This window comes from Peromyscus maniculatus, chromosome 6 (assembly GCF_049852395.1).
Source record: "Peromyscus maniculatus bairdii isolate BWxNUB_F1_BW_parent chromosome 6, HU_Pman_BW_mat_3.1, whole genome shotgun sequence".
Lineage (NCBI taxonomy): Eukaryota > Metazoa > Chordata > Mammalia > Rodentia > Cricetidae > Peromyscus > Peromyscus maniculatus.
In genome coordinates, this window is record NC_134857.1 from 25322179 (window position 1) to 25466357 (window position 144179).

At 44.7% G+C, this 144179-nt stretch overlaps 2 protein-coding genes across 11 annotated transcripts in view; one reads left to right on the plus strand and one right to left on the minus strand.

The window, feature by feature from the left end:
- Positions 1-51314: 51314 nt before the first annotated feature.
- Jade1 (jade family PHD finger 1) lies at positions 51315-115761 on the plus strand. Of its 8 annotated transcripts, none has more exons than XM_076574035.1 (11): positions 51315-51433; positions 76421-76498; positions 86158-86243; positions 88835-88992; positions 90856-91043; positions 93805-94016; positions 97655-97822; positions 99733-99849; positions 102870-103388; positions 108526-108643; positions 112058-115761. In XM_076574035.1, the coding sequence occupies exons 2-11, from the start codon at positions 76447-76449 to the stop codon at positions 112939-112941; spliced, it is 2502 nt and encodes an 833-aa protein (XP_076430150.1). In that variant the 5' UTR covers positions 51315-51433; positions 76421-76446; the 3' UTR covers positions 112942-115761. The 8 variants fall into 8 exon arrangements, with proteins under 8 accessions (XP_076430150.1, XP_076430152.1, XP_076430153.1 ...); XM_076574037.1 differs by lacking the exon at positions 51315-51433 and adding an exon at positions 52979-53043; XM_076574038.1 differs by lacking the exon at positions 51315-51433 and adding an exon at positions 57612-57663.
- Positions 115762-125956: 10195 nt separating this feature from the next.
- Positions 125957-144179, minus strand: part of Sclt1 (sodium channel and clathrin linker 1) — a 108349-nt gene continuing 90126 nt past the window's right edge. For all 3 annotated transcript variants that reach the window (XM_006987463.4, XM_016005996.3, XM_076574039.1), the window contains 3 exons: positions 131730-131808; positions 128581-128676; positions 125957-126258 (listed from right to left, as the gene is read on the minus strand). In XM_006987463.4, coding sequence (XP_006987525.1) covers positions 126196-126258; positions 128581-128676; positions 131730-131808 — 238 coding nt within the window. In that variant the 3' untranslated portion in view covers positions 125957-126195. The remainder of the gene's footprint in view (positions 126259-128580; positions 128677-131729; positions 131809-144179) is intronic.

Consider the following 144179-nt stretch of genomic DNA (forward strand, 5'->3'; position numbering starts at 1 on the left):
TACTATTCACAGAAAATGCTAGGACAGTAGAGTATGTTTTCTTTTTTAAAATAATTTTTCTTTAGGCTTGAGAATTTTGTATATATATATATATAATTTTGTATGTATATTTATATATATATAATTTTGTATGCATATTTATATATATATAAAATGAAATGTAATAAAGTCCATCTCCCATTTCTCCCCCTTGAACTCACCCTATATTCTTCCCAACATGTTACCTTCCAACTTCATTTCTTCTCCTTGTTCTCTTTTTCCTTCTCTTTCTCATTCCTCTTCTTTTGATAACCCAATAAGTCCAATTAGCACTGCCCATATGTGTATGGGCATGGGGCCATCCACTGGACCACGGAAAACCTATCTGTGGCCACAACCTCAAAATGAATGATTCTGCCTCCTCCATCAGCTACTACACAGCTCCTCAGTAAGGGGTGGGGCCTGGAGAGCACCTTCCTCATCTCTACCAGAATATCAGTTGACTTGATCTTGTGTAGGTTTTATACAGGGAACCACAGCTGCTGTAAACTCATGAGGGCAGTAGTCATGTGCCGTGTCCAGAAGATAGCATCTCATAGCATTTCTCCCATCCTCTGGCTCTTACATACTTTCTGTACCCCACCCTGAGCCTTGGTGTGGAGAGGGGTTGATAAAGGTATCCAGTTTAAAGGTGAACACTCAGTCTCTTAGAGGAATATGTTTTATTTTTTAAAAAATGGCACTGGAGAGATGGATCATGGGTTAAGAGTACTTGTTGCTCTCACAGAGGACTGGGGTTCATTTTCCAGCACCCACATGGTGTTTCACAGTCCATTTCCAGAGGATCCAATGCCCTTTTTGCAGCAGGCATGCACATGATGCACAAACACACATGCAGGTAAAATACTCATACATATAAAATAAAATAAATCTTTAAAAAATTAAACCACTATAAGGATAGAATCAACAAAATCTAGACTTGGTGAAACTCAGTAGGAAAAAAATCTTGTTTAAAAGTATTTGGAGACAGCAAAAACGAGCTAGGGGATGGCTTAGTGGTGAAGGACTGGCTGTCCCGTTGGGGGACCTGAGACAGATCCCTAGAACCCATGAAAAAGCTGCTTATGGCATCATGAGTCATCTCAGCCCCGGGAAAACAGAGGCAGACAATCCCTGGCCTGGGTTCACCACCAACAAGTCTAGAGGAATCACTGAGCTGCAGGTCAGTGAGAAGCCTAGTCTCCAAAGAGTCAGGAAAACAGGAGAAGACACCTGTATTGCCCCTGGCTTCCACATGGACCTGCGCATGTGCACACACACAGAACACACGCGCGCGCGAGCGCGCACACACACACACACACACACACACACACACACACACACAGTGACAGCAGTGAGAAGGTAGAGCAGGGAGGCTGACAAAGCTCTTGTCAATCAATTGCAATGTCTGGATCTTATTCAGAGACAGAAAGACAGTAAAGAAGCAAACAGACAGAGGAAGCGAAGATACGAGGAAAGAAAATATTGGGCCAATGAGATGATTCAGTGGATAAAGGCACTTGGCACCCGAAGATGCAAGCCTGACAAACTGAGTGTGATCCCTGGAATCCATGTGAAAACGAAAGGGAGAATGATTCCATGAAGTTGTCTTCTTACACACACACACACACACACACACACACACACACACACACACACACACTGCACATAGACATCATAGACACAACACTAACAATAAAATGAAACAAATAAAAAACCTTTTTAAAGCAATTCAGTGCTTTCATTGGGGCTCTAGCTCAGTGGTAGAGCACTTATCCAGCAATGCAAGGTTCTGAATTCCATCTCTAGCACAGAGGCAAGGAGGAGGTAAGAGGCTGTGGTAATTATGTCTTTTAAGAAGAGGCCTTACCCTTTCGACATAACACTGAACCATGTACCAGTAAAACAACACATGGTCTAAGATTTCTTCAAATAACCAAGCATTGTAGACAAGGATATAGCTCAAAATACAAACAAAACAGAGAACTGGCTCTGTGTTGATCCCCGATGAAACCAAGCAACAGGGTCATTAGGAAATTCACACTTTATGACAATTGTGCATGCTTAAAAAATTCTATAGTTCTTTTAATCCATAAAAACCACCATGAGAAAAGAAGTATTATCAGGTCCCAATCAAAGGCAGAGGACACAGAAGGCTTGGGAGAAACAGAACATTGCAGAGATCTATAGAACGCAAGAAAAGAGGGAAAAGGGATGATTAGTATGGGGATGCTTCCTGAGTCCAACCGGTTTGTGCAGAGTACACAAATGTAGCCTCGACTGAGAGCCTTGGTTGAGTGAAGATGACCTTGGCCCACCCCTGAGAACCTGGGAAGCTTCTCTTGCCTGAGCTGTGCCTTGCAAGGATCCTGAGTTATATTGGGAGTAGGGACATCGTTTGACCAGGGGCAGCTTCGACAGCTGGCTAGGTTAGCAACTCCGTTTGCTGCCACAGAAGAAAACACAGCCAACTGGGCCACATGAGGAAGTAACCTGAGCCCTTAACTCCAACCTGGGAGCTAAGTTTCAACTTGCCGAATGTTGCTGTGGCTGTGCAGGGACAGGGGAATGCTGGATGGCCTACGGGGCAGCCTTGGGGCTCCACTCCAAGAGGGACAGACCTTTCACAACGTTTCAAAATACAATTTGGCAAGGGCCTATGAGGGTGACTTATAGCCTAGTTGAATGAAAACAAATGTCAGAAAAGGTGGAAACTGGGTAGAGGGACAGATGTCAGCAAGATGGCCCCGACTTGTCAGTCAGTGCTTTCAGATGGGGTAGGAAGCTCAAAGAGAACGAGAAGCTTATTTCCCCCTCTCAATTCTATGAATTTTAACTTTTTAGTTGTCTCATTTGTCCTCTGATATTTTTCTTTGCCCTTTGATTGTGTGTGTGTGTGTGTGTGTGTGTGTGTGTGTGTGTGTGTGTGTGTGTGTGCTGGTGTGCACGTCTCTTTGTGTATCCGTGTGTCCGTGTGTGTGTGTGTGTGTGTGTGTGTGTGTGTGTGTGCTGGTGTGCACGTCTCTTTGTGTATCCGTGTGTCCGTGTCCATGTGTGTGTCCGTGTGTCTGTGTCTGTGTGTGCTGGTGTGCATGTCTCTTTGTGTGTCCGTGTCCGTGTGTCCGTGTGTGTGTGTGTGTGTGTGTGTGTGTGTGTGTGTGTGTGTACATGCGTGTGCATGTGGAGAACAGAAGACACCCTCCAGTGTCATTCCTCAGGTGATGGACTAGAACTCACCAAGTAGGCTAGGGCTGGCTGGCTGGCTGGCAACTCCCAGAGTCTGCCTGTCTGCCTCGCCAGTGCATGGCTAACAAGTGCATGCCGCCACATCCTGCCTTTCACTATAATGACTCTGAGGATCGAACTCAGGTCCCACTGCTTGCAAGCTCTTGGCTGAGCCCCAACTGTCTCCCCGGCTCTCTGCCCTTTATTTCTCGTTTTCAAAGTGTAACCCTGCTAACTGCCACCCACTAAGCATAACATTTACTCCCACGCCTCTCCCTGGAGACGAAGCTCTCTCCTTTCTCATCTCCATGCCCGTTCCTCCTACCTCTTTGTCAAATCTCGCTCTTAAGAAAAACAGCCTCTCTCCTTTTCCCTCTGAATTTCGGTCCCTTCATTTTCTCCGAGGCCAGGTGGTTTGTTCTTTTCTTGGTTTTGACCCCTCTGGTGCTTATAACCTCCGTGAGAAGAGAGCAGGAAGTTCTCAGAGCGAGGTCACAATGTGTTTCCCCTGTAAAGAGCTTCTGTGTTAACTGTGTTCCTGGGTGAGATTCTTGTCTCTCTTGAGCTTCGCGGAGCCATCACTAGGCACAGCGTCTGGATCTTTCATCATCCTGCTGAGAAAATCTGTCAGGGTTCTGCAGGACCTTCTTTATTACCTAAGTAACATCTGGTCAAAGACAGAAGAAAGAAATCAGAGCAATGCACAGAATGGGAGGGGAAAGGGCCTGTGTCGCCTACCGAAACCTGGCTTAGGTAAAGTCGTAGCTCACATTTTTCCTGTGGGGAACTGAGATCCAACACAAGTGCTGGGTACCACATGCTGCTGATAGTGGAGAGTCAGAACTCTCCTAAGGAGGGAGCGAGGTAAAAGAGGAGGCAAGGAGGGGGAGAGAAGGAAGGAAAAAGGGGCGAGGGGGGCAGTATTGGTTATAAATAACTATTTATTTATGTATCTAAAATTAATATATCCAAACTATTTCAACCTCCCTCCATGTGTTGCCAACAAGATGGAAAGCAAGTTCATTTTAAGCCCAATTTTCCAAGTGATAAAACAAAAGATCAAAGGGGCTGATTTTTTTTTCCTGGTGGCCATGCAGCCAAAAGCAGTCACTCTAAGATCTGACTGATATTTTGGTTGAGGTTTTCTCTTTAGGGTTTGGGGTTTTTTGTTTGCTTATGTTTTTGAAAAAAACAATGTTTACTTTTATTTACTTGTGTGTATATGTGTTACTGTACACCTATGGAGGTCACAGGACAGCTTGGGCTAGTCCTCATCTTCCACCATGTGCCCAGGCCCTGGGGATCGAACTCGGGCCATCAGGTTCAGGTTGTCAGGCTTAGCCACAAACGCCAAACCATCTCACTAGCTGTGGGTTGTCACTTTTTATCCTCTGCTGGGTAATGGCTATAGGATCCTTCGTGAAATTAATGGCTATTGCATTTGACGCTTTACGAAATAATTTTTACTTTTTGTTTTCTAAAAGCAAGTATGCTTGTTTATTTGTAGTGAGCCTCAAAGCTGTGATCCCCCTGCCTGAGCTTCCCAAAGGCTAGCATTACAGGTGTGTACTGTCCCATCCAACAATCGGGTGTTCAGTAGAGTTCAGTCCTCCAATGTCACAGGCAGGAACAGATGAGACTGAAGACACTGGCAACTCAGAATAATTCTGTCTGACCGTAAGCACATCCCAAGGTTTCTACCTGATCTCATCAGGCTGTGAACAGGGCGAGACCAAAGGCAAGCCAGAATGAGGTGGTCCCTACAATGGAAGAAAGTCCACAATTCTTAGAATGCATCACTGAAGTACCTAACTCTCACTAGTATATACAATGACTAATACATCCTTATGGTTAAATCTCTGCTTACATCTACAATTCCAACAAAATTATAGTGAAGACGACTCAACAGTCATATGACTTTTTTAATAGGAGCAGTAAAGAATATAAGATAACTGCTAAATTATACATTTCAGAGAAAATTAATTCATGTGAAAATTTTAAGTATTATAGCTTTTATTTTTAAGGTTTTTTTTTCTTCCTTATTTGTTTTAACATGGGGCTTCAAATAGTACAGGCTGGCCTCAAACTTGCTATGTAACTAAGAACGACCTTGAACTTCTGATGCCCCTGCCTCCACCTCTTCAGTGGAGATACTGCATGTACACCAGTACACTGGGTTCCACTTGGTGCTAGGGAGCTGAGCTGAGCCAGGGCTTTGTGCAAGGTAAGCGTTCCAGCATCTGAGCTACATCCTCTGCCCTCTGTTTTGTGAGCCTGGGTCTCACACCGTACCACAGGTTGTGCTGGAACTCAGTGTATAATCCAGACTAGCCTACTCTTCCTGCCTCAGCCTCCCAAGTGCTGGCATTACAGGCATGAGCTACCACACCTGGCTTCGGATTTCTTAAAAGAACAAGAAGAGAATTTGTTAAACTCTAAGATCCTAAGAAATCAGAGCAACCACACTGGAATTAAATGAGTGAGTCAACATGCAAATTTTAATTGAGGAGAATTTCAGTGCAGAAATGGAGAACTGTGACATGCATGTCCTGGGATGCAGGTAGAACAGGGATATGTCAAGATGACGTGGCAGATTCGCCTGGACTGGTGGCAGCAAGCATGTCATCCAGAGACAAAAACCAAGTTATGAATCACCTATCCCACTGAGAAGGCTCACCTGCAGCGTTCAGGTTTCCAGGAGGAGCCAAGGAGAAGGCCCTGGAGTCTCTGTCACTCTGAGCCCAGTTGAGCCTGCAGAGAAGCTGGCTCTCTGCTGGTAGGTACAGAGAACTGTCTGGAATCTTCTAATGACTGGCGGTGAATCTGCTGGGACAGGTGAGTGATAATCGGTTCTTACATGCCGCAGACCAATCCTCCATCATTGGACTTCATGTATTCATTTCTGAGCAAAGAAAAAGATTGCTCATGCATGCTTTCCCAGCATGCCTCATGGCTTGGCATGTAGAGGAGTCAGCTGAGAGTCCCACCTCATGATTAAATAGTCTTTAAACAACAGAGTCCTCCAGGACATGGGGGTGACTGAAGCCCCTCTTCAGTGATGGGTGCTTTGCCCTAGTATTATGGCTGATTCAGGGGGTTCTTTAGCACACCATTGTACTCTCCCTTCAACTTACAGTGCAGAATACAAATAAATATGTATGTCCACATGACTATTGATTCTAATTCCATATCATAAGTATCCAGAATTTTTGTTTCATTTTACGTATTTATTCCTTTTTCCTGTTTCATTAGGGGGAGGCGGGGGCTTAGGGGAATGGAGTTTCTCCATGTAATTCAGACTGATCCAAAACTCTATGCAGCCCAAGTTCACCCTAAACTCATGGTCCTCCTGCCTCAGCCTCCAGAGGGTTAGGATTACAGGTGTGTACCACTATACTAAGCTTTTTTTTCTTTTATATGTCCATCAAATCTAAAAGTTTCATTCATTTGATTTTGACTAATTTACATGATTGTGATTTTTTAAATGTAAATATCCATAGTAAGAAGCGTCCCTCTTCTGTTCCCGTTCTAAACAATTAATTCTTGATCTTGCAAACAAACTATGTTGAGGAGTTTCCTGCATTCTTCCAGGCATAGGTTACATACACACAGGAAAAAGCATACTCCGGGGGGTCCCTGCATCCCTGCTTACTCAAATAGCAATCGATTTTGTAGACTCGTGAGCTGATCCTTTTTTCAAGTACAAATAGATATGAGATCCTTGAAGAGCTCCTCTGCCTTTTCGAGTGCTCCTCTCTCTCTCCTAATGGGCATTTACTTTACACTTCTGTGTGCTGGCTGCACATTCCATTCCCTAATTAGTGGGGAATCTCATGCATACTCATCCAAGTTTCTGTGTAAGCTTCTCAAAGCTGAGATACACACACTGAGCACCTCCCCCCCCCCCCAGGATCTAACATAGCAACATGAATAATTATAAGTTTAATAAATGCCTTTTTATGACTCCGATTTCTGATTTCCTTGCCACCCACTTAGTATTTGGAAACCAGTTCTAACCACTTTTACAATTCAATTACATTCTAGCTCGTTAATAGTCAGATAAATAACATGGATTGGCCAGATTCTGAGAGAGGAACCTCAGGTCTATCCCTTCATTAAGTCAGTGTGTTAGAAAAAGAGCCACAGTTATACATCTGTCAGTTCTTTCTAATTGTATCTATGTGCTCAGTATAGATCTAATCACATATGCAGCTGGATTTCATTAAGAGCTCGATAAGATAATCTAGAATTTATATGGAGAAGACACGTGAATGGCTAACTTGATTTTTAAAAATAAGAGCAAAGGGATGTTAGTAGGTGTGTGAAGACTTAATACTAGGGGCTGGACAGATGGCTTAGTGGTTAAGGGTGTTTACCTTTCTTGCAAAGGACCTGAGTGTGATTCCTAACACTCACACCAGGCCACTCATAACCACCAGTAACTACAGTTTTAGGTCATCCAACACCTTGCTCCACAGGGACATGTGCTTCTTCACACATAGAATCACACACAGATACACATACATACATACAGAGAAAATAAAAAGAAACCTTCCAATTAGAAAAAGATTTAGTAGTAAAGGCAGGGCTAATCAATACAGGAAAAATCAAAGGATGGAACAGCCTGAAGTGGTTAGAGCTCCTGTGTGAATATTGAACCCCCAAGGGGATGCTATTGGGGCACAAGGACTTTTGGGGTGTGTAGGCAATTAGAGGAAGAACCTTCATGAATTGGATCACAGCTGTTGTGAAAGAGCAGAAGCAAGCCTTTCCTCTCCGGTGACAAGTTCTCAGGTGAGAAAATGATCTGGTGGAGAGAACCAGACACAATCCGCAGACACAATCCACAGACACAGTCCGTAGACACAATCCGCAGCACCGGCCCTGGGTTTGCCCCCCAGGAAGCTAAGAAACAACCTTCTGTTACAGCCCGTTATGCTTCGTAGCAGCGGAAACACAGCACAGCAGTCTAAGGTGGTCACCGCTGTAGAAGAAGCAGAAACACAGCACAGCAGTCTAAGGTGGTCACCGCTGTAGAAGAAGCGGAAACACAGCACAGCAGTCTAAGGTGGTCACCGCTGTAGAAGAAGCAGAAACACAGCACAGCAGTCTAAGGTGGTCACTGCTGTTGAGTTTGCGGCTCCACGAAACAGAAGAGAAGAAAACGTAGCAAATGGTTTTGGGGAAATATGAGGGAAAATACATCTTATGTCTCTGCCTAAAAACACACACCTGAATGTGAAAAGTATAATTATAAAATCAGTAAAAGAAAATGTAAGAAACTGTGTGGCATAAAGAAGGAATGTGATTTTCATTTTTAAATATTAAGACTTCAGACATGGGGCTGGGGGTGTAGTTCAGTGTGTAGAGTGCTGATGTACCACTCAGGAAGCACTGGTTCTCATCCCAGTGCCTAATAAAACAGGCACGGTGGTGTGCGCTTGTAAGGCCAGCACTCAGGAGGTGGAGGTGGGTGTCACAAGTTCTAAGGTCATCCTCAAATACATAGAAAGTTCAAGGCCAGCCTGGAATACAGGAGACCCTGTCCAAAGCGGGAAGAATAGATGGCCTTGAACTCAGAGATCTGCCTACCTCTGCCTCCCAAGTGATTAAAGGCATGTACCACCACCACCTGGCATTTTAGGGCTCTTTTACTTTTCTGTTAGGTTGACTTATTCAACTTTGATATGATGGTTTTCATTTTATCTCATTATACTTTATTGTGTTATGTTTTATTGTTATCTCCTAGAAGCCTGTTTCTTGCTAATAAGAGACAGAAAGGGAGTAGATCCAGATGGGAGAGAAAATGGGGAGAAACTGGAGGGAGCAGAGGGAGGGGAAACTGTATTCAGATTATATTATATAGAAAAGCATCTATGTTTAGTAAAAAGGGTAAAAGTAACTATTTTTAAAACAAGATTCTAAAACACAAATACTGAGGCATTTTATTATCTAAGAGTTAGAATTAAAAGAAAAAAGCAATGGAGAGTGAAGACTATATCTTCATTACACTAATTTATAAAGAGATGACTATCTAGAATATACAAAGAACTCTTACAAATTGACAAAAATGACAGAAACTTTAAAGAAAATCTTGACAGAGACTAAAACAGGCAACTCGTATGGAGACAAATCAGGAACTTGAAGAGTAACCCTAAAGAAATTAAAATAAAAATAACAAAGTATCACTTTATACCAAGTAGCCTGGAAAAAATTAGCTGGTTAATGCCAAGTGTTGGTGGTGATGTGTGCTGGTGGAAGGCAGACTGGTGTATTCTGGGAAGGCAATCTGTCTCTATTTAGTTAAATTAAGTATAAAGATATTCTGGGATCCAGCAGTTCTGTTCCTGGATAAGCATCTCAAAGAAGTTCTAACACAGAGCCACTCAGAGATACACACAGGGTGTTTACTGCAGGGTTATTTGTGGTTGTGGACAGATGGAGACCATCTGATAGTGATAGGTGACACACAGAGCACCAGTCCACAGGCAGGAGACAGGGACCAGTGCACGCTCAGTCACATGTACAGATGCTAAATATGTATTTGAGTAAAACAAGATCAGAAGGTATAATACATCATCCATCGTTTCAGTTTTAAAAAATCTGAGCCAAAACCAACATCTATTTTTTTTTTCAAAGAATACATACAGGGACTGGGGAGACAGCTCAGCGGGTAAGGTGCTTGCCTGGAAAGTGTGAGGACCAGAGTTCAACTCCCAACATACACACATAAAGATGAGTAAGCCAGCGTTTGGGAAGCAGAGGCAAGAGGATCCCTGGAACTCCTTAGCCAGGCAGTCTAACCAAATTAGTGAGCTCCAAGCTCAGTGAGAGACCCTGTCTCAAAAAAAAAAAAAATGTGGGGAAAAAAATAATAAAATGGAGAGCAACAGAGTGAAGAAACCCAGTGTCAGCCATTGGCTTTTGAATGCATATGTACACACATTCAAACACACACACACACACACACACACACACACACACACACACACAGAGTTAAGAATACGTATAAGCCAAATAGCATTATGATAGTATATGCAATGGTTGTAGGGGCAGGGAGAGTGGCATCCAAACGGAGTATTGGAATAAGAAGGAATCCATAAATAAAAGCAGTGGCTTGCCCAGACTGATGATAACAATGTACCCTGAGATGAGGAATAGCATTACCTCATCTTTCTATGCCCAGCCAAGGGGAAGGGTAAGAGGTAGACAGCAGAAATAGTTCAGATCTTTGAATGAGGTAAATTGATTGGCACCTTTATCACAAGATTTAACAAACTAGGCCCAGGTGCTAAAACATAAAATAAGCAAAACTCATCTATGGCTCCATCTCAGTATTGGAGATTGATCATCTGTAGACTTGTAGATGAATTTCTAAACAGTCTTATTAAATAAGAAACACAGAACCAAATACAGAGGAAATAGCCAAAGAGATCAGAGCAATAGCCACGACTAGCTTTAGCTTACCACCAGCAGTAGCTTCCCCAGAGAGAGAGCTTCTTCCTGCCTGACTTGTGTTTTTATTGCCTTTCTGTTCTGCCTTCTCATTGGCTCTAAGCCCAGCCATATGACTTCTTCGTCATTGCCTGTCTATACAGACCCCCAGGTCTCTATTGTTGGTACTGGGATTAAAGGCTTGTGTCACCACGCTTGGCTGTGTCCTTCACCACACAGAGACTCTGCCTGCCATGTGATCGGATTAAGGGTGTGTGCTACCACTGCCTGACTTGTGTTTTATGGCTATTTGACCTCTGATCTCTAGGCAACTTTATTTATTAGCATACAAATAAAATATCACATTTCAGCACAAATAAAATATCACATTTCCCCTTTTTATTCTTATAAAAAGAAAAAAGTTATAACTAATATAAGAAACACTGTATACAATAAGTACAATAACTATATACAATATATATAAAAGCAATAAATACCTCAACAATGTGTAATCCATTTGCATTTGACAAACTCAGAGAAAATATTCCATTATACATCCTATTTTGGTAAATAATGTACCTGAGGCCGGGCGGTGGTGGCGCACGTCTTTAATCCCAGCACTCGGGAGGCAGAGCCAGGCGGATCTCTGTGAGTTCGAGGCCAGCCTGGGCTACCAAGTGAGTTCCAGGAAAAGGCACAAAGCTACACAGAGAAACCCTGTCTCGAAAAACAAAAAAACAAAAAAAACAAAAAAAAAATGTACCTGAATCACCTTCTATCCTAACATATATTACTAACAGAAAACTATCTTATAATGTCTTTCAAATTTACACACTCTACACCTCTTTAGTGAGTTTCTTTTCTGAAATTCTTAACAAGGAAAACTATAACTACTATCTAATCTTCAACTCACTATAACTATGATAAAATATCACCACAATCATCTAGTATTTATTTATTTATTTATTTATATTTGAGACAGGGTTTCTTTGTATATCCTTGACTGTCCTAAAACTCACTTTTAGACCAGGCTGGCCTCAAACTCCCAGAGATCTGCCTGCCTCTCTGTCTCCCAAATTCTGGGATTAAAGGTGTGCGCCACCTCTGCCTGGCTAACTAGTAATTATTTTAAAGGGTCATATTTGAGATGTGGCTGAGTTGAGAAAGTGCTGGCCTGGCATGACCCCTGGGCTCAGTCCCTCCACTGAGTGAAACCAGGCATGTTAGTCTATGCCCCAAATCCCAGCATTGAGGAGGTAGAGCCAGGAGGATAAAAGTCCAAGGTTATTCTCAACTGCACAGACTGTTTGAGGCCAGCCAAGGACATGTGAGACTGGACTGTTTAAAAAGAATAAAAAGGGGTCTAGAAAGGCAAAACAAAAGCCAACTAAACCAAGAAAACTGATTTTAATGGGCAGGAGAGGTGGGAAGAGGATGTCAGGGGAAATGGAGTAACTGAAGAAGTCCCATAGGCAATGCTGAAGTCATTTAAACAACAAAATACTCAAGTCGTATTGACTTATGAGTCAACATGTGAATATCCATGACTCTGCTGACATAAATAAATGATGGAATAAATTAACAAACAGAAACTTCTGTCATTTTCTTCTACAGAAGAATACAAATACTTATAACAATACTCCACCCACCGTGAGGAAGAGCACAGATGCCCACTCCTTCAGTGCTGGGACTTCCTGTCACGGGACAGACTGTGGAAAGACCCCTACTGTGCATTAGAAGCTGCACCAATTGCCTGGAGACTTGGGCTACCATGACTGGCTTTGCAACTTAGAAAACTGTTCTACCTCCCTGGCCTCAGTTCCCCTTCTGTACCATAAGAACTTCCAACTAAAAGCTCTCTACTTAGTGAGGGCAAATATGTGGCTCTGGGGTAAAGCTGCTTGAGTTTAGCCCCATCTTGCCTTAACCAAGGCTTTCTATTTTAAATCTTTTCTCCCTTCCTTCCTTCCTTCCTTCCTTCCTTCCTTCCTTCCTTCCTTCCTTCCTCCCTCCCTCCCTCCCTCCCTCCCTCCCTCCCTCCCTCCCTCCCTCCCTCCCTTCCTTCCTTCCTTCCTTCCTTCCTTCCTTCCTTCCTTCCTTCCTTCCCTTCAGAGCCCACTGTGTAACCCAGACTTGCTCCACAGTGGTAATCTTCAATAGCCCATGTGCATCCACCCTCAGCTAGTGTTAGCCATTAAACTTTCCAGAAGGCTGGGGGTTAGTTACATGAGCTCAGTACTAATGTGAGGACCTGGGTTTGATTTCCAGTACTGAAAAAAATCAAGTAAAACAACCAAAGAAAGAATACAATATAGAAGAGGGGATAAAAAAAATCCAGGCAAAAACCAGTACCAGCAGTCATGGTAACAGGGTCTAACAATGTACATGGTGCTGTAGCCAGCTGCAGTGACACATACCTGGAGTCCCCGATGCTCAAATAAATAAATATTGGCATACATTACCTATGGGAGCCCAGCTGGGAGACCGGCTCCTACATTTTACAACAGGGTACTCTTGAGGAGTGAGGGATAAGAAATATTAGATAGAAGGATAGAGGGGAGAGAAACAAATAGAAACACAGGACAGCCTCGGGAGGGCCTGGATCATTATTCACCAGCCCCTTCTTTCTCTTCTAAAGGACTTTTTATAGGAATGTCAGGGGGTGGAGCAAAGACCTCCCCTAGCACAATCAAGTGCAGACCCTTCCAATCACCTAGTAACCATGCATGTGATCAAGCAATCCTCTAATGCAGCCCTGTTGGGTAAAGCAAGCTCAGATCTCACTAGGAAACCTTTGTGGGCCTCCACAATTACCTCAATAATCTATGTCCCAATACCTCGTATCCTCATCTAATCATGGGGGAAAATGAGATAAGCTCCAACAGTGGAGGACCTGCTGATACATCTGACTAGTGATCCTCAACACCACCAACAAAGCTACCAACATCTGGCTCGTAAGATAGCCCAGCAGGTAGAGGCTCCCGCTGCCGCCCAACAACCGGAGCTCAATCCCTGGGACCTACATAGTGGGAGAGAACTGACTCCTGAAAGCTGTCCTCTGACTGCCTTGTGCACACAGTGGCCTGCCCACCCTCCAAGCAATTAAGCAAATGTAAAAAAAGAAAAGGAAAAAAATTGTCAACATCATCAAAAGTAGAAACAGTCTGAGGGACTGTCATAGCCAAGAAGAGCTAAAGGAAACTGTGACAATTCAAGTCTACTCGGTATCCTGGACCTGAGAAGAAACATTTGTAAAAAAAAAAAAAAAAGGAAAATAGAAAGATTTAAGAAAATATAAACTTTAGGTATTAATAATATACAAATATTGGATCATTAATTGTCACATCTCTTGTTAGTGTGTCAATAATAGGTGGAATTAGGGTAAGGCTCAAGAGATATGGGAACCCTGGCCCACTGCTCAAGATGTCTAATAATCTAAAACTATTCTTTCTATAAATTTGGTGAAAATAATTTCCTTTTTAATACTAAATTTTAATCCCTTTCTTAAGATTTATTTTTATTTTATTTGTGGGTGTGTGTCTGTGTATGTCACATGAGGGTGCCCATGGAGGCCAGAAGAGGGAGTCTGATATGAAGTTATGTAGGCAGTTGTGAGCTGTCCCAGTGGGTGCTGGGAACAGTTGGGTTTGCTAAAGACAGAAGGCAGCTGCGTTGGTGCTGTGATTAGGTAGGTGATGCAATGACAGTCCATAACCCACTGACCTGGAAGAGACTCCCTAGGTGGTGGTCTGCACTGATGCCAGGAGCATATCGGTGTTACAGCCGAGGACTGATTTCTTCACAACTCTCCGAGTCCAACCACGTGCAAGTAGAAAGATGTTTTAACCAATCTGAAGTAACAAGGATTCTACACTACGGGGTCTTGGAGCAAAAGTGTTGAGGGACTCTGTGGGGTTCCATCTCCTCCTAGTACTAGACTGATAAGTGATGTGAACAGATGTTCTAGTTGGGTACGGTGCTGTACACCTGTGATTCCATCCTTTGGATCAGCATCAGGAATTCAAGACTGGCCTCAATGATGTAAGAAACTTGAGGCCAGCCTGAGCTACGTGAAATCCTGTCTCACGAAAAAACCAATCAGAAGTTCGTTAAAGCTATGGAAACATGCAGCAAAGTTCAGTGGATAACTACAATGTTTTATGCAAACCTCTCGCAAAACAAACAGCTCTAGAATCTACCTGGCAAAAATGGTCAACTAAAGAATTGGCACTATATACCTTCTAGTTAATGCCACTTACCTGTTCTTGTGATTGAAGTTTCAAGTCTCTGAGTAGAAGAACTATGCCTTTAATTCTGGGGCTGTCGGGCCATGTGTTACTTGCAAAGTATCTTTCTCTAAGTACGTGTTACTGTGCCACATGGACTGGAAACTGGCCTATCAGGTTTGTTTAATGATTCTCTCATGAAGAACCTTGAAGCAATTGAATGTAACATTTTTTTCCTGTGCGTTTTTTATTAGCTACAGAACCTTGCCAAGTCACTCAAGCTCATCTGCAAGTCCTGTAATTATCACAAAAAAAAAGTACTCTGGCAAATTAAACCCACTTCTCAATGCAGGCTTAATAGGCAAGAGGGCTGTTCGGGAAGCTCGGTGGATTATACGCGCTACTTTACAAAATACACCGTCGCACACTTACACTTTGAGACGTGGCCTTAAATAGTTAAACAAGTCCATTGACATCAACCTGGTGCCTTTCCTTTGTTTATTTTTCCCAAAAGACTTCATTACCTCCAAAGTACCTGACTGAATAGGAGCAAACGGCCTGGTGGAATTGGCCAGCTCTGATGGAGGGAAGCAGGGAGCCCCCACGAGTGGGAAGGAGAGTGGACATCCTTGGAGGCGAGAGCTGTCAGAACAAGCTTTGGGGGAACGTGGTGGAGAGAAAAACACTTGGTTACAATCAGGGATCATGTAGCACATCTGCTGATCCACGGTAACTAATGATTGCTTGGTATAATCCGGGCTCTGAAAGACAAGATAAAGTAAGTACACGGCAGAATCAAAACAAAGTCTTGGGCGTTGGATCAGCAAAGTTGAAACAATAGGGAGCGTGGTAAGAGTTTAGCTCTAAGATAAGTACTTGCTGTACTCAGTGAAGGGAGATCAGGGCTGACGCCGAAGGACCAGCTTCAGAAAAGATTTCTGTATAATCAGCGTCATTTTAGGCTGAAACAATCAAGATCTCCTGGGGAGTCCAGGGCTCACCTAAACTGCCACCCATCAGTCTGACATTAGACCGATCTGCTCACAATTCCCCCTCAACCCTGGGCTGCATGGTGAAGATTTCAGGCAATCTGCAGGACAGAGCCCTAGGCCATACCCCTTTAAACATGGCTCACAGGTCAGGGAACACTGGAGGAACTACTGAAATGACTAGAGTGTAGCTAGGAGGGCCTGGGGAGCCCAGGCTTGAAGGGACTGGGATAAGGCAAGAGGAAAGTCACCTCTTTGAGCTAACTAAAGTTGGCTGGCTTCACACTGGATCTGGTGATTAACAGGATAGAGGTAGGTTTTACAATTCAGCTTCTTCAGGTAGAAAGACATTTGAAGCTTCCTCTGAGCATTCTTTTCCTATCTGAATGCTTCAGATCAAATCTCCACCGTCAGATGCTAGGTCTCATCTTGCACACATCCTGGAAAAGAGAAGAGGCCTGGGTGCTGGGTGTGTTCTACTAGACTGTGGAGGGGCCATGGAGCAGACCCTCCCACTGCATCTCTTAAAGGGAGAGTCGGAGCCATAAAATGTCAGGTCACACTGGCAGCCCTGGTCACTCCACTGTTAGCAAGTGCATGCAGCTATCGTTGTAGACAGGAGAAAAAAAATAAACCAAAAAAAAAAAAAAAAAAAAAAACCCTCCTTCTTTTTGAGAGAGAGAATAGGCTCGAGTTTGCCAAAGATGTGTTTTATTTATGTTGCAGTGACTCTTTTTAAAAAGTGTTTTTAAGTATTATGCAAATACAGTTAAGAAAATTCTAGCTGGGGGATGGTGGCTCATGCCTTTAGTCCCAGCAGAGGCCGAGGCCGGCTCTCTAAGTTCTATGCCGGCCTGGTCTACAAAATAAGTTCCATGACAGCCAGGGCTGTTACACAGAGAAACCCTGTCTCAAAAAAAAAAAAAAGAACAACAAACCAAACCAATATTGGGTAACCAGATGACTCAGTAGGAAAAAGCCTTCTCTGTCAAGCCTGGTGACTCAGTGTGGCCAACATGGTGGAAAGAGAGAACCAGCTCCCTCAGGCTGTCACACACACACACACACACACACACACACACACACACACACACACGCACACACACATGCGCTAAATAGATAGATGATAGATATAGATAGATAGATAGATAGATAGATAGATAGATAGATAGATAGATAGATAGATAGATAGATAGATAGATGTAATAAAGTGGTTTTTAAAAAACAAAGAGAATTCAATATTGAGAATAATTATCTTTTCTTGACTTGACACTTTTCCTGACTCATAAGATTGAACTTTTAAGTTTGGCGCATCCGTGACTCTACTACCGACGGTGGTCTAGATAAGCACACAGTCTCCACTATCCACTCAGCTGTGCAATGTCAAGTCCTGAGTTGGGCGAATTCTTTCTTCGTTTAATCCTGTCACCCCGTCCATTAGTCCTCTCATCAGAGTGTTTTAATTCATATACTTTCCCATGGTGCCAACTCACATTTACAACTGTGATAATTTTTTCCTTTCTTTTTGTTTTCTTGGGTAGAGTCTCACACATCTCAGGCTGGCTTCCAACTCCATATGTAGCTGAGGTTGACTGGGCCCTTGTTCCTCCTGCCTCCAAGTGCTAGGATCAGACATTTACCACCATACTCAGTTCGTGTGGTGCTGGGTCGAACCCATGGTCTCACGCACACCAGGCAAACACTTTACCAACTGAGCTACGTCTCAGCACCTACGCAATAACCTCTTCAGTAGAAACTCCCCGGGATCCATCTCATGTATCATCAAACAGAGATACTAAAAAATCCTGAGTTCCTGTGAGTAAATGGCCGTCTTGGGAGGTCACACATAGTCCAGCCTTTACTGTCTCCCAACTTCACTTCCTCTCACGGTCCCCAACACCACATACCTGTACGGGGTCTTTGGCTAAGTCCAGGTGTTTACCTCAACTTGCTTCTTCTGGTTGAAGCAGTGACCTTCGAGGGCTTCATTATGGTCATCTCCATAGCAGCACCTTTCCAAGCTGTAGATGTCGGGCAGCCTTTCCTTCCTTGGATGTTCTTAATCACTGGTAATCTGTGTGCTTTGCGTATGGCATCAATAACCTAAATTTTCTCTTTTTGTTTATTAGTGGATTAGTGGAGATGCTTACTGTTGGTCTTTTCCTGCCTACAGCAGGCTCTTGGGGGGCAGGAACCATATTAGTCTTAGAATATCACTCTATCTGCAGCACTTACAGCCATGCCTAGAACATGGCGAACAGTCAGTGAGTGTTTGCTAGTGGGATGTAGGTGACCTGGGTCAGGGATTGGTAAACTTCTCAAAAGAAACAAAATAGTGAAATCTTTAGGCTGCAGCCATTTAAGGTCCCTTTCACCGACTCTTTATGTAAAGACCACAGATAGGCCCTATGACAGACAGAGTACCAAGGCCCATGAGACGGCTCAGTGGGTAAACGCACTTGATGGCCTGAGTCCAATCCCCAGGACCCACATGGTGGAAGGAAAGAACTGACTCCTGCAGGTTGTCAGAGGATATGCACATATAAAAATAAAAGCCTTTCTTAAAAAAAAAAAAGGAAAAGAAAAACCAAAGTATCAAGAATGTGTAAAAACAAAAAGCTGATCAACAACAACAGTAAAAGAGATTTCAAACTAGATTTTCTTTTCTTTGGGTTTTTTGAGACAGGGTTTCCCATATAGTTTTGGTGTCTGTCCTGGATCTCGCTCTGTAGACCAGGCTGGCCTCCAACTCACAGAGATCCGCCTGGCTCTGCTTCCCGAGTGCTGGGATTAAAGGCATGAGCCACCACTTGCCGACCCAGACTAGATTTTCTATCTTCATTTATTTTCCTGTTGACGTGATAAGCAGTCTGAGGAGAAAGGGTTTTTTGTGACTCACAGCTCAAGGGTACTGTCCACCATGGTGGGAAGGCAGTGGTCACACACATCCATGCTCAGAAGCCAGAAAGCAATGACCTCCTAGTGTTGCTCAGCTCCTTTATCCATTTACACAGTCCAAGATCCCACCTAAAGACTGGCACCACCCTCACTGGGAATGAGAATGCCGGCCCCTATAGGCTCATATATTTGAATACCTGATCATCAGGAAGAGGCACTACTTGAGAGGGATTAGAAAGTGTTGTATTCTTGAAGTGGGTGGGGCCTTGTTGGAGGCAGTGTGTCACTAGGGGCAGGCTTGAGGGTTTTAAAGGCCCAAACCAGTCCCAGTATCTCTCTCTTCCTGCTGCCTGCAGATCCAGATGTGGAACTCTCAACTCCTTTTCCAGCACCATGTCTGCCTGCATGCTGCCAGGCTTCTCACCATGATGAAAATGAACTAAAATCCCTTAAACTGTAAGCCAGCCCCAATTAAATGGTTTCTTTTTATAAGAGTTGCCATGGTCGTGGTGTCTCCTCACAGAAATAGAATGCTGACTAAGATACCACCTGTGTCTTAGTGAAAGCGATAAAGGTAATTCCCGCACTGGCCTGTCTCCCAGGTAATTCTAGGTCTGTCAGGTTGACAACATTAACCATCACAGTTGCAGATTCCTAGTCAAAGACAACGCTGCAGCCTAATTGTCTCTAGTGTCCAGCTTTTGCATACATGCCCAAATTCTAGGGTGCAGTAAATAGACTAGAGTAAATGAATCAGTTGTAACATTTCTGCCCAGAGCTCCTTCTCAGAGAACCTAGCCCACCTTCAGCTCAGTACCTGTTTCCTCAGTACCTCCTACTTCTTCCCAACTCACGACTAATTTCTCTGAGTCGCTCTGTCAAGTGATCTCTATGCAATCAGGAATTATGACACGAAAACAAACCAATTAGATGCTGGTGTAAAATACATGAGAAAGGCCATGGCAAACCAAAACCAAATGGAAGCTTAGACTCCCAGAGGATAAAAATGCTACAAAGAGAAAAGAAGTCTGTTACTCAAAGAAGCTCAAGGAAGGAGACACACAGGTAAAATCCCTGACCTGGAGCTACAGGGCCTCCAGGGTATTGAAAGAATGGCCATGGATTCTGTATGTCACATTCTATGTCTCATACCAAGTGTGCTTTGTTTCTACCCCTGCAGATCTATGATCTATTGCATCTCTCCTTAGCAGTCCCAGTGTGAGGGTTCTCGTTCCTGACCAGAGAAGTGGGCATTCAAGTTACCAGTGAACCTAACAACCAATATACATATTGGACGGAGATCTGCTATCATGAAATGCCAAGAAATGATGGGGCAAGCAAAGTCATGTAAGAAATAGTGATCACTCTGAGGCAAAGTAAGTCTACTGGAGAAAGAGACACAAATAACAACAACAAAAACATTACTCATCTGTAAGGCAGTGTCTGGTAAATGCCATATATGTTTAAGATCTATTTATTTATTTACTTCTATTTTGAGATGAGAACGCTTGTAACCAAAGCTAGTCTCAAACTCACTAGGTAGCTACGAATGACTTTGAACTTCTGGTCATCCTACCTCTAGCTCCTGAGTCCTGAGATTCCCAAGTATCCCTCACTGGGGATCAAAGCCAAGCCCTGTGCATGCCAGGCATGCACTCCACCAAGTGGTCTAAATCCACTGCCCATGGCTAAGAAAGTTTAGAAGTTCAATTTAAATTCATTTGTATCAAAGAAAATGAAAGCAAATGCTAAGGAAATAATGTGTACTGTTTCCAAAAAAAGTTTCTGTGGTGAATTTTGACAAATAAAACTGTTTTGATCAGAATTATACTTTGATCTACATATTTGAGGCACATTTTAGCAGAATTTCAAAACTGCTAGCCATGAGGCAAATCTCCTCACATGAAATGAATGCTTCTAATGTGCTTTCACAAGGAGCTGATGGCTATCCTCAGAGTACCCAAGAAGCATTTGGGCTCAACAACAAAGGTCTAGATGAAGTCCCTGGTATATCCAAAGTGACATCTTGGTATTTCCTCAGTACGGGCAGAACTAGAAAAATGCACCATTTGAGCTGTTTCTGTGCTAACACAGCATTGGCTCAGAAGAGCAATCTCCAGAGACTGCCCAATGTGAATATATGGAGAGATTAATCTTTTCCGACTAAGACTTGTTGAAATACCATCTATGGGGCTGGGCAGATGGCTCAATTGGCTGCAGGACATGAGAACCTGAGTTCAGAGCTCTAGCACCTACATAAAATGCCAGATGTGGGGCTGGAGAGATGGCTCACCCTTTAAGAGCACTTGTTGCTCTTCCAAAGGACCCCAGTGCAGTTCCCAGTGGTCACCTCAATGGCTTCACAATTGCCTGTAACTCTGTCTCTAAGGGATCCAAGGTGCTCTTCTGGCCTCCTCTGGCACATGCATACACATGGTTTACACTCATACAAACACACAGACATACACATGAGTTTAAAAAAAAACTCTGTTTTTTAAAGGCATGACGACATACATCTGCAATCCCACGATGAGACAGAAGAATCCCTGGAATTCAATGGTTTAGTGAGAAATTCTGCCTAAAAAATAAATAAATAAAATGATAAGTAAAACATGGAGAGTGACTTCTGGTCTCCACAGGCATGCAAGCACACATACATATGCATACTTTCATGCATACATGTGCACATTTATGAAATAAGTAAAATCAATAGGTCCAGGGAGGTGATTCAAGGGGATAAAATCAATTACCAGGAAAATCTGATGACCTGAGTTGGATCCCCAGACCCACACAAAGGTGGAAAGAGAGAACCAACTTCACAAAATTGTCTTCTGACCTCCATATGAACATACCTCCCAAAATAAATAACTGTAATCTTTAAAGTTTTTAAATATGCAAGTAATTTTTAAAAAAGAATTTTGGGGCTGCACAGATGGCTCAGCAGTTAAGAGCACTTGCTGCTCTTGCAGGGTTTGATTCCCAGCATGCCTGCTGGGCAGTTCCAGCTCCAGAGTATCAGCAGGCATCCATATGCACATGTACACAGACCTCCACTCCTTAAAAAGGAGTTTGAACACAGGTATTATGCTGTGGTGCATAGTGCTTCCCCCAGGCAACACAGATTAGTAAATGAAAATCTCAGTGCCAGGGGTGGATACCTCCCTGGGCACCTCTGGCGACTCCCAGAACAATACAGGTTTATAGCCATTGCTCTCGGTTGCTGTGTTTGTTACTTTTCTGTGGCTGTGATAAAATACCCTGACCAAAGCAACTTATAGAAGGAAGGCTTTATTTGGGCTTATGGTTCCAGAGGGATACGAGTCCATCACCAGTGTGTTGAAGAGCCATAGCAGCAAGCAGTGTGGCTGGAGCAGCAAGCTGAGAGTTCACATCTTGGGACCTGAGCAGGAAACATGGAAAGCAATTGGAAATGCCATGAGTCTTTAAACTCTGGAAGTATGCCTCAAGTCGCTACTTCTTCCAGCAAGGCCACACTTTCTAAACATCCCCAAACAGCATCGCCAACTAGGGACCAAGTGTTCAAATATATGAACCTATAATGGACCCTTTCATTCAAACCACCACGGTTGTCCACCAGAACTGAATGATAAGACCTTGTCACTAAAGACACAACACATGCTGGTTGCAACCTTCCAGACAAGATGCTCTACTGGCAGGAGAGTAGCATGAAAGTCATGCAGTTTGTCAACGCTGCCTGAATGGCCCCGGGGACTGTTGCACTCGAGGGAATCCATGCCTGATGCAGTAGACATGGCCAAAGGACTCCCCAGCTTGGGAAGTCATAGGAGAGGATCTGCTGATCGGCCCAGTCCAGCACAACCATTTCAGGGCTTCCTCAGTCTGTTTCCACTGAGTGGTTGTGAGCTTCCAGTTTGATTATGACATCTATCTGCGGCTATCTATTCTTTTACTTTTACTTGCTAGACTTAATTAGGTCACCCATTCAAAACTGAATGCATGGCTATTGTAGACCACTCTCGGGACTGTGCAGAGCAGTGTATGGTGAGTCTATCCGTAGGAAAATATAGAACAGGGAAATCCACAGGGACAGATAGTGGGTAGGTAGCTGTCAGGGGTAGGAGGGCAGTTTTTTCTTTTTGGTTGTGAGCCTAGCCTTAGTGGCAGAGGGCCATGTCTCCAGTTCAATATTTTCTGGCCTGTTTTGGGGTGGTACAGTGATGGTGAGATGTTGGGGTAGTGTGCCAATGGATGGTCCTAATTTCTCACCACTCACTGCCTTCTTATTCTCTGTATCTACTGTTCTTCTTATTGTTCTGATGTTTCATTTGGCTTATGATTTAAGAAAAGACACGGTCCATTGCAGTAGGGGAAATACCATAGCAGGAGCATGCAGCTGGTCACGTTGCATCCATAGTCGGGGAGCAGGGAGAGATGAATGCCACTCAGCTCTTTTTATTCAGTCCTGAACCCTAGCTCAGGGGATGGTGCCACCCACATTCCAGGTAGCAATTACACCTCTCTGGAAACACCCTCACAAACTCTCCCAGCAGTCTGTAGCCTAGGTGAGTCTAAATCACGACAATCAACATTAATTATCACTGGAGACCGGAGACTATGTCACACACAGTACAAGGCACAAGGCCATATCTAAACGACAGGCATGGACCCTCAACATACAGTTAAACCTTTGTTACCTATTATCTTGATCCAAAATGAAAGCAGGGCTGTGAAAACACACAGCATCTGCCGGGTATGGCGCTACACGCAATGGCAGGTGCATCCCTGTAAGTTGGAGGCCAGCCTAGTCTACATAGTGAGTTCCAGGACTGCCAGAGCTATGTAGAGAGACCCCATCTCAAAAACAAACACACGAAACACACAAAGCACAGAGCACATGCAGCCGATCTTGTCTTCTCTTAGAAGGCAACTTGCAAAATTAAGCCCAGAGCTGGAGAAAAAAAAGCAACAGGGCCTTGGCTCCAGGATTTGAGGTCCAAGTAAAGGAAGGGGCTGGGGCTGCAGAGAGCAGGAGGGTTTAACTCTCCCTCTGCTGAGGTGCCAAGGTGGTAAGTGGTAAACAACATCCTTCCTCGGGGTCCACCCAGGCAGAAGCAAATACCTCCAAACATGGAGCCCACACCAGAAGCCATTTATCTTAAGAGTGGTTAATTGATTAGTATCTCCAGGAAACACTTTCTCGGCATACTGAGTCACAACATTGTAGTCACATACGATGCTGGCCTCCAGCAAGACAAAGGCAAAAAGATGCCACCCTAGTCCTCAAAGAGCTCATTGTCCTGTGGGGACACTGAATAAACAAGTAGCCACTGTACTTTCAGATAACTGCTGTGATAAGTGGGGCATTGGAAGCGCAGACAAGGCCAAGGTAAACTCCACTGAGGGTCAGAGGCCGCTTCCTGTGCCTGCTTGGGTTGGATTGTGAAGAAGAAGGGATGGATGATGAAATCTGTGGACTGGGTGGAGACCAATGACCACCCCCAAGAGGGCAGGACCACCCCTCAGAATGGTAGGAGCACCCCTCAGAATGGTAGGACTATCCCCAGGAAAGTAGGACCACACCCAGGAGGGCAAGACCACCCCCAGGAAGGTGGTACTGCTTTTCTAAAGTACTTTAACATTAACTTTCTTTCTCTTTCCCTCTCCATCTTAAAGAAGCCTGCCACTCTGGCTTCCTTGCTTTCTCTAATGTCCCTCTCCTCACCACACGGCTGTCTGTTGTGGTGTAACTGGCCAGCCTCCCTCAAACACAAGGCTTCCCTTCCCTCTCCTCTTTTCCATTTTCTTCCTTCCAGAAGCTGTTGAGATTTACATCTTTCCTGCTCTGGGATTTTTCTTGTAAACTGTAATAAAATGAGAGCTTCTGTGTGAATCCATCTTAGAATTCTTTTATTAGTGAGACTGAACTGAGATCCTGATTTCTCCAGTATCACTCAGCAATAACCAAGGTGACTCCCCAAAGTTCCCAGTAACAAGACAAGCAGTAGAAAAAAACCTTTTAGGAAACCTCCTTAAAACGGGGTGCAGGGGAATGCTGGTATGGGCTAGGCAGTAGTTCTCAAACATTTTGGTTTCAGGAACCCTCAGACACTTTGGAAACTGTTAAAGGCTTCAAGAGAGCCATCTTACCTAACATCATGCACAGACTTGCGACAAAAGAGACATTAACCATTAATTAATTCCTCTGTTGAATGGAGGCTGGGGCTGTAGCTGTGCTGAGAAAGTGCTTGCCTAGCATGCATCAAGTTCTAGGTCTTGTCCCTAGTGCCACGAAAACTGATGTGGCGGCCCATGGCTGTAATCTCAGCACTCGAGAAACGGGGGCAGGAGGATCAGAAATTCAAGGTCATCTTGGCTACAAAGCCAGCTGGAGGCCAGCCTGGGTTACATGAGACCTCATGTCAGGAAAAAGCAAAAGAAAAGGAAGAAGCCAAATGATCCTTCCTCAGCAACCCCCAGCGGACTCCCCCCCAGTGCTTAAGCTATTCGTGGAAGACAGAGAGCATCCTGTTTGGCTCCGGGGAGCTAGGCTTGGGCCAGTGTCCAGCCTCCACTGCAGCTTAGAGAGGGAGAAAGTGGGGAGGGCGGGGCTGTGGAGCAAGCAGCTGTCAAGAGCAGTTGTGGGCTTCACCGGTGTAGAAGCTGCCCCGCGTTTCCTGGTGACACCTGAGCACAGGATGCTGAGGCACATTGACTGGAGGCAGAGGAAGCCCTGAGGGTCACAGAGCAGGACAGAAGAGTGTCTAGGACAAGGGCAGGACCCTGTAGTCACACGACTGAGTGGGACACTCCTATTAGCTCCCGAGTCACAAGGAAGTCCCTTAGATTTTCCTAGACCTCAGTCTTCTCATCCACAAGGTGAGGGGAATAATTATATCTATTTCTTTAGTGTTATTCCAGGGGCAGATGAGAGATGGTAAATATTTTAGCTATCACGGACACTTAATAAATGAAGGCTGTTAAATCATTAGTTTTAGTATCAGCAACAATCTGCTTCAGGGATGAAAGATAACCAGATGGAATAGAAATGAAGAGAATGTTTAAAAACGGAACTGACAGTAAATATTGGAAAAGTTGAATGTGTTAAGGGCCATCATGAAAGATGGTCATGACAGACTTGTCCCTGTCACACTTTCAGCGTCTGTTGTCTCCCAGTGGACAAGAAGACAGCTAAATCCACAAGATCGTATTTACACAAATTCCAGCCAAACCAGTTCCTTGTCTCCGTCAAGCTTTGCAGCTGACTGTGGGATTTTCACCCTACCCAGTGCACTGGGCCTGACTCTTGGCTTTAGTCCTGTGTACTGGCCTGACGAGATTGATCTGAATCTTTGATCTGTCATTCTTTCATTAGGCGGCTTTTCCATTGTTATGCCATCTATGTTTTGATGATGATGTCTTGCGCATTTTGTCCACTCTTATAAATTATGGCAGCTAAGAGATAGAAACGTTCAGAAGGAAAGCAAGTTTTTCCTAAGCCCATTCAGTCTGTAAAATAAAAATAATTATACATATTTCCCATAAACTCATGATGAGTAAGTGACTCCTAGACACACCCCGTACTGTAGCCAGTATTTAGAATGCTTCAGAGTCTCCCGGCTCTCCCTGCCTTCCACTCTGTCTCCTTGTTCTCTTCTTGCCTTTTGCTCTTAAAATGTTGCTTTAACACATTGCCTTGCTTATAAAGAGACTCTACTGCTAAAAGAGACTGGAACACTGATGTCTCACACTCCTATCTCCCAGAAGTCATCACCACCACCTCATTGTTAACAACAAACAAACAAACAAACAAACAAAAATAGTGCAAAGCTTCAAGCTGGAACCAAAGATAAGACATTAGAGACCAGGTGTGGGGAGTGGATAGAGGGCCTAGCCAGTACGTACAAAGCCCTGGGTTTGATCCCCAACTCAGTAAGCCAGGCACGGTGGCATGCCCTGGTGATCCCAGCATTCACAAGGTGGAAGCAGAAAGATCAGAAGAGCAAGGTCTTCCTCAACTAGATAGCAAGTTCAAAGCCAGCCTGGGCTATATGGACCCTGTCTGTCAAAACAAACAGACAAACAAAGACACAATCCCCATTCATTTGTGAACTAGAAGCAATGTCTCTTCTTGTTAAGATCTAATGAAGTCTCTATTTTCCAGAAAATTAGCGGTCTTATATAAACAGCAGGGGCAAGACAAATAGAAAAACCTTTCTGGATTGTTGCTCTCCTGCCGGGCAACACACATCTTGTCCAAACACATATCTGCCAGCAAACACTGATTAAGGCCTTGCTGTGTGGCAGGCATGGTGATAAATGCTAGGGATGCCGTAGTGAGCAAGCGTACCAATTCCAGCCACTCATTGGAGAGGAACACCAGGGGGGAATAAAACGAACAAAGCAAGTGTGACATGGAGAGTCTGAACAAGTGACAAGCTACTGCAGGACTGTATGGCTCTTTTAGACCAGGTGGGCAGAAAAAAAAAGCCCCTCGGAGCAGATGACAGCTGAGCCTGAATCACAAGAAAGAACCAGTCACACTAAGATCTAAAGAACATAGCAAAGAGAAGAAATATGAGTGTGAAGCCGTGATGTGGGGAATCCAGTCGCTGTGTTCAGAGGACCAGGAGGAGGGGCGGTGGTGTGATGATAAAGCAGGAGAGCCAGGGGCCATGGCACATGCCATGGCCTGTGAGCATCTCCCAGGGAGCCGCAGAGCCCGGCAGACCTCCTCCAGAGAGTCCAACGCACTTGATCAAAAGTTCCCCGAAGAGTCCCCTGTGCAGCCAAGTTGAGGCTTACTGAGGTCTGGAGTTTACTCTGATAGTTGGCAGCGTGGGCGTCTTCCTTTTAGGTAGGAAGGGAAGCCACTAACTGGTATTAAGCAGAAGAGAAATGAGATTTGAGTAATTTACTTAAAAGATCCCTCTAGCTGCCCTATGAAGATTGGATTGCAATAGGAGAGACGGAATGCAGCTCAGGGGTAGTATCCTTGCTGGCAATTCTGAGGCCCTGGGTTCAAGACCCAGTATGGTCTAAAATGACAAAGAAAAGGAGAGGAGAGAAGAAGCAAACTATTATTTCCTTGTTCTTAAAAAAAAAAAGTTATATTCACTTTGTGTGTTTGTGTATGCTTGCTTATCAACACACACACACACACACACACACACACACACACACACTTACAGACACAACACAGTATGAGGTCAGAGAACCACTTGAAGGAGTTGATTCTCTCTTTCCATTTTATGGGATCTGATGATTGAACTCAGGTCTTCAGGCTTGGTACACACTGCACATGACTTCATTTCTCTCCAATAAACACCTAGGAATGAAATTTTAGTAACAGTCTAGGACAAAATGTGAATAACCCATTGTGTATGGTAGTGCACGCCTGTGACCTCAGCACTTGGGAGGCTGACACATGAGGGCTGCCACAAATGTGAGGCCAGCTTGGTCTACACAGTGAGTGTTAGGCCAGCCAAGGCTACATATGGAAACCTTGTCTCAAAAAGCAAAAGTGAAATGAAACACCCCACCCCCCAAGGGGCAAATAAACAAGCATGTCATGCTCATGCAATAAAATATTACTCCACAGCCAAAGCCAAGAACCGCTGACATATGCAAAAACATGGATGGATCCCAAAACCCTTCCGTTGAGAAGAGGGGAAGCTGTCGGGCTTGGGCTCAGGGCTTGGTGGCTCCCAGCTGTTAATCCCGGAACTTGCAGCCTGCTACATGACAACAACAACCAAACAAACAAATGAGGGACAGAGGAAAGGGGAGAGGGGCAGGGAGGGAGGGAAAAGAAAAAGGGAAAAGAAAGCAGATACGCAGGTATCACAGAAGACGCTCTGCCTCTAGTCACGGGGAATGGCTGAAGCAGGGTGTTTTCATTTCCCTTGTTTCTGTGATGAAATACTCTGACAAAGGTAACTTAAGGGAATACAGTTCCTCATGGTGGAGAAAACTCATGGACCGGCAGGAGCCGGAAGCTGGGCGGTCACATTGCATCCCCACACAGGAAGCAGAGAGAATGATAAACCCAGCTCTCTTCCTCTGTGTATGTAATTTGGGATACCCTGCCGAAGAACGGTGCCACCTCGGTTACTCAGGAGCCCATCTCCCACGTGATGATGCTAAATGCTGTCAAGCTGTTGACAAGTAACAACAACTATCGCAGAGGGTAATAACTAGATGATTTGGGGGGTAACAGAAATGCTTTGTATCTTAATTCATCATTGTAAATGACCATCAGTACCCCAACTTGTGTATTTAGGATCAGAATATTTCAATATATGCTTCAACCAAAACTAAGGCAAACAAAACAAAAACCTAGTATTTTAAGATGACATTAAATCTATATTTATATTTAAATACACACACACATACACACACACACACACACACACACACACACACACACACATATATATATATATATATGTATATATATATATATATATAAAATTTATTTAGAGGGGCCACCAAGCTGAATCACAGGGTAAAGGTGCTTGCTGCCAAGTCTAACCAACTGAATTTTACTCCTGGGACCCCCCTGGTGAAGGTAAGTGCAAAGGTGTCCTCTGGCATCCATATGTGTGCTACAGCATACACACAATAAATAATTTTTTAACATTCTTTTTTAAAATGGAACAAACAAAGAACCAACACCAAGAGCTAGAAAGAACAAGTAACTGTTGGACTCTCGTGTGTTGCTGGAGGAGACACAATAAGAAATGACAATCCTGCTTTGGAAAATCATTTGGCAGTTTCTTATAAAATTAGGTATTCACCACCGGATCTAGTAATGCCTCATTGTAGATAGCTACCTAAGAGAAATGAAACATGGCACCCAAAGACTTGTATGACTGTTCCCAGTCATTTTATTCACTTCAGTAGGAAGGCCATAGCCCTGATGAGGCATGCTCTGGAGCCACAGTGAGGGATGAAGGGACACTATTGAATTTGGGATGTGCTCTGGAGAGAGCATCTAAGCATACTGGAGAAGGACTGAAATGATTCATCGGCTGTGGCTGTGGCTGTCTGTGGCTGTGACTGTGGCTGTGGCTGTGACTGTGGCTGTGGTTGGCTGTGACTGTGGCTATGGTTGGCTGTGACTGGCTGTGGCTGGCTGTGGCTGGCTGTGGCTGGCTGTGGTTGTGGCTGTGATTGTGGCTGGCTGTGGTTGTGGCTGTGGCTGGCTGTAGTGGCTGGCTGTGGCTGTGGCTGTGGCTGGCTGTGGCTGTGGCTGTGGTTGGCTGTGACTGTGGCTGTGGCTGGCTGTGGCTGTGGCTGTGTTGGCTGTGACTGTGGCTGTGGCTGGCTGTGGCTGGCTGTGGCTATGGCTGGCTGTGGCTGGCTGTGGCTATGGCTGGCTGTGACTGGCTGTGGCTGGCTGTGACTGTGGCTGTGGTTGGCTGTGACTGGCTGTGGCTGGCTATGGCTGGCTGTGGCTGGCTGTGGTTGTGGCTGTGATTGTGGCTGGCTGTGATTGTGGCTGGCTGTGGTTGTGGCTGGCTGTGGTTGTGGCTGTGGCTGGCTGTAGTTGTGGCTGTGACTGTGGCTGTGGCTGTGGCTGTAGCTGGCTGTGGTTGTGGCTGTGGCTGGCTGTGGTTGTGGCTGTGGCTGTAGCTGGCTGTGGTTGTGGCTGTGGCTGGCTGTGGTTATGGCTGTGGCTGGCTGTGGTTGTGGCTATGGCTGTGGCTGGCTGTGACTGTGGCTATGGCTGGCTGTGGCTGGCTGTGACTGTGGCTATGGCTGGCTGTGGCTGGCTGTGGTTGTGGCTGGCTGTGGCTGTGACTGTGGCTCAGTGACAGAGGCTTGCCTGAATGCACAAAGCTCTGGGTTCAATTTCTAGCACTACTACAATCTCCAGGCATAGTGATACATACCTGCAATCCCAGAATTTGGGGGAACCCAAGAAGATGAATTCAAGGCCATCCTCAGTTGCATAGCAAAATTATAGCTGGGCTAAATAAGACACTGTATTCAAAAAAAAAAAAAAAAAAAAAAAAAAAAAAAAAAAAAGTAAAGGGACTGGCCAGATGACTCAGCAGTAAAGTCACATCCCACCAAGCCTGACCAACTTGAGTTTAACCCCTGGGACCTATATAATGGGAGGAGAGAACTGACTCCTAAAGGTGTTCTCTGATCTCTACTCAAGTGCTATGGCATGTGGACATACGCACAGAAAGTAAATAAATTAAAGGTAATAAAAAAACTTTTTGAAAAAGAATGTCTCTTAAGTTTTGGCATAGGCAACCTAATAATAGATGATAATGTCATTGACAATATTGTAGATTACTGGAAAGATGTGTCTGGAGTTGAAGGTGCTCCAAAGCTCTCTGTTACCATGAAGAAGGCTGTGACAGTAGCTGGACTTATGACCATGTTAGCAGCAGATTTCTGACAAAGATGTTTCCCACTCAAATATAAAGTCTTGGAGCTTAAGAGATAGCTCAGCAATTAAGAGCCATTAAGTGTTCTTCCAGAGGGCCCAGGTTTGGTACCCAGCACCCACATGGAAGCTCACAACCGTGTGTAACTCAAGTTCCAGGGGATCTTATGTTCTCCTCTGGCCTTTGCAGGAACTTGGCATACAAGTGTGTAGACAGAATATTTTTGGGCCACCAGCTCCCAAAAAACAACATGGAGACCTATTATTAATTATGAAAGCTCGGCCTACGCTTAGGCTTGTCCTGCTAGCTCTTATAACTTAAATTAACCCATTTATATTAATCTACATTTTGCCTCATGGCTTTTTACCTCTCTTCCATCTTGCACCTCCTGTTTCCTCTCCGTGTCCTCTGGCATCTCTCTTGTACCTAGATATATTTCTTTTTCTCTCTTTCTGTCTGACAGTCCCACCTAACCTCTTCCTAGCTATTGGCCATTCAGCTCTTTATTAAACCAATCAGAAGGTACCTTGGCAAAGACACATATTCACAGTGTACAAAATGATTCTTCCACAACACAAGTGGTACACAGACACACAAACAGTCAAAACACCAAACTGTACAAAATAAAGCAAAACACAATCCTTTAATCTAGTCAAGTGTGGGCTGTTGTAAGGAGATGGGCCAGTAGACTGTCAGTCATTGGCGGTGTGATAGCAGAGTGAGTGGAGAATTAGGTTTGTAAAATACTGAATTCAGTATAATTTTGTGTCTCTGCAGAATTACAGACAGTTGTGATAGGAAAAATGGGAAAAGAAGGCCCGTGAGATGGCGCTGGGGCCTGATGCTTTGTGTTTCATCTCCAGAGTACATGAGGTGGAAGGTGAGAACTCACTTCTGAGGGCTGTTTTCTGACCTCCACACATGTGCTGTCACACTTGTACACTCAGAAAGAAAGAGAAAAAGGGAAGGAAGGACACATTTCTAAAAAATTAAATTTTTTTTTAAAAAGATAGCAATAGGTAGAGTTCTGTGCTAGAGTACCTGTACTGAGGCCGGAGGCCAGCTGTGGCTACATAGTGAGTTCAAAGCCAGACAGGTCTACATACATAGACCCTGACCCAAACTGACCCAAACAAAACAGGAATGAAAGACTTTAGGATGGGGTGAAATCATAGTCTTTATATCTGTCTGTCTGTCTGCCTGCCTCTGTCTATCTGTCTGTCTGTCTGTCTGTCTATTTTTGAAGATAGGGTCTTGCTATGTTGCCCAGGCTGGCCTCAGACACCACAACCAACCTTCTGACTACTATTTTCTAAGTGCTGGAACGACAAGCTTGTTCTGGCACCCAAGTCTTAGGCAACAGTTTAATCAAGCGGATGGTGTTATCCTGAGTGAAGGTTTATAGGAGCTAATCTGCCTCAAAAATTACATAATACAATTTAGATTTAGGGATGTGTGTTATTTATGAGTATGTGATCCTCTTCTGCCCTATGCCACCGTGTGCGTATGGATATGCCCATTCCCACACCACGGTACCTGTGTGGCTGTGCACTCCCCCCCCACTGTACCACAGTGTGTGTGTGTGTGTGTGTGTGTGTCTGTGTGTGTGTGTGTGTCTGTGTGTGTGTATGCCCCCCATGTATGTGTGTGTGTATGTCCCCTCATGTATGTGTGGGTGTATCCCCCTGCCCTGTGCCATGGTATGTATGTGGAGGTCAATGTGGGCCCCCTCCTATGCCATGGTGTGTGTGTGTGTCTGTGTGTGTGTGTCCCACCCCCATGCCACAGTGGATGTGTGGATGTGTCCCCCATGACCTATGTGGGGTGTGGAGGTCATTGTGGGCCCCCTAATCCCAAGCTTTGATGTGTGAGGTTAGAAACAACTTGCAGTTCTGGACTGTCCTTCTACCACGTGGGTCCTAGGGCTCAAACTCAGGTCCTCAGGCTTGACAGCAACAGCTTTTGCCCTCTAAGCCTCTAGCCAGCCTTATGTGACCATTCATCAGTTAAGTCATTGCTATGTAGTAAATGAACCCCAGAATGTACACGGGGTTTCTATAGATGAGGAATTTGAGAGAACTTTATTGTTTGGGATCTCTGTGAGGGGTGAAGGGAATAAATTTGGTTAGTTTTGAGTCGGTGTCTCTTGAAATGTGGGCCAGGGCTGTGGTAATCTGAGGGCTTGCTTAGAGCTGGGAAATCTGCTTGCTGGCTGTGGGTCCGAGTAGTTCGGACTCTCGGCAGACCATGCTATGGGGCTGTGTTAGCAGTCAGCTTCCACCAGAGCAAAGGATCTAAGACTCAAGGTGGAAGCAGCCGCGTCATTTATGACCTGACCTTCAAAATTCACGATCCCTCCTACCATATCCAGTTGATTACACCCGGGGAGTGACGACTGGGAGGTGAGACGCACTGGGGATCTGTCTTTTCGGAGGCTGCCTGTAACTCCCGTCTGTTTTAAGTCTGCCACACAGTAAGAGAACAAGGCAGAAGTGGCACACCCTTGATGATCTGACAGACTTAAATGCTATCCACGGCATATATCCTAGTCCATGCTCTCGATGTTTCTTTGGCTGGCGCTTTGTTGATCTTCCACAGCTCGGCGACATCATTAGTGAGGGCCCTCTGGAAATGTCGCTTCTCCTGTTCTGCCTACACTTCTTCCTTTTTTTGTTTGCATTTAATGGACACAGTCTCGAAACATTACAGAGTAAAAGCTCAGGCGTCTTCATCTCTGGTGATTTAAGGAAAAAAAGGAGTCTCAGGGAGTTGGTGTCTAACTCACTTGGTAGAGTTCTTGCCTAGGATAAGCTGGGTTTGGTGGCACACACGTGCAATCCCAACACTCAGGAGGTGACACAAGAGAATTAGAAGTTCAAAATTACCCTTTACAACATATCGAGTTCAAGGCCAGCCTAGGATACACAAGACATTGTTAGGGAGAGGGAGGATGGAGGGGGCAGGAAGAGAGAGGGGGAGAGAGGGAGGAAGAGAGAAAGAGGGGAGACAGAGAACAAGTGGGCAGGCATGGTGTTACATGTCAGCAATCTTAGTATTGAGGACGCTGGGGTAGGATAGGAGGATTGCAAGTTGGAAGTCTGCTTCGACCTAGTGAAATCCTGTCTCAAAACAGGAGAGGGCAGGGGAGGGGAGGGGGGAGGGGAGGGGAGGTGGAGGGGAGGGGGGAAGCGGGGAGGGGAAGGGGAGATGCGGGGAGGGGAAGGGGAGATAGACCAGGAGAAAAAAACCCATGCTGGAAATAGTATCATGAGCAAAATATCCCCATATGTCTGTGGTTCCAGGTTTAATGAACAATTCAACCAGTTTGGCAAATAAGATGAGAATAACTTGAAAAAATAAACTTTAAAAAAGCAGTAACTTTTTTTTTAAACACTGGGAAAGTTTATGATGAATATGTAAATATTTAAGTAAATCACACACATTGTATTAGTAGTATTTTTGTATAAAGAAATCTGTATATTTAGTGATTTAAGTATTTAAGTAATATTTCAAAGAATGTGGCCTCTTGAAATATGTTAGACATGCAGCCCTTATTTAAAATGTATAATCTAAGTAATTGATTTACATTTGTGATTTTAAGTGGAACTATTTCAAAATGTAAATGCAATATTAGACATGTATAAGAATGTAAGATTAACATATTTATAAGATTAATTTATTGGCTATATATGAATCACTTAAGTACTCCGTGAAGATTTGTTAGTCACGCAACTGAAGTACTCAACAAAATAAATTGAATATATTAAATTTATAAATGCAGTTAAAATATTTAAAGAAGGCTAATTAAGGGAATTTGTAAATGTGACCAAACATCAATCAAATGCCCTCTTAAAATGATTGTTTAAATTTAGCCACATCTATAAAATTTATGTTTAATTTATAAAGTAACAGGAAAATTCTCTAAGGTTTTGATCTTGTAAAGTTAAAAAACACTTTCAACACTAAGTAACAGGTGGAGAGATGTTCAGTAAGTAAGAGCACCTGCTGATCTTGCAGAGCCTTGATTCTCAGCACCTGCATAAGGCTCAAAGCCACACATAAATCCAGCTCCAGGGGCTCTGAGGGACTCCAAGACCCTCTTCTGGCTTCTGTGGGCGCCCAGTCCACATGTGGCATCCATACACACATATCCACATGAATAAAAATGATTTTAAAAAAATATATACTAAATGTTTTAGAAAGACACCGACTACTGAAAACAATAACAACAACAACAACAGCAAAAACCCAAAAAGTAGCTGGGAAGTGGTGGTGCACGCCTTTAATGCCACTCGGGAGGGGAGGCAGAGGCAGGTGGATTTCTGAGTTTGAGGGCAGCCTGGTCTACAAAGAGAGTTCCAGAACAGCTAGAGCCACACAGAGAAATCCTGTCTTAAAAACAAAAACTAAAACAAACAAAAACAAAAAAGTCTAAGTAACTTTTTTTTTGGTTTTGGTTTTGGTTTTTTTGAGACAGGTTTTCTCTATGTATCCCTGGCTGTCCTGGAACTGGCTTTGTAGACCTGGCTGGCCTAGGTCTCACAGAGATCCACTAGAAAGGCATGCACCACTGCCACCTGACTCCAAGTAACTTTTTAATAGTGTTTTTTTAAGGTCTTTTTTTTTTAATTACATGTATTTATATGTGGGGAGGGTGGGTACTACAGTGATCTAGCAGAGGTCAGAAGATGACGTTTGGGAATTGGTTCTCTCCTTCTACCGTATGGTCCTGGGGGTGGGACTCAAGTGGCCAGGCTTTGAAGAAAGCACCTTTATCTACTGAGCCTTCTCACTTTTATGAATAATTTTTCATGTGCAGAAGTCACCTTTGAGAGCTGGGTTGTAGCTCAGGTAGTAGATGCTTGCCTGGCATGCCCGTAGTTCTAAGTTTGATCCCAGCACCGTACGTAGTCCATATGTCCACTTACAAGAGGAAGGCAGAAGATCAGAAGTCATCCTTGGCTACACGCTGAGTATGACACCTTGAGCTATATGGAACTCTGTTAGGAAGGGAGAGGCAGAGGAGAGTTTTTCCATGGATATTCTAGGCCTGGACTGTGTAAGCTTGGCCTGACTCTTTCTCCTCAATGCCAAAGCCAAGGGAGTGAGGAGGGGAAACAGGGAGTCTCCCTTGCCTGGCTGTCTGTGGTCCCACCCCTTCAGCAGTAGGATGCCCCATGTAGGTAGTAAGTGAGACACTTTCCCCATTACCAGCTTACAGCATGGTGCTTGCTTCCCCCCAAACAGCCAAGCACATGGCATAATGGTCTTTCTTTTATCGTTACTTGATTGTCCAGAGGAGTCCTAACTGACCTACAGGACTAATTGTGGCTGCATTCAGCAGAGTACAGGACAAAGTCTGCAGCGTCCTTTGCATAAAAGGTACCGCCAGTTCATTACACTGCAGTAATATGGCCAATCACTCAAGACCAAAGTATACCCATTTTTGTTGGTTGATAGTGGATGCAGACCCCACACACACACTTAGTTCTGTAGATTGCTATGAAACCCCTACCCAGCTGGGCTGTGGAGAGGAACACTCTTGAATTCCCTATAACCTGTGCTTTCGTGTCTTCCATCAAAATCTAGCTTCTGGCCATGCTGCTTTCCTGGTGCAGACAGAATGTCTCAGAAGTCTATGATGTCTGGAGGATGGAGTGACATTCGTTTGAGGTGGTGGATCTTTGCACACACTGAATAACATAGGTTTTAGAATCCACTATGACTTCCCAGTTGGGATGTCTCCTGGGGGCCTCCTGTTCCCTCCCCAACCCTGGCAGGGCAGCTGTCTGTGGTGCAGTTCTGTTGTATAATTATAGCCCCCAACCTCAGAGGTTCCTGCTGTGGTCTAAGGCAGTGGTTTCCTTCTAGAACTCCACCCAGGAGGCAGGCCCTAAGTCTAGCAACTTCCAACTGACCATCACTTTGTTTCCTAAGAGGGGGCCTAGCTGTTTATGGAATCTTTGTTTCTCCTTAACTTTCCCTGCCAAAATCTGGAGTATCTATTCAGCTGTCAGCTTTTGATCTCATAGCATTTCCTCTGCAACTTGGGTAAAAAGCTCATACTATCCTCATGGATCCACCATAGTGATCTAGGCCCTTCATTCCCCACCTACCTCTGTCTCCTCTTCCTTCCCATGTTGAACAGCTGGGATTCTGGGAGTGACATTTTCCCCCTGGGCGCTAAGATCTAAGCCCCAGGGGTAGTGGCTGAAGAAGACTCTTCTATTTTGTGTCATGTGGCAAGGTACGGTTTGGGTCCATCTATGCCTGGGGCATGGGGGGAAACTACATACTCTGGGTCCAAGATGAGTCAATAATGTTTCTATACATCCACTGAAGCTAACTTGTGAGTCAGGTTTTTAAGGGGGTGAACCGTTTCTTTCCCGTCTCCTTTCCAGCCAGTGGTTTCTGTGAGAATCGCAGGACCACCCGATCATACCTGCTGATCAGTGAATGCTAGCAGGATTCTCATCGGACAGGCCCGTCGCTTCTTCCTTGGTGCTTTTTGGTATTGCAAATGAGAAAAGGCAGTCAATTTCTCTTTGGATATCAAAGGTTAACTCCGGATCTATGGATGGCTTTGATCTTGAGAAACAGAAGAGAGGAGGTGGGTGGGGGAGAAGAAGGAGAAAAGGGTAATGAAGCAGATACAAAGGGAAGAGTGTCATAAGGCTCAGAGGCATTTCTGCCTTTGGGTTTCCTAAAATAAGGTAAAAGCTTTATCATAATTTTTCTTTTTCCTTAAGCTAAATTGAGGTGGTTTTTGTTGTTTTTTGTCATTGTTACTATTAAAAATCTGCTAACTGATCCAGGCCCAGTGGCACAAATCTATAATCCCAGCTATTTAGGAGGTTCAGACTGAAGGATCACAAATCCTAGGTCTTCCTGGGCTACAGAGTGAGTTCAAGGCTGGCTCTAACAACTTAGTGAGACATGTTTCAAAATGAAAGCGAATGGGAATAAAAGAAAGGGGGGAGGAAAAGCCCAGAGATACGGTTCAGCTGTGAGTGCTTGCCTAATAAGCAGGGAGCCTGGGGAAAAGTCCCAATGCTGGGGGACAAGGGACAGAGGACAGGGTGCTTTTTGACCAACTGTAATATAAAATTTACCATACACTCGCTGTCTTAAAACAATAGAAATTAAGCCAAGTGTTTGGCACTGGCCTGTAGACCAGCACTTGGAAAGTGGAGGCAGAAGGGTCAAGAGTTCAGTGTTACCTTTGGTCACACAGTAATTTCAAGGCCAGACCGGCCTACAGGGAACCACACAACAGAACCAATAAATTAATTATTTCAGTCTAGAAGTCAGGGTGTCAACACAACCCTAATTCCCCTGAATGCAAGAAGGACTCTCTAGCTTTGGGCAGTGGTGGGCTGTCCTTGGCATTCCCTGTAGCTGAGTTACTTCATTCATTCCCTGTAGCTGAGTTACTTCATTTCTGCCTTGTCCCTCTTGATGTCTCTCTGTGACTTCCCATGTTACATGCTTGCACACACACACACACACACACACACACACACACACACACACACACACACACACACATTTCTTGTGAAGATTCCAGTCAATGAGTCTCATCCAGCCTCTCAGTGCTGGGATTAAAGGTTTAATCACTGTGCCTGGTCACTACCCTGATTTTGTTCCTGTGTACCTTTCTCCTGATTCTCAGCTAATAATTTAGGGAGACAAGAGAGGTATAAGAGAGGATCAAATAACGCAAAGATTATTATCATTTATTATCTTTGAATTTTATTTGTATATGCTATTCCCTGTCCTTTGTTACTAAAGTGACCTAGGCTGTCATTAAACTGTTACGAATTCTCTAGTTTTATCTTAACACCAAAGCGAAGTTTCTCATTTTATCAAGGAAAATACAAAGCGCCCTCCATTACCTAGGGAAGCGTCTTGGCTCTGTGCTTTCTTAGACGTAGACATTCAAAGAGCATCAACCCTCCTTTTCATGGTGCAAAAGAAAATTCATATCTTGATGCAATGACTATCTGGTACTATGATCTGTGACTGGATAAATAGGAGCCGTCTCTGCTTTCCTCCCCTTTCAGCTCTGGCTATTACAGTCCCAAGGCTTGGGCCGCAGAATCCCCATGTGATCAAGGCCTTTACCTAACATTTTTGGTATTCTTGGCCTTGGATGGCAACGGAGTCTCTTAAAACCAAAAGGGCCTTGTTTGCTTTAGTGGAATCTGCCCACCTTGGAGATCTAAAAGTTAACTAACCAGCTCGTTTCCCCCACCCCCTGCCCCCAGAGGGCTTTGCTTTGTTGGCTTCCTGCCAGCTTTTACGGTCACGTTGAAAATAGTTCTTTTTGTCTGTTTTTCTAGAACATAGAATTCATTACCCCTGGATGCTTGCCAACAGTGTCCCTCTCATGTTTTTAAAACTAAGATGACTGCTGCTGCAGGGCTTATACGCTCGACCCACAGTGGGAAGTCAGGCAGTAATATACTAGATGTCTACACCTATGCTTTGCTCTGTCTAGGGAGGCAGGCAGGTGAATGGGATTCTGGGAACACAGGAGGGCATCCTGGGTGGAATCTCCAGGGCTGGACTGGAGAAATCCCATTAGGGAAAATTTATCTGCGCTTCCTGTTGCCCTCGGAAGGTCTTTGGTGGTCTCTACCACAGAAAAGGCACTGTCCCTCGTCCCCATTGGTCGCCTGCGTAGAGACAGAATGTTTGTAAAGGGCTCTGTGTTTTTTCCCTCATTTTCAGCTCCTCTTTTCTGGCTACCTGTGCAGCTCTGTCTGTCCGCTTTCTGTTAGCACTGGACTTTCTGCCCTCCTCCCACAGAGCAGAGGGCTCAGCGGCATGCATCACCACAGCCCATGGCCACACGCCGGGCTCTGTTGACTGACATTGGGTCATTCCTTCACCTTTCAAGTTACTTCCTAGGAATATTTTAGTGTAATATGTATTTAATTGAAGTTCTAATTTTGATGGGATTGTAGATTCACGTGCACTTTGAACGGGGAGATCCTGTGTAGTCTCCATCTAGCTCCCCTCATGGGACCATCTTTCAAAACTGTAGTAAACATGACGGTTGGGATGGCACCGTGGATACGATCTGATGGAAACCTGATGGAAACTTGGTCATCACAAGGTCCCGCATGATGCTCTTTTATAGCAACATGCCCTTGTCTCCGGCCTCGACTCCCTTGTTACCTCCTGGCTGCCACTGGTCAATTTCCCCTTTCTCTAATTTTGTCGTTCAACAGTGCTGCATAAATGCAGTCATGTGATGTGAACCCTTTTGGTACCCTTTCTCCTCAGCACACAACCCTGGGGACTCATACACACACGGGAGCAGGTCGTTTCTGCTTACTGCTGAGTGATATCTGTGCTATGATGTCGTTTATTTTGTTTTACTATTCATTCATTGAAGGACATCTGGGTTGCCTGGAGTTGGGTCTATTACAATTAAAACTGCTACAAACATTCTCGCTATTGGCTTTTATAGGAATGTTAGTTTTCGTGTCTTTTGGGTAAATGTGGAAGTGTAATTAGCGGGCCATATGGTACTTGTATGTTTGTGTTTATTTATGTATTGCGTTTGTTTGTTTGTTTGTGGTTCCAGAGGTTGAAGCCTAGGCCTTGAGCATGCTAGACAGGAAGTAAACAACTCAAAATACCTTCAGAAAGTCCTTGAAATTCAATAAAACTTCATCCTCCCCCCCAACTAGAGCATATCCTAGGCCCTGTTTGCTTGGTTTTATTGTATTTTAATTTAGAAAAATAATTACTTTTCATTTATTTACCATGGGGGTGGAGAATGCATGTGTGATAGAACATAGGTAGAGGTCAGAGGACAACTTGCAAGAGAAGGATTCTCTTCTTCCACCATGGAGGTCTCAGGGATTGAACTCTGATCACTGGGCTTGGCGGCAAGTGCCTTCCCCTGTATGTTGCCTTACTGGCCTGTTTTAGCTTTGTATGAAGCTGCCAAAGGGTTTTCAGAGGACCGGTTTTTCCATTCTCACCACCATTAGGAGGGAGGCTTTAGTGAATTTCAAGGACTTCTGAAGGTATTTTGAGTTGCTTACTTCTTGTCTTAATAAGCCTCCCTGTGTGATGCACTGTTTCCATCTCGGCGGGAACTACTCCATAACATGCAATCTACAAAAGAAGGGCTCTCTACAAACCAGCCCTGACCCTGATCATAGACTTACAATCTCCAGTCTGAGAAGGAAAAACTGGCCTCGCCAGCCTGGAATGTTATCACCTTTTAATCTTAACCATTCTGTGGTGACATCTCACTGTGGTTTGGTCTGCGTTGTTCCTTGATGGCTGAATGCTGAACATCCTTCCATGTGCTCGCTTGCCTGATAAACACTCTGTGGGATGTGCCTGTTCTTAGCTTCTAACTAAATTGCTTTTTTTAATTGTTCAAGTTTTAGTAGTATTTTATTTATGTATGTGTGTATATGTATATACACACATAATATACATATAAATCACTACTGCTACTACACACACACATATATTAAATTATTTATTTTTTATTTTATAAGTGATCTCCTATAGTTCAAGCTGTAGTCAAGGATGGACTTGAACTTCTGATCCCCCTGCCACTACCTCCAAGTGCTGAGGTTACAGGTACAAATCCTCGCACCCACTGGTGCTGCGCTGAAAGCATGCATGCTCAAGAAGCACTCTATTAATGGACCCATCATTAGCCTCATGCTTTCCTCACCTTTTACACAGGAGTCCTTTGTTGGATTCACAGTTCAGAAATATCTTTACCAATCTGTAGTTTATATTTTTACTCTCCTTTTCCCCTCAGACGTTTTACTTTTGAGAGATTCAGTACATTAATATTTTTCCTTTAATGTCGAGCAGTGGTGGCTCATGCCTTTAATCCCAGAACTCGGGAGGCAGAGACTGAGGCAGAAGTGGAGGAAAGCAGATCTCTGAGCTCAAGGTCAGCCTGGTCTACAGAGTGAGTTCCAGGACAGCCAGGGTTACACAGTGAAATCCTGTCTAAAAGAAAAAAAAAAAAACTTTAAAGATTGTGCTTTCAATGTGGACTCTAGGATCATTTTTGTATAAGTTCACTTCCACATATTTTTAATTAACCATTAAGTCCTGCTTCATATCTCTGCTGTCAAAAATAAGTCATAGTCTGTGGAGACCTTTCTGTCCTTACAGCCTTTCTCAGTGAGCCACTGAGCGAGTGGCTATGACTCAAGTCACTGATATCAAGTTCTGTACACAGTTCCTGATTACGTGATTCTGACTAGGTAGTGAGTCAGTTGAGTGATGTCCTCAAGAACATGGCCTCTGGAGCCAGACTGCCTTGGATCAAACCTGGTGACACCTCAAAATAGCTTTATGATCTTTAGCACGTCACTTGAACCTCTGGACCTTGAATTTTCACATCATATACATCCCTATGAAAATAATAATACTTCACAGGTTTGTCCTGAGAGGTAAATGGAATACTGTGTTTTAAAATGCTTAGCACACCGTCAAGCGAATACACAGGAAATAATAACCACCAGCCCTCTTCCCATGTGCCCATGTGAAGATCCCCAGACACTACTCTTTGCCCAGTGTCCTTTCTCTCTGTCTCTCCTCAATATTTTTTTTTTTTTTTTTTTTTTTTGGTTTTTCGAGACAGGGTTTCTCTGTGTAGCTTTGCGCCTTTCCTGGAACTCACTTTGGAGACCAGGCTGGCCTTGAACTCACAGAGATCCGCCTGGCTCTGCCTCCCGAGTGCTGGGATTAAAGGCGTGCGCCACCACCGCCCAGCCTCTCCTCAATATTTTTTAAGATTTACTTTCATTATTTTATGTGAATGAGTGTTCTGTAGGCATGTCCGTGCACCACATGAGTGCCTGGTGCCCAAGGAGGTGATAAGCCTCCATGTGGGTGCTGGGAATCGAACCCAGGCCCTCTGCAACAAGCATTCTTAAGCACTAAGTCAACTCTCTAGCCCCCTTCCCCTCCTCTTTACCTCTTGGTACAAATTAATCTAGTTCCTCCATGAAGCCTTCCCAGCCAACCTCAGCATTCGATGGAATTGCTTATTTCATATTTGTGTGACAGCTTTGATCACGCCCATCTGTTATAATCTCCACATAACCACATGTCTCCTGTGGGCATACTGTGTCCAGCCCTCTTCAGGGTGCAGCTCTATACTATGAAACTCAACCCGTTTCTAACATACTAATAATGGGGGTCTATTTGAACAAAATTAAACATTTTTACTGCATGTTTGTTCATTTGTCTAGTTGGTTATTTTGTGTTTGGCATGTGTCTGTTCCATGGTGTGTGTGGCCGTCAGAAGAAAGCTGTGGGTTCTGTCCTTCCACTATTTGGGTCTTGGGGACTGAACTCAGGTCTCCTTGGCTGGCAGACACGGTTCCCAGCTGACGTAGCTCATCCTTTCAACATGTTTTGTAAAAAGCAATTTGGTAAAATAAACCTTGAAAACCTTAAACCTGAGGCTGGGGGTGTAACTCAGTGGTCCAGTGTTGGCCTAGCATTTGGGAAGTTCTCTCTGGGATGGAAACCTAGAACCATCAAAACAAAACAAAAAACAAACAAACAAATAAAAACCCTCACTCTATTTGACCCAGTGTTTTACTTTTTTCCAAGAAATTTATAACTGGTCAGATATTTAAAAGAAAAAATATGTGATAGAAATACTTATTTGTAAAAAAAATAAGCACTTGGAAAACTATAAATGCCAATGATAAAAATATCAGAAATCATGACAAATTCCATTTATATGGTGGAGTATTATACTGTCAATACAATTTTAAGCAAAATTGTTTCATGGATTATATGGCTGTAAAGGCATTTCTCTGTAAATGCAAAAAAATAACCTTAAAGTCCAATCAGTGGAAAAAATAAGTTGTTAAAACACAGAATTACAATACCACTTGATTTGTTTAAACATCTGTACATGCAGCCTCGTATACAAACACCTAGGACAGGAGTGAATGGGATGGCAATAGTCTCCCGGTAAGAGCTTTTTGGTGATTTTCATTTCAGCCACGGCTTCTCTAGGACACAGCATCTATTGTTTTGACAACAGAAAACAAGAACGAGGCTGGCAAGATGGCGCAGCTGGTGGAGGTGCTTGGCGCCGAGTCTAACTGGGTTCCATTCCTGGAACCAAGGTGGTGGACGGAGAGAATCCACTCCCACAAGCTGCTCCCCGACCTTCACACCAAGCCTCGGCACACTCACTGCCCCTCTCCACACACAGACAAAATAAAAATAAAGGTCAAAAATGTTTAAGGCAAATAAAAATGAAAGCTATAATCCCTTGTGAGTTTTTATTTGTTGGCTTTTCCCCCTGCTACAGTTTAAAAGCAGGGTCTTACATGTTTGCCAGGCTGGCTTCCAGACCAATTCTCTTGCCCCGGCCTCCAAGTGTTGGGGTTACAGACATGCACCGTGACAGGGGATCATAGTCTTTTCCTTACTATAATTATTTGACTTCTTCATGTGTCACTTTTATGATCTGCATCAAAATGACAAGTAGAAATGAGGCTGTAGTGACCTTTCTGTTTTTAAGTGTGATTTTCACAACCATGTTTTACTTTCATCAGGATAGAGACTTTAAAAATACCTCTTTTTAAAAGCACCTACTTGTTATGGCAGATCAACGGGTGTCTTACGACATTTCGTTCATGTACATAACATACTTTGATCATATCCACCCATTACCCTCTTTTGTCCCATCTCCCATCTTCCTAAATCATTCACCTTCTACTTTCCTGTCCTTTTTTTATCTGCATTTTTGCATAATAAAAGAAAACATGTAGTATTTGACTTTCTGAGTCTGGCTTATTTTGCTTAAAACTAAGGCCAGACAAGGGAATCTATGGAGATATGGGAAGGGAAAGGAGACTCTCATCCCCAAATCTAGTTGAGGCCTTCTAGCCAGCTGAAAATAAGGATTCTAACACAAAACCTGCAGTTTTCCAGGCCTCTCAACAGAACCCCCTTACGGTCAAAGGGCATGGCCAAGGTTGCTTGCGCAACTCCGGTGGCTCCTGATTTTATCTTCCCAGATTGTAATTCCACCCAAGGCGCCCTAGGAGCTACTCAGTAAGCCCAGTGACCCATGGAGACAGACGAGGGACTGCCTCTCAGGAACTCACTGACTAATCAAATGTCAAAGGCTTCCAAAACCCTACAGAAGGCCATCTTGATGGCACAAATGTGACTCTCCTTTGGGAAGCTCACACATTTCTTTCCTGTTGGCCTCTGTGCTGAGATCTGTGTTAAGAATGTCTTCAGACAATCTCCAGCTGCTTCACGATGGCTCATGCTGGAATTCTTTTCTTCAGCGAAGACAAGAATGCACCTTTACTCTAGTGGAGGAACCCCTCAGGCAGCTGGTGGCAGTTCTTTCTTATCTGTTTCTCCTGCTGCACAGCCATGGACAACACAAGGTCTCTAGTTTTCTCCATTTTCTTACCAACAACATGCATTTATTCTTCATGCTTGAATAGGCTTGAGTAACACTCTACTCTGCATATAGAGACCTCAGATCTTTTTGTTGCTGCTTTTGTTTTTTCTTTCTTTTCTTTCCTTTCTTTTTCTTTTCTTTCTTTTCTTTTTGAGACAGGGTTTCTCTGTGTAGCCCTGGCTGTCCTGGAATCAGCTCTGTAGACCAAGCTAGCTTCAAACTCAGAGATCTGCCTACCTCTGTCTCTGGAGTGCTGGGATCAAACGTATGCACCGCCACACTGGCTTTCATGAAGATATTTTAATACAAGCTTTATGGGGTTGGATTGATAGCTCAGCAGTTTAAAATGGTTACTGCTCTTGCAAGAAGACCTAGGTTTAGTTCCCAGAACCTACATGGTGGCTCACAACTGCCTATATAACTCCATTTCCAGAGGATCCATGCCCTCTCTTGGCTTCCTGCTCTCATGTGCTGCACATAAAGTCACATGGGCACAATGAATGAAGGAATCAATCCTTAAAATATACATTTAAAAGATATATGCATATCTTTAGATATCTAATACATATAGATTATATCTATCTACATATGCTTTAAGCATGAGGGTTAAGAGAAAGAGTTGCTTAGAAGGATAGATGGACACACCCAAGAGTGTGGGTGTCGGCTTCAGTGAGAGTCCCATTAAAGCTGTTTCGGAGACTAATTATACAAATGCAGCTGTCTGTCATACCTTTCACTTCAAAGAGTGAGTGCCTACCGACAGGCCCAGTGACACAAACGACAAGGTCCTGGAATAAAGAGTCCAGTGGGGCTGCGTAAACATCGCTAAACATGGAGGAAAACGAAAACGCAGAAGCAAAGCAGAGTGCCAAGGAGGCCAGAGAAGGGCGGGGCTGGCGAGAAGGAGCAGGTGTGTGGTCATGACTGGGCTAAGTTATCCTGAGGAAGTCTGTACGGAGGGAAAATGCCCAGTCTCAGGTGTGAGAACTTGCAAAGGCTCTGAAAGGTTGGAATTGAAGAAAAGCGACAAGGCTTTAAGCAGAGGAGGGGTCCAGATGAAGGATGAGCAAGATGAAGCAAGAGTGGAAAAGCAAAGCCCTCAGAGACTTTGTTTGGGACTTCGGACGTTTTACACTTAAGGTTCCTCTTGTAAGAAAAACGGGTGTGGTGGCAGGAAGCGCCTGTGATGCTGTCATTGGGGAGACTGATTGCAAGTTGGAGGCCAACCTGGGCTATGTAGTAAGATCCCATCTCAAAAAAACAAACAACAATAGCAAAAACCATAAAAGTAATCAGGCAAAAAAAAAAAAAGAAAAAGAAAAAGAAAAAGAAAAAAGAAAAAATGTCAATTGTTTTCAGTGTAATGACCATTTACGATTATGATAAAACTGCATGAATTTTGCTCTAGAAAGATCACAATGACTTCTGAATGGAGGGATGAATCAGGGCAGCCAGGCAGCTAAGGCCACTGAGATGACGGCAGCCATAGGGACAGAGGGAGGAGAGCTGGCTTGAATGTGACTTAATGGTAGGTTGGGATATGGTATAGAGGAAGAGGTGTTGGGAAAACAGGCATCAGTGTTGACAAGTTGGCCCTTAGGATTATCAGTGGTAGGGATGGAGGTTTGTTTGTTTGTTTTTTAATATATAAGATGTATTTTTATGTGTGTGAGGGTTTGCCTGCATATATGCATGTGTACCATATGCATAATGCCCGTGGAGAGTATCGATGGATCCCCAGAACTGGAATTATACATGGATAGTTGTCAGAACCCGGCTCCTCTGCAAGAGCAGCCAATGCTCTTAACCACTGAGCCATCTCTCCAGCTCAAGAGACGGGGTTTTGTTTTGTTTTATTTATTTGTTTGTTTGCTTACTTATTTATCTATTTTGTTGGTGTTTTTTATTATTTATGTATGTATGTATGTATGTATGTATGTATGTATTTATTTATTTTTGAGACAGGGTCGTGTTATGTAGCCCTAGCCAGCCTGGAATTCACTATGTAGATCTGACTGGTCTCAAATTTAGAGACTTCCTGACCTTTGCCTCTTCAATGCTGGGATTAAAGGTGTGTACCACCAGGGCTGGCCAGGATGGAGTTCTTTTTGAGAGACCTCCACTTAAGCAAAATTTGATCCTCAGTCAAACCATTGCTAGAATTTGAGGTCAAGACAACATAAAGCAGAATTGGAATTTATTAAAAGTAGAGAGTAAGGAATAGCTGAGTGTGGGCTCTTCTTTGAGGAGTCCTGGTTAAGTGTCCCAGCGGTGATTACGCATAGGTTGGGGATTTTTGAATTTCATTGTTCAGCAGGTTTCTAGGCCCTCTCTTCTTTTTGTCTCTACTTCCTTTATCGATCATTGAGATTATAGAGTGGTTCTAGAGGAGCCTGGGGTAGGATTACAGCCAGATAAGATAAAACCAGAAGTCATCAGGGTTGCACGAGGGGCCGAGGAGGACGTGTCATTTCTGCTGTAAGCGGAGTTTCTGGCGAAAGCCCGGGGAGATGCAGTTAGAGATGGGAAGGGAGAAAGGCCTTAAGCAAAAGCTGCTAATTGTGCTTGAACTCTGGGTTCTCAGCTGGTGACAGAGATGCAGGGGAATCCAGTCCTTTTGTGGCTCCTAGTCTCAGTGATAAAAGAATTTAGCAATGGACTCAAGTGGAAGCTCACAGACAATTTTATTAGAATTTAAAAGAAAAACCCCAGGATGGGCAAGCTGTAAACCTCAGCAGCTGCCTGGAGATGGATGGAGGAGGAGGGAAGGAAAAAAGGTATGTCATTGACGGCAGGCATGGAGGCCAGACACATGGGCCAACGTGCCGCCCCAGGGTGGGAAGGCAAGTTTTAGAGAGAGTCAGGAAGTCCAAATGTTGTGGGGCAGGGGAGCCTGGAGTGTTAAAGAAAGCATGCTAAGAGATAGAAAGCAGTGAAGTCAACACTTTTCTGAATAATTCAGAAAAGTGACAGGACATGACCCTTAGGTGGCTGTGGTCCCTAAGCTTCTGCACTAAGGTAAGGGATGCTGTGAAGGAGAGTACAGTATCTTATTAAAGGACTAATCATTCAGCTTTCCTCTCTAGCACAACTTGAGGTGAGCTACCTTGTAGAGGTGGTCCTAGGAACTAACTGAACCAGGCTAACTACAATGTCAGGTCTCTAACCTGGGCAGATACTCTGTTCCCTTGACCAGGAGTTTTTCTGCTCAAACAAGAGCCTTCAACTAGATATCAAGATAAAGAACTGTCTTTCCCTCCTCAGTTCCTGAGGTCCTTTTCTCCTGCCTCAAAACTTGAGATGGTGGATCACCAAACTGAGACAGAGAAGAGATAAAGAGTCATGAAGTGGTCGGTCCCAGCACTCAGGAGGCAGAGGCAGGCGGATCTCTGTGAGTTTGAGGCCAGCCAGATCTACAGAGTGAGTTCCAGGACAGGCTCCAAAGCTATACAGAGAAATTGTCTTGAAAACAAACAAACAACAAACAACAACAACAACAACAACAACAAAAAAGAGTCATGGGGTGGAAGGAAGATTAATTCTGTTTAGGTAGGCTGAGCTTGCAAGGGGTGTTTAAGAAGCTGTTGAAGATATGAAATGAGCCTCGTCAGCGTAGTGTCCTACCCTTTAATCTGGGCACTCAGGAGACAGGGGCAGGTGGATTTCTGTAAGTTCAAGCCAGCCTGGTCTACATAATGAGTTCCAGGACAGCCAGCATTACATAGTGAGACCATTAAAAAACAAAACAAAAGCCGGGCGGTGGTGGCGCACGCCTTTAATCCCAGCACTCGGGAGGCAGAGCCAGGCGGATCTCTGTGAGTTCGAGGCCAGCCTGGGCTACCAAGTGAGTTCCAGGACAGGCACCAAAACTACACAGAGAAACCCTGTCTCAAACAAAAAAAAAAAAAGAAAAAAAAAAAAAAGAAAAAAAACAAAACAAAACAAATCTGCTTTTTTTTTTTTAAAAAAAAAAGGTATGAATTGAAGGTCAAGACGAAACTGGTGTTGAAGGAACCCAGGCGATCTAGGATTGGGAAATGATTTAGGAGAGAATCCTAAAGGAAACTAACATTTAAGAGGGTGAGAAGGAAAATGGGCTGGAACTCGGTCTGGGACAGAGAGTTTGTGTGTCATGTAATTCACAACTCCTTCTGGGAAGCAATTAGCATTCTTGATAAAGTGTGTGAACAGTTCTCTGACAGACTTTAATAAGACGGAGAACTCCTTCTGGGAAGGTAGGGTTACCTGCCCTGCCGACTGACTAGTCTAATAATCTTTAACCAGATGTTTTCTTTCCTTATCTCTCTTGTATCCATTATAAACATCATCAGCCAAACATTTTTCTTCTTATAAAATATCTCAACTAAAATTACCCCTTCTTTGACATTTTTCAAAAAGCCTCTTCTCGTGTGTGAGACTTGGCCAGGGAATCAGCAGAGAGGCAAGAGAGGAAACAGAAGAATGAGCAAGGGGGCCGTGGAAGCCAGGGGACATTTCAAGAGGGAACGAACCAGTGAGGTGGCTCAGCAGATCCAGGACCCACGTGGTGAAGGAGAGAACCAACTTTACCACATTGTACTCTGGCCTCTGCATGTCTGTATGGCACATGCACACTGCTTCTCTGTAACTGAATAATAAAAAATTAATTTGTAAGAACTATCTGCGTATTACAGACGGCAAAATTAAACTAAAAAAAAAAAAAAAGATGAGTTGCAAAGTTCTTGCACCCCATAAGCTTCTCTGCCGACACAGCAATCCAAATCAGACCATATCAGACCTAATTAGAAAAATCCCCGGTTTAATGCGTAAAGCATTCCTGGGTGATTCTCCAGCACCCCCAGAGAGGAGACAGGGAGGAGAGACCAAAAAACCACGCAACTGTGTTCTGGGGTGTGGTTTAAATACCCTGTGGGAGTGGTCTTGACCATCTCTGGGGGAGGAGCTGGGTTTGACTTTACGAGGGGTAGGATCTAAGCAGAGAGGTGGGGCTTCTACCAGAACATTCCAGACTCTTTGGGGTCTATGGATATCAGGATACCAGGGGCTGAGGTGGAGCTCCACCCTAGGCATGAATGAACAACAGTGTCAAATTTGGTGAGGTCCAAAAACTTAAGCACAAGGTCTTTCTTCCTTCCTTCCTTCCTTCCTTCCTTCCTTCCTTCCTTCCTTCCTTCCTTCCTTCCTTCCTTCCTTCCTTCCTTCCTTCCTTCCTTCCTTCCCTCCCCCCCCAACCGCCCCCCCCCCCCCCCCCCCCCCCGAGACAGTGTTTCTCTGTGTAACATCGCTGGCTGTCCTGGAGCTCGCGTTGAGACAAGGCTGGCCGCGAACTCCCTGAGATCCTCCCGCCTCTGCCTCCCAAGTGCTGGGATTAAAGGCGTGCGCCACCATCGCCCGGCTGTCCTGGGATTTACCTAGATGTCAATGTTAGTTCTGTCTGTCTGTGTGTCTCTTTTTGTGTCTTTCTCTCTCTGGCGGACCCACTGTTTTTTCAGAAAGTGTGCGTGTAAGGAGTAGGAGTTCGGCACCATTTTGTATCCAAAAGTACGGGCAAGGAGTCTGTAGCCTGTAGCCGGAGAGTGGAGGGTGGAGTTGGAGGCCAAGAAGGGCGGCGGGGAGGGGCTTCGGAGCTTGGGGGTGGGCAGGTGGGTGATGTGATGTGTGGGAAGGTCAGCTCCTCCCACGGGGATTAGAAAGACCAGGGGAAAGAGCCTGCTGGGAGGATCACCTGCACTTTGGGTACTGAAGGGCAGGAGACGTCTTGTCCAGTGGCCTGCTACCTCCGAGGAAGCCAGGGACTCCGCTCAAACTACTGAGGTTGGTGGTACAACTTTGAGATGGGTCCTGGGGAGAAGGGGAAATTGGTTAGGGAAATGAGAGTAGCTTCCGAGATTGTTGAGGTTGAAGGTAATGTCTATATCCTAGAACCAGAGAGCGGTAGATCTCCGGCCGTCAGCACGGCTCCGTGACTTCCCTTTCTCTTCTCTCCCGCTTGCTCCACCAACCGTGTGTGTGTGTGTGTGTGTGTGTGTGTGTGTGTGTGTGTGTGTGTGTGTGTGTGTGTGTGTGTGTGTGTGTGTGTGTGTTGGGGTTTCTCTGTGTAGCTTTGGAGCCGGCCTTGGAACTCGCTCTGTAGACCAGGCTGGCCTCCAACTCACAGAGATCCGCCTGGCTCTGCCTCCCAAGTGCCGGGATTAAAGGCGTGCGCTGCCGCCGCCCCATCGCCCCGCCGCTACCAAGCTTTGGAGACAAGGTCTCTGGTAGTCCAAGCTGGTGGCACAGGCATTGAAGCTGAGATGAGATGGAATTTGTGACATGCCTGCCTCTGGGCCCCGAGCTCAGGGGTTGCAGGCACGAACTACCGGTACTAATCCGTGCTGTGCAATGGACGGAACACAGGGTTTTGCGTGTTAGGCAAGCACTGTCCCAACCGATGCATCTCCAGCCCCACGATTCTCTCCAGAGCTGCTTCCGGTCCAAATTCAGTTCCATGAGGAACTCTAATATCTTTGGATGATCCCAGAAGAGGCCTCAGGAAGACCGCGGAGCCTTGCAGCTTGCGTGTCTAGCCTAGGCCTCAAACGATCTATCTCATCCACCTACTACCACAGCCTATTCGTCTCCGGGCTGTAACTCTGACCCCGCTGTGCCCTCCGGTACCGCGCTCCTCGTCCTATCTCTTTTCTACATGTTTGGGATGTCTAGATGTGTAGGCTGGTGTCACGTAGGAGCCTCTGCCTGAGCCTTCTGCAGCAGATCGGGAGCTTGCAAGGGCTTGGTTGACCCCCGTCTGGTTTGCCGCTGTCGGCCCTGAGCTTAGAACTCAATGACGGTCACACACAGGAAGGCACCCGAAGACCCGGGAGCCTTCGCCAACTTCCTTTTCGTGCTGGGACTCAACTCTTGCCCAACCTAGATGCCCCAGGAAAGCGCTCTCTCGCGCTCGCTCGCTTGCACGCACTCTCCCCCCATCCCCCCCCACCCCGGAAAAGTCTGTCACACCTAGACTTCCCCTCCTTTGCTTCATTAACGTGCAAGCAAGCTAGTAGGAGATGGCTGCCCTTAGAGCTTTTCTCCATCTCCCAACTCTCAGCCAGCTCTTCCTCAGAAAAGGAGAAACCGTGTTGTGTTTTCATTTGCTAACGAAGTGGGCTCGGGCCAATAAGGTGTATGGTGGAAGAAAGGGACAAAATGGAGCCCTCGGGTGAAGGCATAAGGAGATCACGAAATGGCTACTCCAAAGGGCCCCAGGAGGCCCCAGGGGAGGAGTCTGTGGGAGGAGGAGCCCATTACCTGGGAGGCTCTGCCTAGACCCAGTTCTAACTGGCTTCAGCCGCCGCCCCGGCCGCCATTTCTCCTCTGCTTCTCCCGGCGAGCACCCCTGCAGTGACCCAGGACCCCTGTGTCAGCGCACCCTCCGAGAAGAGGTAGGAACAGAGAGAACCCGCGAGGGGTGGGAAGAGCCCTTGGCAATGCCTTGTTTCCTGGGTGGTTAGCCTGCCGTCTCCCAACCATGACCACTTCCCCTCCAGACCCCGACATCTCTTCTCTGCAAGGACCTCCAGACTCCATTCCCGACTTCAGACGGCCTGCCAGCCTTTCCGTTCTCCATCCTCAAGTCCCAGGGTTCACGAAAAAAATCTAGTGTTCGGGAGGCAGAGGCAGGCGAATCTCTGTGAGTTCGAGGCCAGCCTGGTCTACAAAGTGAGTTCCAGGAAAGGCGCAAAGCTACACAGAGAAACCCTGTCTCGAAAAACCATTAAAAAAAAAAAAAACAAAAAACAAAAAACAAAAAAAAACCCAAACAAACAAACAAAAAAAAAAAACAATGTTCGTCTGGGTGTTGTCCTATAATCCCAGCTTCTGTAGAGGCTGAGGTAGGATTGTGAGTTCAAGGCCTGAACCGCAGAGTGAACCCTAGACCGGCATGGACAACTTAATGAGACCCTGTTTCAAAATCAAAAGTAAAAATAGGGCTGGAGATGTAGTCCAGAGGCAGAGTGCTTCTCTTACATAGGCAAGGCCCTGGGGTCTATCCCTAGTTAGGTTGGGGGTTGGGAATGAATATTAGACCTCCATCTTCCTCTGAAGAATGAAAAATAGACCAGACAATTCAGAAAACACTTGGTTAGATTGTGAGGGCCGGGAAAAGGAACTACAGAGAGTGATTCTCTCTGCGTAACCCAGTCTGGCTCTCAACTCGTGATCCCCCTGCCTCTGCCTTACAACGACAAGAATAACTGGTGTGCACCACCATTCCTGGGTTTCATGCGATGATTTCTGAAACACCAGTGGGTTAGTATTACCGAGAGGCTTCTGTCCAGTAGAAGGCTGGGTTTAACTTTCTAAATCCTCAGGTCTGAGCGGGGTCAACAGGAATGGGTTTCTGACTAGTCCTCAGTGCTCCTTGATGTTAGGGCTAGTTAGTGATCACCTTTTCAATGACGACTTTTCTAGTACGATGATAAGGATGTATGGCAGGCTAGAGTCCTTTCTCAGATTAAAAAAAAGCCAACAGGGTGGCACACAAAGGTTTTGGAAGTCTTAAAGATGGTTGCCAAAAAGGCAGATAATTGAGCTTGATGATAAAAATATCAGACATTTCCAGAGGCTCATGAGGTCCAGGGACTGTGACGTGTCCAGCAGAGAAAAGTATGAACAGAGGTGGTTAAAGACCGGAAGTTAACAAGCACCCACCAAATGGAAGAAGCCTGAACAAAAATGAATACTGTAGGTTAAAAGGATGTTCGGCATCATTCCAATTTCAGGAAAATGGCATCAAAAACAAAAACAAAAACAAAACAAAACAAAAAAACAATGTGGCAATGTTTACAAAAGTTACGTCCATGATTGCATTTCTTTCATATTTCTGAAACGTTAAAGTTCTATGATGTTTATAGATATTAGACGACTTTGGTTATTTTGGACCCTCTCAGCCTTGGTCATTTCTACCTGGCTGGATTAAGTTATTCACATCTTCTCCCGTTTCAGACTTATTTCTCTGGGACATACTGTATTAAAATTATGAAGCACAACAGAGTTAAAGCGACCAAAACAGCAACAACAGAGAACAGAGAAAAGGAAAAATCTTGAGAAAAAACAAGCAAACCGTAGTTGGGACCTATACCAACAAGTGTCGTGGGTGGATATTGGGGTTATCAGTCATCCCATAGTTGAAAACTGTCATGACCTATGTGGAGTGGCCATAGGTGTTCAGGAATGTTGACCTCATCCTCTAGGCGAGCCAGGAAACTCTAGTCCAATCTCTCACCCTATCATCTCCTGCTTCTTCTCTTAGGTTTTAGACAGGAACTAAAGACGGTTCTTGACTTGTTAAGAATCCTATACACTCATTCTGCTATGAAAATAGATCCCTCCTCCATGTAAATATAATCCAAATAAGTTAACAAAGTGATCCTTGTCAGTCATGTAATGGTCAAGATTATTCTCAAAAATCCTTTTTGTAACACCATTTATTTAAGATACAAATCAAATTTAAAGTAAAAAAACCAAACACGAATGGCCTTTAGACTGTATCCCATTCTATCTAAGGCTGATCTTGTTAAAAAAAAAATCTGCGTCATCAGACATACCAACTAGCAGCAGCATTTGCCTGTAGGACTTTCTCATTTACCTCCCTGAAGGAATGAGGATGCACAGGACCGCCTCTTGTTTCAGACACACACAGTGCCCTTTTTTGGTAGTCCTAGGAATTGAACCCAGGGCCTCATGAGTGCCAGGCCCAAGCTCTGCCACCAAGCTGCATTATCCTAAAATATGAACAATTCATCTCTTGCCAAGGCCTTTCAATTCTTGACCTGAAGAGAAGTGCATACATGAGATGACCCAGTGAGTGTTCAGAGAATTCGTTATGTCTGGTTTTCTTCACCAGGAGTAGGAATACAAATATCCAAGTTTTTATTTTGTTAAAAAAAAAACCCACTAATGTGGAAGAACATGGCTGAGCGGTGTCTGACTAGGCATTGCATTAGCACATGGAAACATATCTGCTAGGAAAGGAGCATCTTGGGACTTCTACCACTCTGTAGCAATTTTCGTGAACACCCTTCCGCCTCTGATAACACAGAGGGAATTCACAGAATGTTCCAGAGACTAGGCAACGGTGATCTGGATGATTTGGCAAGGGGAGAGAGACAGAGAGGAAGGAGAGTTTCATTTTCCTAATTGTCAGTTTCGCACTTACACGCGTACAGGGCTGTCTGCGTCACTCAGAGCAGACAATGTCAATCGCCTTTCCCAGATTAGAAGGCAGTTGGTTGTATGAGAGTTTCCTTTGCGGGCTGATGGCAAAAGATGTCTATTATTTTAAGAAATGCCAACTCTGATCGTGAATGACCTTTTTTTTTTTTTTTTAACCTGTTCCTTGCGGTTTCGAGTTGTCCTCCATTTCTTCAAAGAATTATCACTCTTGTAAGTTTGTTAATCAAATTAGGTAGGTGTGGTGGAGCATAGCTCTATCCCAGCATTGGGGAGTCAGAAGCAGATGGATCTCAGTGAGTTCCAGGTCAGTCAGGGCTACTGTATTTCTCCCCCTCCCCTAAAGTCTAATCATCAAATGTTAATGAGGAAAGAGACCATTAGATATCATCATTCCTATCATCTCAGGGTTGAAAACAGGGTCCAGAGATTTCAGTCCTGAGTCCTAAAGTGGTTGGTGGGGCGCTTCCTACTTCCAGGCGAGGGCAGTCTATAGCCTGAGGTACTGCCTCAGTTGAGTATCCCAGACTAGTCTTGAACTCCTGATCCTCCTGCTTCTATTTCTGTGATTGAAGGTGTGTATCACCTACCTACCTACCTACCTACCTACCTGGCAGGCAGGCACTGTCTGTCTGTCTATATTCTATGTGGTCATGGGGATCAAATCCTGGTCTTCCTGCTTGCTAGGCAAAGACTGGGCCAGCTGAGCTACGCTCTCCAGCCCCTGACCATATTCTGAATCTGTCATAATTGACAGAATGTTCTGGCCACAGCCTCTGTATTGTGGGGAATTTGTGTGCCATTTTACATTTTTTGGTCCTCTACTAATTTAATGTCCTTTGATTTTATTGTCTGATGTTTTAGGCATGAGACCAGTCAGGGAAAAAGCAAACAAGCAAATCAGTGGTTTTATTTTATTTTTAAAAATATCCTTCGGTTTATTTATTTTATGGTATGGTATGAGTGTTTTACCTTTATATATGTGCCTAACACCCATGGAGGTCAGAAGAGGATGTTGGATTCCCTGCAAGTGGAGTTACAGGTGGTTGTGAATTGATGTGTGCGGCTGATGGGAAGAACCCAGGCTTCTTCATGTTGAGCAGTCTCTCCAGCCCCAAATGGAGGTTTTTAAAAAGTGTTTTTATTTATGATAGAATGAGTAAAAGCTGGCTGGAGCTGAGAATGGTTGCAGTCGGTTTGTCATGGAGAGACGATGAGGAGGTGACGAGGTAGAGATGGTGGTGGGGAAGCAGAGGGCTCCTGTGAAAGCCGACTCCTGGACTCCCACTGGGCTATCTCATTTCTCATGTCTCTTTGTGTGTGTGTGTCCCTCCTCTGTACTCTTTCAATGAACTATTTCCCCAGCCTGCTTTTGACTTTTCATTTTGAGACAGGGTCTCACTGAGTTTCCTAGTCTGGCCTTGAACTCACCCTATATATAATAGGCCGGACAGGTCTTGAACTTGATAATCTGCCTCTGCCTCTCAAAGTAGCTGTGGTGACAGGACTCCACTCCCAGGCCCAGCTTATCTCATTCCTCACACAGTTCTCCAGTTTAAGGGCCAAGCTTTAACATCATTCTATTACCCAGGGGGTGGAAAAACGAGGCATAGAATAGAGAAGTTCCAAGCCCCACTCCATGGCCACACAAAACAAGCAGGCTATGGAGCAGAACTCGATCCAGTCCAGGATCTCTGCGGTGTGTGTGTTGTGAGGTAATAGTAACTGCAGGCCACTCAGAACCAGCAAGGGTTCCAACCATGCTTTTTCATAGTGCCTGGCCTGTTCTGAGCAGGAGTGAGTGAGCCCAGCGGCCCTCCTACCAGGGAGTGAGTCTTTATGCTTCTTATTAAGGGAATGGCAGAGGACGAATGAAAGAGCACACACAGATATTTAGGATTTCCGCTGCTTTACTTTGTTTCCTGAAAATAATTGAAAGGCACAGTTAGGTTTATTCTCCAATTTATCAGACTGTGATGTTCTGCATGTATGACTGTGTGAATCAAACCTGTTTTGTTCAGAATTATGGTTCCAGTGCATAAACACGTCTTTTGGGTTCAATATCTGATTTTGTAATTAATAATCATCGTTCCTATTTACTAAATGGGAGTTTTAATGTGTATTTTCTCCCTTTGGATGTTGAATGTGAAATATGTGTATTTCCTCAGGGTCTCCATGAAAATAATTATTCTCTATATAAAAGTTAGCTTGTAGTATGTGAAAAACCAACAACCACTAATTTTTAAACACATGAATCAACATGAATCTTTGGCGACTGCTTTTATATTGGTCTAAAGTACTAGTTTTAGCATTAGTCCCAGTCCTATTTGGAAGGAGAAAATATTCAGTTCTGACCAGAATGCTCTGTAACTTAAAAATAGTGACAGTTTACAGAGGATGGTCTTCTTTTAGGGTATTAGCGCTAATTTGCAGTGAGTTCAATACGAATTCAGGTAAAGCTGGCGTTCCCCCTTCCAGAACTGGATTGTCTGTGCCTAAAACTGTCATTCGAATTAGCAGCTCCTTCAAACCTGTTACTACAAAAACAACTATTTTGTTATTCGGCCTAAAAATAAAACATTTCACCCTAACCATAGTTTAATAACCACCTGATTTTTAATCGACCTGATTTAAAACTAATTTGCAAGAAATGCATTTCTGCATGTCGCCCGGAGTTGGAACTGGGACAGCAGTTTGGAGGGGGTGATTTTAAAACCCTCTCCCTGCTAGGAGACACCTGAAGGGCTTGCGGGGGGAGGGCTCCCGAAGTGGGTGCAGGGGGCGAGCCCCGCTGGCTGCAGTCAGGACCCGAAGAGTTAACGGGAGCGAGCCCCCGCCAGCGGCTCCCCGCCCCAGCGTCCCCACCCTCTCCTTTTGGCTGGGGATTAAAGTGCTCCCCCCTGTGGCAGCAGTGACCCAGAAATGAGTCTGCGTCCCCGCGCTTCCTCCGCCGCCAGCCGCACGCCCGACCGGGAGGGCCTGGGCGCGCCGGGCCGGCGGAGCGCGCGGGCGACAGCAGGGGCCCGCCCGGCTCCCCGCGCGGCCTCGGTGGCCCGGACCCATGCGGCACGGCGCGCAGCCCGCGGAGGCCCAGCCCGTGCGCAGCAGGTACGCGGGGGCGGAGGCGCGGGGGCGCGCGGGTCGGGGTGCGCGTCTCAGGCCGCGGCCGCGGCGGCTGCAGGACGAGCCGAGAGGCTCAGCCATATTTGATGGTTTTGTTGCTTTGCTCGGGAGTTCTCGGGAGTAATGTAATGCCGAAGGTCGCTGCCTAGTGGAAATAATATAGTACGTCATTAATATGGCGCCAAAAGATTGGGCTGTGGATCTGTAGCGCGGAGGGAGGAGGCGGCCGCCCGCGCCGCGGCACTATCCCACCAGCAACTTGGGCATCGCCGGGCGGGGGCCGGCGACGAGGCCAGGATGGCCGCGGAGCCCGAGAATTGATCGGTGTCGGATCAGTAAGTTCTATTCCGATTATTATTGTTATTTTCAATCGGAGGAGGGCGAAGGCTTAGAGCTTTTCCTTTTAAATGTGCGAAGAACATGAGGTTTTCAGGTGATTCATCAAACGTTTTCAGCAGCAGAAACCCAGTTTAGTTTATACATTAAAAAAAAAAAGCCAAAGTGCCTTAGGCTGCATGAAAGTGGAAAGCATAGTAGCAACTTGGTAGACAGATGGTTATGGCAGAGCGCAGGTTCGCGTCCATATATGATTCCAGAGTGTGTGACAGTGTGTGGGGGGAAGGAGGGTATGAGGGTATGTTTTTCCAAACATAGGTGTGAGGAGGTACATCTGTGTGAAGTGGCCGCAGCCCTGGTTCTTGTCACCGCGTCACCACATGTCCAAAATATTCATTGCATCAATTCAAGGGCAGTGAGAAGGGGGCGAAGGAAAGCTTGGCAATTAGATTTTTCTAGAATGGGTTTCCAATGATGAGACCTTTTACTTCCAGCGAGACTGCTTATAAAGTGTAAAAGACTTCATCGGTGGAATTGGGAAGGACTTCATCGGTTGAGCAAAGTACCTATTAATCATGAACTTAAAACGGATTGCAGATTGCAACCTTTGGCACCATCTGCAAATTGTGGGGGTGGGGTCTCTGGGTCTCCTCGCTGCTTTACGTGCACATGCACATGCGGTGTGCACCCCAGGACTGCAAGTTGCAAAATCTTCCCGGTGCACGTGTCTGGTGCCTGTGAGTGTGTTTGCGAGTTGGGTGCTGTTGTTCGGTAGCCGGTAGGCTTTCCGGGTCGGCTCGGCGTGGGCTTGCAAATGCGGGAGAGGGATGGAATGTGGAATGTTGACCGGAGAACCGAATCCTTTCGGAACGGTCCCATTTGCTGGAGAAATTCGATACCTTCCACCTCCTACCCGCCCCCCCCGCCCCCGCCGCCCGCCTTCGGGCAGGAGGCGGGGCCGAGGACGCCGCTGCTGCTCAAAGTGGCGGAGCGCGGCGGCGGGAGGCAGGTGCACAGCACCGCCGGTGGGGGTGCCTCAACTTCCGCGGGCGTTTAAATAGCAGCAGGGCTCCCCTCCCACCGGTAATAGGTGACCTGGCGGCCGCGGGCGGCGGGGGAAGGGACCGGGGATGCCGGGGCACGAGCCTACGCGGCACGTGGGCAGGTGCTGGTTGGCCCCGGGGCCAACTTTTGCAGCCCGCCCTCCTGTACGGGCGAGAGGCGGCGGGCGTAGAGACGGGGCCGGGCGGCGGCCCCAAGGCGGCTCCCTGCCGCGGCCCGAGCGTCGTCTAACGGTCCCAGGCGCTCCAGGTCCGCGCGGGGGTGGCCCGGCCCCGTCCCCACGCCGGAGCCCCGCACAAAGCCCGCGGCGCGGGGTGGCCGCCGCCCGACGCCGTCCCTGTTCCCGCGCCGCGGCGGCCGCAGGCGTTTGTTTGTTGCTTGCGCGCCGCCCTGCGCGCCGAATGGCTTCCTGTGACAGAGGTGATCCACAGTTTCCAGAACTGTCTGGGGGCGGGAGCGCGAGCCGAGCCCGCCGCGTTGCTCCGCCGCCGCTCTGCTGCTCCCCGGGCCCGCGGGGAGGCCGGGGAGGGACGGCGTAGCCGTTTGCAGCGGCGCAAGTGGCGTGCGGACGCGAGGGAGCGTTTGATTTGCAACTGGGGCCGAGCGGATTGGTGCAGCTGGCGGCGGCGGGCGGGAGCGGCGGCGGGGGGTGGCCACTTTCAAACGCCGAGGGCGGCGGCGCGGGCGCGGGGCCGGCTGCGCCGCGGGGAGGCGGTGTCATCCCCGCACCGGGGCCGGAGTTACTTTCCCCTCCTCCCGCGCTGTTGTTCCTGTCGCCTCGGGAGGAGCGGGAGCGCGAGGGGGCGGCGCCGCGCGGTGCCGGGCCCTGCGCTGGGCGGGCGGGCGAGCGGGAGGGCGGCCGGGATGCCCGCGGTCCACGGCCCCACCCCGGGTCTCCAGCCGGCTTCCCCACCCCACCTGGGCCTTCCCCTGCCCGGGTGCGGAGCCCTGCACCCCTTGTTTCCGAGGCCCCTTTCTCTCCCTTCCCCCATAACCCCCACTTTCCAACCCCTAGAGCTTCCCTCTGCGGGCCTCCCCACTTCCGACCCCCCAATCCTGGGTTCGTGGCCTCCCATTCCGACCTCTCAGTCCCTGGCCCGGGTCCCCTCACACACCCGAGACCCTTAGTCTGACCGCCTCCGTGGCCCGCGGCTTCCCGGGCTCCGCATCCCCGCTCCCCGCTCGGGCTTCACACCCGGGCTCCCCCTTCTGGGCGCGCGGGGGCGACCGCACTCCCTGCGCTGGTGAATTGCTGCCAGCAAACAACAACAAAAAAGCGGGCGATTTAAATGTGCCTTCGAATCCAGTTAGAGCTCGTCATCTCTGGGGGACCCGTTTAAAAGCAGCTTTAGGTGACTTTCTAGAAAGGTGGTGGCGAAGGTCTTCCGCCCTTGTGTTGACCCCGGCCTGGAGGGGATTTAAAATTTCCTTTTGTGAAATGTTAGTTTTGGCTTGGCCACGGAGCTCCGCTTGTAGGAAAGTGGAAGAGGACCTGAGTGAGGTCCCCATTCCCGGGAAAGTTTGTGGGGTTCTCTCCCTAAGGCTCCCTTAGGTGGAGTGTTTTTCCGTTTTAGAATACCTGCGGTGGAGGGTACCTCTCTTGGCTGCTTGTTGCTTAAGGCTAGTACCTTTCGAAGCTAATGAACTAGTTTGAAGACACAGGGAATAATTTTCCCGAAAGCCGATGTAAGCAGTGCTTCATCGGTGGTTAGACCACACTAGTTAGGAGAGAACGGCATCTACCTGGAGAAAGGAAGGGTTCATTGGACTTAACCCACTTCACGCTTGGGATTTCTCATGGGTACCAGCCGACCACATCTTCAGGGCAGGTGACATACTCTGCAGCTCAGAATTTTCAGTCTTTTTTATCCCGAAGATTTTAGTCCCGTTCACTATAACCTTTTTACACATTTAAAAATCCTTATTACACTTAATATTGTAGGACTGTGGTTGACTTGGATACTGTCACAGAAAACTGAAAAACGTGGGTGAAGGGGAGGCTGTAGTGTGTCTGGTTAGATTCAAACCTATATTAAATGATATAAGTGGCCTCTTCAAAATGTCGAACCGCAAGTGAGTTTTAGCTTGGCCGCTTGCGTATGAATATAGCTCCCCCGCCCCAATTCTGTCCCGGAGTCTGGCATTGTTATCAAGTACTGGAGTTAAAAAGACCATTTTTTGAATGTCTGGTGTTTTATGCTCGTTTGTAAAGTTTACACATTTTTGTAAATGTATTTGACTTGGAATTTCATCTAGAACATACATTTTCCAGCTAATGTACCGTTTCCCCACGTCTTTATGCCCATGCTAGCGGAGTGAATGGTTGCTCCCAGAATGTGCAGCAGAACTTGAATTTCATTCTACTTTCGAGTCCCATGCTGCTTCCTAGCACCGGGATTTTAATTGTCGGAGAGAGCTGGGTGGGGACTGCAGCGAAGAGGAAGAGCTGCACGAAGTCCTAGGTTCAGTCCCCAGCACAGCCAAATGGGGAGGGGGTTAGCCTTTCTCCTACCATGGCTTGAAGCTTTGTAGCCTATAAAAAGCTTTACTCTGGTTACCAAGGTTGCAAGAGTAGGTGGATAGGGAAGGTCATCCCAAGTGGTAACAGACCAGGGAAGGAGTTTAAGGAATTGTCTGTCATTTAGAAGCAAAGCTTGTCCAGCCCGATGATGTAACGAACTAAACATGGAGATGCTTCATGTGCCCCACAGGTGGTAGAGGGATAGCCCTTGGGTGTGTGTGTATGTGCTTGAATCAAGATAAGGTTTACATGCATACTTTAAGGCACTTTCCCTGTCCCGTAGCTTGGTACACGGTTTCATTCATTACTAAGGCATACTTGGTTTCTTCCCTTGACTCGGATGTATCATAAGGCCAGCTTTTTTGAAACCACTGGCTCTTGAAGGACCATTCATTGCATCTGGACCTAACGTTTTGACAAAACACCTGATACTGACTGAGGCGAGCCTTTGGCCATGAAGTTAATTGAGTTAAAACTGTCAATTCAAATGTCATCGTTGCAATTTGGAAATTTTAGATTTGGAAATCGTCTGTTTGAAAAGTACTGGAAGGAAGTGTGGTTGTCTGGTGTGTGTATGCTCAGATTGCCCAGGAAAAGGGTTGTCGTACGTTCCAGTTGTGAGGCGGCTGGAATAGCCTGTGCTGTTCTTGGATGGGGATTGTGTCCTTGTCAGGGTGGGGAGTGAGGAGGGGCTAGATGACTGTCTATAACTCCCCACCCCCCTCCACACGGCTCTCCCTGGTGGTTTAGTATTAAGGGCACCTGTTATGTCATTACAGTCAGTGGTCTGTCAGAGTTGGCTCTGTTTTCCCACAGGTTTATAGATTGGGTCGTCCCTAAAGGTTGTTGGGACATTGCAGGCAACATTTGAGTGGTTTGAGATGGCATTGAGAGGCTTGGCTTGATAGACGCACTGAGCATCCTAAAGGCCTCCCTTGCCCTGGGGCTCACCTGAGGGAACTGGCGCTGTGCACAGTGTTCTCTCCTTGCTCGCTTCCTTTCCCTCATGGCACTGGAGATTGCTTGGGAGCCCTCACTTCTTCAGAAAGCATATGAGCCTCATAACAAACAACATTGATGAGCCAAGTAGTTTCCTTGTAATCCCTTGTTTCCCTGAAAGTTTGCTGTGTAAACTTATTTCCTCCCTTTTCAGGCTCTTGCAGCATTCTGACCATGCATCTAGAAGTTTAGGGCTGGCTGAACACCTCAGTGGGACAGTGCTTTTCCCAGTGTGGCGTGACTCTAGGCTCGGCAAGGGAGTGTGAAATGTGGGTGACTGCCATGTTCGATAACTGCTGTGTGGCTGTTTGATTTCTTTTTCCCCTGTGCTGGGCATTGGACCCAAGGTCTTTTGATGCTAGGTGGTAAGTACTCTACCACTGAAACCTTCCCAGCCCCTGCTGCCTCTATGTTTGTGGAATGTATCTTGCACCGAGATTTTGTTGAAAGTGTCTTGTCATTTCTTGGACATTTTTCTGAATGAAGTTAGGCCTGGGAAGTAGGTGTATGTTTTGATTTTTTTTGGGGGGGGGGTGCGGTCGGTCGGGGGCACAGCTGGGGAGGTATTCTGCTTTCTAAATGCAGGCTTGGCCCTAAAGGCCCTTTGGCCTGCACCTGACTGTGACACTCAGATTTAGCAGGGTCTGTGTCAGACACTAACACCAGACCTTTTCAAGCCCAGGACTTGAGTGATGACGGGGGAGTTTCTACTCAACCCGAGCAGCAGAAGTGAAAACACTAGCCTTGGGACGGACCGCCGGGCCCTGGGGGAGGGGCCGCACATTTTCATCTTGGACTCCTTTATTAGCACTGGACCAGTGGTAGACACGGTGCATTCAACAGATGTTCAGAGACCAGTTTTGGTTTTTCTTCCGCGTTGGGGAAGAGCCCCTGGGCATCTTGTGGTCTAAGCAGGTGTTCTACCGCTGAACTAAAACCACAGCCCCAACACCAACCACACTTCCCTCTGGACCTGTCTTTATTTGCCTTGTTGCTCTAGGCTCTTCAGGTAGAGACGCAGTAAAGTGACTGAGACTGCTGAAGTCTCTTCATTCTTCGATTACTTTACAGTTTGCTGCTGGGGGTGGAACTCAGAGCCTCACACATACTGAGCCCCCCCCCCACCTGTCCTTGAAGTTGGGGTTCTAACTTTGAGTTCTTTGGGGCTATTTGCTAAGGAAATTAAGCCACAGTTTGCTCTCGTTGAATGCACTCAGTTGGAGTAACTGAAGCAATACCAAGTGTCGGATGTGCGAAGTTCCCTTAACCAAGACAGTTTCTGCACAGTTGTTTAAAGTGAAGGTTCCCGGGGTGGGGGTGGGGGGAGAATTCAGGCTGAGGAGCACATCGAGTCGTTTTTATTTCCTTCCTACTCCAGAGTGACAGAGCAAGAAATAGAGCCAGCTTAGCGGCTTCTTGAGGCTGCAGTGCCTGGTTTGCGTCTGTTCAGCGCGCTCAGACAAAGTTTAAATTTTCTCCGTTGCGCAAGGCTCTCTTTCCAAGCCTGGGCTCCGGGGCTGGTGGCTGGTACCTGGTGGCCTCCAGAGTCCCCTGAAAGGGTAGGGAGCACAGACTTGTGCGTGTTCTCTTTGGAGCTCGAGGTCCCTTTCCGCGTTTGAACTCTGGTGACTTTGTAAAGGTTTCTTTCTCTCCCTTCCTCTGCCTTCTGTCGTTGTATTGCTGTCTGTCTGGAGCGCTTGCTTTTCTGTTGGCTGGAAAATCAGAGAAGCGGTTTGTGGGAGGTTTTTCGTTACAGAGGGTCCACTGGTTCCCAGCAGGAGCCTGCAGGTTGGCCTTTGTGAGAAATTCACAGCATTCTGGATGGCACCTGTGTCTCAGCTGCTCACCACATCCTCGTGTTTGTTTCTTGCCTGTGTTAGTCCAGGACTTCTTAAGGACTGAGCATGTTGGATCCTTGCTTCTAAGCTGTAAGGCCCCTGCCCAGGATCTGGTAATTGATTCCTCTAGCCAGACATACCCAGTGTTATAGACATCACGTTGCCAGCCTGCTAATGGACGGGAAGGGCCAGTCAGAACTTTGGTGAAAGGGCAGGGAATCAGCACTCTAGGTTCTGTGAGCCAGCTTGGCCACCGTGGCTACCGCGCAGCTGTGTGAGAACGGCACGTGGACAGCAATTTGAATCTTGTATCATTTCCCCTTCACTGTTTCAGATATCTGAAAACAATCCATAAACGAAGCTCTACAACAGGCTGGTGACCTCTTGCCTCACACTAAGACAGTGTTACCTGTCACCTAACACCCACAAAGCCCTGAGTTTGGTCCCAGCACCACATAAAAGTAGGCATGATGGTATGTGCCTGTAATCTCAACATTCAGGAGGTGGAAGCAGGGGCATTAGAAGTTCAAGGTCATCTGAGGTTAAGGGAGTTGGAGACCATTCTGGCATATATGAGACTGTCTTAAAAGTTTGATAAATAGAGAGGCGGTCCTTCTTTCTTCCTTTCTCTGTCACTTGTCAATCAATCATCTTCAACCTTAAATGACTTTATTGTGTAATTTCAGACTGGAGTAACACTCCCTTCCATAATATGGAATCAGTGTACTAGAGTTGTGGTTTTAGGCTCCCTCTTGAGGGATGCTGTATGCCTACATAGTCACCTGTGTGAATAAGGGGTCCCGAGTGAGCACAAACACTCAGATTGGCTTCCTCCGGAGACGGAGGTGATGCCAAGCTGAGTGCATGTGTCCTGCCAAGCGGTCTGTGCCTGCTGCTCTGAGGGCTGGCTTCCTGTGGTGGCTAGGGCTATGGAACTTCTAATGTACTCTTCCAGCTCTGCCTTGGTATGCTCCGCTGGGCGGAAAGGCAGTGGCAGCCACCTTTCCCTTAGCTTGCCAGGAGCCATGCTTCATTTGACAGATTGCTGTTTGCATTGCACACTGCTGGTCTGCCCCCTGATAACACAGTGTGGCTTCAGTCTTCTAGAGAGGCTGTTCTCAACCCAGCAGCCCTCCAGGAATCTGGGAAGCCCAGGGTCCAGGACCCTCCCAACCTGGCAAGGGGGCTTTGGTTCAGCTTGTGCCCTCGCCTGCCCTGTGAGTTTTCTCTATGCTGCTGGCCCTCTCCAGGATTCCACGTGCTCTCTCTAAAGTTGGGACAGCGCCCCCCGTTTTTTTAATCTCTGGGGTCCGCTTCAGCTCTGCAGTTACGGCTTTACGGTTTTCGTTTGGGAACTTTCCTGTAGCTGTGTAGTTGTGTGAGGCCTTCTGCTTGAGCCTCATGCTTTGCAGACCTTCTGCGAGGTTTTCAGACCATCTGATGTTTCTGTAGCCATCTCAGCACGGCGTGCGATTGCGATGAAATGTTTGTTCTCACGTGGAACTTGTGATGTGACGTGCGTGTTCGCGAAGTGTGCTGTCTGGGTCTTGGGACACACACACTGCGAGTTTTTCTTGCTTTCTTTAGGACAGTGCTGTAAGGGTTTTTGGTGCCTTAACATCGTTAGTGGTAACTGATCGCTTTTGACAATCGGCTCTAATCAAGGACCAAAGTTCCTCAAAAGCAGCTGCATGTCAATCTGCACGGCATAATTGTCATTAGTTGTTCAAGCCTGGTTTCTGCCAAGGCTGCTTTGTATAACCCCAGTAAGAACATCTGTTTGAGCATTTAAAAATCTTTAAGTTACCCCGTACCTACTGTATCTCTTGCCTTACTCCACTGAGGGTGCAGTAGTGGGTTTGGAATCCTTCCCTACCCTTACCTTGGTTCATTCATTCTTTGCTTAAAACGTGATCCTTTGATCTCCTAGTGTGATAGAACCTGGTTCAGAGACCTCCAGGCAGAATGGAGTGGTAGCTTCTGAATGCTTTGGGAAATCAGCTTTTCTTTTGTGTCTTTCTTCCGGGAGCTCTCGAGAGAAGTCTGTAGTGCCCCGTCTGAGGCAGGGCGTGCATGTGTGCTTTCTGTCTAGAGCATGACTGGCCACTGCCCCCTTTCCTCAGAACCACCGTGGCCCTTTTCCATTTTCCTGAAGTTGCCCTGGAGTATAGGGTATTGTCTGAATCCCTTGCCCTCCTCCCGTATGTAAGCGGCCTCTTTCTTGTTAGAATTTTTATACCCGTAGCTTGCCTGCTGTAAGTCTGTAAGGGCACATCCTTCCATATGTGAGCACGTCTCTCAGGAAGGGATTCCCTGTGGACGGAAATAGGGCTGGGACGGTGAGGCCAGGGTGACTACTGATGCTGTTTGGCTTTGCATTCATCTACTTGGTGTTAAATGGGGTTAAGATATATCATGGCCCCAAGGCACCAGTGACCCACAGGGCTCCTGTCACAGCTGCTCTTACTCAGTTACCGCCCCCCCCCCCTTTAGTTTTGTTTGTATAGCCCAGGAGGCCAACCTGGAACTCCACTTTATGTAGCCCAGGATGGCCTTAAACTCCGCTTTGGTTCAGAGTCTTAATTGAGTGCTCCGTCATAGACCGGGGGTTTAAAGGATTGTCTTAGGTGTAAGCAGTGATTGAATCATTTATAAATTGGCAAGTGGGAGCAGCTTGTGATTTGTTCTGGAGCACTCATTTATACATTCCTTAAGATTCTCCTCCCAGCTGCTTTTCCTGGCTTTTAAAATCCGAGTTCAAGCTAATTGGTAAAGAATCCACGTGAGCTGGTGTTCACAGCTCCGGGGTGGTGGTAATGTTTGCGACACCGGATACAAGAGTGGGTACCGGCTCAGTTGTCCGAGTTCTCTTTCCGAGGATGCATTTATTGCTGACATCAACTCCACTGCAAGGCCTGATGGTAGCTTGGGCAGCATTTTCTTTAAAGTTTCATGCATGACATGCATTCTAAAAAGCTCATTTATTTTTGTAGAAATACTTAGATTGCAAGTTTAACTGGGGTCTAGTTAACTTCCTGATTGTTTTTGAATTAGGTAGAGCTAGATGTGCTATAGCTTTGCCTTTTGGTTAAAAATGGGAAATGTGTGAGCTGTTGGCACCATTAAACTGAGCATATGGATTAATTTTGGTAATTTGGGTATTTTATGCTCTTTTGTTTTAAAAATTAAGATCAGATACCACTTGATTTTTTTTTTTCCGCATTAATTTAGGGACAGGCAGGCAGGTTTCACTGTGTACTTCTGGTTGCTTGGAAAGCTGTACCTTCCTCAGAACAAAAGAAGGTGGCCCAGGAGGAGAACACGGAAGTAATCTGTTGGGGGCTCATTGTTCAACTTGAGAGTCAGTTGTCAAGTAATCCTGAAATGTGTGAATGTGGCTAACAGAGTAGTTGACATGATTTCAGCTTTGTGTAAGGCCACCTGGTGTTTGAAAGCACATTCCTTAGGAGAGTATGTTTTAGTGACAGGATGGAAGGACACCAATAAGTTTCACACTAGCATAACAGATGGTACTCCAGTGAAAGGTCAGTTAGATACCCGAGTGGTGAGTAAGGCGAGCAAGCCTGTGAGCATAGGCCACGACCATGTGAAGGAACTCAGCCATTTATCCAGGAGGTAATCTCAGTACATCATCCTGAACTGGGTGATATGATGGCTAAGGAAGTGTGTGGAGGTTTTAATTGAGTACCTTCTGGAACATCTTGCCAGTGACATAAATAACAATGGAGACGTAGTGCATAAAATTGACACTTTGCGGAAAAAGGCAGCCTTTTTGCATATGAGCCATAAGATAGTAAAATCACTGGGGTGTGATCCGTATTAGAACTGTGGAGTTTATGGTCTGATAAATGGTCCCTGCTTGTTCCAGTCCTGGCTGGTCTGTCTCTTCTGTGAGTCCCTTTCCCAGGAATAGTGTTGAATAAACACCCTCCGCATTCTTAATCGTGGGTAAAATTCCTCCTCCTCTTTCCCCAGGGCCACACTGGGGCCACTGAACTCAGTGACTCGAGTTCTGGATCTATTTTAGGGCAGGTCAGTCAGCTGCTGGCCCTTTCATCTCACTGCTTGGCCACTTCCTCAGTTTCAGTCAGAGGAAACTCCAGCTTGAAGGTTTTTCGGGACCTTGCTCTCACTGTACAGACAGTAGCTTCCAAAGTCTCCCCATCCAGGAAGGCAGCAGTCCGCAGCTTGTTCACACTGGAGCGTCCTCCCTCCTTGGTGCAGTTTTGAGTTGATGTGTAGGTAATAACTGCTTTAGTCCACCTGAAAGAGAGGGTTGAATGTATTTTGTCCTCTGAACTCTCGCCACAGCTGGCCAGATGTCTTGGCGCATCTCACCTTGCAGTGAACGGAGATGCCAGATGGCTGTTTAGTGGTCCGGCCAGGTCTTTGGCCAGCTACCTCTCCTTAGCTCTCTAAGAAGGACCAGTGATGTTCTCACTGAAACCTGACTTCCTGGTGCTCTTCAGGAAATTCAGTCCGCAGTGCCCACTACCCAGAACTTCATCTAGCTGCCATGTTTCTCACAGCAGTAGACTCTCTGGGCTCCTGGACATTGGATTCCTTTAAGTCAGGTCTGGTGGCATTGTTAAAAAAAGTCACTGTTCTGCAGAAACTGTAATCCTCGGGGGCACTCTGTAGGGAGCACAGAGGAACACTATGGCTGGTCGGCAGTTACTCTTGCACCTCAGAGTGCTCTGGTCCTTCCTCTCTGTCCTTGTCAGTGTGTTAAAGGAAGAGATCTTGAGGGAGTAGGGGAGGAAAGGCCAATGGAATACATGTCCCATGAAAGCAGAAATGGAGACTGTTTGGGGGGGGGGCGACCAGCAAGAGGAGGACGTTGGGGCGCAAATAAAAACAAAGCATAGCAACATAAGTATGGAAGGGCCATAATGTAACCCATTGCTCTGTATGCTAAATTAAAAAAAAAAAAACTGCTTAAAACACAGAAAGATAGGCTGGGTGGTGGTGGTACACACCTTTAATCCCAGAAGAGGCAGGCGGGTCTCTGGGAGTTCGAGGCCAGCCTGGTCTACAGAGAGAGTTCCAGGACAGACAGCCAGGGCTACGAAGAAAAACCCTGTCTTGAAAAACCAAACCAACCAAACAAACCCACCAAAAGATAAATGGGGGATGGCTCAGTGCTTTAGAGCACTGGCTTCTTCTCCAGGGCACCCAGGTTTAATTCTCAGATGCGCAAGGCTGCTCACAAGTGTCTGTAACTCCAGTTCCAAGCGGATCTGACACCCTCTTCTGGTCTCCTCAGCCACCAGACACAAGCAGCGGTGCACAGACATACATGTCAGCCAGACACCACACACATGAAATAAAAACGGAGCGTTCCGCTGAGTCAGTCCAGTAAAGGTCACCTGCCCTTATGTTCGGGCACTAGCTCGGCTGGCTGGGCTTTTGAGCTAAGCTTACGAAGTCGATTTAACTAGAAGCCCTTTCCTGAAGTTCCCTCAGAGGCTTTGGCACGGATCCTTCCTTGTTACTCCACTGGGCTGTGTGCTGCTCTGGCCTTGACCGCATCTTCTTCTCTCCCTGCAATACTTGTTGTGGTCCCTTCACAGTCTGCCGTGGTCATCTGCTTGGAAGAGATTCCCCTTAATGTCTTTTCTTTTCCATTATTATTATGGTTACTTTTTTTTTTATTACAAGTGTGTATGTTCATGTGTCTGTGTGTGCATGTGTATGTGTATGTGTGCATTCGTGTGTGTGTGTGTGTGTGTGTGTGTGTGTGTACACACAGTGCCTGCATGTGTGCGCTAGTTCTTTTCATCCACCATGTACGTTCTGGGCTTCAAACTCAGGCCTCTTAGGACTTGGTGGCAAGTGCCTTTACTTGATGAATTATCTTGATGGCCCCAAGTGTGTTTTTTTGAGAGAGGATCTCCTTATTGAGCTCTGACTGGCCTTAAGCTTGGAATCCTGCACCTGCCTCCTGAGTGCTTGGGATTACATGCATGTGCCACCGTGTCCTGCCCGTTAACTGTTCAAGTAAATGATGATCTTGCACAGCAACTTAACAAGATCCAAAGGAGGGAAACTGTGGAGCTGAGTGGTGCAGGATGAGCTGCATGGAGTTAGATGGAGGGTGATGTTGACGTCTTTGAACTTAGCCCTGGGGAAGAGGGCAGCCGAGCAGCACCCTTGCCCAGGCTGAGACCTGGGACCCAGATGGCGGCTTTATGGCCAGAGGCCTAGCCCGTCCAAGGTGTTCTTAGGATGGATGCTTGGGTACAGCTGGGAAGGGTCTGAGAAGCCAGGTTTATTTCCTCCAGGGCAGGTTGCAGTTTGGCCTTCAGTGTGGACTGGAGAGGGAGGTTTGTTGGTCTTGAGGACATCTGAGGGCCGCTTCCTTTCCTGTCATTGGTTGTGGGGAGGGAATCGAGGTGTTTTAGTCTCTTTCCTGTTGCTACAGTAGAATACCTGAGGCTGGGTAAGTCAAGGGCAGTAGATGTTTATTTATTTAACTTCTGGTTTGGGAGGCTGGAAAGTCCAAGAATGAGGGGCTGCATCTGGAGAGGGCCTTCCTAAAAAGGTAGAAGATAGTCCATGGTGAGTGAGCCGAACTGGCCAAGTTCACTTCTGTGATACCCAGCGTGGATGTAGAAGAAGTATTTATCCAGTCATGAGGGTTCTGCCTCGGAATATCTCCCATGAATCCCCACACTCCCTCAGACATGTTTTCTTTTTCAGGGGTGAATTCAAACCATAATAGTGGTCGAAGACTAAATCCATAATGGGATTTGACAGTTACACAATGTCAATCATTAAACTCTGGCAATCACATATAAATAAGAAGAAATATCTAGGAGCTGTTGCCATGGCTTAATTGTTAACAGCACTGGCTGCTCTTTCAGAGGACCCGGACTTGAATTCCAGCAACCACATGGTGGCTCACAGTTGTTTGTAACTCCAGGCCCAGGGGACCCCATGTCCTCTCTCATGATCTCCTCAGGCACCAGGCATGCACGTGGTGCACACTCATATATGCAGACAACACACCCATACACACTAAATGAAAAAAGAAAAAAGGATTTCTACTGTAAAGGGAAACACCAAAGTCTTGAGTATGGAGAGGGTGTCCCGAGGCATATGTAGAGATGTGCTTTCTGGCTCCTTCACCTTGGTGGCGATCCTTGACTCTTTGAACCTTCTGGGTTCATATAGACTCTTGTGTTCACCACTGTTGAGCACTAGGGATGCTGGATCTCTGTTGTGTGCCTGCATTCATTGAGTAGGCCAGAAGCTCCCCGAAGCCCGGCCCCGCCTGTTCAGGTCTTTGTGGGTGCCTCGCCTGCTGTTAGGTGTCTCGGCTGCCTTCTCTGGAGTGCTGTGTGTGAGTAGCCCTTTCAATTGATTATCACTTAGCTCCTTACCATCTGTGTAGGTAGCAATCAGCAAGTGCTCCCGAAGTCAGGAATAGTGACGCAGAGGCTCCTTCTTGCTCTGTCTGGCTTTTAGTGGACAGATGCTTGCAACCTGTGAGTCCCCTGTGTGTGTTAAAGATAGTAACTCACACTTTGATTTTTCTGATACAGTAAGTAACCCTGGGTGAGATAAATCAGCCCGATGTCAAGGTTGAAGTACATTAGAGCCACAGAGGAGGGGAGTTTGCTGAACATTAACCCCCACCCCGCCACCCACAGGAAGAGCACACTGTTCTCAGCTCTATCACTCAGGGTCTTTCAGGGCGGACAAGAATGGACTTCACGAGAAGGAAAATACTAATTTTACTTGTACTTCAGAATATCAGTCTCGCTTGGGGTTTTGTCTGAAAGCTGGGAGGAAGGCATCTACATGGCCAGGGATTCCGAGTCCCAAGCCATTCTGTTTAGGGGGAAGAATTGAGTCAAGAGGGGGCAAGCCCTGCTGCCTTGTTCAGCAGGCAAGTTCTCTGGGCCTTCTCTTCTGCTCCCGAGGTGGTGAACGTCCTTCAGGCTGGGCTGCATGGCACTGTTACTTAAGGAATTCCTCTTTAGGTGGTAATTTTCAATTTTTAGAAAACTCCTTCTAACCTATGAGGCTTTGCAGAGCTGAAGCTGGTGTGAGGAATGAGAGGTGTTTCCTCTTTTCTCTGTGCCCCAGGGGAGCAGGGGTGTCTTTCGAAGGTTGGAAGAGGGTGTGGCTGTCAGCACACACAGGTGGCAGGGGAACCCGTCATTGCAAGTGGGGAGTGTGTGTGTGTGTGTGTGTGTGCGCGCGCACGAGTCATGGGAACTTAGGGCACAAGTGGTCAGGTTGTAGGTTGCTGAGTGTCGGGAGTTATGGGTGAGATATCTCTGGGGAGGATGAATGGGTGGATCTTGGGATAGTGGCGGCCCATTCTGTGAATGGAGCTGTAGCCCACAGACCGTGTCTCTGGAGGTGGCTGTTGACTCCATTTGGACTCCTGGTGTTGACAGTAAATTCCTTTACTGGTGTGTGACTGCACATGTGTGCCTTAGAGCTGTTTGTTGGCAACAGGGTTTCTCACTGACTGGCCTACCAGGGGGTCCCGTGGGGTCTTGCTGTCTCTGCCCACAATGCTGGGGTTACAAGTGAACCCTGCCTTTTAATGTGGGTTGTGGGTATTGAAATGATGTTTGCACTTTGGCTACAAGCACTCTACCAGCTAAGCCATCTGTCTCCGAAGTCCCCTTTAACTGGTCTAGAGAATCGGTTGGTAAAGAAAAGCCCACAGACTTTAAATTGGGTGGATTTCTCTGGAGGATCATATAAAACATTGCATTAAAGTTCAGGAGTCTAAATATCTGAGTGAATCATGTGGGTCCATTATTGCAGAAGGGGAAACATACTGCCCTGTACTATGGCTCTGAGAAACTCAGTACCCGCTCACGGTCACTTAGTGGTAGCCTGTGAATTGTTGACAACAGAAGTCTCAGGATAAAGGCAAATAAACTTCATTTGTGTGCGTGTGTGCGTGCTGTATGTCACATTAAAAAAAAGTGAAGACACCCCAAAGGTATTAGATATGGAGATAATAAACTATTGTATTATTAAGAGATTTATTTTTAATTATGTGTCTGTGTGTGGCTATTAGCACATGAGTGCAGGTGCCCAAAAAGGCTGGAGCCAGAGTTACAGATGATAGTGAGCAGCCCCTGGTGGGTTCTGGGTGTACTTCCTCACAGAGCTTTTCTCCAGCTCCTCAGATGCTGTTCTTTAAAAAGAGCAAACATTTTTAAAGGACTAAATAAAGGAAACGGGGGTTTGGACTTTGAGGGAGTCAAGTTGTGGGAAGTTGACCTTGAAGTTTGAATGAATGGTAATTGAGGGTTGTGCATGATTAAGAACTGTATGGTGGGACACCTTTATAAGTGAATGTCCTTGGTTAGGGAATTTATGTCTTGCTGTTGGTCAGGGAGGGCGAAGGTAACTCAAAATAACCCTTAGACCAGAGTGGCCTCTTTCAGCCCCCCACAGTCTGGTGTTCTCTGCCTCTTGACTGCCCTTTTACAGGTCTGTTCAGAGAGGAGCTGTGGGTTTTTAATCAGCACATTGCTGTGGGGCTGTCCACACCGCTCCTCTTGCTGAGTGTTCACTGGAAACAGACCTCATTACACACGTGCAAAGGTTGGTGGGATGGCTAGGTGAAGGGCTACCATTCTTCCGGCTTGAAAAGCTTTCCATTTTTGGGGGGAGTCGTTGATCTGGCAGTATAAGATCATGGCCCCACAGGTGCTAAGCCAGTCAGTAATTTTAGTTTGGAAAAGCTTTTTAGTTTTGTTGAAACAGTGTTGATTTCTCTGTACAGGTTCAGTAACTGTCCCTGTAATCTCTGGCCGCTGCCCTCTTTCATAAAGGTAGTATTTTTCTTAACTGAGATGTGCTGGAGCCCTTTACTGAGCTATCTGGAGGCCTGGCTGGGTGGGCTGGTTGTGTGTGTGTATGTGTGTGTGTGTGTGTGTGTGTGTGTGTGTGTACACGCGTGCGCACTTTGCCTGATTTTTTTTTTTATTAGTTGAATTTGTTCATGCTTGCCCTGAAAAGATTTGGGTAATAAGGAGTGTGAGTTTACTATCCAGAGTGACCTTGGGGAAGTCACTGTAAAGGGACAGAAGGGGAGGGGTCTGGATCAGCGTTCCTGTAGTCCCCTCTAGTTCTAGCTGTGGACCTCTGAGGGGTGGGAGATGGCGCCTGTGTCTCCCCATTACCCCACTGGTTCTTTCTAGAGCCACAGGTTGTTACTTAGTTCATCTTAGCAAAATTTGGGGCTCGTTTGCACAGAATTTGCCGAAGAAGCCTCATGATGCCCAGTGCAGTGTTTCTAAGGCAGCATGAGCCCCAGCCCCGCCCCCAACATGCACATAGAACATGGGGCTGTCTGGGGAGGGAGCACTGCTCCTTGCTGTGGACTGTTCTCTGCAGTCCTCCCTGCCAGGGCCCAGGAGACTCCTGGAGTAGTTGTAGTGATGTCTGGGGACTGTGGAGGGAAGGGTGGCACCTCTGGGGGACCTGCCCACATGTGACTTCACCCCTCCCCCGACTGACTCTTAACCTGGTCTGTTAATGATTTCAGCTAATTATGTGTCTTTGGTCTTTTCACTGTTTGCAATTCAAATGCTCCTCGAGGCCCTGTGTTTGCTTTTGTTTGCGGCATCCTGGCTGCCATCTGAAGCACAACTTGATGATCGCCTGTTACCGGCTTGGGTTAAGTGCTGTCTCATTGCTTTGCAGGCTGCCTGCTGTCTCCCGGGGAGATCATGAAACGAGGTCGCCTTCCCAGCAGCAGCGAGGATTCTGACGGCAATGGCAGTAAGTCCTGGTTGTTGTTCTCGGAGGAGCCTGCTTGGGTTTGGGTCGGTGCGACAACAGGATGTTCCAGTATAATGCTGTAAATAGCCAGGGCCTTCTGCATGCCAGGCAGGTCGGAGAAAGGCAGGGCCTGGAGAAACACCTCTGAGTGCCATACTGCAGGGCTGTAACCAGATCTTTGCCGGCAAGGTTGGCTGCAGGCAGGCCTGCTGCAGGCTCCCTGTGTGTTACTCAGGGAGAAGAATTCCGGTCCAAGAGCCACCAGTGTGTCTGTTTTCATTAAATGTCATTTATGGCACCTCACATTGCTCTCTATGAAGAGGGAACTTAATCCAAGCCAGGTAATTATTAACTAGCTCAGCCTGCCCGGGGCTCCGAGGGCAGATGGAGGACTGCCTAGTGTGATGTGAGGGTACCAAGTCCAGGATCTTCAGAGATGGCACACGAGTCCCTGCCCTGTCCCGGGTTTAATACCGTCACTGTCTGCGTCTCAGCTCTCTGGCAACCTCAGATTTTCATAGTGCAGCTGAGAACCAGGGGTTAGTTGGCTTCCAGGCAGTCAAAATAAATGTCACACGGTGTCTGTGTTAAGGAGCTAACAGACTGCCGAGAGAAGCGCTCCCTGCAGACTGCAGAAGGGAATTTTGTACCTAGCTCAGTGCCTGCACTCTAGCCCATTAGCTTAGGTTTGACATTACACATTAAACTCTGGAAGCCTTGAAAGAAAGCTTGCTGTACTGTGAGGCGGGAAGGGAGCCAGGCCTGCTTTCTAGGCACTTTGCCTCAGACATTAAGAACAGCTCTGATGTGAACACAGCTATCATGACGTGCTGTAGAAGTGGTATGTAGGAACTCAAGAGAGGAGGTCTGGGAAGAACCAGGCAGGAGGCGGTGTTTGGGCAGGTCCCAGGGATGAAAAGCTTTGGCCACATAGGGTTGTTTGGCTGCCTGATGTCCCAGGCGGTCAGCATGAGTTTGGTTATGCTGCTGTGGGGGCCACGTGGACAGCCACGGACAAGGTGGGAGCGCTATAAACCTGAATCAGCCATGCAGATTTTGACTGTCCGACCTGTGGCTGTAGCTGTGGGAAGACATGGAGCAGTGGGTATAGAACCGAGTGAGGGTGATGGTGGGCCGGTGGTGTGGAGCTGAGCTGTGGCCAGATGTGACCACCAGCTGGGTGAGAGACTCAAGGGAGCTCCTGTGAAGGGGAAGTGGGAATCAGGGGAGGTAGGAAGTTGTCTCCAAAGGAGGGTTTTTCTCTTATTTCCTAGGGGGCCATTGAGGTTTCCACCATACATGCAGGCAGGTAAAGCCACCTGTGTGAGCTTGGGAACACCAAGTTGGGTGTGAGGCCCTCGACTCCTGCTTTTTAGTTTTCTGGCAAAAGTTCGGTGTTTTTTTTTTTTTGTTTTTTCTTTGACTGTCTGTGACGCCTATCAAAGTGCCTTAACCTGCCCCTGTCTCCTTTTGTACACGACTTTGTCCTGAAGCTTTTTTTTTTTTTTTTTTGGAAAGTTGGTCTTTTTACGTTTAGGAAGTTCCCCTTGCAAGTGTGTCCAGGGCTGGCAGAGTGGTCGAGGCATTCGCTGCCAAGCTGGGCAGCCCATGTTCCATCTCTCAGACCCAAATGGAGAACCCATCCCTGCACCTTGTCCTCTGACCTCCACACGTGTGCTGTGGCAGGTGGCTGTGCATGTGTACACACACACACACACACACACACACACACACACACACACACACACACACACACTCAGAAATGTCCATGCCCGAACCTTGGCTGGGATGGGCCATTTTCTTCCTCCTACTGTGTTCCTGTCTGTTCATCTGGGAGTTTCTAAGGTAGGATGCGGTCAAGCACCGCTCTTGCCTGCACCCGGGACTCTAATGGTGGTTGTGGGCAATAGAAATGACAGTTGCCTAGGTCACCTGTAATTTTGCCATACAGTTGGTTCAGTGCAGAAGCTGGTGGTGCTTTATGACCGCCTGGTCAGGCTTGGTGACTTGGTAATTATGGTGAATGGTGATAGTGGTGAGCAAGTAGCTCTTCCTAACTGCCAGGTCCTCCGGCAGTGTCTGCATAGTTCAGCTCTGGACTCTTCTTCCCTCTTTCCCTAGCAGCTAGTTCATGATGTAGGCCTCTGCCACTAAGCCAGTAATTGCATTGGGACCCCTCCCCTTGTGTACACTCGGGTCTGGGGGTGGTAGTGGCATCTTGTGCTCTTGCAGGGAGGTCCACACCTGTGATAGCTTTCCATGTCCTGAGTCTTGTTTACAACAAGGGTCTGTGCAGTGGCCACCTCCCAGCCTCCCCAGCCTGCAGGCCTGACGGGGATTTTGGCAGGATGTCCAAGAGGAGGAGAGACAGCTGTAGACGTCAGCATGGGGCCACAGCACCAGCCACAGGCGGAGCTGGGGCCTGCTGGCTCCTGAGTCTGGAGCCCATCGCTTGGTGTTCTGGCCTGGCCCAGGGGAATAGCAGTGTGGTATTTACAGTTGGGGATGGCTGGGCCTTTTCTGGGCCAGGAGTGAGCCCTCATCCACTGTAGTCAGGGTTGTTGGTCTTCCTCCAGCCGCCCTGGAGGCCCAACCCTGCAGTTGGATGGAATAGTGCTGGGGAGTTTGTAGGCAGGGTCTGTAATTGCTGGGCTCTTGGGACTGGTAACCCAGCCAAAGTCTGAAGTTATACCCTGTGCCTGGGTGTGGCCCGGGGAAGTGAGGCCTTAGCTTCCTGCTTCCCCCAGGGTCCTGGGTCCGTAGGAGCCTGACAAAGGTGGGAATAGGGTCCACCAGATAGTTTTCTTATTTCTAAAGATTTCAGTCTATCTGCAAAGACTAATTAGAATAAAACGTCCCCTTTTGGGTAGGAATATTATTGGTTGTCTGAGGCTCACTATAGTTCTGATCTATATCCTTACATATTTTCCCTATAAAAGTTAGAAAAGTTCAGTACTGTTTAAGGAGTACTGTCAAACCTTCTGCTTTTCAGAAGGTGGGAATAGACTGGACGATGGAGGTTGGCTTCAGGAGCTGTAGCAGGTGTTAGGGTCTCCTCCCAGCACGGACAGCAGGTTGATCTGATGCTGTTGGGTAATTTCAGTTGAGAATTCATGTGGCCATTGCTGTATTTGTCCAGGGCAGTGTGCTAGGTCTGCAGCCTGATGCTGTGACACTGGCCCATGGCACTCAGTATTGCTAGACCTGTGTTACATGTTAAGTCGTGAGTGACCATTGGGTTGGTGGGGAGGGCGTTCATAGTCTGCTTTATGGTGGTGTGAACAGAGTCTCTGGTTCCAGAACCTTTCGTGCACAGAGTAATCTTCTGCTACCTTTTATTTTTGGTGGTGGTGGTAGGGCCTAACTCACAGCCGGAACAGCTTATTACACGCAACTGATCTAAAACTGGGGGGTGGTGTGCAGTGTGCATTAGATTACTCCTGAGGCTTTCCCCTTGTTTTATCTCCAGGGCAGGCCAGCAGGGCTATTTATAATGTTTCAAAGGGGGGGTGTGCTGGCCGTGTCTGGCAGGAGCAGGAGGGGCTTGGTGCCTGCCTGGGCAGGGCCCACTGCCTGCTGTGATCTTGGAGCCTTTTGTAACTGTGCTGGCCCCAAATGTTCTGTCCTGGTGGAAGCTGGGCATAGTGAAAAAGACAGACCCTCCCTCCCATTCTTCTCAGTGTCTGAGATAGTTTAACAAGACTGTTTTTCCTTGGACAGTGTGCACATAGAGATTTTAAGTCAGATTTGCCAGTAGAGAGGACTTAGCTTTAGGAATCACTTACTTACCAGGGAGTGGCCATCATTTTAGATGTTATTGTCAAGATCATTACTTCTTGCTGAAGGCAAGCAGAAAAGGGAGCCAAAGTTGACTTACTGTGTCTTTATTTTGAGACTGGGTCTCAGGCTGCCCAAGCTGCCCTCAAACTCTGTGTTGGGAGGATGACCTGAACTCCTGGTCCTCCTGACCGCAGCTCCCCAGTGCTGGGATGGTGGGGTGAAGATGCCCCAGCGGTCAGCTGCTGGACACCGCCTCAGCGAAGTCACTGCAGGGTTTGGCAAATGCCCTGTCTTGCCTGTAGCATGAGTTACCTGCAGACTTTGAGGCTTCTCATTTCCTGGTTGGCACCCCCGCCCTTCTGAAAAGTATTTTGAACAGTATTTTATGCCATAATCTTTTAATTAGTGAGGAATGTAAAGAATTACTATTACTCTTTCTAGGTTTTTGAGACTGGGTCTTGCTACCCCACTCAAGCTGGCCTGGAGCTTCAGACCCTCCTGCTTTAGTCCCATGTTGCTAGTACAGCAGAGCACCACGTACCAGCTCCAGAGCTGCTGTTGCTTTGGGGGTATTGTAGGAGCATCCTGGTGATAGCTTCATCAGGTATCGTCAATCCCACCCCAGGCCTGGAGGGCACAGGGGAGGCTGCTGCTGTAGCGCTAGCCAGGTAGTGGCTTGGATCCTTTTGACTTTCAGAAAGTGGTCGATGGACAGGCGTTCCTCAGGACCTGCTGCCGAAAGGTGTCTCATTTTCTGGGAGATCAGAGACATCTTTGTCTTAGGTCAAACAGGAGTGTGTCCCCGCACCTGCCATTGCAGCTCTAGGCTCTCTGTGATAGTTTCCTTAGAGCAACACTCGGTGACTCTCCTGAACGACACGTTAAGTAGAACATTTATCTGCTTTTCAAAAATCTATTTACTGAGGGTATGCTCGCTCTCTCTCTCTCTCTCTCTCTCTCTCTCTCTCTCTCTCTCTCTCTCTCCTCTCTCTCTCTCTCTGTGTGTGTGTGTGTGTGTGTGTGTGTGTGTGTGTGTGTATGTGTGTACACTGACTGGGTTGTGCTCTTACAAACTCTGGGCCTTGTACTTGCGTATTCTCTGAAACAGCGACTTGTGTTGAACAGGAAGGTCAGAAGGAAGAGGCCTCAAGCAGAGATACTGGGGCAGGGAGGTTCGCTGGGGTCCCCACCCAAGTCAAGGGTTCCTGTGTGGAAGGTGGCTGGAGTCTTTCTTAACTGAGAATGGTGTGCTGTGTTAGTGGTGATTGCCTTCTCATAGTTTCCTGATGGGTAAGTTATGTACAGCAAGCTGCACATATTTTAAGTGTGTACTTTGAGAGGTTTAGCCATGTTTACATGAATTATGTCATCAAAATCAAAATAATCTGTCCCTGCAACGCTGCCCCAGGCAGCCACTGATCTGCTGTCAGTATAGATTAGACTTAATTTTCCTGGACTTCACATCAGTGCGATGTACCTTTTTCTGGTCTGGCTTCTTTCACTCTGTGTAATTATTTCAGTATTTATCCGTGGTACATGAAGCAAGTGTTTCTCACCCATCTGCTTATAATGTGTTCCTTTTTATTGCTGGCTAGTGTTTCATTGAAGGGATGTGTCATAATTTATTTATCCCTTTTCAGTCTGGTGGTGGGTTTTTAGGTTGTTTCTGGGTTTATTTATTTTTATTTTTGGGGATCATAGTATATTTACATCATTTGTCCTTTCCCTTGTCTTCCCTCCAACCTGCCCATGTCCCCCTGCTCCCCGCTGTCTCTCAAATTCATGGCCTCCTTTTCTTTATTGTTCGTGTGTGTGTGTGTGTGTGTGTGTGTGTGTGTGTGTGTGTGTGTGTGTGTGTGTTTCTAAGTGTACAAACATAACCTGCTCAGTCTTTATAATATGAACTTCTCTGTGTGATGTTTTCAGGGCTGAGCATTTGGTATAGGATACTCAGTTGGTGTTCTCTTCGCTGGGGAAGCCTGTTTCTACTGCTCTATAAATTCCCTAGTTACCTGCAAATCCTCCTCTGGGGTTGAGGCCTCCTGCTCTTTCCCCATCCACTTGGACATGTCTCTTGTCCTTATTCAGCTCATGATTTAGAGTTTAGATTGTCATGTGTGACACAGGAGACAATCTCAGAGTGAACTCCCTGGTCCTCTCCCCCACCGTCTCTGCCCTCCCTCTCCCCCACCATCTCTGCCCTCTCCCCCTCCCCCACTGTCTCCGCCCTCTCTCCCACAGTGTTCCCTGAGGCTTAGGTGCTGGATTTGTAGATTTATCAGTTGGGACTGGGCTCCACAGCTCTGCATTTTGATTGGTTGTGGTTTTCTGTCCCGGTCTTTGTTGCAAAGAGGTGTTTCCTTGAGAACTACTGGTTTTTAGTTGTATTGTATGTTGTATTGTGAGCTACTGAAAATACTGTGTCAGTGATAATTTGAATTAAGTTCTTTCTCAGTCTTCCTTTCTGCAAATGAGTTATAGGATAGTCTGTTTCTTGTTCTCATTCTTGTATGATATTGATTGACACCAGATACACTAAGAGGGTCCAACTACTTAAAATTGGGGTATCAGGCTGGAGTTACTTCTTGTTAATATGGGGTACCAGGCTTGTAGCAGCCTTGGGTGTCTGTTTTTTTAAAAAATGTGGTACAAGCAGATTTTCAAGATCTGCAGTTTCCTAGTATCATTGCGTTCTAAGCCCACACAATGACAAACTTCAGTGGAAGCTTGGACGGCTTGGGAGGGGTCCCTATATCCCGAGAAGACAGCGAGGACCATGAAACCCAAGAATGGACAAATAGTTCATCTGCTTCAACTCTGGAAGCCTAGGGCCTCTTCACTTCCTGTCTTACAACCGTGTTTAAAGTACAGCAAAGGAATGATTCTTTCTAAAGCTTTTGCTTTGGTTCTATTCCTGACGTATAACTCTTTCCAGAGTAATTTAAAGTCAAGGGTTTAGGCTGGGCTCAAGTACTTGCCCCACATGCAGGGCCTGGGCTCCACCCCAGAACCACCCAGAACAGCTGAAGGGACCATCAGTCTCTGCCCATCTCTTGGACCTTCTAGGAATCCCACGCATACATGTGATCCCCTTTATAGTCTGTGGACCTACTAAGGTGTGGCTTCCTAAACAGTGAATTGTGGGTTCTTTAAAATGTTTTCCTTTTTTTAAGTGTTTATTTTATTTGTATGGTTCTTTTGTCTGTGTACTACATGTATGCCTGCCAGAAGAGGACATCAAAGCCCCTGGAACTGGAGTTCCAGATGGTTATGACCCATCATGTGGGTGCTGGGAATTGAATCTGGGTCCTGCAAGAACACCAAGTGTTCTTAACCCCTGAGCAAGCTCTCCAGCCCTTAATCAGTGAGTTGTCACCCCACAAGTAACTGAATGTGGGGCCATGAAACATTTGGCAACAGTAAAAGGTTTTTAAATGTGCAATGACAGAAAAATAAAAGAAAGCGAAAGAAAAAAAATCAAAATATTGAGCAAACTGAAAATGTGGATTCTCAGTGTTGCGGTATACCAAATATTCAACCAAAATTTAATTCTTTACATAAAAAGTAGCACATTCATTTTATTAGTATGCAGATTTGCTTTAGTCAATAAATAGAGAAAAGGATGTATACTAATAGGTGTTTTTAAGCTGAATTTCTTTAGTTTATAGTTGGTAAATGTTTGATTTTTTTTTATGCCTATTTTATATACCTGTATATACTTAGGGTTGTGGGTGGGAAGGTGTAAGAATCCATATGCTAGAGGAAGGCCCTGGTCCACAGGGAGTCCTCTGTGGACTTGAGGAACAACCACCCAGGCACTTCTTTCTGCTCTGTGATGAGCAGATTTAGAATTTCTGCAGTCTGCCTCATTGGCAGGGTGCTCACACTGGTGTGTGTGTGTGTGTGTGTTCCCATTCATTTTGAATCTGAGTACCATTATCGCTGTGGAGTTGGGACTGGAGCCTGGGGCCTGGAGAATGCTAGGCAAGCACTGTGCACTAGGCTACCCACCAGCCCCGCTTCTGCTCCCCACTTCCTGCTCAACCAGAGAGTCTTCTGAAGCAGTCACAGGAATATCGCGAGTCACCTATAAGGACTTGCATTCCACAGAGGGGACAGCAGCTAGATGCCTTAGTAAAGGGCCTCGGACTGCTGCTCAAGGGTAGCTCAGAGGCCTTCCTTGCCAGAGCCCACACTCTCTGTTAGTTGTGGGCATTAAGACCTGGATGAGAGGCAAATGTGAAGGATCTGTCCGAAGTCTGGCTCTGTGCCTGTCGATTCTGCCGTGATAAGGGCTTGAGTGACAGGTGATTTTGCTGGTAAAATGGTGGCCTTCTTTGGCTTTTGTTTTTGAACATTGTGGGGTTTTGCCAGTTTCTGAGAAATGATAAGGTAGGTAGATGTTCTGTGCCTGGATGTTGGAGTTATAGACAGAAGGCTGAAAGGAGTTATCAACAAGTTAGGCAGAAAGTGGAGGAGGTTGGGATCGCTGTTTCTGTGCTGGCTGCAGTGTGTGCCCACGGAGCCAAGGCCACTGTGCTTGTCCACCTGACAGACAGGTAGGAAGCAGGGGCAGTGGCGGCGTGGGCCAGAGGAGCTAGTGTTCTGAGGCTTTGGAAGGTTGGCTTAGGACTTGGCCATTGACTGGCTGTGTTCTGAGCAGGAAGGAGGACAGTCCGGATAACTTGTGACCTCAAGTAGAAAAGGTGGTGGACTCGTCTCAGGAGGGATAGAAGAGATCGAAGTAGTTCAAGCGGAGCCTGGACTTGGTTTTTATGTTGCAGAGTTGGCAGACCTTAGACTGATTGAGAAGTTGGTGTCTACCACCAGGGTGATGCTGGGTCTGCAGTGAGTCCAGAGGGAACTTAGTCTAGGAAGGTAGCTCTCACAGGCTTGCCTGGGTGTTCTGGTTAGAGACTCAGCTACATAGGAGCTGTTTGGAAATGGAGAAACCCAGAGAAGAAGGACCCTGGGAAGGAAGGCAGGGTGGGCATTTCAGGCAGGAGGAGTTCTCAGTGTTAAGAGAAGTTTCAGGCCCCCAGAATGCTCAGTCTGCTCAGTCTGGGTGGCACTTAGGAATCCTGGGTTTCCAGAAGCCATTGGAGGGGGTTGGAGCATTTCCGGGAAGAGGCGCAGTAGATGATGTTAAAGCTGTGGAGGTTCTCTGCTCTTTAGGGAATGCTAAATTTCTAGGCCTTGTGGAGACTTTTTTTTTTTTTTTTTTATGTTTTGGGCATGGCCTTAGGTTGAGCCCAGTGATCCTGGCATTGGACACTCTGCTGAAGACTTAGGGAATGTTTTCTCGTTTGCTGTACCAGTGTGGTACAGCCCGCACCCCTGGAGCATGCTATGGTGCTCTCTCTCTTGTGTGCTGTACATGAGGTAGAGCACCCCGCACACAGGAGCCTGCCGTGACTGACTGCCTTAGGTGTGTTTGGAAATGACAGGAAGGAACTGTGAGGGCCAGGAGACGGCATTGCAGGTTGTCACTGGAGGTTTATTGTGGGGGTAGAACCCCCTCTTCTACCTCCTTGACCTGCACAGTTTTTTCTTGTTTGTGTGCTGTGTGTATGCATACGTGTGAGGATGTGCTCACCTGTGTGGACAGATGTGGAGACCAGAGGTTGATGATGGGATGGCTTCCTCTGTTTTCCACCTTCCTTTCGAGGCAAGATCCTTCATTAATCCCGAAGCCCAGCATTGCAGCTAGACTGGCTGGCTGGACCTGCTTGCACACACCACCACGGCAGCCTTTTCCTTGAGTGCTGGGGATCTGGACTCAGGTCCTCATGCTTCGGCAACTAGCACATCACCACGGAATCACTGACCCTGCGTGTGTTTTTTTTTAATGGTTCCTGTTTGGCTCTTTGTTTCCTTAGGCTTGTCAACGACATGGTCCCAGCATTCTCGATCCCAGCACGGGAGGAGCACCTGCTCTAGACATGAAGATCCAAAGCCTTCTGAGGTACTTCTGAATGCTTGCTTGCCTTGCTCATGTGTGCTGTGATATGTGTGCATGCAAACCTGCTGCCCACGTGCTTGCCTCATGCTATGCAGGTCTGGGCAAGTTGCTTAACCTCTGTGCCCCACTTTATACCCCAGGAAGATGGTGAGAAGCAGATGCGTGTCTCTTTGGAGTCTCCAGAGGAATAAGTGGGCTAATACATGTAGGTCATACATGCAAAGCATGGGGCACGTAGATAGTGAGCAGTGAATGTTAGCTATTATTATTAATTGTATTCTTTTTTCCTTTCCTGTTCCATCTTCGCTGGCTTCCACCAACTTTTCCTCTGGCCAGGAGGTGAGCGGGTTCAGCTGCTGCCAAGTCCTTGTCAGCCTCAAGTTAGTTTTAGCCATGAATTTGTGGCTTATTTGGCAACAACCCAATGTAATTCTGGAAGTTTTGTTTTGGGGATTATGCTTAGGCTTTCCCCCTCTTTCCCAGTTTGTTTCACATTTTATGTTTCTCAGGTGCCCCACATTTTGTTGTTCATTTCCATGCTAAAACTGCTTTTAGAGGTATCTCCCTGCTGGCCTTAGTTCGTTGGGGTCCCGACGTCCTGAGGTCTGTTTTCTCTACAACCTTCACTAGACTCTGAGGACTCAGCGCCAGGTGTGTCAGCCTGTCACTGGTCTTCAGGGAGAGTTGGGGAAACTACTGTTGGCATCTGTCTCACAGTGTGTGGGATGACCTCAGTTGGCTTATGGTGCCATGGCCGCACAGGGACAGGTGTTTCTCAGGGGCCCCTCCCAGGCTGCCCTCGGACACAGAGGGGTTTCTTGGTGAAGGTAGAGGCCTGTTCCAGGATCAGTTCTGTGGGCGGGTGTGGGAGACGCCGTGGGCCTTGTGCCCATTCCGGCCCTCAGTGCTCACTTCACTTTTGTAGCATTGGAACATCTCTGCTGCTGTATTTACTCCTCTTATGAAATCCCGAGTTGTCCCGGAATTGCAACTGGACCTTTTTGATGTCCATACTGTATGGCTGTTACTTCAGCCTAGGAGTGTGACGGAGCCCTCCGAGCAGCAGGCGGCACTGTGCTCGCTCGGCCTGTGTACAGCACTCGGGTTATCAGTCCCTCTGCCCTGGTCTGCTCCGGCACCTGAGCTCTGGGCCAGAGCCTCTCCCAGGTCTGTAGGAATGAAGGTGCCTTTTATCATGTAATTCCCAGTCTCCCTTCTTTTCTTTGTACAGCTTAGCTGGACTCTGTTTTGCCAGATTTGCTTTGTGAGGGTATGGACTCTTGGCTTTGACCTTGAAGACCTTTCCCTTGGGGTGGGTGGTACTAGGCCTATCTCCAGGTCCAGGGGCTCTGTGTCTTGGGACCTTATGTCCTGTGATCTTTGCATACCGTACATAGCTGGGGTGTTGCTTGATGGGCCTGTAGAAGTTAGGGGTGACATCCTGGGGGAGAGCCAGCATTGAAAATTGACAGCCCGAGGAGTGGACTTCTTTACTGAGACCCTGCCTCACACTTTCCTAAGACAGGGTTTGTCAGAGAGGCTGTCAGCCTGAAAAGCCAGCAGACGTGCAGTGTGACCCGTGCTTAGCAGCACCAGAAAGCTTCCTGTCCTGAGTGAGGGAGTGAGCCCTTGGCTGTGTACATGGAGGACAGCCTACAGATTCAGGCTCATGCTGTGCCTGATGTACGGCAGGGCCTGCTCATGCCAAGGTCAGGGCTTCCTGGTGCACCCTCAGATGAGTGGCTGAGGATATGGTTGCAGAGGGAAGCAGCTGAGCAGCCTGGCTGCCAGACGGGGTGTGCTGTACTGATGGCCAGCCTTGTTGATGTGGATGCCGAGTGCCCATAGTCCACAGAGGAGCAGAGGCGCGGGCCGCCCTTCCTCACTGTCCCTTTCTTTGCTCTGTCTTAGGGTGGGCTGGGTGCTTGCTTGGTAGATGGACACGTGCGTTGAATCCTGACTGCAGTGAAGACAGGGTTCTGTCTGTCCGCAGACACTGCCTCCTGGGTAGACGACAGGGCATCCTCTGACTGGGTACCAGAGTGACTGCTGCTTCCCTCCGAGATGTCTGCAGGCCTGCCTTTCTGCCTGGTGTTAGCAAATGTGGACCTTGCTCCCACTAGCCGCCTGCCCTAAATGCTAGCTAGCACTTGAGAGTGTGGGCTGCCTGGCAAGTTAGTTTAGAAGATAGTGAATGACCTCTTCCGGGTGGTTCTAGGCTTTGCCTTGAGGTTAATTGGCTAATGAAGTTTTGTTTTTAAACATGGGCTCCAAAGGGCACCCCCGACTGACTCGTCATCATTCCCTGAAGGATTTCCAGCAGCCCTTGGTGAATTGAGAGGTCTTAAAGAGGGGAACAGTGGTGTTGATACAATCACTGCTGCCCCTGCTTGTGTTGACTGAGGGAGCTGGAGCCACCCCAGGCCCTGGCGAGGGAGAGGAGTGTCGGGAAGGAAGGGTTTCTGTAGTAGGGCTGACGTACTCCGTGTTGATACAGTGACCTTGTTATGGGTAGCTCCATGGTTACCTTGCAGCTGCCAGTGCTCCGTAACGACTGCAGATATCAAATATCCTTGTCCCTCTCTTCCTCCCAGGTGTTTAGGACTGACCTGATCACTGCCATGAAGTTGCATGACTCCTACCAACTGAACCCCGATGAGTACTACGTGCTGGCCGATCCCTGGAGACAGGAATGGGAGAAAGGAGTCCAGGTGCCTGTGAGCCCAGGGACCATCCCACAGCCCGTGGCCAGGTAGAGCTACCCTGAGGAGACACGTGCTTCTCTGCCCACCACTGCTTTTTCCTCCCAGCAAGCCAGGAGGCTGAGAGGAGACAGGTCTTTAGTTAATAGCGTGGTGACGTGAGACCTGACCAGAAGTGTGGTAGGAACACTTCAAGCACCGGGGAGGGTGAGTCAGGGCAGCGGGCTTCTGACTTCACGGGAGGCATTGCTCTCTTTCTGGAGATGAGAAGGCCCGAGGCATTTTAGGGAATGGCTGGCTGGGGCTGTTTCCCTCTATGTATTCCCTGGGACTTAGCGTGGCTTTGTGGGAGCACTGGTGGCCTGGGTAGTTCCCAGGCCTGCAGTGCCTGTTTTAGGAGATGACAGGGAGGAGGAGACCTGCTGGACAGCGTCTTAGATGAGGAGTTGGTTTGGCTAGTTGTGCTGTGGACAGGCTCTTTCTGGAGGCTGGTGCTTCCCGTCGTTTCCTGCCACATCCCTTGCCGCTCACGGTATGTCCTCCCTGACGTTCCGCTGAGATGGGCTGTGGTGTGTTGGTACTTTTTTACTCTGGTAGCCTTTTGGTGTAGTGTGTCCTTTGAGAGGCTGGAGTGCCCAGTACCTCTGCTGGCACACCTGGCTTTGCTGCCCTGCTGTCCGCTGGCTCCTTGCGGTGTGAAATTGCCTCTTTTACCAAGGACAGGTACGGACTAAATTCACCTCTTGACCCTTACTGCATGTCTCTGTAGACGCTTGGCTGATTTGAGTGTCATCCTTTTGGGATATGTGAGGTGTATGGACTGCTGACGGGTGTTCAATTTGTATTGCAGTCCACTGTGGCCGGGCAGGCATAGGCGACCCCCAGGCGTCACCTTGCGATGTGGGTCTTGGCCGGTGAAGCAGGGCTCATGGAGTGCAGGGTGTGTCTAGTCCCCTTTGACCCGCACTGGCAGGCTGTGAGTCCAGGAAGCCTGTGCTGGATGGTTCCGTGTAGTGCCGAGTCAGGATGGACATGCCTGGATAGACGGGAGCTTTTCACTCTTTTGACACCTGTTCTTGCTCAAGGAGGAGAAATAAATCCCTTCAGCTTGCCCATCTCTGTCCCACAGATAAGTTCATCCCGTCAGTTGCAGGTTTAAACCTCTAAACTCTGGGCACCCTGCTGGCGTGAGTGCCCGTGGTGGAAAGCAGCTGTGGAAGTGCTGTGACCTCAGCCTCTCCCGGCCAGAACCCTCGCTCCTCCGCGGAGCGGGTGTGCTTTTTGGCACTGCCCACCAGTTTGGCTCGGGTGCAGTTGGAAAGCACGTCTCCGGGTGTTAACAGGTTGTGAGAGAGAGGTGGAAGAAGAGTTGGTTGTTCTGGGGTCATACGTCACGGAGCATGGGCTCTGGCTCTTAGTAATGGTGACAACCCACTGTTCTCGCTCAGTCTTCTTGGGAGGCGAGAGTTCAGAGGTGTCTCCTGTGGTCTGCAGCCATGTGTGGTACACACCTAGCTTGTGACTGTTCTTGCCATCTCTGTTCCTGAGAACTCTGCTTAGCAAGGTCTGTCTGCTTCGGACAGCTTCCGGGGGCAATGAGCATGCCTGATTAATGGAAAGGGATGTAGACACCAACTATGGAAAGACCATGGGGTTTGGAGACATGGATGGTGGTAGGGTCGGGTCACGTGCTGGGGAGGAAGCAGCTTTCAAAGGCTGCAGCATCTGCTTCCGTTCTGGTGCTGGGGCCTCAGATTCTAGCTGAGGGTGTTGTTGATATCTGGGTTCATAGTCTTTATGAGCATAGGGGTGGTCTGGGCTTGAGGATTGGAGGAGGAAGTCGTACCTGGCCGCTGAAACTTCTTGTACACGGCAGAAAGGGTAACCTGGCTACTTGTTTTCTTGTTAAACAGGGTTGTGTCTGAAGAGAAATCTCTCATGTTCATCAGGCCCAAGAAGTACATCGCATCATCTGGCTCTGAGCCTCCAGAGTTGGGCTATGTTGATCTCCGGACACTGGCGGACAACGTATGTCGCTATGACCTCAATGACATGGATGCTGCGTGGCTGGAACTAACCAATGAGGAATTTAAGGAGATGGGTGAGATTATGTGTTATTACATTAACTCACATCGAAGAAAGAGCTGTTTCTGTCCGTAGTGACTCATATGAGTCCTGTGAGAGGTTGAAGCCCACCGAGTCACAGGATCCCAGCTCTTTGGAGGCCTTGTTATCTGGCTTTGGCACATGAGATGCGACGCAGAGTCCACTGGGGGCTTCTTGAGCAGTAGTGGGCTGACGAGGAACGGCTCTCTGGGGTGGAAGCCAGGCTTGCTTTGGCTGCAGTGACTGGATTCCTGGCCCACCCGCTCCCTCTTGATTTTAGCTCTTTACACTCTTCTGGCTTTAGCCCAGACTTTGAAGGTCTCTCTCCTGGTTGGACTGGCATTTCATAGTGTGGAGGCTGGGATGGTACATAGGTCTCCTCACATTCCAGCCTTTCTTTCCCAGGGTTGCTTTGAAGGTGTGTCTTGAATGTTTACCTTGACACACTGTGGCCTCAGTGTGAAAGACTACCTTACTGCTGTGGAAGCAGGGTTGGGAAGTGATGGCATGGGCTGTTTGTACTCCAGCACATAGTGAAGTCCCGTGTGTTTTGCTCTCTGAAGTTTGTGTTCCCCTGGGGCCTGCCTCTGCCTGGACCCTGATAGCAGCTTGTCCTGCTGTGGAGCTCACCAGCCAGTGAATGGGACTGACTGTGATGGAGCTGGGAATGTTGGTATTTTCTACTCGTTTGTTATTAGATGTGTTGACTGAGTAGATGTTCCTGCTCTTGTTCCCTGCTTTAAATATTAGTGGTCAGAACAGTAGCAAGCCTGGAATCACTTTAAAATCTGTTTAGAACACTTTGGGGAATGGCATATTATGTGTGATGTATATATCTGAGTGGTCTATTATGTGTGATATATATCTGAGTAGTATATAATGTGTGGTATATATCTGAGTGGTGTATTATGTGTGGTTTATATATCTGAGTGTTATATGTGGTATATAAATGAGTGGTATGTTGTGTGTGGTATATATATCCGAGTGATCTATTATGTGTGGTATATATCTGAGTGGTATAATTATGCCGTTGTAGAAGTTTCAAATGCTTTATACTGTCTGTATAAAACCACTCAAGAGACAGTGTGAAGCATTTGGCCGGCTGTAGCTGTCCATCTAGTCCAGGGTCCTATCCAAAGACTCAACTAAAGGCTGGCTTTACCGTGGTTTAAATCGTAAGAACTCACTTGGCTAGGACATTAGGTAAGATAAGCTAACTTGACAGAATAAATCATTTCCTTTGATATAAGTTAACACCAGTTTAAAGATGTTTGTCTCAGCTGCTACCTACCTTTTTGTGGTAAAGGTTCATTAGAAGGCAAAGAGAAGTTAGGTGTATCCACAAGTTAGGAGGCGCTGGGTGAACAGTGCCCTGTGAAAACATTTCATCATTTTAATCTGTGCCGCGCTTACCACTATATGTCCTCAATATGTTCTCCCTTAAAGAAAAGATTGATCTGTGTGTGCACATGTGAGTATATAGGTATGAGTGTGTGTGGGTGCTTCTCACGGGTTCAGAAGAGGGTGTTGGATCCCGTGGAGTGGGAGTTCCAGGTGGGCGGGAACTGCCCTACGTTGGTTCAAGTACTGAACTCAGGTTCTCTGAAAGAACAGCAAGTGCTCTGGACCGCTTCCCAGCTCATTTCTGAAGTTTTACAACTTGAGAATGTGGCGGTGTTAATTTTTCTAAGAATGCATATAAGTTATAGGCTCCACTTCCATCCCCCACCTTTAAACTATGGTTCTCGCTGGCCTGAGACTCCTTATTGTTAAGGAGTTCTCGTATTACAGGCATAGCACCATGCCTGACTCCTGAGTATTTCTTTAGACCTCCTTTCTTTACAAATGTTTTCACTAGAGGCAATTTGGAGAGCCTTTGCAGAGAGAAGAAAATAGCTTTTTTCCCACCACTAAGGCCACAATGACCACTTTTATGGTTCTTTCTTTCTTTCTTTTTTACAAGGCTTTATTTTAATTACATGTATGTGTCTGTGTGGGTGTGTGTAGGTGCTAGGGTAGGTCAGAAGAGGGTTTCAGGTCTCGGGTCTGGAGTTAGAGACAGGTAGTTGTGGGCCACCTGACATGGGTGCTGGGAATCTCGCTCAGGCCCTTTGCCGTGGCAGTAGCTGCTCTGACCACTGGGCCATCCCCTAACTTCCTCAACGTGTGTTTGATGGTTCTTGGAGAAGTTAGTTGTATTTCATTTGACTCACAGGGAACTGGGTTTCTTTGCTCCAGACATTTCCTCCTGTTTGCCTTTCATGGATCTGATTATGCATTTCAGCTTGGTGAATTCCAAGTGGAGAGGGATAAGCCAGTTAAAGACATTTGGATGTTTGCTGTGAAATCTGCTTCAGGGCACTGTTTTAAGCAGCAAGAAAGAAAATTAAAAACAAAACAAAATAAAAACCCAAAAACCAAAACAAAACCCAAACACCATAATATATGGTCCTGGCTTTCTAAGTTAAATTAGTGTCATAGCAACAATGGTGCATTTAACAGCGTATGTATTTATATCCTAGAATGCCTCTGAGATGGTTTTCAGTTTTTGCTTCTTTATTCTATCTTCCATAAGGAACAAACTGGAATGGAGGTGTTTATCTGTGGGTTGGTCTGAGTCACTGCATGGAAATTTCTCTGGCACTCAGATTTTCTTTTATTTATGTCTTATTTAGGAGTTTAAACACGCCAGTGTTGTTTCATTACAATAATTGTTAGTGTGCACTTACTCCAGTGTCTGTGATGTTTTCCTTCAGGGATGCCTGAGCTAGATGAGTACACCATGGAAAGGGTCTTGGAGGAATTTGAACAGCGATGCTATGATAATATGAATCATGCCATAGAGACCGAAGAGGGCTTGGGGATTGAGTACGATGAAGATGTTGTCTGTGATGTCTGCCAGTCACCCGATGGCGAGGATGGCAACGAGATGGTATTCTGTGACAAATGTAACATCTGTGTGCACCAGGTAAGTGGGGCAGCAAAGCCCAGAAAGAAGTAGCCTGGGATTCTGGGGTGAGCCTCTCAGCCAGCCCGTGCTTTCTGTAGCCCAGATGCTTCCCAATGGGACCACACCCTCACAGTTGTGGTTTAGGAATGTCTTATTGCCGACCCCAATCCCAGAGGATAGTTGTCTACCTTTACAACCCGAAGGCACTGGGATCCAAGTGGGAACACTGACGAACAAATCCTGGAGAAGGTGGTTAAACCCCACATTAGTTCCCCGAGTACCACCAGTGGGGTGACTATCTTCGGGATAGTTCCCCGTGTACCACCAATGGGAAGCTATCTTCGGGATAGTTCCCCGAGTACCACCATTGGGGTGACTATCTTCGGGAACACTCAGTTTTGTTCTTCCTTGTCTCTTCTTGGCTTATGGTGGCTTCTTGTCAGTCCATGGTATTCTTGGCTTGAGTACCTTGAGTTCTCATGCTGTTTTCCCTGTGTGGCTGTGTCTTCAGGGGTTACCTTCTTAGACCGTCCCTAGCTAGTCCTGTTGGATTGGTGCCTGCCCACAACAAACAGTGCAGTTTCGTTCCAAGTAATTCCATGTCCAGTGACTGTTCTAAAGGTCACTTTTTAGGTGGTGGTGGAGACTTCCGCATGTCTTTGGGGATATAGGGTAATCCATAGCATTAATACGTGTTTATGTGTGAACTTGGCTACTGAAGGAGGGTCAGGCACCCCTTTTACTTTTCATTTTAGATTTTGTTTAATTTTATGTGTATGGATAGTTTGACTACATGTAATGTCTGTGCACCACATGCATGCCTGGTGCTCACAGAGGTCAGAAGAGCGCATCAGATCCGGAACTGGAGTTAATGGATGATTGTAAGACACCGTGTAGGTGCTGGGAACTGAACCGGGCGTTCAGTTAGCCAATGCTCCTAACGCCTGAACCATCTTTAACTCCAAGAGCACCTTTGCTTGAGCATTATTCAAGGAGGCAGTAGAATATGGTGGCTGCTTATTCCTGTCCTTCCCTCCACTGTGAAGGTGGGCACTGGGTCATTTAGAAAGCTTAATCACAGATGTAGGGCCTCTTATCTCTCATTTCACTTAAGAGACTTATTATTAGTATTAATTTACCTTTTTATGTGTGTATATCTGTTTGAGTGAATGAATGTCTGAGGGAGTCCCAAGAGGAAGTCAGAGACAGTCCCTAGAGCTGGGGTTACAGGTTGTGAGCCGCTGTGAGCCAAACATGGGTTCCTGGAAGAGCAGCAAGTGTTTTTACACTGAGCTGTCTCTCCAGTTCCTTATTTCACTTTCAGTATGGTAGTGAAGTGGTGTGAATTTGTGGGGGACATGTGCACCAGTATGCTGATGATTTAGACAGGTGTCCTGAGGTACTTTTCTCTGAGGCCGTTGATGACACTGAAACCTAAAGCAAGTTTAGAAAAGTGCAAGAGTGGCTTGGGTGACCTCTGAACTTTGTTTTGCTTTTTTGAGACAGGATTTCTTTGTGTAACAGCCCTGACTGTCCTAGAACTCATTCTGTAGCCCAGGCTGGCCTTGAACTCAAAGACATCCACCTGCTTCTTCCTCCTGAGTGCTGGGATTAAAAGCATGTGCTACTACTGCCTGGCTGAACTTTGTTTTTCGTTGTTGTTCTTTGAAATAAGCCCTGGCTCGTCTGGAGTTCAGTGTATAGACCGGTGTAGCCTCCGACTGAGACAATCCTCCTGCCTCTGCCTCATGAGTGCTAAGTAAGCACACGCTTACTTCCACACTCTGGAGATCTTGATGATCCTTTCCTCCCTCATCTGCCTTCTACCAAACTGAAGACCTCACCAGCTGAGACCTCAGCTCATCTTCACAGGAGTCTTGAGACCATAATGCTTTGCTTTAGCCCATTTTGTATCTCTAGACTTTGAAATGGTCCAAAAGGAGTGTCTTCTTGGCCTTTGGAGTCCCTGTGGCGCTGGTGTGTTAGGATGGGAGGCCACGTGATCACCGTTGTTGCTGGTGCTTCTCATTGCCCTGGCGACCCTGCAGTCCTCTTACATTTGCTCTGTGACAAGATTTCTGCTGGAAATGGAGTTGTGCTCTGTGCTTCACAAGTGTGAGCTGATGTCAGGGCTGCCTGCCAGTGCCTTAGCACGGAGGTGGCGGAGTTGGCCCTGGTACTCAGGCTTCGGTTTCTTCTGCTCTTGACACACTTAATGTTCACTTCATTTTTCTTTTGGTGAAATCCTTCATGATTTGTCTTTAAGGCATACTTAATTAGAGTAGATAGGCCTTTCCAGTAAATGAAATTCTCTCTTCAAAGGCAGCTCTAGACTGCCTGGTGCAGAACCTTATGTTTGAAGCCTTCAGAGTCCTGTTTAGATCTGCTAACAGAATCTCTTTTTCCAGTCGACTGTTGACAGCGGCTTATTCATGGGCCTGCCAGCGCTCTCAGGGCCCCGGTGTTAGTGTTCTTTTGCTGTGCTCAGCTCTTCCCTGTGGTTTCCTTTCTTGTGTCCTGGGCATTCAGATTTCATGGCGGTTGTGCTTTTTCTGTCTGGAGAAATAGAGCCACGTTCCTGTGACTCGCCATCCTGACTTCCAGGTCATTTGAGGATAAAGTTGTGAACAGTTTGGGTTTTCTGGGGCCCTCTGAATGCACTCCTGGTACCATTGTGGTTTGTTTCTTCGCTCTGCTTACTGAAACATTTGCTTTCTCTCTCTTCAAGCCAGCATAATGACTTCAGTTGTAAAAGCCTCGATTTCTGCAGTTTGTGCTGTCTTGTGTAATTTTGCCAACTTGTGCAAAACAGGCTTTGTTTTAAACATCAGTTAAAGAAAGCAAGTCCTCATTCTGAAGTGTCTTGTTTTCTTGCGGCCTTTTGTTCACGTGGACAGTGCTGAGCTCTAGTTGGTGGAATGGGTCCAGCTTGGGCAGCAAAGCTCCTCAGGTGGTTTCTCAACTACTGCCACTTTAGCAGTCCCAGGAGTCTTGACTGTCTTGCCCCCACCCCTCACCCCCCGGCTGACTTCGGTATCTTGCCCATCATGAAGGCAGACAGGTCTCGTGTACCCTCTCGCAGCCAGGTTGGAGCATGCTGCTCAGTGGTTGGAAGCTTTCTGTGGATGGGTCTCTTCTGCACCACTGGTGACTTTAGGATCTTCCTTTTCAAGTGTTTGGGACTCGCTGTGCTCAGAAAGCATGCAGCTTGTCTTCAGAGCTCAGGCACATGGGCGCTCAGAGGAGGACTGGCATATTTCCTCAGGGGTTAGGATCACAGTTAGGTGGACACGGACATGTCTACTTTGGAGGTGGAGGTGGGTCTGTGGGAATCTTTCTAGGTGGTTTTTAAATTAATTAATAGGGCTCAGCCATAAGAGCACTGGCTGTTCTGCCAGAGGACAAAGGCTTGATTCCTAGAACCCATTTTGACAGCTTATCACCGGCTATAACTCCAGTTCCAGGGGATCCAATACCCTATTCTGGCCTCTGCAGGCACTGATAATGTGGTGAAGTCATATATACAGGCAAAAGACCTATACACATAAATAAACAGACAAACAGTAAGTAAGTAAATAAGTAACTAGACGATCATCAAATAGGAAACAAAAGTCTTTTCTCTTTTCCTTCCCTGGTGATGTGCTGTGGCCTTACAGGCTTGCTATGGAATCCTCAAGGTGCCAGAGGGCAGTTGGCTGTGTCGGACATGTGCCCTGGGGGTTCAGCCAAAATGTTTGCTGTGTCCCAAGAAAGGAGGAGCTATGAAGCCCACTCGCAGCGGAACCAAGTGGGTCCACGTCAGCTGTGCCCTGTGGATCCCTGAGGTAAGCCTGTTTCCTAATAGCAGGTTAGTTGAGATGGCCCTGGTTTTCAGCCGGAAGTGGGCAGGTGGGTGGGAGTGATTCATAGACAGCAGGAGAGTGCCGGATCCTACACACCTCTGTCCCCAAACTGCTCCTGAGCAGGGCCACCACCTCGTCATGTCATCGTATGCAGGACTGCCTGGAAGCATCAGTGGCTTGGGCTAAAAGTTGGTGGTGTCCACAAATCACCTACCAGTCCTTTTTTGGGAGCCCTCACATGGCTGACGCCACTCACAGGGCCAGGCCTGGCACCTTCACAGCTATGTCCCGAGGGTGGCCATGCATTGTCTCTGCCAGTCTGTGTTTGTGGCAAACTACATTTGCAGTGCCATGGTGCTCTGGGTCATATGTCTGTGAGTACATGTACAGTACCACGGTGCTCTGAGTCATATGTCTGTGAGTACATGTACAGTACCACGGTGCTCTGAGTCATATGTCTGTGAGTACATGTACAGTACCATGGTGCTCTGGGTCACATGTCTGTGAGTACATGTGCAGTACCACGGTGCTCTGAGTCACATGTCTGTGAGTACATGTGCAGTACCACGGTGCTCTGGGTCACATGTCTGTGAATACATGTGCAGTACCACAGTGCTCTGAGTCATACGTCTGTGAGTACATGAGCAGTACCACGGTGCTCTGAGTCATATGTCTGTGAATACATGAGCAGTACCACGGTGCTCTGGGTCATATGTCTGTGAGTACATGTACAGTATACAGTGCTCTGAGTCATATGTCTGTGAGTACATGTACAGTATACAGTGCTCTGAGTCATATGTCTGTGAGTACATGTGCAGTACACAGTGCTCTGTGTCATATGTCTGTGAGTACATGTGCAGTACCACGGTGCTCTGGGTCATATGTCTGTGAGTACATGAGCAGTACCATGGTGCTCTGGGTCATATGTCTGTGAATACATGTGCAGTACCATGGTGCTCTGGGTCATATGTCTGTGAATACATGTACAGTATACAGTGTTCTGAGTCACATGTCTGTGAGTACATGTGCAGTACACAGTGCTCTGGGTCATATGTCTGTGAGTACATGTACAGTACCACAGTGCTCTGGGTCATATGTCTGTGAATACATATACAGTATACAGTGTTCTGAGTCACATGTCTGTGAGTACATGTGCAGTACACAGTGCTCTGAGTCACATGTCTGTGAGTACATGTGCAGTACCATGGTGCTCTGGGTCATACGTCAGTGAGTTTTATTTAAATTCTTACTCAGTCTCAACCTTGTTAATTTCAGATCTGGTCTAATTTATTTCCATTCCCAGACCTTAACTAATTTAATTTGCATGGCTTGCAATGAGAATATCATTTGTGATTCAAATTCCAGTATTTTTGGTATGTGATTTGGTGTGTGTGTGTGTGTGTGTGTTTTTTTTCCTCCAGAGGAAAACTGCCCGAGTATGATTTACATTGAGGTTTCACTGGTTCACTATTAACCAGTTTGCAGTTGAGCAATCCAGACTGAGCTGGGACAATACCATATTTATCTTGGTAGATTTTTACTTTGAATGTAGTTGTATGTTCTGATGGAATACGATTAAGTGTAGTTTATCTATTTGCTCACTCCAGGATTTAAATACATTCATGATGGGGCTTTTTTCTTGAAAAATTGTTGTCAATCTAGAGATTTGGTACACTGTATTATAACAAGACAGGTGTCTTTACCATCAGACACTTGAAAGAAGTGGAAACTCATAGATGAGTTTTTATAGACTGGCATGCTGGAGTCACGTGAGGTTGAGCTCTGGGTTCTCCTGCTGCTAGTCCAGAGGTGGGTCCTGGGACTGTCCTTAGGTCTTGTGTTAGGATTCTGATGAACTGTTTCATCCTCATCTTGCTCTTTTGGATCTCTAGGTAAGCATTGGCAGCCCCGAAAAGATGGAGCCCATCACAAAGGTGTCTCACATCCCCAGCAGTCGGTGGGCACTCGTGTGCAGCCTCTGCAATGAGAAGTTTGGGGCCTCCATACAGGTAACAGTTCAGCAGGATGGCTTTGTTTTCCTCCACTGAGTGGTAGGGAGCAGGACCGGGCCTGGGTGGGCTGACCTTTGCACATCATGGGTTGGTTAGGAGAGGGGAGCTTTTCTGGAAATCCACCTGGGTGTGGAGGCAGTTCCAGTTCGCCTGCCCTAAGCCTAGTGTTCACATCTTTCCACAAGCAGCCATTCCTGGTAAGAACCAGGTTTTAGATGCTCCTTGGCTGTGGAACTTGAGAGTTGCCTACCTTCCTACGTATAGTCACATTACACCACACAGACCCAGAAGTCCTCTGGACTGCCTCCTGGGTATGATGCCAGTAGCTGAGATGTTGGGCAGGCCTATGCTTTTACACTGAGAAACGAGTCTTGGAGCACTGGCTGGATAGAGGGCACGGGCAAGCTGCTGCCCTGGGTGCTCTTTGTGCCAAGGATTACCTGATCTGAATACAGTCTGGACTGTATGGATGTAAAAATGCTGATTGCATTTGCATGTTCAGGTACAGGTAAGTGCAGGAAGTCCTGAGGTTGGCGGAATTCAGGGAGAAAATGGTTTCTGTGCTGTCTGTGTCTTCATATTGTCTGAAACAAAAGAGTAATCAATTTCTGGGACTCATTGATACCTAGTCAGTTATGATTTGAGGCCTGGATTGCTGTGTGTGGCTGAGGATTTAAAGATGAAGTCTGACTCTTCCTTTGGGATGCAGCGTATGCATCAGCTATTACCCCCCCATCTGTTGGAATCTGGGGGGCAGAAACACTATCTGGGTGGCTTCTGATGCAGAGAATCAGAGAATACAGCAGGTACAGACATGAACTTGACAAGTGTGGTCCTGGCTTTAAACACTTCATTTGGCAGAATATGTTATATTTTGGCTGATGAGTGATTCTTTGAGTAAGGTACTCAAATCACCGATTGATGGTATATATTCTTTTCCATTTTTAAAACAAGTTCAAAGTGGTTTTACTTTTCACTGTTATTGTTTCTACTGGTATTCAGGCATCCAAAAACATTGATAGAAATATCAGGGCTGGCATAGGGCAGCTGAGGGGATCTGGCTTCAGGACTTTAAAGTAAGTTAGTTGTTTTTTTTTTTTTGTTTTTTGTTTTGTGTTTTTTTTTTTTGTTTGTTTGTTGTTTTTTTTTTTTAAAGATACCAGTAGAATTTGTTGAAAACCAAAATGATAAAGCCTCTGGCTGAAGTTTGGGTTGGGCAAAAAGAATGGGGGAGAGGTCAGAAAGGACTTGAGTGCTTGTGCATGTGTGTGGCACACACGCACACACGTTTGCTCGTGGCATAGCTGGGTAAATGGCTGTCTCTGTGGCCGTGTTAACTGCTCTTGTGAGCACACCAACCCTGCTCCGTAATTGACGTTTCATGGGAGGCAGATGGGAGTCTTGTTTGTCTTTCACGGAGAGACGATATAATGACTTTCCTATTGCCATTGACCTCTTTTCCCAGAGCATTCATTTGAAGAAGGGGCCAAGGAAGGCTGATGACTTTTCATATCTTCACAAAATAGATTTTTATTAAGAGAATTCCTCTCCGAAATGTCTGCAGCTGGGAAGACTCTGGTTTATGTTTCTGTAACATCTGTTTGCTGAGTCAACCTGAATAGGAAACCCCAGAGGAAGGCCATTTGGCGTCTTTTCAAAGTCCTGTATAAATACTCTGCTGCAGCTCATTTCTCTTGAAGGTTCGAATGCCTGGGTTAAGTGTAGTTTAAGCCAAACACAGATTGTGTCTCAGTCATCTGTTCCCACTTTGACTTCCCACTCGGCTTCGTGCTGCTGGGGAGAAGTCGTGTCTCTTCCTGATAGTGGCCAGGTGTGTCTGCGTGTGTGTTCTGCCACCAAAGCTGATTGCACGTTTCTTGTAATTGAGGTTATTTATAAAGGTACAGACTAATCTTAGTGCATATGTTTTAGGTGATTGGAACTGGGGGTGGTGGAGGGGCTGGATTTTTATAGTAAAGGATTAGAATGTGGCTGGCACTGAGCTGTATCTTAAATACTGAAATGATGAGGGGAAATCCAGCTCCAGTCTCTACTCTCTGTGGTTATGTGATGCAGGGTCTGTTGAAGGAGTTTAATTAAGCTTTTCAGCTGTCCCAGAGCACAAGCTCCTTGGTTGTCTGTGCAGCCCTGGCATGCCCCAGGGATCCCTTGGCCTCACACAATACAGTTGCTTTTACAGGGACTGGCTTCAGTCTCCGAGAGGTACCTCTTTCTAGGGATTTGCTCAGTGAGATCAGACGGGGAGAAGTTAATCACTTTGCTCCTGCTGGCCAGAGGCTTGTGTCTGGATCAAAGGCACTAAATTGTAGCCCTGTGCAGGCGGGGAGGGAGCAGGGTGTTCAGTGCATCTTGATGAGGCCTGGCCGCCGCCGTGCTGACTTCCCTGGGGCCCACAGGAAGGGAGCCTCTGATGCTGTGGTGATTCTGCACTAGCAGGGGACCTTTCTCCATCCTTCCTGAGCTGGCTTCTTGTCTGCTAGTCTGCCTTCCTCTGGTGTGATCCTGGATGCTGCTTCCAGGAAGTCTGCTTGTGTTTACCTGAGTTGGGACCTTTTCCAGCTGGGGTTTGTACTGAGGATTCATTCTTTTAAAACTTATCAGGAAAGTGTGTGCTGAGGAGATTCCTGTTCTCATTTTTTTATAAAACTACATGAGCTCAAGTCTTTGAGAATTAGATTAATGCCTCAGAGTATACTCTGCACATAGAGCACACGTCTTTTGAGGGCTGTACCACCCTCACCTACAGGGGCCAATTGTACGCCACGCCCAGCCCTGAGATTCTAGTGCTGTGACTGTTTGAAGCAAGCTATAGTTGAGGCTATGAAGGTTTTACCTGCGTCGTGCATTGTTCCCCGCCATCCCTGGCCGCCCCTCCCTCTTCATCCTTGTCAAGCTTTTCTGTCTCAGTGAGTGTGCCTTTATCATCCTGTGTGGTGGCCAGCACTAGGGACTCTGGTTGCTGCTGCTCCGTAACGGTCTCCGTGTGTTCTTTGCAGTGCTCTGTGAAGAACTGCCGGACAGCCTTCCATGTGACCTGTGCTTTTGACCGTGGCCTGGAGATGAAGACGATTTTGGCCGAGAATGATGAAGTCAAATTCAAGTCCTACTGCCCGAAGCACAGCTCACACAGGAAACCCGAGGAGAGCCTGGGTGAGGGGGCTGCACAGAACGGGGCCCCCGAGTGTTCCCCTGGGAGCCCTCTGGAGCCCTTTGCCAGTCTGGAGCAGAATAGAGAGGAGGCCCACCGGGTGAGTGTTCGCAAGCAGAAGCTCCAGCAGCTGGAGGATGAGTTCTACACCTTCGTCAACCTGCTGGATGTGGCCAGGGCCCTGCGGCTGCCTGAGGAAGTAGTGGATTTCCTGTACCAGTACTGGAAGTTGAAGAGGAAGGTCAACTTCAACAAGCCCCTCATCACCCCAAAGAAAGACGAAGAGGACAATCTAGCCAAGCGGGAGCAGGATGTCTTGTTTAGGAGGCTGCAGCTGTTCACGCACCTGCGGCAGGACCTGGAGAGGGTAATGATTGACACTGACACCTTATAATGACTTAGAGAAGAAGATGTAAAGAGGCGAACACTTGCCCAGAGCAAGAGATGATAGCCAGTCATTACTCTCAGATTCTTGTACACACTACAGCATGAGGTCGTGTTGGTTAAATATATTTATGGGCTGGTAAACTCACTGCAGTGTGCAAGACTGCCAGTGTGGGAGCTGCTTTGTGATTATTTTTCTTTACACACTTTCCCATTAATCTTTACTGTTCTGCAAGATCAGATGGGGCCTACCCCCCATCCCCCGCTCCCCCATCATTGTAGAGCTGGAGGGAATTGAGCACCAGGAACACGACCAAAGGGTTGACTCAGTCTTGTTTACAGCCTAATTTTGAGAGCTGGGATATGTCTGACTTACAGGGGAGTGGGCAGCAGTAGGGGAATTTCTTGTTCAACCTGGGGAGACATTTCCTAGGGGCTGATGGCTGGATGAAGGGCTCATCAGAGCTAAGCACTGCCTCCCGCCGGCCCATCTTTGCTTCTAGGCTAATTCACAGGGGCATTCCCAGCTCTGTTGTGGAGCAGAGCAGGCTTTGGGTGCTGATGTGTGTGCATGGACTTCTACACACACCTGTTACAGAAGACACTCTTGGCAGTGAGGTGCTAAGTCATCACAGAGGTTGTGTACATACAGTGTGTGTGCTTGTGTGTGCGTGCATCCCTGTCTGGGTTATGTCTGTGTGTGTGGGTGTGATTCCTGGTGCACAGGGCCATGGGTCTGTCTGTGGAATCCTTAGCAATCTCAGTACACTACATGCATATACACAGACCTACATGTTTATCACACTACTGGGTTGCTGATTAAGTGACTGTTGGCTGCCTGGAGCCTCAGCTGCTGGCACTTCCTCAGCAGTTGGCTGCTTGGTGCCTCCCCCACTCTCCATTACCTCTGGAGTCCCAGTTTGGACCTCTCTTCCTGCTGCAGGAATAATTAGGAGTGGACTGCCCTCCCCAGGGTCTCCAGCTCCCTTAGGTAGTTTTGACTGAGACTTACTAATTGGGGATGTGTCTTCAGCACCTCTCACACCTACTCCCCTGACTGCTAGCTACCTATTAAATTCATTAGTGTGGCAGAGGTGGGATGCAAGTTTTCTGGCCTGAAGCAGCCTGTGCTGAAAGGCACCCAAATGGCCTGAAACAGTTAATGCTTATCTCCCTTAAGCCCCTCACTTATTAGAGAGGAGTGATTCATCACCTGCTCGGCAAGAGAATCTGACTCATAGATGATTTGAAATGAGAGTGTAGGCAGGGCAGGGATAGACTGCAGATGTGCTAAGCCAAAAGGATCAGTTCTTACAGAGGCCTCTATCACCTTGTTAGAGATGGGGTAGTTGTGAAAGTAGTTTTAAGTGCTCATTAGAGACCCTTTTAGTACACCATCTAATGCTGGCTTCTTGTGTTGTCCCTTTCTAGATGATGTTAGGATTCTGGGTAAGGTGGCTGGTGTCAGGCTAAGGGGAGGCAGGAGCAGGTTGGTGAGGCTCTCATACACCCCCTGGTGGTTAGTGCAAAGAACCACATGCATTTGTGGTATGTTACTGAGAAAGGGTTCAGGGTAAATGGGTTTTATGGTGAGAAGCTGCCATCCTAACCCAACAACTGCTGTAATTGGGGTGCATGGAGTCAGATAGTCCTTGGGAGAAGTCTCATGTTTTGACTTGTGTTTGTTTCACAATCACCACAGAATAAAAGTGTAGAAAATGCTTGTGGTGTACTAACTCTCTTTCTGTATTTAAGTTACTGAGATTAACATACACTTATAATTAAATTCTGAACTTTTTTTGGAGTCGTCATTTTGCTTTTAAGTAGAATAATGGCTACGATGTATAAGGGAATAAATCAGGATTTGCGCGCGCCCGCGCATGTGTATGCGTGTGTGGGTGGCATTACTTAACATTTATTATTAAAAAGTCTAAAGTTTTAATGAATTCAGTGTCAGTTTAAAAGGGTTTATTTATAATGAAAAGTTATGTTTTCCTCATCTGCTGTGAGGACTGTCTGAAAACGCTGAAGTCTATGTCAGACCCTGGAGATTTGTATAGTGCTTTGCAATTATAAACAAGAGTATCAGGCCAAGGGCTCATCAGGGCAGGCATGACAAAGGAAAAATCCAACCTCAAAATGAACTTGTTTTCTCAGTAAGTCAGTGATCTGCCTATTTATGCAGTATCAGTACATGACAGGCACTCAAGAACCAGTTAACCCAGGTGACTGGAATTGAGGCATGTGGTCATTCCTGAACTAACAAGTGAGTAGCATTCATTAGAAATGCAGGTGACTCAGTGATTATGGTTAATTGCTCTTTCTGGCAAATAAACACCTCGGGGGGCCTTGCACACCTGGGTACCAATTCTGGCCCAGAAAGTTAGAGGAATGGATATCAGAAGGCACTACAAAGAGAACATGGTTGTGATGTGATGAGTGGGACTTCAAGTTCCATAGGCTGCCACCTCACTCTTAAAGGATTCCTGACCACCTAATTAGCTCAGAAATTGAGTACTACTAGTTCAGATAAAGACATCCTCCCTCTGCACTCTTTGTAGTTGTATGGAAAGGTGCCAAGTCCTGGGGGACAGTCATACATTTGTCACTTAGTGGAATGGAACTTTTTGAAAACCCAGTTGAGACCACAGTTGTCCCCTGAACAAAACGCATATAAGGCATGGTGTGGCAAACATTGCTTAGAGTTCAGAAAACACTGCAGCTATTCCTGGCTGTTAGGCCGATAGTTCTCAGGATGCGGTTCCCTGATGCAACAGGAACATTCTGGAAATTTAAAAGTGCAAACTGGAATCAAGTATCGTCAGCATTGTTTGTTTGTGAACTTGCTAGAATGGGAAAGTGTGACTTGGATTTAGCCTGGTGTCAGGGGACATGAAGTGTTGGGTGTGGATTCTGGCTGCTAGCAGCTGAGGGGAGGTGAATTGGGGATGTTTGGTTGAGTGGGATCAGTCTAGTTCTCTGGGCAAAGGCCATGAGTAGATTCCTGCCAAGAATGCTTTTTTTGGGGGGGTGGGGGAGGGGGTGTCTACTTTGGGGTACTTAGCTCTACAGTGGTCAGTCAGAGCTGGATCAATTAGGCCTTACTTATCCCAGCTGGAAAACATGGCCTTTTTGCTTTGTGGGTTTATTTAGAAGCTCTTCATCTGAGGTCACTGGAATTAAAGAGTTTTTCTGACTTAGAGGCCATGGTAGATTCTTCCCTAGCATACAAGCTACAAAAGTTGAGATCCCCTGGTTTCTCTACTTTTATTTTCCTGGATCAAGAGTTTGAGATGTGTCTGCTTTCCATCTGAGTCGAATATGAGCATAAGCTAGAATGCCTGTTTCATGTTTCCAAAACTCAGATTCATCTTTATGTAAAAGCTGTCTTATGTGTACTGTCCAAAGTTTTGAATTTGAGATGAGGATTTAGGTTTGATTTTTTTAATTTTAATTTTAGTTTTTGAGCTTCTACCCATAATCTCATCTGGGTGGAATATGACTTATCAAAGAGAATGAATAGCCTGTTAGTCATTTCTAGCCCCATGTTGGTTAAGTTTTATCTAAGGAACACCTACTTCCTTGCCTGGGATTGTGGCTGTCAGAGTTAGCTAGGCCCAGTGATGTTATATTTAACTTACACAAGGAGAGTGAGTTCCTTCTTAATTTTTTAATCAAAGCCTATTTTTAACGGCATTAATAATGTAAATGATTAATGTACAACTAGAAACAGGAAGACCCTGCTAGTGAATCTGTCAGGGTCAGCAATGCCTGGTAGTGTTTCCCTTCCTATCTCATGTCCTCATGTAAACTGTACTGCCTTGAACACAATCCTCTAAATTGAGGATTTAGAAGGGTCTGAAGACTGAGCCCTGGTGGTGGTAGGGTATCTGCATAGTAAGTCAGTGTGCAAAATAGCATGGCTTGTGCCAGAGAAGCAGCCTGTGACCTTTGAACTTGGATTTACAGTATGGTACAAAGAGTCTGCTCAAAAGGGTATATTTTTAGGGTGCCATTGATCATAAAAGGGAGGATGTAGTCATTTTTCACTTCTGCCATTGAAGTTGTTGAGGTTTTTATGGGCATCTTCCTAAAAAGGTTCAGCTATTCAGTGGTGGGATGGAGCTGACCTTTTGTCTTTAGGCCCATGTAATCTAGTCACTTTTTTGTTTTTTTGAGACAGTTTCTCTGTGTAGCCCTGGCTGTCCTGGGACTCGCTCTGTAGACCAGGCTGGCCTTGAACTCACAGAGATCACCTACTTCTGCCTTCTGAGTGCTGGGATTAATGGCATGCGCCACTACCAGGGCAATCTAGTCAGGAGACTTTAGGACCAAGGGATCAGTGACTTAATTCTTTAGTTTTGTACTTAGTGATGACAGGTGGTTTTAAGAGTAGGGAATATTGATTATGGAATCACAAGTAGATGTGTTCATGATGTGAAGCAGTCTTCTATATCAGACATGAGTGGGGGATCTTAGTACTTGGTCTTTCAGTTACAAATGAACTAGACTGAGGTTAGTAGCAGTTGTAAGCTGACGACCCATAGATTCATAGATTGGTTGGAGATGTTGGGACAGTCCCCAGGCATTTGCATACTCCTCTCAGAACACACTGCAGTGCTGGTCTGGCTTTGCAGAGTTGTATTCAGTGGACCAAGCAGCTCATCTGATCTTCCAGAGAGCCTTGTACAAGGGGTTCCTCTTATGCCAGTGGCCTGGAAGCTGCTTGATAAAAGTGTGTGGGGAGATTGCTTTAGAGGAGAAACTCCTCTAAATCCACTGACAGTAAGATTGCGGGGATGGCACTGTTGGATGGTAAGCAGAACTCTTGGGCACAAGGCAGCAAGTCCTGAGTAAAGAGTGGAGGTCTCCTTGATCCTGCAGACTGGTGGGGAGGACTGGGATTCTACGTTCTCCTCAGGGTTAACTCCGTGGCTGCTGCAGACACCAAGGGAATAAACAAACCGAATCCTCCTCGTGGCAGGCTTAAAGCACATTTTGATTTCAAATGTCTGTCAAGGCCCTAGTAGGGCCAGTATGTCTCAGGTAAAGGAAAACTGAAAGCACTAAAGTATCATTACTGTATTGCTCACTTAGAATCTTTATTCTCTACGTTCTAGGTTCGGAACCTCACTTACATGGTGACCCGCAGGGAAAAGATTAAACGATCTGTGTGCAAAGTCCAGGAACAGATTTTCAGTCTTTACACTAAGCTCATGGAGCAAGAAAGAGTTTCAGGTATGCATTAAGCCCTAGAAGGGCAAAATGTAGGGCAGGGGTTTGTAGCCTTAACACTGCTATTGAGGGAAAACAGTTGCTCTTTCTTCTGTCCTGTAGGAAGTTTAAGTAGTACAGCTGTTCATATTTAAAGAACACCTTTAAACATTAAAGGCATTATGTTACAGGGAAAGAGCTGAATTTGGCCTTAAATAGGGTTTGAGACCTATAGCATCTCCCTGCTGACCAAACAGAAGCAAGTTGTAAACCTTACTTTTCTCTCCAATTTCCTTATGTAAAGTGGGGATGCTATTTCAAGTTACCTCTTGTAAGTATCAGGAAATTAAAATGAAAGCGAGAGCACATTGCAGTGCTCTTGATAAACATGGGGACAGCTACCAAGGCATGCATTCTCTAGCCTTTGGATCAACCTAACATGTCAATAGATGGAAAGACTCCTTACTCACCACATAAACTCATTTCATAACACTTATGGTGGACTTCCGAAGCTATAAATGTAATTCGGAGTGTGCCGGACATTTATTTAGTGTCTTCTACATTGTTCTGGCCAGCCAAAAAGGAAGATAAATGTGGGGTGTATGCTTCCTCTGCCAGAGAGTGGCTGAGTTACTTGGAGACCACGTGTAATGCTGGGCAAGTGGGATTCATTTGCTCTTTAATTAGTCTGGTGTAGAATCAGGACCTCTGAAGTGTGCTTTTAGCACCAGTGTTCTAAGATGGCAAGCCCCAAGAAGTAGGTAATGTAAGAGTTTCTTGGAGGAAGTCTGTCCTGGGAACTTGCTCAACACAAAGACCTGAGGAGTCTTGTGGGTTTTGGGCTGGTGAATTTTGGGCTGGCCTTCAATAGAAAAGGATGAATGACTCCACTTTGGATTGCCCTTTAAAGTCACAGCAACAGCACACTTGACACTTGGTTGTGTGCTGAGTTGTGGTCGAGTCACTCTTCTCTTTCTGATTTTGTGGACTTTTCTATAGATAATAATGGAATACAAACAACACATATGTTGTTCGAAACTGCTGAAATCCAAACTCTGCCTTAGAATTAGATACATGTGACTAGAGATAACTTGGTTCTAAGAACAAGGGGAATTTTCAATAATATTCTTAGTAACATTAACTTAGATGTGTTCTTGCTAAGAGTAAATATTTTCCAGAGAGATCTGGAACTTGAACTTAAGCTGCAAAACTTCAAATGTAAGGTTTTCAGAGTGCAGCTTCATAAGTAAAAGTAGTGCAGTTTAGATCTTTTAAGGCTACCCTCTGTCTCTTCATCCTTCCATTGGAAGCTGCTGTTACCTGGGATGGTTAATGAAGTGTACCTGTAGAGTTCTGCCAGTTGAAGCTTTTGGTACTTGAGGTGGATTCAGTGATTGATTACCCATAAAGGATTTTTGTGTTGCTTGAAAGGAGTCATTTTTTATGGGTATCACAAGCAGCCTCTTGCATCAGAGCTGAGGTTTGTACTTGGGTGAGTGAATGAAATTCTCTTCACAAGGGTAGGATGTATTTTGAGTTATAGAACTGTAGTGTAGATTCATCCAGAATTCCTGCTTCTGCTGAGCATGGTGGGTCATGCCTGTAATCTAAGCATTCTGGGGGCTGCGGTAGGAGAAGTGCCAACATTTCTAAGTCATTCTGGACTACATTGTGAGTTCTAGGTCAGCCCAGGCTACAGAATAAGACCGTGTTTGTAGAAAACAACAAACAGAAGTACAGAAAAGAGAAACCAATCTTTTCTTCATTTTGAGTTGAGTGAAAAGTATGGTCAGTTGGAATGACTTACTTTTTTGTGGGAGGCTATAGCAAATGCAGCTAAAGCCCTCTAGGGTGGCTTTTCTTTCTCATTTCTAGACTCTGGTGCTTAAGACAGTTTCAAGGGAGATGACCATGACTTTACGTGTGTTCTTTAGAATTCATGGCTTAAACTGTTGTGATTCTGGAAACAAGTAGGGTCCTTCTGCAGAAGGAGAGCATCTTTGGTAGAAATGGTGCTTATGGGAGGCCTATCATTAGATACTTTTGAGAGATAATGGGCTCCAAGTCCAGTAGACAGAAATTAAAATTCAGACAACATTGGACTCTCTTCACCTGTTTCCTGTTGGGTATTTCAGTTAAAAAAACAAACAAACAAAACGTATTTCACGTGTGGCTATCCATTGGTTTTTGAGAAAGCAAGCATTTCCAAGACAACAGTTTGTAAAAAGGACCTCAGCTGTGTTGCTTGTGCCTACATCTGATGGACAGTAAGGTCTTGTGAGGGCTCCTGTGACACACTGGAGCCAACTCTTATTCTCCTGGTAGTTCATATCTTAACAGGAGACACAAAATGTGAGATTTGCTTTTTTGTAGCTGGTCTTGATACTCTTGCAAAAACATGGTCCTTATGAATTCACCAGCAGTTTTCAGACCAGAGTTAATGAGTATGAGGGTATGAGATTAAATTTGGTAGGTCATGACTAACAGACAAAATACAAAATAAGTATGAAGTAGATTACCAAGTGTCAGGCTGGAGAGATGACTCAGTGGTTAAGAGTACTTGGCTGCTCTAGCATTCAGAAGATCTGGGTTTGATTCCCAGTACCCACATGACAATCCCCAACTATCTATTATAATAAACTCCAGTTCTAGAGGATTTGACACCTCTTCTGGCTTTCACAGGCACTGTACCCATGTAGTACACAGACATACATTCAGGCAAAACACCCATACACATAAAATAAAAATAAACAAAAATAAAAAAATAGGAAGTGTCAGTTTCTATCAAGAGATGAGAATTGATATTATTTCATAAGATTTTACTAGGTTAAGCTATGAAACTTAAGTTTTTTGATTTGCATAAAAGCCTAACTAATCTTTAACTTGGATGGCAAGTTGAACCCAAATAGATTTTGCATATACTGTACTTTTTTTTCATATTACATGTCCAGAATTATGTGAACACCTACCTTTTATTCAGTTTATACATTTACATGTATTTGTCCTCAATGGCCCTTTGGAGAAAGAACCTTGAAAGCTCTAGTTAGTCTCAGAAAGGAAAGTGATGGATGGTGACTGGTAGATGGTATAATTGCTGCTATGTAGCCAGGTAGAGGAAGTGGCAGCCATTGGAAAGATTCTGAATGGATTCCCCTTTGAAAATCACATCTTTGAATTTTGTTTGTCCTTGAACAGATAGTTCAGGAAAATTTGTGTTTTAGTGGTTTTGGGAAAAAAAAAATGTAGTATACTGACCTCTTAGATTGAAAGCAGATTCTTGAATCAGGTCATGGCTTTAAAAACACTTTTTTTTTTTTTTTTTTTTACAAAGTGCTGGTGACTCTTGGGTGGGAAGTTGGTGTAATGATGCTTCAGGACTAGAACTTCATTATTTGGCTTTGCTTATGTAATTTTTCCCTTGTGGTTTTCTGTTTGTAGGTGTGCCTTCTTCCTGCTCCTCCTCACTGGAAAACATGCTTTTGTTCAATAGTCCTTCTGTGGGCCCCAATGCTCCCAAGATAGAGGACTTGAAGTGGCATTCTGCATTCTTCAGGAAACAAATGGGTAGTACTTCCTTGGTTCGTTCGCTGAAAAAGTCCCATAAGCGAGATCCTTTGAAGAAGAGTCCTGGGAGTGAGGGCAAGACCCTGTTAAAGCAGCCAGATCTGTGTGGTAGAAAGGAGGGGCTGGGGGTCCCAGAAAGCTATCTGAGCTTTGAAAAGACTTTTGCAGAAGCACGTCTCATATCATCAGCACAACAGAAAAACGGTGTGGTGACACCAGACCATGGGAAAAGAAGAGACAATCGTTTTCATTGTGATCTCATTAAAGGAGACTTAAAGGACAAATCTTTTAAACAGAGTCACAAGCCTCTCAGGTCCACAGACACATCCCAGAGGCATCTGGACAACACAAGAGCTGCCACCTCCCCTGGAATAGGGCAGTCAGCACCTGGCATGAGGAAGGAGATTGTGCCCAAGTGCAATGGCTCCCTAGTCAAAGTGCCTACAACACCTGCCAGCCCAGTGAAAAGCTGGGGAGGATTCCGGATTCCAAAGAAGGGGGAACGGCAGCAGCAAGGAGAACCCCATGGGGGGGCCTGCCACCAGCACTCAGACTGTCCCCACCTGGGTTTAGGCCGAGTTCCAGGCAAAGAAAGGGCAAAGAACAGGTTAAGAACCGACAGTGAGAACGATGGGTATGTCCCTGATGTGGAAATGAGTGACTCAGAGAGTGAGGCATCGGAGAAGAAGTGTATCCATGCCAGCAGCACCATCAGCAGGAGGACAGACATCATCAGGAGAAGCATCCTGGCCTCTTGATGAAACAGACGGTGTGGAAGCATGTGGCTTGTTGCTGGCCATGCTGAGGAGAGCTCTGACATGGGGGCAAGCAAAACCCATTATTTCTGAGCTACACAAACATATTTCCTTGCAATTCAGATTGAATTTTTTTCCAGAGTCATTTATAAATCATTTGTTGTGAGAAGTTTGTGTTATTTGCAACTTGTTGAGGAAACAGTAGGTTGTAACCACAAGACACTAAGATTAGAACCTGAACTAAACACTAAAAATGAGGTAACTCTAGAGAGGGCCAGGCTTGAAAGGCACCGCGCATTACTGCCCTCTACATTTTTTCCAAAGCACAAACTCTTGGATACTCTGAGTACAGAATCAGATAGAATTCTGTGTTATGAATAAATCCTATTTATAGAAGCCTTCGCATACTATTTATAGCCCACAAAGCTTATTTTCTAGGAATGGTAAATGCTGACAGCATTTTGGCTCCCAGGCTGTTGGTGTGAGTAGCTGGGACTCGGAAGCTTCAGCAACACTGGGATCTTGCACACGTGGCATCCAGGGGAAGAGTTTACACAACAGGCATTGGTGGAAGGCTGGAGGGACAGAGCAGAGCTGCTCAAGTGAGACTTTGGACCTGTGTAGCAGGTCCTGCGCCCCCGAGTGGGCTGTGGACATATGGTGGGTGGAGAGGATGGACCTGGTCGAGAAAGTTCTGTGAGAAAGGGCAGCTGAGGCCCAAGTGTTACTAGTCCTCTCGACCTTCCTCTTTCCTAACTGCTGGTCCTTGGACCCAATTGGGATTTCCCTGGCTACTGCCAGTACTTGACCACCTGGCTTCCAATAACACAATGACTATTCAAGTTCAAGTGATGAACTTCAGACTCTGGTGACTCACTCCCCAGAGTCGACCACTAGTGCGTGTTTGGGGAATCCAGGCTTCCACCATGAACGGATTCCTTAAGCAAAAAGGAAAAAAAAAAGGTAAAACAGGTTATATTTTAAAACAATAGAAAGGCAATATGTTGCGTCAAGCTCTTATATTGACCAAGGCTATACAGGAAAGAAGTCAGTGTACCCTTGAATAGGTTTTTTGGAGTTGGAGTTCTAAACTCTGATTTGTAACTTGGACTTTCGAATTGCAAATGGCAATAACTAGTAAATTATCAGCAATAATTTACCATTAAATTTGAGTACAATGTTCTGTTTTTGCACTCACGTAGTGCGTATGTATTCAGACAAGTGGATAGTGTTCAAGTCCTGTTATTTTCTTTGGCATTCAGTGTAGTCGTGAATCAAATTTAAGAGAAGGAAATAACAATGAGATTTAGATTTAAGGGTATTTTGAATAAGCCCAGTTTCCCCTAAATTACCCTTAGTTTGTTAATATCAATGTTTGGATTCCCATTCATTTATACATCTGTTTCCATGTGGCAGGGACATTCTGATATTTAATGAGCAATGTTTTGAGTTTGTAGAAGCTTTCAAGTCTTCCAGATGATCGTCAACAACAGAAAAGGCTTATTGAATTCCATCTTGCTATGCAAGTTTTATCAGATGATCAAATGACAGATCTGATGCATCCCATTGTATGTATGACATTTTCAAACCAAGTCTTAACTTCTCAAGTACACTGTAGTAGCTAATTCAGGGGCGGGGAAAGGATGACCCAGGTTTTAGATTGACTATTTTTGAGCTGTGGAGCTCCTTTTGAGACTGCTGCCCAGATCAGCTTGTTGCTACTGGTATTTGAAGGTTCTTAGGAGTCCAAGTTGTACTTTTGCTTGTAGCTTAATTTAAAAATGAGATGTTTTGCATATGAACAAAACCCTTTTGCTGGATACAGGAAAAGGTTGGACTCTATCTAGTTATCTTTTGTTTGCAGCAACAGTACTGGGTGAAAATAGAATTTATAGAGGAATAATTTGTGAAGCCATAGAAAGAAACCCTAAATTAATCTAGTGAGTATATAGCCTCTCACCAGTTTAAGAGGCACCAGATCCATTTGCACTATTAGGAATGCTAGTTTTGTGCAAAAATAATGCCTTACCTGTTTTCCCCCCACATTTAGGTTGAAAAGCTTTCAAATGTTCCAAGTTATGCTGAACCAAAAAACAAAATAAAAAAATAAAAAAATTTCCCCCACAAAAACAAAACAAAAAATAAAAGCCCACACTTTTTATTACTGCTTTGAAATGCAAATGGTATAGAGCACGGTTTCTGACAGTGTAACGATAGCTTTGTAAGTTAGTTTCATGTCATGCTGGGAACTCTGTATGAGGCGGCCATACGCAGCGACAGCCCACCTACCCACTTGCATTCTATTAGTATGGAGCTTTTTTGTTTGTTTGTTCTTTTGAATCTTCCTTGTGCATCCTGACCAAGAAATATCTTTGATTATGATCAATGTATTATGTCAAAATGTAGGCTAGTTAAACTTTTGTAAAGTTGCCTGGAATGTCATTTGTTAGGTTATAAACACAAAATTTAAATGAAGGGTTTTATGTGTTGTGTACAAATCTTAATTATTTTAAAATGGACAAACTTGTCATTACATTTGTAACCTTGTACAGAGGATTTTTCACTATGTGCCTAGCTTGGTGTCCATTCAGCTAAAATTGAAAAAAAAAAGGTGCATGAAGAGTTAAAATCAGAAGTTAAACAAAGTATATGTAGAGATGACTATTTTATATTACATGGCCCAATCCTGTATTTATTTCTACCCCCTTTTTGAAAGTATTTATAAAACTAGTTGAAGACAGCTGTATTTTTTTGTTGAACTATTTAGTAGAATTTGTGCCTTTTTGTCTGTATGTGAATAAATGCTGTACATTTTGCAATACATTTTTAAGTGTCTGTTCTGTTAATCTGCTTTTGGTTAAGGGCCCTCACAGTGGGTTTGTCGTCTCACTGTTACATGGACAATGAGAACTGTAGGGGACACACCTACCCAGAGGACACAGAATCACTGGGCTGGTTTCTAGACACTGCTACTAATAGTTGCCCTGTGTGTTGTCTGTTCCCCTCCACCCCTCCATGCAGCACTTTGAGCTCTTTCTAGGATAGAATTTGGATCTGAAACAGTTTTGAAGCAACACAGACTAGGGTTTAAAGGCCGAGCTGTGGTTTACTATTCACATAACCAGTCAAGTATTTAATCCTCAGTTTTCTCAGAGGTGTTATGCTTCCTACCTCAACCTCCCAGGCAAGGTGGTATATGCCTGTAATCCTGTAACTTGGGAGGTTGAAGAAGAATCACTAGGTATTATTTCAATGATCTTCAAAAGCAGCACCCCTAAAAGACATATTTGCGTGTACCTCCAAAAGAGAACACTTGTCCAGTATGTGCAAGACCATGTTTCTATCTCTACTGCTGCAAAGACAAACATTTTGGTGTCTTACTGGAGTTGCAATATTTAGAGCATTTCAGAGATCTTCTGCAAAGCACATACTAGGCATCGAACCGTGGTAAGCCATAGTTTTTCACCATTAGGATGCTCCAGGAATCTCTATGACTTGGTAAGCCTGTCCAGGTTAATGCTATTCCTGAAGGCTGTATTTGTGAAGTATGAAGTGCTTAACAGTTTTTCAGAGTAGTTTCATTAAATCCCTTTGAGCACAGAATACTGGAACAGTAGGTCAAATAAGAGGGACTGACCTACATTCCCCAAAACAGGATGTCTAAGATCACAGCATTGGGACTTGGCAAAACTGGGCCTCCCTCAAAGTTTTAGTTTTGAGTATTTTTGCTCTAGGAACAGTCTTACACAATCTATCCAGTCAAATGCACCCTGATGTTGGGGCGGCAAGCCTGATGTAGTGTACCAGGTTTCTATCTCTACTGCTGCAAAGTGTAGTGTAGATTATGATTAGAAGCAGCGATAGCATGCCATTACTGCTCTGCTCGAATTTATAATTTTGAACAGTCTCTTCTAACATGAAGTGACAATACTTGGCTAAACCTTTGTTTATTTCTTCTTGTCCTCCTTAGTGACTATTTACTTCCATGTTGTTTGCTCTCATAAGACTCCAGAGAGAAATAACTGTGATTCTTCCTATAAGGTCTTCAAGTTGAATAATCACAATAGCTCCCTAGGGAAATTAAGTCCCCAGGAGCCAAAGGAAGGGCCCGGTGTTGGCAATTCTGTAATCTGTGACGGGAAATGTGGCACCAGGGATTTGAGTTCATGTTTCCACCCAAATCAAGGAGAAAATGGTTCTGCCTTTGAAACATTAGCCATCTGCATTAAACTGCCGTTAATTGCAACACTGAAATCTTTCCTCCAGTTTCTCTTTAATGCTCAGTACTGCCTTAGACATTCAGCCTCGTCTAGGCCAGTTTGGAGAGCTCAGTCTCTGAGAAAGATTAAAAGCCAATCTAATCTGTCCTGTCCATTCCTTGGTTTCTGCTGTTCTCCATGTAGCCGAATTCTTTTTCTGAATGTACTGCTTTCTCAAGGGGGAGTAATTCTCCGATTATACAGATGCTTCAGGTTTGGGTATTCAGTTTTTCTCTCTTGTTTTAGGCAGCGACACCCTGGGAATCCATTGTGAATGCTTTCTTCAATGGCCCATTGTTCGTCAAGGTCTCTACCACCCCAACAATTTTCGTTTCTTGGGGTTCCATCACCTCTTCAGGGTTCTTCATTTCTTGCTAGATTGTTGCAGCAGCCTAGTCTTGTTTCCTTGACTCACGCTGTGCTGAAATGAACTGTTTCCCCTAATTAGCTGTAACCTTGCCAATGCTATCTCCACAGTAACAACTTCCAAATGGCAGATTCTGTCATTCGGTACAGCTTTCAGAGGAGCCTCCAAACTTGGTAATTAGACTGGGCTTATCAAGTGGCAAGCACTGGTCTGTACTACATATACTCATTTGTTGAGTCGTTGGGCAAGCACTGTTCTCTTTTTGCCAATGAGGAAACTGAGGCTCACCATCTGTGGGGAGATCTGTAAACCATTTCCAGCTAGTCTGAGACAAAGTCTCCAGGCTCTGCTGCTTTCAATATGAAAGTAGTTCACATAAAACAATTCACATGCTCTTGAGGACATATAGCCCTATATATGTGAACTTTACTTCATCAAATCATATATAGTAAAATCAACAGTTTTGGCTTTGTATATTACATTATGAGACTATGAGCATGAAATGACAGAAGTCCAGTCTATTAAGGACTATGTTCTGCCTTTTGCCAGGAAGAATGGAATTACTTTAGCTATACACCTTCATGTAACACATACTTATGGCACAACAAATACACATATGAATAGTATTAGCATTCCTAATACTGCTATTAGGAATGCAAAGGATAATTCTCTATAGTCCAACAATGTTTGGAAGATAAAATTATTTAAAATTAGTTTCTGGTATGAGGATTGTTCTGACACTTTAAATTGAAATAATGCAATAATCTCCAAATCAAATTTTTTTTGTGGTATTAGGCATAACAAGCCTAACCATTTCTATAAATGGATGAGCAGTGCTGGTGGGTGTGGTGGTGAATGTCTGTAATCCCAGTACTAAGGAACTGAAGCTGAAAGACTGAGTTTGAGGCAGCCTCAAATAAACAAAACAAGTAATGCCAAGTCAAGCAGCAAAGCAAAGCAAAATGAATGGCACGTCGTTCTACTGCACTGCCAGTCTGTTCTGCCAGTCTCCATGGCTAGGCTTGTATATGATTGAGCTTTCTTAGCATATCTACCAACTGTGGGTCAGCTGGCTATTTTACCTACTTATCTGGCTGCTGGTTCTAATTTCAGAATTATTTCCAATGTAAAACAATGTTTATCATGAAGCATACCTTTTCCTCTGTTGTTTCCCCATACAGCATCCTCAAAGGCAGACTTTGCTCTTTTCCTCCCTAGTGGTGACTCTGCTCCAGCTCTAGCATTTGAATTGTTCTTTTTATTTAGAAAAGTAGTGTTTTCCACTACTTGACTGCTATTTAGGATATGGACACTTTGTTTTCTGGGTTTAGAAATATTACCAAGTAAGTTCCACTAGATATAAAGACACAGGGAAGTTTTCAAGGTACTAATGAAGGGCTCTTAGATTAGGGTTTGAGTCAGAAAGGGCAGGATATGATACCAAGACTCTTGAAGATGGCAGGTGAATGACATGCACATGCAGATATTTGGGAGCTCCAGGAGAGCAGGAACCCTGTGAGGTAGATGACAACAGAGAAACCTTGCTTTCAGCAGCAGTGAAAGGAGGGAAACCTGGAAAAACCCGAGAGTTCAGTGTGTACTCAGGAGGGCTCCAATCTGACTGAGGAATGCTTTTCCCCCAGTGAGTGACACAGAGGACAGGGACGTCTGCATATGACAGGGCTTTCAGGAAACCCACACTGCACCTTCAATAACAGAAATGGGAGGGGAGGGAGAAGTTTGCTTTCTCCACACTTTACTTGAGCAGTGACAAGAGGTCATTTAAAAAAAAGAGCCCTGCTGAGTGGGCTAGGCAGACACTGAGGCAAAGGCCCCTTTGGGAACCCAGACAAGTGTCAGTGGGCCTCTCAGCATGGCCTGTAGAATATAGTTAGCCTGGAGAAGGTATGGCACCTGTACCTAGGTGAGAGATGACATACAGACCTTGGACCTGCACCCAATACTCTTTCCTTCACTTCTGCCCTTCCCTTACTTAATATCTAATTTAAATTTAATGGATGTGTTTATTGTGGAATATTAATTTAAGATGTGTTACATTTGTTTATGCTGTAGAACATTTGTTTAATGATGCAATGATGTATTGCATTCTTTTATGTTGCATGTGTTTAACTCTGTGAAGCTGTGTTCCTTTGCCTGTCTAAAACACCTGATTAGTCTAATAAAGAGCTGAATGGCCAATAGCTAGGCAGAAGAGAGAAACAGGCGGGGCTGTTGGGCAGAGAGAATATATAGAAGCAGCATGAGAAGAGGAGGAGAAGCTAGAAAAAAGGAGGAGAGAAGGATGCCAGAAGCCAGCCACCTAGCCAGCCATGAAGTAAGAAGGGAAGAAAAATATAGAATAAAGAAAGGTTAAAAAGCCCAGAGACAAAACAAAGAAGAGAAATAGGTTAATTTACGTAAGAAAACTGGCTAGAATTAAGCCAAGTTAAGGCTAGGCATTTATAAGTAAGAATAAGTCTCCCTGTATTTATTTAGGAGCTGGAGGGGCAGGCCCCCAAAGAGTAAACAAACAAACAAAACGACACATGCTGGCTAGTTTTTTATGTCAACTTGACACAAGTTTACAGTCATCTGAGAGTAGGGAACCTTAACTGAGAAAATGCCTCTGTAAGATTGGGCAGTAGGCAGGCAAGCCTGTAGGGCACGTTCTTAGTGATTGATGTGGGAAAGTCTAACCCACTGTGGGTGGTGCCACCCTAGGCTGGTGGTCCTCGGTGCTGTAAGAAAGTAGGCTGAGCTATGAGGAGCAAGCCAGTAGGCAACACCCCTCCACAGCCTCTGCATCAGCTCCTGCCTCCAGAATCCTGTCCTGACTGCTTTTGATGATGTTACATGGAAATGTGAGTGAAACGAACTATTTCCCTTCCTGGCTGCTTTTGGTCATGGTGTTTCATCACAGCAGTAGTCATCTTAATGACAGCAGTTGACCAGTTTTGACCTGTCTTATTCTCATTTGCCCTTTGTTGTTGGTAAGTTTGTCCAAAATACAGCTCCAGACACAGGAGGTGGGAGCTGGAGGTCTTCCTGCCTCAGCTGCAGTACAGAAACTGTTTTAAATGCTCCCACTGCATCTCTTTGTTCTCTTCCTTTCCCTGTAGCTGGTGCTGTCTTAGCGTCCTCCTTCACTGAGTCTTTTCTCTCTTCTCTCCGGAGCTCCAGTACTCCAGTCATGCCCTGCTCACTCCCTTGCCATTCCTACCCAGAGGAAACAGGTATTTTAATATACACTCTACTATCCTTATTCCTCTACGTCTTCTCCAGTTATTGGAGTTCAAACAATGACGGTTTTTATTGGCTATGATGTATTTTCATCTCTTGGTGTGACAGTTCTGCAATTTGTATGCTGCTCTTGGAGAACAGCTGGTAATCAAGCCTAGTACCCTGAGCATAGATGAGGGTTTAGTTACTGAATTATACCCCAGTCAGCAGAACAACAACTGAGTCTGATTGGAACATCACAGATACACCAAATCAAAGAATATGGGTGACTTGAAACAACAAACAAACACCCAACCATCGAGAGCCCAAATGCCAAGGCAGAAACATAAGAACAAACATAAAAAACCAGGGCAACACGATTCTTCTGCAAATTACTAATTCAACAGTATGTATTCCAATGAGAGTGAGTTAGGTGAAATCTCAGAGAATTCAAAAGAATCACCTTCAAAAATGTTCAATAAAACCAAAGATGACACAAAATAAACTTCTGAATAAATTAAAAGAGAACAAAAGCAGTTGAATGAAGAAATAAGTCAATACAGGATCCAAAAGAGGAATTTAGTAAAATGATACAAATATTGAAGAAAAATCAAATTTAAGTTTCAGAAACAAAAACCTCAATGTAAATAAAAAACTCAGAGGGAAGTTTCATCAATAGAGTGGTTAAGTGGAAGACAGACACTATGAGGGCTTTAAAAGAAGGTATCAATACATTCAGAGAATGACAGATGTAGTAAAAAATATGAACAGGACAGTGGATAACATTAAAAGACCAAATCTATACAAATCATGGGCACAGGTGAGTGTGGGAGTTTAAAGAAGAAATGTCTCCCACAGGCTCATGTATTTAACACTTGATGCCCAGCTGATGGCACTGTTTGGGGAGGTTTTGGAATCTTAGGAGGTGCAGCCTTATTGGAGGAAGACTGTCACTGGGGATAGGCTTTGGGGGGATCATAGCCTTGCTTCACTTTCTATTTACATTCCCTGGTTCTTGTGTGCAGATAAAGATGTGACCAGCCAGGTGCTGTACCATGCCAAGCAGTTCCCACCATTATGTACTCTAGAACTATGAGCCAAAGGAATCTTTCTTCTTAAGTTGCCTTGGCCATGGCACTGCATCACAGCAACAGAAAAGTAAACTAATGATGAGCTGGTACCAGGGAACTGGAGTTTTCACTCTAAAGAACCAGACTGGTGTTTTTTTTTGAGGAATGGGATGGACTTTGGACTAGAGACCTATATTTTTGATGAACACGGACCTGTGACCTAAAAAGAGTGCTATGTTACCTAGTCTCAGAGAACACCCAGATGTGAGTCCTATCCCAGGCACCAAGAACATTTATAAAGGCTACCACTGAATCAATGCCAGCAGACACTACAAACTGAAAGGTGCTGTGCTGCAGAGTGTAAGGGAGTCTGGTTCTAAACCCAGCTGTGGCATTTGCCTGTGATATGACTCTGGCAAATATTTAATGTTTGCCATACTTTCCATTATTGGGAAGGAAATCATCTCTACCAAGCAGCAGTGTTGGATTATATGTGATAATAAATGCAAATGCCTACTACTCCATAGATTATCAATAAATATACCAGTAATATGTATCAGCACATTTATCACAGATCCGGGACAATTCTCCAATGTTACTTTAGGTAAAACTTCTCTAATATTATTTACACTCTGTATTAGTTTACGTAAGAGGAGATGCTAGTCTCTTCCTATTTTCACAGATCTAAGTGCTAACATTCTTCCTTACATATCATACTACATTCTTCTGACTTTTTCCTTTCAAGAAAGGACTTGGTTACCATCAAGTGAAAATATTGAATGAAAATTTCCTTAATGTCTTATCAAAACAATTAAATGGTTTCAATAAACACTAAAGGAATGAATCACGATGACTAGGATGCTATAAGGAATTACTAAGAAGACTAGCAATTTTGTTGATCAGGATTATTAGATTAGGTGTCGGAAGCATGACTAGTGTGGCACAAATGGACATTTGCAAGGCCAAGGATGGTTCTTTCTTGGTGTTCTAAGGATAAGGTACAAGCAGCAACAAAGACTGGACTGGAAAAACATATTGAGCAACCATACCTGATGGGCTCTGCTTTGTTATCAAGTAAGGTAACTGTGACTGAAGAGACAATGGGGGTCAGTGTGCATACTGGAGCGCCTGTAGGAATGTGGAATATGTGGGGGATTTTTGCTTTTAGCAGTACTTCAGACTGAAACCAGGTTCTCATGCACACAGGCAAGTACTCTTCTACTGAGCTATACCCATAGCCCACTGAAAAGTTTTATGGTAAATTCTTGGACAGTACTGTAAAAAATTACTTTCAAGATGTCTTTCTTTTCCTATGTATGTACATAGTTATTTTTCTTCTTCATATATGATAGTTTTAATATTACCACAAATGCTATAAAATGATAGTATTAATACTACCACAAATGCTAGTATTAATATTGCCACAAATAATAGTAATAATAGTATTAATATTACCACAAATGCTTATGTAGTAATGATAAGTAAGAGAAATCAGTATCTTTTTGCCTGTAAAACCGTAAGTATACTCATATGGTTAGGGGAACTAAACACATTTTTATTTATGTTTAGTTTTATGTGTGGGTGTTTTGCCTACACGCATGTGTATGCACTCACTGTATAGATGCAGTGCCCATGAAACCAGAAGAGGGATCAGATCCTCTGAAACTAGAGTTACAGATGGTTGGTAGCTGCCACATAGGTACTAGGAACCAAACTTGGGTCCTCTGGAGGAGTAGCCAGTGCTGCCCTTAACTGTGGAACCATCTCCTTAACCCCCAAATAAATTTATTTTTGAGAAAAAAGTTTACTACAAATTTCTTCCCCAAATACCATTTTCTTTGTTATTTTTATTTAAATTTTTTGTTTTGAGACAAGGCTCACTCTATAGCTTAGGCTGACTCAGAATTCATGATATAACCAGGTTGGTTTTGCATTCAAAGTCATTCTTCTGCCTCAATATCTTGAGTGCTGGAATTGCAGATGCAGGCCACAGTACTTAGCTAGATTTATTGCTTTGCTTGTTTGCTTTGAACTTTTTATTTTTTTGAGGATTTTTCTACATGAGTACTGTGTTTATATTTTTTAAATCTGTTATTTTTAAAAAAGGTTTTATTTTAGTATTAATTATGTGTATGTCCTTGTATTGTTGTGTACACATGAAGTACCCACAGAGGCTAGAAAAAGGAGCTGGATCTCTTGGAGTTGGAGTTAAGGTGGTTGTGAGCTGCCCTCTGTGGGTTCTGGGAACTGAACTTGGGTCCTGAAGAGCCATCTCTCCAACCTCAAAATTTGCTATTTTGGAAAAAATGCTCAAATGTGCTCTGGCCAAAGAAGAGATTTATGTAATACTGAAATAATTTTCATGGTGACTGCTTGAGAGTTGCTCTAACAAGACAGTGCAGCTAGGGAACCATAGCTGGTGAATAAATGAATGGCTGAATTGCTGCTAATTTTCTCCTGAGTGGAGGACTTGGAGTTCTCACCAGAGGAGAATTAGGAGCTACTGACTGCCCCAATTTGCATATTTGTACACAAAGGGAAGAAGCAGTAATCACATCTCCTTTCTTTCTCAGGCTGACATAATAAAAGAGACATGAATAAATAAAATGAACTAGCTATGTAGTTCATATTTTAGATTTAGGTAATTTCTTTTCCTTTCCTATTCATTTTCCCTGTCTCCTAAAACACAGTTCACAGAAATGATACTGTCTTTGTAAATGAAGTTAAGACTGACCAATACATGAAATGTTAAAATTCTACTGCATTTTTCACATTAGAAATTATTAACGATTTTGGAGGCCCGAGTGACATACTCACTCTATAGCTTGTGCTCCTCTTGGAGAATACTCGGATATTCAGGGAGAGAGCTAACTGGAGGGTTGTTGTCAGATGCTAAGAGTAGTTCTCAGTTCAGCTAACAAATAGGCCATTCTGCATGACCCTGTCTGTACTTAAAACTTAAGTTTGTGGACAGTTACTCCACACTCTCAACATTCCAGGAACTCAGCAGGGTGCTAAGGATATAGTGGTGAATGAAAATAGATGTTAGCTTGTCAGGACCTTCCAAAAGTAAAATAATAATAATAATAATAATAATAATAATAATAATAATAATAATAATAAATAAATAAAACAAAGACCAGTTAATTACGAGTACTGACAAGTACAATGAGAGAAAAAAAAGATCACTATTAATAACAGTGTAACAAGAGAGGGTTCGCTTAGTCTCAAGTTAGACAACTCTAATCTGAGGAAATGATATTTGAAATCTGAAGGTTTCATATAAATGCAAAAGCATATGCAGGCTTTGTTGATTGGAGGAAGAATGAGGTACCAACAGAATTAAAGGAGGCCACTAAGTTTAGAGCACAAGAAAGAGGGAAAATGGTGTGGGAAGAGGCTGAAGCTGCTAGCCATATCATAGGAGACTCTGAGGCAAACTCCTCCATTCTCAGGACTTCAATTTGCAGCTCCTTGACAAAGATTCCTGTGATTATGTCAGTTTGTTAGCGCCATTCCTAAATTTTGGGGGGTGAACACATATACAGAGGTATTTTCACATTGCTCCAACTCATTTGGAAAACTGTTAAAGCCTTCTAACTGGTTATTCAGATGTAAACCCGTCTGCTGTACCAGTGTGCAGGAAGCTCAAACCAGAAAAAGAGAGTAAGTATAGAGATCTATGCAGCACTGCAGGACTACAACAACTCAAAGCTACGCAGACTTGGAATTTAAGATCTCCATCTGATTAGTAAACTTTGAAGAAAAAGAAAGGATAAAAACACCTCCTAAATGCTTAAATATTGTCAAGTTCTATAAATACATAAAACTAGAGTTAAAAATGAGTCATTACAATTATGCATTCAAATACATGACAACATTTTATAAAATACATAATTTATTACATTTATGAGTTATAGTAAAATAGAGAATCTTAAGAACTATAAAAATGACTTAGAAATAACAAAAAGATAGTAAATCTCCAAATCTTAGAACCTGTAATACCAAATTCTAGAGTTTTTATTTAACTTCTTTTGAAAATACTATGTTCTCCCAAGATTAAAAAGGGAATTAAGAATAGACACATTGATGAAGGCAGTGCGTTCTTCTCAGCTGGCTTTATTCTCCACTGAACCTCAAATATAGGATTATATATATATATTTTTTTACTTACAGGAAGCTGTCACTGTTCTGTTTTCCAATAACCCTCAAAACAGAATGGAAAATGCTTATGCAAAATGACACAAGCTTTCACCATTCTCCGCAGGCTTCTCCATGTCAATACACTTTGGTACAACAGCTTTCCCAACTCTACAGTTCTGTCAGTGAACTATGAATATGTTTAAATATTTTCCAGATTCATCATGGAGGCTGCTTTTCTTCTCTGCACTGTTATCACACTGAGCTGCAAACAAAATAAACAATCAGTAAGTAGTTTCTCTGTGGAGAGTGCAAGACTAAAACAAAGCATAGTGTGCTGTATCACAACCACCAGTTATTAGTTAGTCTGAGGAGAAAGGTCTTCAAAGAGGTCTTTTTGGTGTGATCATTCTATTTTACTCTTGAAGCATCTGAATCACATTAGAGAAATGCATGCCAAATATGACAGTCCATAGCACAGAGTGACACTGTGAATCCCTATATTCCACAGATGGTGAAAAAACATTCCGATAAAAGTTAATCAGCAAAGTGTCTTAAACGCAAATGTGGTCTAGGCAAATATAAAGCAGAGCTGGTAATCAGATCATTACAGATTTTAAGTAAGACAAGTCTAAGGGGAAAGTTTGAATATTAACTGAGGTTAATTATATGTACATATGATAATAAATTAACAATACAATACAATACATAGCATAAAGCAAGTGTCCTTCCCCAAACCGTCCTTCACTTTAGTTATCTCTTCAGACACAACCTCTACCTTCAGTTTATTTATTTATTTTTGAAACAGGGTCTCACTATGTAGTCCAGACTAGTCTTTAACCTTGTGATCCTCCAGCATCAGTTTTCTGAGTCCCAAAACTATAGGTAAAAGCTACTATCTCCAGCTACTTGCAGCTTTGAAGTCTATTTCTTTATATATTTTCTAAATGAGCACACATACCCCTTGGTAGCTAGAAAGTCTGAATCTACTTCCCTTTCCTGCTCAGATGATCTTCCTCAGAAATAACGCCAAATAGACTGACTTTATTTTTCTTAATATCTGCAAACTTTCCCCTATCTGAACACAATTTTATTTGTCATTTACTGTTGAGTATTTGTATGATTTTAAAATTAGAGGAAAAGTCAGATGTGGTGGTACATGCCTTTAATCCCAACATTTGGGATTGACAGACAGGTTAGATGGAGCTTTTTGAGTTTGAGGTCAGCCTGGTCAACACAGTGAGTTCCAAGGCAGCCAGGGCTGCACATTGAGACCTTGTCTCAAAACTAAAACAAAACTCAACAACAAGAACAAGAACAACACATAGCTACTAGATGGCAGCATGCCATGCCATCAGTAACTAAGAAGAATACTGTGGTGGTAACAGTACATTTATACCCAATATTAGTTAATAGTATGTTTGACTTGATTTGCTTCATTGTCATCATTCCTTCCATCCATCCATCATCTGTCCATCCGTCCCTTCATCACTCCCTCTCCCTCCACCCATGCACCCATCCATCCATCCCTCCACCCACACACCCATCATCCGTCCCTCCATCACTCCCTCTCTCCTTCCACCCATGTATCCATCCATCCATCCATCCATCCATCCATCCATCCATCCATCCATCCATCCATCCATCTCTGCACCCACACACCCAACCATCCATCCATCCCTCCTTCCACCCACGCACCCATCAATCATTCCTCCATCACTCCCTCCACCCACATACCCATCCATCCATCCCTCCCTCCATCCATGTACCCATCCATCCATCCTTCCTCCCTCCCTCCCTCCACCCACGCATCCATCCATCCATCCATCCATCCATCCATCTCAATTGTCTAAATGCTCACTGAACTGGTCTCTACTCATTCCTAAAAGGGAGGAGTTATTGCTCCTAATTTAGAAGAAATGGCTCATTTTATTTATATGATGTGTGTACATTATGGGAAATTACTCTTTACTTACTCTAGAATTTCACTGATATACTACATTTTCCAAATTATTTCCCAATGGCTAAGTTTTTATATTGTATTTTCTTTTTATTTGGTTATATACAAGTGTACATTAAATAAATGTAACTTGTACCTGAAATATTGTTTCTACTTAAAAACCTAAAATAAAAGTACAGTTTGAAACATCAGAAAGATACTTTGAAATATAGACACAAGTACCTGACTTTGGACAGAACGTTATGTCCAGTTATTATTAGCAGAAACTTTTGTGCAATGAATAATGTTCTGTACCTGCTCTTTCCAATCTTCCTGTTAGCCACAGTTACCAAACACTTGAAATCTGGCTAGTACAACCTCAAATTTTTATTTCATTTAAAAAAGTTGTCTTTGGTTACTAACTACTTTACTAGAGATGGTAGATCTAGATATAGGTGTAGATAGAGGATACCGATGTTTATTTCATATATAAACTTTACTTTTCCAACTGCAAGTCCTAAAGAGACTAATTTTGTGGAGGTTAACTGAGTAAAGATCAACTATCAGTTCTCCAGGAACTTCTGAGGACTCTTGTTTTTCATCTGTGAAAGCTGTTTGTCATCTCTGGATAGTGAGGATATTCCCTACCTGCTGGGATGCTGAAGCAGCTCTCTCTTCTGCCTGACTTAGACGTCTTTGAAGTCTGTTGGCTTTTTCTTGATGTTCCAGAATTAACTTTTCATTCTTTTAAGGGGAAATATAAAACAAATTCAAATCCAAATGTGATATGGGCATGTTTTTATGGAATAGCCAGTGAAAAATTTGGACATCATTTCATTACTTGTAAAATAAAGATAACATTATCTCCTTATTTACATTTTCCAAGTTATGAGCACCATATTACACAGTTGATTTTATTTCTTCCTAAGTCAGTGGTTCTCAACCTGTGGGTCAAGACTCTCTGGTGGGTTGGATGACTCTTTCACAGAGGTCGCATATCAGATATCCTGTATATCAGATATTTACAGTATGATTCATAAGAGTAGCAAACTTATACTTATGAAGTAATGATGAAATAATTTTATGGTTGGAGGTCACTACAAGATGAAGAACTATATTAAAGGGTTGTAGCATTAGGAAGGTTGAGGACTATTGTCTTAAGTTATTTCTTTCCCTCATATCATCCAAGACCCGATTTGACAAATCTAAAAGCAAACTGAATCATAAATGAAAACAAAACTTTTTGAGTTTTTGGCCTGTTAACCTTGTGGTGCTTGATCATTGCTTAGGGCCACAGAAGCCAAGCACTGGGCCTTATAACCACAGCCTCAGCAAGGGATGAACTCCTTTTGTGTGCTCCCCAAGACATCTGCATCCTGCAGAAGCTATTAGGGTCCAAAGGGTTATTAGACATTATTATGCATTGAATTCTTTTTTTTTTTTTTTTGGTTTTTTTCGAGACAGGGTTTCTCTGTGTAGCTTTGCGCCTTTCCTGGGACTAACTTGGTAGCCCAGGCTGGCCTCGAACTCACAGAGATCCGCCTGGCTCTGCCTCCCAAGTGCTGGGATTAAAGGCGTGCGCCACCACCGCCCGGCCTATGCATTGAATTCTATTCCCCCAAAGGTGCTCCAATTCTAATCCCTTGTAGTTGTGAATGTGACCTTACTTGCAAAAAATCTTTGCAGATGATTCAGTTAAGGGGATTATAGTGGGCCATACTGCATGGCTGATGTCTTCATGAAAATGGCAGATTTGGACACGAAGACAGATAAATACAGGGAAGATACTGTGAAGATAGAGAAAGCACCACTCATAAGCCAAGGAATGCTTTGAGCTGCAAGAGCTGGGAGAAAGGTGGTCAGAGTCTCTCAAGAAGCCAACTACAGACACTTTCTTGCCTCTGGAACCATGAGGACACAGATTTATGTTACTTACACAGCCTAGTTTGTTATCTTATGATATAATAGGAACTATAATATGAGTATCATGCTATCATTACATACTGTCATCCCAACAAATTAATAACAATTTGTCAACCGAAATGTGTTCTTTTTCCACACTTACCTGCTTGGTACAATACAGGCTAAAAAGACATTTTTGTACAAATACAATTATTATATAGGTTTTCTGGCATTTAACTGAATCCAGAGAATATAAAGCCAAACAGAAATGGCTAAAACTCCCCTTTTCTATGAAGCACTAGATAGCTGTTTATGTCCTAGCACAGAAGGGTTAGGTTAGAGTGAATGCCATGCCTAGCTACATGTAACAATGAGAAAAACAGCATAGGGTTAAAATGAGCTTATTATAATTAATAGTGTCAACAAGCAAAATTAAATCTACAAAGAGAACTGTATCAGCTGTACTAAACAACCAAGTTGTTTAATTATTAAATTTTTAAATTTAAGTTTTAAATTGTAAATTTTAAAGTTTTAAATTTTAAGAAGCACCTCATACACTAGAGAAAACTTGTGGAGAGATCCCATTATCTACAATAATCACTTTGATATCTACAATGAGACTATATATAATATACATCTTTCTATATGGTTACCATATTGGTTAAAACAAAGTGCAGACTGGGTAAATCTGATCTTTTGTTTCCTTCTGATCAAATATTGTTAACTGTACTGTACTGAAAAGTGTGTGTGTGTGTGTTTGTGTTTGTGTGTGTGTGTGTGTGTGTGTGTGTGTGTGTTTACTTACACAATGTATTTCCAAGTGGAAGATATATCAAGGAACATTTCAATATCAAATCTTTAACTATTTAATAAGTGTCTCCTATCAACAATGCCATGATGTTCAAGAGTGATGATCTCACTATGTCTCTTGTATATGACAATGGAAGAGAGGCCATATACCCTACTAATGAAATTCTACCACACATATCTGAAGCTAGAACATCAATGAAGAATCAGAGCTTGGGCTGGAGAGATGGCTCAGAGGTTAAGAGCACTGACTGCTCTTCCAGAGGTCCTGAGTTCAATTCCCAGCACCCACATGGTGGCTCATAACCACCTGTGGTGAGATCTGGTGCCCTCTTCTGGCTTGCAGTCATACATGCTGTATACATAATAAATAAATCTTTAAAAAAAAAAAAAAAAAAAAAGAATCAGAGCTCTAGGAAGCCCTAAATGTAGAAACTAGTTGCTTTTATAAAGCCATAAGACGCCGGGCGTTGGTGGCGCACGCCTTTAATCCCAGCACTCGGGAGGCAGAGCCAGGCGGATCTCTGTGAGTTCGAGGCCAGCCTGGGCTACCAAGTGAGCTCCAGGAAAGGCGCAAAGCTACACAGAGAAACCCTGTCTCGAAAAACAAAAAAAAAAAAAAAAAAAAAAAAAGCCATAAGAAAAGAAACGAGGTACTCTTTCTTTGCATACAATTCTAAGGTAGTTCTATCTTAATACTATTTTTGCATATTCTATTAGACAAAAGTATTTTTGATGTGCCTTCTGTGATGGAGTAAAACAAATGAAGAGGAATTAGGTACATTAGACAATCTTCGAGATTCTCATGAAAAAAGAGGATCCTAAAGTATACAGTCTCTAAAACACTGCACAAATTATACTATTAACACCAAATAAGAATTCTACTTGTAATGTATACAAAAGACGAATCACTGGTTTTCAAAGCTTTTATTCACATTATATTAAGTGTGAACATTTAGGGGTGATTTGTATGTGGTTATTTCCAAGTAGAGAATTAATTTGGATTTGGTGCATTTAAAATGCTACAGTATATATATCAAGCTGCAGCAGAAAGTACTTCTTTGGGGGGAGGGGAGTCATTTTCTTACCTCAGCTACCTTTTCATTTGCCATTTCCAGCTGAGAAAGCAGCTCTTGGGTATGAAGTTTCTGTCGACTCAGCTCACTCCTATTAACCGAGAAGAGGAAGAGAGAATATGAGAACTGATCAAAACATAAAACTGAAACAAAAGGAAGAGTTTGGAAGCATATGCAAATATAAAATATACACTTAAAACTTAAGTTTAAAAAAAGAATAAAAATTAAGAATAAAACAACCTAAAACTAAATCTTTACTAATGAGATATGCTTATATTTTGAACAAAAGCTTTTTTTTAATAACAAATAACTTACTATTTTTTTTTTAAAATAAAATATGGTGGTTTGAATGAGAATGGCTTCCACAGGCTCACGTTTGAATAACTGGTGCCCAGTTGGTGGAACTGTTTGGAAAGGATTAGGAGGCATGCCCTTGTTGAAGGAGGCGTGTCACTGGGGTGGGCTTTGAGGTTTAAAAACTCACACTATTCCCAGTGTGCTCCCTCATAATGTCCTACTTGTAGATCAAAATGTGAGCTCTCAGCTATTCCTGCTGCCATGCTTCTGCTATGCCATCATGAACTATAACTTCTGAAACCACAGCCCAAATTAAACGCTTCCTTTCATACATTGCCTTGGTCATGGTGTTTTGTCACAGCAATAAAAAAGTAACTAATGCATAATATATATATATATATATATATATATATATATTCTAGGGTAGTTACATTGTGGATATACTTAACACTACTGAACCCAGTAAAAATGGTTCAGAAGGTAAATGTAAATGATGTATATTTTGTTATAATTAAAAATTATATCACAGACAGGTTTAGGGGTACACATTTTTAATCGCAGCACTCATGAGACAGAGGCACGTGGATCTGTGAGTTTGAGGCCAGTCTGGTTTACACAGTGAATTCCAGGCTAGCTGGAGCTACACTGTGAGACCATATCTTGGACAAAAAACCAGACAAACAAACAAACAAACAACAACAAAACATGTATCATGGGCTGGAAAGTCAGCTCAGCAGCTAAGAGTACTTGCTGTTCTTGCGTAAGACCTGGGTTCAATTCCTAGCATCTACATAAGGCAGCTCACATCTGTCTGTTCCAGTTCCAGGGGTTACAATGCCCTCTGTTTGTCTCTGTGGGTACTGCATACACATGGTACACGCAAAAACAGGCAGGCACAAATACACATAATTAAAAATTAAAAAAAAAATGGGGGCTGGAGAGATAGCTCAGCAGTAAAGAGCACTGGCTGCCCTTCCCAAGGACTCAGGTTCAATTCCCAGCACCAACATGGCAGTTCACAACTGTATGCAACTCCAGTTCCAGGGGATCTGGCATCCTCACACAGACATACAGGAAGGCAAAACCCCAATGAACATAAAAAATAAATAAATCTTTAAAAAAAAATTTCAAAAATTGTTATCATGCTGGGTGTGGCGACAGATGGACAACCTGTAATGCCAAATATTAGAGGTTAAGGCACAGGATCACAAATCTGAGGCCAGCTTGGGGCTACAAAAAGGAAACCCTGGCTTATATATCTACAATCAAAGATATAAACAATCAGGTCACAATTTAAAAATCACAATTTATCATATGGCAAGTTTATGTATGTATTATATGTATATATGTTTTTTACCACAAAAAGACAAATAAAATGATTTAAAGATATAAAGTTTCATCAATTTTATTTTGAGATATTACTAGGTATTAAAATAAAAGTATTGCCGGGCGGTGGTGGCGCACGCCTTTAATCCCAGCACTCGGGAGGCAGAGGCAGGCGGATCTCTGTGAGTTCGAGGCCAGCCTGGGCTACCAAGTGAGCTCCAGGAAAGGCGCAAAGCTACACAGAGAAACCCTGTCTCGAAAAACCAAAAAAAAAAAAAAAAAAAAAAAAAAAATAAAATAAAATAAAAGTATATCTTGTTAAACACAGTATCTGTCATAAGTTCATAAATCACTGTGCTTCTACAGTATTTATACTTGAGATTTACACACAAAGACAAGCATGCTTCTAATACTAGGTACTCAGAAGACTGGGGCAAAAGGACCACCTTGAGTTCAAGATCAGCCTGGGGTACAGAGTGACATCCTGTCTCAAAAAGCAAAACAAACCAACCAACCAAGGTTCATGTATAGTGTCTCATGGCAGAGTTTAAATCTTGCAAATTATTAAACATTAAAATGTCATTTGATGTAATAAATTGTAACTGTGTCTATGTACATGTAGCATCTCTTTATCACTATTTATTATGCATCATAAGCTGAAGTTATCTGAAGCACAGAATTGAGGTTACTTCCTCTTCCTCCTCTGAGGCAGGCTCTCACTTTGTATCTCGGTTGGCCTGGAACTCAATTATATAGACCAGGCTGGCCTCAAACTCAGAGATCTGCTTGCTTTGCCTCCTGAGTGCTGGGATTAAAGGTGTGCCACTATGCCTGGCATCATCTTTTTGATTTAAACATACAAGCATTATATTGCCCTGGGCCAAGATAATTCCTAAGTCTCAGGCTGAGAATAGATATAATGTAGTCATACAAGAATGCAGGGGTCTCTTCAATCTCTAGGCCAAAAGAGTGATAATACATGGGAGGAGGCAAAAGACACACACACACACACACACACACACACACACACACACACACACACACAAACACACGTATTTATACATACATATATACTACACATACATACATATATATGTTTTTGAGACAGGGTTTCTCTGCGTGGTCCTGGCTCTCCTGGAACTCATTCTGTAGCCCAGGCTGGCCTCGAACTCAGAAATCTGCCTGACTCTGCCTCCCAAGTGCTGAGATTAAAAGTGTGTGCCACCACTGCCTGGCTATTTTAAGCATATTTAAGTACAGCACAATTTGGTGAAATATTTTCTGGGGATAACTCAATCTTATGTGCACAATAAAGCATACATCCATCTCTTGAACAAAACAAGCTAATAAAGAACAAAACACCAAAATAAAGACTGGACATGACTACACTGAAACTCTTTGTAAAGTACATGTGACACCTTCCAAAAAGATAGGTTCTATAGATTGACTGAGAAAAACAAGCTTATGATGAGGGTCTAGGGGAAGATCTGGTGTGATCTCAGGCAGATAATGAAAGGTCACCAGGATAGAATGTACACATGCTCTCAACAGGTACTACATTTCTTGAAGAAATATAACCCTGTGCATAAACATTCTGGGTTCTCCTACTGCTTATCTGTGAGCACAAAGACCTCCATGCCTACACAAGAAGTCAGTCAGAACAAATTTCAAATCAATTTTGTAGTATTAAAATAGCTAATTCAGTACTGGCTTTTGTCCTTTAACTTTATATATTTCTAAAATTAAGCAACAAAATAATACCAAACAGCTCCAAATTTTGTATTTTCAAATGAGCCATGTAAACAGTTTTAGAACTCAGTAAGTCCTTAGGGTCTACTATTTGACACAAAAGCTGTTAAAATTAGCAAGCTATGTGTCATAAATACAAAAGCAGAATAGATTCGTGTTACCACTAACCAGTTCCAATAATAGTTATTGACCACTTATCACAGGCTGATGTGGGACAAACAGTGGAGTCATAGTGCTCCCACCCCCAAACCCGCATTTTGAAAGACCATTGCTCACGCCCTTTCAATGATGTATTAACTTAGCTTCACAAGAAGGCTCCTAATAGTGAAGTACGTTTGGGATACAACTAGGAAGACTAGTATGTTCTAAAGCCTCACACTTGAAATAAAAATTATTCCTAAGAAGCTTATTTTAAAAAGTTACTTGAAAAAACTCAAACGTATACAGTAATGAGCAGATTGCTTGGTGATACCTAGTTTTAAGTGTCTGTTTTAGAATAACCTTGGAGGAACTACAAAGTTCACTTTGTAGTTGAATGTCCCACACTCTGAGAAGTGAGAATTTGCACTGGGAAGCAACCAGGATTAAGCTGTAGGTAGGAAATGTGCTGACATGTTCATGTGCTAAGGGAATACATGTGGATGGAAAGTCAGGGGATTAGAGCTGTCTCACCAGAGGAAGTACGCTTGTAAGCTGTTACATGAAAGTTAAACAGAAGTTGGATGGACAAAGGCAGGGGAGGAAGTGTGTAACAGACAATCAAATCCATGTGTACAGCCAGGGGCAAGAAAGGGCAATACATTAGAAAACTGTAGGAGGTTCAGTATGAATGGGACACACTGTGGTTACTAGTGTGTGTGTGAGTGGGGGGTGGGGGGAGATAGAGGTAAGAGGAAGAAACTGGAAATACAGACCACAGAGGATTTTGTATGTTGGAACAATTGGGATTTATTTTGCATACATTGGAAAGGTGCTGATGTTCTTTAAGAAGAGAAGTGACATGATTAACTTCCAGTTTCTGAAAATCTTGCTGATTGCAGTGGGAAAAACAGCAAGGAAAAAAGACTGCAGTCAAATTCAGTAGTTTTAGTAGTAATCAAGATGCTTAATGTTGATAGCCTCAACTACAGTGACTGGAGAGAAACAACCAGGTTCCAGATACAGGTAGGCAGACTTTAGAGTGCAATAATGACACTCAGAATTCTACTTGAACAACAGGATGGATATTAACATTTATGGAAATGGAACATACAGGATGAGATAAAAACACTGGCCAGGGTGGAGCACTGAGTATACAGGATGAGATAAAAACACTGGATAGGGTGGAGCACTGAGTATATAGGATGAGATAAAAACACTGGATAGGGTGGAGCACTGAGTATACAGGATGAGATAAAAACACTGGATAGGGTGGAGCACTGAGTATATAGGATGAGATAAAAACACAGGCCAGGTGAAGCACTGAGTCTGATGCACCAATAGAAATGTTTGGTGGAGAGCTGGCCATATAAATGGATTTCAAGAAAGGCCCGCATTTGGAGGTGGAGAGATAGTTCAATTCCCAGCACCACAGGGTAGCTCATGACTATCTGTAAATCTGGTTCTATGGGATCCATTGCCCTCTTCTGGCCTCAGATGGCAACAGACACACACTTGGTGCACAGTCCTACATATAGGCAAAACACACGTATAATAATAATAATAAAAGTAAAAGGTCAGCATTAAGTATTTTATAATAATAATTAGCCCCTTTCAATTTGTTTCTAAGAAACAGATATCCCAATCCACACCCACAGAGAGAATTTCTTTTCTTTCCTTTTTTTTTTTCCCCCCAAAATAGGGTCTCACTATATAGCTCTGACTGTCCTGGACTTAATATGTAGATCAGGCTGGTCTCAAACTCAAAGACGGTCGCCTGCTTCTGCTTCTTGAGTGCTGGGATTAAAGATATGTGCCATGATGCCCTGCTGAGAGTATTTCTGTTATTAAGTGAACTTCAATTTTAAGTTGCATTGCTGTGTGCTGTAACTGAGTGATGTGGCTGAAGAAGTACTGGAAAGGAGCCACAGGCAAGGTTTCCCTCCAGTGTAACAGCCTTTTGAAAATACCACAAATACTATTTTAAAAAAAGTTATATTCCTTAATGCACTTCGGTAAGAGGTTCCTATCTGAAACAGGGGACTGCAGATGGCTCAATGGTGCAAGCGTAAGGACTGGATTTGGATCCACATTATGTAGATTAATGCTGGGTGGGCATGCTGACTTGCCTGTGATTCTAGGGTCATTTCAAAGGCAGAGACAGGGAATCCTAAGAACAAGTTGGCTAGCTAAACTAGCTGAGTATAATTCAGAGACCCTGTTTCAATGAAGGTGGAAAGTGATCAAGGAAGACACTGGATATCAACCTCAGGCCTTCATACATATGCACTTGCACACATGTGGACACACAGACACACATACAGGAGGAAATAAAGAAGTCTGCATTTTCAGCCTTTACAAGTCAACGAATCTAATTGTTCCAATCACTACTATTGAGGTACATTTCAAGACAAGGTGGTGCCATGTAGAGTGTGGTTACTACAATATAAGGAAAAAGTCCCCCAGAGCATGAAAACCCTTCCTGGAGACTAAAGATTAAATCACCAAAGGTTCTATTCAACAATGTATGAGAAAATTAAAAACAAAAGGTGTACTATTCATCTCAGGGAAATGATGGATTTGCCAGCTGCAGTAAGTGCTTTCTTTGAAATCCTCTCATGACAATTTAACACACCATTGCCAGATGTTTTTCTATTGAAGTATATTATAATATGCTTCAGCTACTTTTAGTAATTATGCATTTGTAATCTGCCAGTACCTGCAGCTGCTGCTCATCCTGTTAATTAAAAAAAAAAACTTCTTTTAAAAACAGTTATAGTAGTCAGACATTACAGATGTACAACCAAAAAATTATGTTTTAGAAAGTAAAAAGAACTCCTTGGGCTCAAATGCTATGTGATCAACTACACACAGACACAGACAGACAAACACACAAAATAGTCTCACAGACATAAACAAAGAGTTGAGCATTTCTAATCTTAAGAACAGAAATCTGAAGCCTTTTAAAGTGTTAACATTATGCATAAAATAGTTCCAAAGCCTGAAAAATAGTAAAGCTGAAGTCTGAGGAGCAGGAAGAGGGAGGAAGGAGCAGGGTAAGAGAAGCTTATACTATACATTTTATCAGCTGTTCGTTCAGTACTTGAACACAGTGGTAATGAACATCCTGTTTCAATCTCATTGACTGTATCGGATAAGATGTTAGCTTACAGGTCTGTCAAAGTCACAGCAGTGTGTAGTTTCTCCTAAAATTCAGTGACATAAAAAGACTGAGTAGGCTAGTAGGGAGTGTAGTGTAGGAAAAGGAGAGTGTTTTAGGGCAATGTGGAATGTTTTATACAGCAAAGGTGGTATTTGAGTTGGGTCTGGAGAGGAGCTGGGAAAAGATAGGTACAGAAAGCAACAGCATGCACAAAATGGCCCTATCACCTTTTACTCCTAAGTGGGCCTTCTTTTTTCACAGTTTGTCTTTCTGGGTCTGGGTTACTTCACTCACTACTATGATCTTTTCTAGTTCTATCCATTTGTCTGCAAATTTTATGATGTCATTGTTTTTAACAGCTGAGTATTATTTCACTGTGTAAATGTACCACATTTTCTTTATCCATTCTTCTGTTGAGGGATATCTAGGTTGACTCCAGGATCTGGCTATTATGAGTAAAGCTACTATGAACATAGGTGAGCAAGTGGCCTTGAAGTAAGATGGAGCATCCTTTGGATATATGCCCAAGAGTGGTATAGCTGGGTCCTGAGGTAGATTGATTCCCAATTTTCTGTGAAACTGCCATATTGATTTCCAAAGTGGCTGTACACGTTTGCATTCCTATCAGCAATGGAGGGGTGTTCCCCTTACTTGACATCCTCTGCAGCATGAGCTGTCACTTCTGTTTTTGATCTTAGCCATTCTGACAGGTGTAAAGATGGAATCTTAGTCTTTTTGATTTGCATTTTTCTGATGGCTAAGGATGTTGAACATTTCTTTACATATTTCTTGGCCACTTGGGATTCCTCTGTTGAGAATTCTGTTTATATCTGTACCCTATTTTTTAATTGGATTTAGTTTGTTAATGTCTAGTTTCTTGAGTTCTCTATATATTTTGGGAATCAGCCCTCTGTCAGAAGTGGAGTTGGTGAAAATCTTTTCCCATTCTGTAGGCTGCTGCTTTGTTCTACTTATGGTATTCCTTGCCTTAGAGAAGCTTTTCAGGTTCATGAGATCCCATTAAGTAATTGTCCATCTTAGTGCCTGTGCTATTGGTGGTCTGTTCAGGAAGTTGTCTCCTGTGCCAAAGTGTTCCAGGCTATTTTGTATGTTCTGTTTTATCAGGTTCAGTATATCTTGGTTTATATGCTGAGGTCTTTGATCCACTTGGACTTGGATTTTGTGCAGTGTGATAGATATGGACCTATTTGCATTCTTCTACATGGCAACATCCAGTTAGACCAGCACCATTTGTTGAAGATGCTTTTTTTTCTATTGTATAATTTTGGCTTTTTTGTTCAAAACCAGGTGCCCATAGGTGTGTGGATTTACATCTGGGTCTTCAATTGGATTCCACTGATCCACCTGTCTGTTTTTATGCCAATACCATGTGATTTTTATTACTATAGCTCTGTTGTAGATCTTGAAATCAGGAATGGTGATACTTCTGGAAGTTCTTTGTTTTAGTTGTACAAGATTGTTTTAGCTTTCCTGGCTTCTTTGTTTTCCCATATGAAGTTGAGTATTGTTCTTTAAAGTTCTGTAAAGAATTGTGTTGGGATTTTGATGGAGATTTTGTTTAATCTGTAGATTGCTCTGCCTTTTGGTTAGTTTGGATAAGGGTTTATCTTGTTGATTTTCTCAAGGAACCAGCTCTGTTTCACTGATTCTTTGTTTTATTCTTTTGTTTCTATTTTATTGACTTCAGCCCTCAGTTCGATCATTGCCTGCCATCTATTCCTCTTGTGTCTTTGCTTCTTTTTTTTTGCTCTAAAACTTTCAAGTGTGCTGTTAAGTTGTTAGTATGAGGTCTCTCCAAATTCTCTGAAGGCACCTAGTACTATAACCTTCCTCTTGGCACAGCTTTCATTGTGTCCCGTAAGTTTTGGTATGTTGTACATTTACTTTCATTGAATTCTAGGAAGTATTCAATTTCCCTCTTTATTTCTGCCTTGAACCAATAGCCATTCAGTACAGAGTTGTTCAGTTTCTATGAGTTTGTAGGTTTTCTGTTGTTGTGAAGCTTTAATCTATGGAGGTCTGACAGGATGCAGGGGGTTATTTCAATTTTCTTGTATCTGTTGAGAGTTGCTTTGTGACTGAGTATGTGGTCAGTTTTGGAGAAGGTTCCATGAAGTGCTGAAAGAAGGTATATTCTTTTGTGTCTGGGTAAAATGTTCTGTAGATATCTATTTGGTTTATAACATCTGTTAATTCCATTATTTCTCTCATTTCTGTCTGGATGACCTGTCCTTTGGTGAGAGTGGGGTATTGAAATCTTCCACTATCAATGTGTGAGGGTCGATGTGTGATTTATATTTTACTAAGGTTTTTTTTTTTTTTTTTTTTTTTTTTTTTTTTTTTTTTTTTACAAATGTGGGTGCCTTAACATTTGGGGCATAGATGTTGAGAATTGAAACATCATCTTGGAGTTTTCCTTTGAGAAGTATGCAGTGTCCTTCCCCATCATTTTGATTAATTTTGGTTTGAAGTCTATTTTGTTAGATATTAGAATAGCTACACCAGCTTGCTTCTCAGGGCCATTTGTGTGGAAAATCTTTTCCCAACTTTGTACTCCTAGGTAATGTCTATCTTTGATGCTGAGGTGTGTTCCTTGTATGCAGCAGAAGGATGGATCTTGGTTTTGCATATACTTTTTTAGTCTGTGTCTTTTTATTCAAAATTGATATTGAGAGGTATCGATGACCAATGATTGTCAATTCCTGTTATTTTGTTGTAGTTATTGTTGGTACTGTGCGTGTGTGTGTTTTCCTTCTTTGGGTTACAATGGTGTGAGACTATTTATTGCCCGTGTTTTCACAGGTGTAGTTAACCTTCTTGGGTTGTAGTTTTCCTTCTAGTAACTTCTGTAGTCCTGATTTGTGGACAAATATTGTTTAAATTTGACTTTATTGTGGAATATTTTGTTTTCTCTGTCTATGGGATTTAAAGTTTTGCTGGTTATAGCAGTCTGGGATGGCATCTGTGGCCTGCAGCACATCTCTCTAGGCCCTTTTGGCTTTTGAGAAATTGGTTGTTAATTCTATTAAGTCTGCCCTTATATGTTGCTTGGCCTTTTTCTCTTGCAGCTTTTAATATTCTTTCTTTGTTCTGTGTGTTTAGTGTTTTGATTATTATGTGGCAAGGGGACTTTCTTTTCTGGTCCAATATATTTGGTATTCTGTAAGCTTCTTGTACCTTTATAGGCATGTCCTTGTGGTGATATATTGTGTACCCAAATAAACTTATCTGGGGATCAGAGGACAGAGCAGCCACCAAATTAGACCTAGAGGTCAGGCAGTGGTGGCACACACCCTTAATCCTATCACTTGGGAGGCAGAGATCCATCTGGATCTCTGTGAGTTCAAGGCCACACTGGGAACAGAGCCAGGCCTGGTGCAACACACTTTAATCCCAGCACTAGGAAGGAAGTAAGATGGCAGGGCACAGAAAGGTATATAAGGCGTGAGTAAACAAGAAGTTTCTCTCTTGAGGGTGAGGAATTCATAGAGGTAAGAACATGGTTGGCTTGTTCTGTTTCTCTGATCTTTCAGCTTTCACCCCAATATCTAGTTTTTGGTTTTTTTTTTTTTTTTTTTTTAAATAAGACCATTTAGCAATTTGTATTATATGCCATTATTTATGTCAGAAAAAATTTCTTCTATTATTTTGTTGAAAATATTTTCTCAGCCTTTAAGCTTGGATCCTTCTCCTTCTATTCCTATTATTCTGAGGTTTGATCTTTTCATAGTTTCCCAGATTTCCTGGATGTTTGTGTCAGTAATTTTTTAGATTTAACATTTTCTTTGATTGATGTATGTATTTCTTTTATTGTGTCTTCAATGCCTGAAATTCTCTCTTCCAAATCTCTTGTATTCTGTTGGTGATGCTTGTGTCTGTGGTTTCTGTTCACTTACCTAGATTTTCTATTTCCAGAATTCCCTCAGTTTGTATTTTCTTTATTGCTTCTATTTCCACTTTCAGGTCTTGAACAGTTTTATTTGTTTTCTTCAACTTTTTTTTCTTGGCCTTTCTGACATTCTTTAAGGGATTTATTGATTTCCTCTAACTTTTTGATTATCTTTTCCTCAATTTCTTTAAGGGATTTATTTATTCATTTCCTCTTTAAGGACCGCTATCATCTTCATAAAGTCGGTTTTAAGGTCACTTTCTTGTGCTTCAGCTGTGTTAAAATATTCCTGTAATGGGATGACGGGGTTATGGTGATGACATATTGCCCTGGCTGTGGTTGATTGTGTTCTTACACTGACATTTTGGCATCTAGATTTGGCATGATTATAGGTCTAGGTTCTGGTTTCTGGGTTTGTCTTTGCTACAGGGGTGTTTTCTTCCTTGCTTTCTGTTTCCTCTTTGGTCTTCTGGCTGGAGTGGCCTAGTTTTCAGGGAGTTGGCCTAGCCTCTGCTGGGGTAGAAGGCTTCTGCCAGAGGTGTGGGTAAGTATTCCTTCTTATCCTATATTCAACTATCAAAGAATCTTTACTAATTCTAAAACAAGACCCAAAATGAATCTGTCTTTCCCTTTCTTCTTCTCAAGATACTACCCCCTATCCATTTTAAACACATATACAAATTGAGAAATTCTAACCTTAAAAGTTTATTTTTGGGCTGGAGAGATGACTCAGTGGTGATCAGTGGTACTTGCCGACATGCTTGAAAACATAATTTCAATTCCATTACCCACATGGTGGAAGCAGAGAACCAAATTCTGCAAGTCATTCTCTGACATCTACATGGTGCTAAGACATACAAGTACCTCCACTCTCATAAAATACATGAATAAATCAATGTGAAAAGTTTATTGCTCTATTTGCTCTAAACAACTAACTCATAATTGCAAAAAAACCTGTGGGATGGGGAGTGATAATTCAAACATGCACAGTGACCTAACTGTGCTGTGACACAGTGGAACTTACTTCTTGTATGCAACACTTTGGTACCCGTTATCCAACTTTTACCTTTTTTCTCACTCTGCTGCTTGGCCTAGTGATCAATATTCTATTCTCTTCTTACATGTGGCCAAGCTTTTAGCTTTCACATATGAAGTTCTCATGTTCCTTTCTGTGCATGGCTTAATTCACTTAATATAATATCTTCCAGCAATTCTATAACTGATTTCATTCTTATTTTAGGACAGATTGGTATTCCATTGCAAGCACGCATATAAGTAGACATACACTTTTTATTCATACATTCAACCACTTGTGGACATCTGAATTGTGCACACTTAGGTTATTATGGATGATGACCAACACACATGGGACATGGGAATATAGGACGTCTTTGATATAGCAATTACATTTTATTTCCTTTGGCTCATACTCATTACTGTGTTAGCTGTATCACACTGCACTTCTATTTTTAAGTTTTATGGATGTCCAAGTTTCCCATCATGGCTGCATTAATTTAATTTCCTAAACCACTGTTCTCTCTTACTGATGTTCTTTCAATAGCCTTCTAAGGGAGTCCCAAACTTTTCACTTTATTCTTCATATGATTACCAGACTGAGCTTTCCCAGAAAACAAAATAATCAGATCAGGTGACTTAGCTTCAAAAATTGTCCAACAGCTTTCTTTCATAGCTACAGTAAGGTCCTACATAATCAGGTTCCTGACTGTAGCCGAGATACACATTACCTGTGGTCCATCATTGCCAAGACTCCTGTGCTCTATGCTACAGTGGGTCCAAATGACTGATTCTGGCCAAAGGAGGTAAGAGGAAGTGAGCTGAGCCAGTGAGGACTCACACTCCACTTCCATTCTTCTTCCCC

Coding starts and splice junctions, on each gene's coding strand:
- Jade1 (XM_076574032.1), top strand. Junction 94,017..97,654: donor GTAACATCTGTGTGCACCAG/GTAAGTGGGGCA, acceptor GTGGCCTTACAG/GCTTGCTATGGAATCCTCAA. Junction 97,823..99,732: donor GTGCCCTGTGGATCCCTGAG/GTAAGCCTGTTT, acceptor TTGGATCTCTAG/GTAAGCATTGGCAGCCCCGA.